This window comes from Thamnophis sirtalis, unplaced genomic scaffold (genome assembly GCF_051295495.1).
Source record: "Thamnophis sirtalis isolate CommonGarterSnake01/CBP01778 unplaced genomic scaffold, rThaSir2_p1.2 scaffold_14, whole genome shotgun sequence".
NCBI lineage: Eukaryota > Metazoa > Chordata > Lepidosauria > Squamata > Natricidae > Thamnophis > Thamnophis sirtalis.
The window spans coordinates 41811324-41955502 of NW_028261394.1; the positions used below are offsets into that span (position 1 = coordinate 41811324).

The 144179-nt window shown below is 43.1% G+C and overlaps 2 protein-coding genes and 1 long non-coding RNA gene across 9 annotated transcripts; 1 reads left to right on the forward strand and 2 right to left on the reverse strand.

Moving 5' to 3' along the window:
- Positions 1–5335: 5335 nt before the first annotated feature.
- Positions 5336–17645, reverse strand: SIAH1 (siah E3 ubiquitin protein ligase 1). 6 transcript variants are annotated; one of them, XM_087729536.1, is made up of 3 exons: positions 10805–11419; positions 7002–7114; positions 5336–6816 (listed from the first exon to the last, which is right to left on the reverse strand). In XM_087729536.1, exon 3 carries the CDS (start codon positions 6812–6814, stop codon positions 5966–5968), a length of 849 nt encoding a protein of 282 aa, XP_087585662.1. In that variant the 5' UTR covers positions 6815–6816; positions 7002–7114; positions 10805–11419; the 3' UTR covers positions 5336–5965. The 6 variants fall into 6 exon arrangements, with proteins under 6 accessions (XP_087585662.1, XP_087585661.1, XP_087585663.1 ...); XM_087729535.1 differs by lacking the exon at positions 10805–11419 and adding an exon at positions 7769–8259; XM_087729537.1 differs by lacking the exons at positions 7002–7114; positions 10805–11419 and adding an exon at positions 17514–17645.
- Positions 17646–17770: 125 nt separating this feature from the next.
- On the forward strand, positions 17771–40933 carry LOC148042814 (uncharacterized). Of its 2 annotated transcripts, XR_015698491.1 has the most exons (5): positions 17771–18501; positions 19322–19390; positions 21409–21504; positions 39052–39110; positions 40753–40933. It is a non-coding gene; the product is annotated as an uncharacterized LOC148042814 (long non-coding RNA). The 2 variants fall into 2 exon arrangements; XR_015698490.1 differs by lacking the exon at positions 40753–40933 and having other exon boundaries at positions 39052–39199.
- Positions 40934–41302: 369 nt separating this feature from the next.
- N4BP1 (NEDD4 binding protein 1) lies at positions 41303–59437 on the reverse strand. Its single transcript, XM_087729534.1, has 7 exons — positions 58939–59437; positions 51926–53616; positions 46632–46762; positions 45303–45399; positions 44207–44314; positions 43547–43654; positions 41303–42014 (listed from the first exon to the last, which is right to left on the reverse strand). The coding sequence occupies exons 1-7, from the start codon at positions 59218–59220 to the stop codon at positions 41681–41683; spliced, it is 2751 nt and encodes a 916-aa protein (XP_087585660.1). The 5' UTR covers positions 59221–59437; the 3' UTR covers positions 41303–41680.
- Between the last annotated feature and the right edge of the window lie 84742 nt (positions 59438–144179).

Sequence of the window (144179 nt, forward strand, 5' to 3'; positions counted from 1 at the left end):
CACAGTTAATTATATCATTAACTGCACATGTATAGCCAGAACAGTGTTTCTCTACCTTGGCCACTTGAAGATGTCTGGACTTCAACTCCCAGAATTCCCCAGCCAGCATTTGCTGGCTGGGGAATTCTGGGAGTTGAAGTCCAGACATCTTCAAGTAGCCAAGGTTGAGAAACACTGCACCAGAATGAACGTAGAATTATATGTATTCCTCTAACATGCCCTACAATCAATCTGCTTTTAACTGGCTGGATCATTTTCCACTGCATTTTATTTATTGCTCTTTCAGCTGTTCGGACTCCATGCTTGTCCTGCAAATCTATTCTGGTCACAAAAACCAGGCTCCCACGTATCGTTAGCCCTTCGTATCATTTGGGTTACTTGATCAATGCTAGATTCAAGTGGTACCGGTTGGGTCAGTATGCATGCATGCGTGTGCGTGTGCGGGAACCATTTGACGCACCCTTTATTTTGTCCCATCTATCAACACCTACAGAAAAATGCGCTGGCTTGCAAAACCAGACATATTTCAAGAGGCCAGCTGCTGTTCATTTTCACTCGCTCTCCAAAATCAAAATGGTCCAAAACCTTTGCACACACACACACACACACAAAACCACCCCAACCAGCTGCCCAGTGTTTTTAAAGGCTTTGAATGCAGAAGTTCTATTTCAAATGAATTTGAGGATTCATTGACAACCAGCCAAAGTCCACAGCATCTTATGTGGAAATAAAAGATTTGAGTGTCTAGGGGGATTCTCAGTCATCCAGGTCATGGATTTCCCAAAGGTGCTTTTTCGAAAGGCAACTCGACTTTTTTTTTTTTTCCCTTGAAGACGTTCTGCTTCTCATCTAAGAAGCTTCTTCAGTTCAGTCTCAAGGAGCTTTTTGGCTGAGAAGGGAAACATTTTCGGGGAAAAACAAAGAAAACCCAATTGCCTTTTGAAAAAGCAACTTTTGAGACACGCTAGATTGGAGCAGGATGAGGATTTAGGATGTAGGCCTAAACGAAGCATCTGTTTGTAGGCTAACCACAATATCTTCTCCATATTGCTGTGTAACCTATACAACTATTAGCTCATGACACTAAACTCTTCTTGACCATTTTCTACTCCAATTAAAACAGGTTTCTCCTTTTTGTGAAAAGCAGGACTTCTAACAAAACGTCACAGCTTTGAGACAGCTCTAATATCCTCAAGACCAACGTTTCCCAACTTTAGCTGTTTTTAAGATGTTGTAGACTTTAATTAAAAGGGACGCGGTGGCTCAGTGGCTCTTGAGCTTTTCGATCAAAAAGTTTGGCAGTTTGAATCCCTAGCACCACGTAACGGAGGGAGCTCCCGTTACTTGTCCCAGCTTCTGCCAACCTAGCAGTTTGAAAGCACGTAAAAATGCAAGTAGAAAAATAGGGACCCCTGCCACATAACCCTGGAGATGTCTTCGGACAGCGCTGGTTCTTCGGCTTTGAAACAGAGATGAGCACCACCCCCTAGAGTCGGGAACAACTAGCACATATGGGCGAGGGGAACCTTTACCTTTAGACTTTAATTCCAAGCTGGTGGAACATTCAGTCCATTTTGCTGGAGTTTTCCTTGGAAAAAAATTCCAGAATTCAGGTTTTTGCTGTGCCAGTTGCATTATTTCAGGCTGTTTTAAAGCAGTCCTTATTTTGGAGGTGGACAGCTTCCTTATTGAGTGCCGTAGTCTTAAATTTCCTTTTTTCTCCACGTTAGAGAAGAGCCATCTTAAATACAACAGGAGCTTATCTCTCAGACATATCATTCCCGATACTCTCTTCCCTCCTGCCTTTTCTGATATCATTCTTAAATCCTACTTCTTTATTGGTGCCTGTTTACGGCAGATCTTCCTGCTCCAACAGTGGCCTGATCGGCAACAGATTTCCACCTCCCTTTAATCCTGCAGTGCAAATCTTGTGGGAATTTATATCCTCCCACTGTCACAGCTAAGGAATGCAACCTTTTGTCTTCCTCCTAGCCAGTCTGATGACATCTGAGAAAATCTGAAAATACTTCTTGGGCTGTGCTGGAACAGGAAACTCAGCAACTTATCTCTCCACAACATTTTACTTGTGAAAGGAAGTGACTTGGGAAACATGTTGAAGGGGAACGCTGGGAGGTTAGGCCCTATTCCCCCACTCCCAACTGCAGAGTAACGTTTCCTTGGCAGTATAGGTCGTCCTCAATTTACGACCACAGTTGAGGCCCAAAGTTTCTGCTCCTGAGAAAGCCGTTAAATGAAATTGGTTTTACGACCTTTCTTGCCGCCGTTGTGAATCCCTGCAATTGTTAAGTTAGTTGTTAACGGCTGTTAAGTGAATCTGGCTTCCCCACTGTCATAAACATGAGTCCTTTGCCAAGCATCTAAATTTTGATCACAGGACCATGGGGGTGCTGCAGTGGTTACGTGATTTCACACCAACTGAAATAATTGCCCCAAGACAGCCGTTATGATAGAATGGGCGAGAAAAAGACATGGAGTATTGATATCAAGGTGGAGAAAAAGCTATGGAGTATTGATATACTTGGGGCATGAAGACGATGAGCTTGTTGGCTGCAAAGCTGACAACCTAGGTTCGAGACCCAAGTGCCACGCAACGGGATGAGCTCCCGTTCCTTGCTCCAGCTCTTGCCCAGTTTGAAAGCATGCAAACGCGAGTAGATAAATAGGTATCACCTCAGTGGGAAAATAACTGTTCTGTGCACCTCAGCCAGCGACGACCACAGAAATGTCTTTGGATAATACTGGTTTTCTTAGCTAAGAAGAAGAGATGAGTACCGCTATCTAGAATCAAATATGACAGGACAGGCAGGCCTTTGCTTTTGCCTTTATATACTAGACTAGAATATTCTTTATTGGCCAGGTGTGATTGGACACACAAGGAATTTATCTCTGGTACATAAACTCACCACAAAAATACCAGTAAGAGAAGGTAACAGGAAAGATGAGACGTATAATAGTAATACAGGCCTACTACATGGGTAAATATCCATGTAGGTCTCTAGAGATTTTCTGTTCACTAGATTTCTTTATGTGAAAAATAATTGTGTGGGAAGGGGGCCTTTACTCAGAAAGTTTGGAAAGGCTTTGTTTCAGATCACTGTAATGGTTGTAGTAGCCTACTAGCTGAACCTATAGCAACTTTTTTTTACCAAGGATTATAAGTTTGAAGGTAGATGATGCAACAAAGGTAAGCAAGTTTTTTTTAAAATTTTTATAGCAATCTCTGGGAATTCAGAGTACATTGAGAAGTACAGATATATGTATATCATGTGAAAGGGCAGAATAATAATCTATACACTTTGTAAAGACTAGCAGATGAGTTCAATAGTTCTATTAAGTACTGTTGCTATAGTCGGCACAGTTGGCTGTATTGTGTGACTCGAGGTGGGTTCCTAAGTGTCATCTGCAAAAAAAACTCAAAACCCTCAGCTACATTTTTGGGCACATGTCCAACTGCCCTTTCACTGGTGCTCCGAGAGAATTGCTGACTCAAAGAACAACTTAAATAAACTTGCGAAATCATCCCGGCCCTGCAGTAACTTTTTTAAAAGAGTGACAATTTTCCTCATCCTTGGAGAGCATTCGGCGGGCATCTAAAAATGTGTAGGACAGCTTTGTTCTGCTTTGTGCAGTTTTGTCAAAAAAAAACCCGGGAAATACTCAAAATCAAAATGATACAAAGATCGTTCGAGAACGCCTCACTCATGCATGCCTTGCATCTTTAAGCAATAGGCTTAATTGTGGGCCTAGGTAACTTTAAACGCAGCTGTCACCTTTGAAGTCAAAACTGTTTAGAGCTGCTGTCAAATGTCATGAAGTCGATATCTACCTGTGCAACTTGTTTATTATGTACCTGGAGCACATGCCATCCCGCGCAGCCAAGGTACAACATGCACTGCAAACAAAATCTTTCCACAACTATATTACATCCAGGTGTATCCAGACGTTCCTAATGAAGTAGAGGCTTTACATCCCTTGCCAATCCCTATATCCAGTAGCCTAAATCTCGTACTGGTAGTTTTTGACTTATAACTGGCTGCTTAACGATCATTCAAAGTTAAGATGGACTTGAAAAAAGTTACTTAATGATCTGTCTTCTAAGTTACGATTGCTGCACCCTTTCTCCCATGGGCTGTGATTGTATTTTGGGTGCTTGGCAACTGGCTCACATTTACAACCAGTTGCAACATCTCAGGATCATGCGATTGCTTTTTTCTATTTTCTGGCCAAAAAAATGTCCATTGGACGAGCTGGACTTGCAACCATCTGATTTGCTTAATGGCCATGGTTGCTCTGATAGGAACCATTATAAAAATGTGAAATTTGAGACCAGTCCCACAGCGATCCGAGTTACACAATTCCAGACTCAGTTGTGGTTGTAAGTTGAGGGTTACTGTGAACTGCACTTTTCCCATTCACTCCCCTCTTTGTTGCCTCAAATCTTGTTTGCTGTTAAAAGAGTCATTCATGATGATTACATCGGTCGTCTTTTTTTTTTCCATCTTGGGTAACTTTAAAAACAAGGTATTAAGTGCAGTATGTGCTAACATGCCTGGCTTCTAGGAACAAATACATAAGAGATCACGCCTCACATTTCCCCTGGATGTTCCAATCTATAAATGGCCCAAAGGAAGTTAGGCAGATAAGCATTCACAGGATAGCCTGCTGGAAGATCTTTGGCACAAAAGGATCCCGCTGCAGGATCCTAGTTTTAAAGGTGAAACTGCAAGGAATACTTCCGTTTTAGTTTGCTTTCACTCCAATATTGCCAAAACAAAAAAATAAAACAGACCAGCCAACATCACTTTAAGGTATTTCAGTTTGCCAGAAATTCTTTTAATGACAGAATTTTTAAAAAAGACCAAAACAGCTTATTTCAACTGTCTCCTTTAAACAAATGGCCTATATTTATAGTTACAAATACTGTCAACTATGCTTCCTTGTATTGCACAACTAATTAATACAAGAATGACCTTAAAATGTTTCAAGATCTCCAAATTCTTTTGAAAATGGGCTCGAACTTCCCACTAACTTAAAATAAATTAAAACATTGTGAAACAACTTATTCAAAATCAAGTCTGAAATCAAAATGCAATGACATCTACAATCTAAAAGATGACTATTTTGGAATTTGTCTAATGGTGTCTCTATTCTTCAAGTTGTATGCACCATTCTTTGCGGCAAAACCCAAAAACATTACCAATATATGGAAGTCCATCTTTAGCAATTTTGCTGTGTATCAGAAGATGACACCCGTAAGCTATTTCAAAAAGCCCCCCTTCCAAAAAGCAAAAAGGAAACAGAAAAAAAAACTGAATCACAGGAAAGAAAAATCATTTATTTAATGAAAAACTAGAAGTTAATAAAAATTAGCAAATACACAGAAAATTTATACAAGAACAGCAGCAATACTATGTAGTGACTTGGGAAGAAACAAAAAAGCAAGGGAGAAAAGGAAGGAACAGGGGAGAAACAGCGGTCAAACCCCAAACCGCTGTGCATGGCTTGTCAGTCAAAAAGAAACACAAATGAAAACACAAAACAGTATCCTTTTTCAAAAGTACAATTAATCTACAAAGAAGTTTAGAATTATTTTACAGCACTTTTCATAGAATCAATTCTTAATACAAAAGGATGCCCATTTTGGGTATATATATATAATATAATTTATATATATATATATATATACACACACACATATTTTCAGTGGTTTACTGCTGACTCATTTAAATATATTAGTGTTATTACATGCAACTGTTATCTGCACCAGAACAGTCTTCCCATTAATTTACCTTCATTGAGGCTGGCCTTTCCCTCCCAATTGTTCACACCTAGCAGTCAGATGTTTACCACGGTTTCTGTGAAACTGAATGCAGTGGATTTGGATTGAGGTGATGATGATTATTATTATTTTAGACACTGGCCCTGAAAATGTCAGCTTGGGGTTTCAGCACATTGAAATTGTCACATTAATACCTAAGTTGCCGTTCTCTGCAAACAGCTGTGCAATGCTGGTGTCAAAGACTAAGCAGTCACTATTCATGATGGCGGTTGCGATCCCCTCATGGATCGATCGTGGGGTTGCTTCCCAAGTCAATCGCCGCCTGTGGCCGTTTAGCTCGAGGCGGTAAGCAAAATTTTCAGCTTGTTTCCGCGTGCCTATCAACTGTACGATTGCAAAGAACTGCTGGTGACCGTCGTATTTTTCCTGTTTCTCCAGTACTAACATGAAGTGAAAGCCAAAGCAAGACTGCATCATAACCCAGTCGACAGCTCCGGGAAGATTAATGTCTGTAGCAAGGAAAACAATATCTTCTCCCTGTAGTGTTGTTATCGATTTATGTTGGTGCATGAGGTGTGGCATGACAGCATCCAAAGAGCCTTGCCACTTACAAGAGGCCCCAGGGCACGGGCAAGAGTAAGGCCTGAATTCGCAAAGCTCTTCGTGGTCGGCTTTCTCGGTATGCGGCAAGGTTATCTCGCAGCCGGAGGAGGCATATTTACAGGGAAACAGTACGGAGTTGGCAACTTTTTCCATAGCCAAATTCCGAATGGAACCCAACGGTCCTCGGCAGGTCGGACAACAGGTGAGCTTGGGGCGACAATTGCTACAAACGAGGTGCCCGCTTTGGCACTGGAGGATAGGTGGCAGCACATAGTCAAAACAGACGGGGCACTCAAAGAGGCTGGCCAAGTCATTGTTGGAAGCGGTGGTGCCCGTCAAGGCAGGTACCCTTTGCGACGGTGTACACTTGGAGGTACCTGTCGGAAGTGCTGTGGCAGTCTGACGACTCATCTCTGCAAGAAACAAACAAAACAAAAACCAAAGTGAGTTCTTTTTAACGAGCAACAATCATCTCAAACTTTTTTTATGGGGAAAAGATCAAATTCAACAATGGGCTAATCCATAGAGCCTTCAGTGCAACCATTTCTCACAGTGGCTTTCAGATGGTGATAAAGAGAACAATAAAGGTTATATATACCTGTCTGAACAACTGATGTTTAGATGTGCACGGCCTCTAAAATGTTCCATAGTTGCTAGCTGTTACAATAGTTACCTCCCACAGTGAGGTCTCAAATCTGCTCTAAAGGTGCTCTAAAAGACAGTAAGAGGTTTTGATAACAGCAACAGGTTTTACCTGAAGTGGAATCACCATAGGAACATTTTCATTTGTTTTCCTCCAGCATTGCTATTAAATAAACAATATTTAAAAAGAGTGCTCATTTAAATACCAACCCTAGTAAGCAGATTTGGAACACTTTTAATCTCTTTCTTTTTTTAAAGCAAACCTGCATTTCAGCAGAAGTATCTATGAAGTTTACAAACTGGTGAATTAAAAGTATAAATAAGTAACTCAAAAAATATGTTGTATGGCAAAATGTTGGCTATGATTTGCTTGATTAAACAGGATCTAACTATTCCCGGAACTGGAAATATCAAGAAAACTTCCAGAGGTTCCAAATTTGTGATTGAAATCACACCCTAGATAGATAGAACCGCAACAATATAACCAAAACTCTTTTTGCCAAAACAGTAAACAAAATCTAGCAAGTGTTTGTAATCAAATTTCGCTTGTTTTCTGGCATCTTTTTTAAAATCCCAAACACAGAAATTCTCTACAGACAGGAACTGCCCATTGCTGACAAAGTAATCAAGCTCAGTCAGGATTTTCCAATATCTCCAAATTAGCTGCTAGTTAAAAATAAAAAGAAGTTTCCTGAGTAGCTACGTGCTGTTGAAAAAACCTACTTCCGGATACACACAGAGCGCTTCCTTCCTCAAGACACCCTGGGTGATAATTAGCCATTCTGCCAGGCCTCTTGCAATGCAAAAACTGCCATCATCTCAGTGACAAAACACCTAGGAGGTAAGCAATGGCGTTATGCCCGGGAGGAACTGCAGCACCCTGAGCCAACATTTCAGCATATTATGCTTTGTAGGGATTTAAACAAAAGATGGAAAAGCAGCCTCATCCTAAACACATGGGACCAAAATATCAATATTTTGAAGGTGCCACATTCCAACCACTCGACAGTTTACGTTTTGTTTTTCATAGTAATCGGAACATTTTCATCAAATATTTTCCCTGGCCATCTGGCGACATGTTTTTCAGGGCTGAAATGCTATTAAAATACCTATATCTAAATATAGCTAACCTCAGTGGGCTGGTAACAGTCTCACTGTGCATGCCAAGAAGCATCTGCAAACCCCCAAAAAGTACTATATGGTGAAACCAGTTAATGGGGTAGGATTCAGCAGTTAAAGTACTCAAATTAAAACAATGCCCCAATTTATTTGGCAGCAAAAAAACAAAACAAAAAAACAAAACATGGCTAAAGCAAAGTACTGTCATATTTCAGCTGCTGTAATTAAAAAAGCAAGAGCAGCATGTAACATCTTGGGATAGCATTTCTCCTTTTTGCTAAAAGAGAGGAAATGCCTCTTCTGCCTATAAACGCTAAATAAATTTCCTCCAGAATTGTTTATGACCAAACAAGACATTCCTTAAATCAAACGTATTATAATGAGGGAATGGTCAAACATGTATTTGGTTACCCTGTTGTGTAAAGCACTCACACCCAAAAAGCTGGGCATTGCACATATATAGCTACACTCAACCAGGCCACATATTTCATAATACACAATCCTGTAAACTGATTTAGAAATCACACTTCCACACCCTTTAATCAGAAGGCAAGTGCTTCCAACTACTTTTATCAAGTTTATCAAAGCTCAGCCCTAGTTATTTCATACGCTAAGAGATTAATCATTTGGGTTTTACACTTGCTGTACAACAATTCCCATACTACATTGATAGTATTATTCTACAGTTATAGAATCCATCAAGAATCTATGATCCTTGAAAAGTGAGGAAGGGACCTCATTCTCATACAAATGTTCTGTATCTGTATTGACAAGAACATGCTCTAGAGACGTTTTCTAACTAGATTCTTTGCCAATTGATAATTAGATCATTTGGATGGCCTCATGGAACAATATATATAAAATTGTATTTTGCATTAAACATATTTTACACACAGTTTTATTAAGCTTGCTTAAAAGAACTCAGTAGCTTTCCGTATTGCCACTCATTTGCCAGAAGAGAAAGCCCCCATGTGACAAAATCCTTAATCCATTTGGATGAAACTGATCATCACTGTAGTCATCTAGACGGACAGGACAAGTTTCTATGTATCCATTCAACTTCTTTCCGGCACATCTAGAACTTTCTCCACTTTCATCCTTGTAATATCTTATGAAGGACAGGTTGTAAGTTTTCATGGCTGAGTGTGGAACTGAATCCAATCCTGAGTCATAGTCCAACACCCTAACCAGTATGTTGGCTCTTTCTTTCAATTTAAACTGAACTGGCTTTACTAAAAACATGTTTTGCAAACTTAAATATCTAGCTTGTTTGAAATATTTCATTTCTAGAACTGCAAAATCTGGGCACCTTATTAAAATACTAAATTCTTATTTGATCTATTTAAAAACTAATTTTCTTTTAAGTATAATTGTGCCCATGTTAATTGCTAAGTACTGGCTCATACACTATTGTAGATCTCATGCTTTACGATAAAATGTTTTTAAAGCATTTGTGTCCAAAAATTCCAGGTATAAATTACTATCAAATAGTTATATGAAGTAATTCATGAAAAAGAATCTGAGATCCCAATTACCGTTCCTTACTCCCTTTATCTATAGGTCAGATTTAATATATCAATTAAAGTATTAGCACACACAAATTACCAAGTTATTAACAGCTGGAAATATTCCCTATTCCCCCCACCCCATCTTTAAATCTTCAAAAACAAACTGTATCAATATCGGATGGAAATATATGCAAAAGCCTGCTGTGCTGGGAGTAGAGAACTGAAACTAATCTTTATCCAACAAGAGAATTAGCCAGTGACTCACCACTTTTAAGTGTTTTGTATACTTTCTCAAAATACAAATGACAGGGTGTGGATGAATGTGGGATCCTGCCTCATTACCATGGAGCGTGTCAGATCATGCCCAACTGTAAAACATATCTCCAATGTTACACAATGCATGTAGATCTGTTTTCGGACCACATCAATACTTTACTTGCTCCCTTGACTAAAAAAAATCACTGTTTTTCAACAGTCAGCAATTATGTAAGAATACAGTCTACTTGTGTAGATTCCAAAATTCTATCTTGCACAGTATTCTTAGGGCTCCTGTTCTAGCAGAAAGGGGATCCTGTTCTGTTTTGGTATTAGAAAAAAAAATCAAGTACTATTACAATTAAAATCAAGTACAATTAGACAACTACGAGCCAACTCTTCTCCAAGATTTTTTAACCACATAAAAGATGATGATTTTTAATTGGTACAATACTTGGAAAGACCTCAAGAATTCAAATACAAATTGCCAAATTATATGTCTTTGGGTATCAGGCCATGCCAAATTTCAAACTGATGCAATTACTTAATAATGTTTTGCAAACATATTACATAGTGATTCCTCTTTGTTTTACATTTTAGACATTTAGTGAATACTGAACTAAAAGAAAACCTTAGTGATTATTCCATTCCCATTTAAAGCAGGTGAAGATTTTATTTGTGATACAGTATGTGGTTCTGCTACTTACAACAAGGACTAATTCAACTAAATTACCATCTGCTGAAAACTTACAGGTGTTTTTCACATTTCATTAAACAAACAAGACAAATGCCTGCAATATATGCCAGGGCCACACAACGGACTTCTACAACTCTTGAATCCGAGACTCCAAACAACGCCAGCTTAGAAAGGTGCTACCTTTTCTTTTGTTGCTTTTATTCCCTGGCAGACATGTATCAAGGATTCCTTTCCAAGCATACAAAAAACTGAAGGCGGATTTCCCCGTCATCAGGAGTAAAACAGCTCATTGCGTTTCTCCATAGAAACAAAAACAATCCACAACAGAGGCCCCTCCTGGAAATTCCTAGGCTTGCAGACAGCCAGTGCAAGCACAATACCCAGAAGGGGGCACAAATCCATGAAAGGCAGGCAGTTTCCCGAACATGACCAGGGCGTGGAAACCCAACATTTCTTTTTCAGTAAAGTTTCCGAAGTAATCCTGAGCTAAACCAATTGGGAAAAAGAAGGGTGGGGTTGGGGAAAGCAAAGGTGAGAGTCATAGAATTGCAAATCCAGCCAGTCCTCCAGTTAGATCCACTTTGATCAGAAAAGCTTCTTAGGATGGTTCCTGCATTGTCACTTTCCACCAACCCAGTCTTTTTGTAATCTTGGGTGATCTCCAGAGTCAGAGCTAGCGAAAATCCAAATGCCGCCGCCGCCGCAGCTCCTCCAGAATTCAGCCCAGTGCCTTCTGCAGCAAAGCCACTGGCTGCTAAAGGAACCCTGAGTCTGCTATTCTTCGGCTCCTCGTACACATCGGGGAGGGAGCCACGGAATAGAGGCGGTGCCTCAACTCGGACTAGGGAAGGAAGAGGCAGGCTGGCCGGCCAGCCAACGGGCGTATCAGCCTCACATGACCAGCTGGACTCTGCATGCAGTCAACTAATGCAGGCATCCATCAAAGCAGAGCCTGCTTAATGCAGGGAAAGGAAGGCTGGGGAAAAAGGAGCCCTGGGCCCTTCCCCAACCGCAGCCGGGCTAGGAGAGGAGCTCAAGGCAAAATGCAAACTACAGCCCTGCACTCCTCCCTCCCCTCCGAGGACCAGACTGTCTCCAACAAGCAGCTGGTGAGTTTAATTAGTGGCCCTCCTGCAAAGATGGTTTAATGTGGAACAGAAAGAGAAGCAAGGCCAGCAGAGTTCTGCAGAAACCAATGAGGTTCTTTATCCAGCAGCCAGGCTGTTATCTTCTCCTTCCCTATCTATACACAGTCTCGTACTTCCTAGAAAAGTCCAGCAGGGGGAAGATTTTATCTGGGATTTGGAAGCTAAGCATGATCAGACCTGATTAATACTTGGAAGGGAGACCACCAGGAAATCCCAGGGGAGTGAAAAGTCAACAAAACAATATTCTCAAAGAGACAGTGGTAAATCTGTTATAGCGCGAGGAAACTGCATAGCTCTCTCCGGATATCCTCAACTCACTAAACTATAATAAGAACATTATTCTGGAATAAACAATCTCTTTTATGATTAGTAAGACTACTAGTCCTCTCCATGTTACTCACAGGCTGACAGCTACGGAAGAGTGTCTGCCATACCTGGCAATGTCAAGAATGGAACACAAGGTATTTTACACAGGCTAAGGAGATTTCCCATGAAAACGGCCGTTTATACTGAAGTGTATTTAACACACACATGCAAGTCTGAAAGAAGTGAGCAATGATTTCTACTGGACCCGTGCAGATGAAGACAAACAAGGCAAATCTCAGTAAATCAACTTAAATTCCAGGATTCCCCAATATAAAGGAGCACAGCGAACAACACATTCTGCAGTTCAATGCAGGCAGACAAAAGGAGAGGCAGACAAAAGAAGATGCAAAAGGAGATCAGAGATCCTCTTAGAAAGCCCTGAGTAGCCCTCCAAGGATGTCCCCAAAAGTTTTTAAATGCTAACGTAACAAAGAAATTATTAAATATATTACAGAATTACAAGTAACCATATTTAATTTTACTTCGGTTTATGTGAGATCAAAACAAATCGGATTTCTCTCTCGGGCCTGTCAATAACTTTTAGTATGCAGCCTTCCCAAAAAAAAGTTTGTTCCTCTGATGCACTGAATGCCAGAAATAGCTCCAGATACAACACGACTTATCTGATGACGCATGGAGCAAACAGCTGCAAATTCCTAGGGTCCCTACAGCTTTAAACCTAAAGGTATAAGCATCTGTATTAATAGTGCGTATGGATTTAGGTAATTAAACAATTTTAAGTGGTTAAGTGATATAAACTAAACCTTTAAAAATAGCACCGTGGGACTAGGGGACGGGGTGATAGACTGAAAGTACATTTCTGTTTGGAAGGCCATTTCAGGTTGTGTAACAATTACTACTATGTGCTGGAGGGCTCCAAAAAAAACCACCTAACAGGAAGGTCATTGTATGGCAATGGGATCCTAAAAACATCACTTCTTTCAAATCTGCATTCTTTTCTGTGTCAGGCCAGCTCCAAAACTGCATTCTCATTTCCTGCCTCTATCCCCTGTTTTGAGGAAGTCTTGTGTGATAATGAGACAACATTTTCAGGGCTTTTGAGGTTTCACCTGAAGAAATACCCCTCTCTAACGTGCCCTATAATAATACTCTGTTGTAATATTCCCTGGGGGTTTCACATATCAAAATGTGACAACTACTTGTCCTTCAGTGTGTGAATGGGACACTTTTAGAAAATATCCATGTTATTAAGTTAAATTAAAACCTGAAAAAGCATTGAAGAAAAAATAAGACAAGTCACTTTCTTGTTATCAAGAAAACCAACTTAAGTCACCAGAAATCTAGTTCAACTGAGCCATCACTTACAAAGATGAAGTCTGAAAAGTAATGTTTCAGAGTTTTCTGGAATCCTATCGCTCTACAAATATTGCATGCACTTTAGTATGTAAAGTGATACATACACATGTATAAATTAAACAATTAGCCATTCAATGAAGATAGAGATTGCACAATCCACATACATCTGTAACACAAGCCAAATAACATTTTCTTTCAATCTCTCATAGAAAAGCTGTGAGAGACTCCCAGGTTCATAAGAAATATATTTTCATACACTTCCAATGATATTTCCTGGTGGTCTAACATCCAGTACTAACAAGACTTACAATGCTTCAGCCACATGTTACCCAAGTAGGCTATAAATAAATGCATTTCAATGCTATTGAAATCCTCCTTTAAAAAGATACTTCGGGATAGAATTGAACTGTAATAACAGAACTAATGTAGCAGGGTACAAAATGTAAGAGCTAGATCACAATAAAACTTATCATGTAATAGGTAGTGTATGGACTCAGGATGAGGAACTAGTAAAAATTGCTTGTGGTCAGCATCCATCCCAATTTTAGGGTACTTTTCCTCAAGCTGATGCTTTACATCCAATAGTAGGATGTCAAACTTGATACCTAAGTGCCCACCGCTACCAGGTTTTTTGGGTGGTGATGGAGCAGTTTGCATTTTAATTAGGTAACTACAAAGAGTCATGTACACTCAATTTTGCTTCAGTGTAGCATTATCTCCCTGGAATCTTAGAAAGCTCTGAGAGTTTGAAATGAACTTTCCATGATGTTCATTATCTTCTTACAAATTATAATCAGGAGCCTGAAAGTGATTTGTATTTGGTCTGCAGTTTATATATGTGTATTTCTGAAGATCCTATGTGCATTAATGTCAAAGCAATTCAATGCAGGTCTCAATGAGGAATGGGTTTGTCTTCAAATTCCATAGTTAGATCTTGTCTTTTTTTCTTTCAGTAAGTTATTACTTGTATCTAAAATGAGCTATCTTTGTATACAATTAACATCAGAAATCAATCTGTGGTGCAATTGATCAGGATTTTTAAATTTAAAAGTGAAAAATTAATCTTAATGCAATATATATCCAGTAGCTTGTTTTTAAAGTCTGATCCTGAAAATTTGCAGTATTTCTGCAGTATCCTTCATCTGTCTAAATAGTTTGGCTCCATTAGGGCATTGCTACTCTCACATTTACAAGCATCAATATAAATGTTTTAATATAGACTGACAAAACAGATAAAAATAAGAACACAATAAACTCAGACCGGTGATTACTATTACCATTTAACACCATTCTATAAATCTTCTCCAAAAGTAACACTTTAATATGATTCAAAGATTATTAGGAGTTACAAACATAAAACAAAAAGATGTATTGAATCTTTCCAAGCATAAGCACAACTTTTGAATTGAACAAGAGTTCCTTTCCTCATCAGTAGTTAAAATAGAAAATGTGCCCATACATTCCATTGATTCCACAATAGTGAAGGATGCTGCTAACTTTAAAAGTGATGGCCAAGATCCAAATTATTCAAGTATCTTGCAAAGCCCAAGGGATAGCTGGACTTCTACTTTACACACGCAAGTCCCCTGTTCCTCTCTTTGACATTTAAAAATCAGTTTTGGGAGGGGAAGAAATGGAAAGTTTTCTAGATTTCATCACCTTCAATTTCAGTACCTGTGGCACTTGCTAATTTTTTTCCAATGCAATGTTAGCCCTGAATTGTTCCTTCTCTACAAAGATAAACAAGAAACACTTGTGCATGTACATCAAGAAACATACAGAAACGTGTACCATATACATACATATAGGCATGCCCTCGTGCAAGAACAGAGAAGTGAACTAAGGTGGAAAGAGAGAAAGAAGATCTCTGGTAGGACAATTAGAGATGAGGACAGCTTACAAAGATCCATCAAAGTTTATAACTAGAGCTACAGTCCCAGGTACACTTACCTGGGAGAAAACTCCACTCAACCCAGAGGGATTTACTTCCAAATAATCAGTCTACCCAGTCTGAAGCTCACTCCACCAAAGCAAAAGCACCTAGTGGGATTTACCTTGAAGCGAAAATGCAGAACTGCCATCCAGCAAATGGCAGCAGTTTTTTTTATGGCCCAAAGAAAAGAGAAGCAATGAAGCTTCCCATAGCCCTTTCCCCCCTCCCCCCACTCTCTATATTTCTCTCTCTGTCTTCATACATTGCCCAGAGAGAAAACCCTGGATTGAAGATGCAGCTTTTCTAAAGTCAGGAATGAGAGGAGGAAAGTTTATCCCCAACCTCCCCATTCCTGATTTCATTTCTTTAGGATGAAAACCTCCCAAAGAAAAGAAAAAGAAAAAAAAGTGGGAAAGAGCATCTTAGTCCTTCTCAGCCACAAGGCTGCAATACTAAGAAAAGAGAAAGGAGAGATAATGGATGAGTGGAGACTGGATGAATGGAGGTAGGTAGGTAGATATATAGAAGTTTGTTGGTTGATTGAGATAGATAAGATAGACAGACAGACAGATCAATAGATAGATAGATAGATGGATAGACAGACGTTTGATGATAGAGTATAGATAGAGACATTAGATGATAGGTGAATAGAGAGATAGACATAGAAATTAGATAGATAGATAGATAGATAGATAGATAGATAGATAGATAGATAGATAGATAGATAGATAGATAGATAGATAGATATAGAAGACAGATAGATGGATGGATGGATGGATAGATGGATAGACAGACACGGAAGTTAGATGATAGATAGATGAATTGAGATAGATGGATATATAGATAGAGACAGCCAGCCAGATAGATGTTAGATGATAGATACCGTGTTTCCCCGAAAATAAGATAGGGTCTTACTTTCTTCTGACCCGCAAAATAAGCACTTGGCCTTATTTTCAGGGATGTCTTAGTATTTTTGAGGTGCAGGAGGTGACCAGCGTGGTCACCTCATGGCTGCTGCTGTGTTGCAATATTTTCAGGGAGGGCTTATTTTTGGGGAAACAGGGTAGATGAAGAGAGATAGAAGACAGAGAGAGAGAGAGACAGAAGATAAGAGAGAGAGAGAGAGAGATGGACAGAGATAGTAACAGTTGGGAGGGACCTCGGAGGTCATCTAGTCCAACCTCTTCTCTTCTGAAGATCAGATAGATAGAAAGGTGTCTATATGACCATACAGTCACACTTTGGCTCCCTCCCCCTTTCACCAAAAGACCGGCTTTCTTGCCAGCCATTAAAAGCCGAGTGAAACTCTAAAGCGTGTGCGGGGGTGGAGCAAAGAGCAGAGGGCTGGACTAGAAGACCTCCAAGGTCCCTTCCAGCTCTATACTGATTTGATTGATTTGACTCCCCTCCACAGGGAGAGAGCCCGTCTCTCGGCCTTCGCCAGCCTCGCCTCAGCCGCCTTCTTCCCCCGCCCCACCCCCGCCACCGGAGCGGAGCCTTTTGTTTCGGCGGCCTGGTCCCTCCTCCTCCCGCCCGGTCCGGGCTCCCCTGAGGTAAAGGCCCCTCCGCCGAGGAGAGAGAGAGAGAGAGAGAGGCCTGGGTAGCGGCCTCCGCTTCGCCAGGCCTCGCTGGCTTTCTTTTCCCCTCAGAAGAGGCCCGCGCGCTCCCCGCTAGGCCACGGCGTGACGGGAACGCCGCAATCGAGCCCAGGCCCAGGCCCGGCCCGGCCGGTCGGGTCTTAAGAGGAAGCCGGCGCGGCGGCCTGGCTTCCCTCCTCACCTGTGGGCGCTGAGGCTGGGCTGGGCTGAGCCGCGGCCTGGCTCCCACCCGGAGAGTCCGCGAGGATCGAAGCGGGTGTCGTTGAGGGCGACGAGGAGGAGGAGGAGGAGAAAAGGAGGCGCGGGAGGGAGGCAGCAAACACACAAACAAAAAAAAACAAAAAACGGGAGGGAGGGAGGGAGCGAGAGGGGGAGGCGGGCCGGCCGGCCGGCGGGCGCTGCGTGGCTTCTCAAGACTCGTGCGCGCGGGCGCGGCGAACCAACGAGCGAGCCGGCCGAGGAAGATTGTGAAAAGGGAAAAGACGAAAAACAAACAAACAAACAAACAAAAAGAAAAGGCGACCGACCGAACGAAGCGATCTCGCTCTCTCTTTTTTTCTCTCTCTCTTTCTCCCTGAAGCGCGGCCGAGGCGGGAGGGGGCGCGCGAGGAAAAGCTCTCCGGCGGCTGCGCGCGCACCCGCCTCGCGGGCACTTGCTCTTCCCGAGGCTGCTGTCCCCGCCGCTTTCTCTCTCCCTTCCCCCCCCCCACACCGTCTTTCACCTGGCGCGCAGGCGCACTCGGTCTGGCCTGAGCTTGAGGGAGGGATGGAGGGAGGGAACAGACTTCGTTATGTCGGAGTTCGCCCTTGTGAAGAAACCTTGGTTTATTAGTCCGGCAATGGTGGCTTAGTCTGACAACCCGGGCAGGAGGATGCCCAGATCAAGGGAGAAAATAAAACAAGAGGTTTTTTAAAAAAAAATATCACAAATTGCACAAATACAAAGCCACTCATCTATTATAATGTTTGCAGGAAGTTTCCGTCCTACACAAAATAAAAAGTCTTTATTTCTGTTTATAGTATTGTAAATCCGCCATGTGCATATTCGTTACCTAATTTCCTGAGCAGTCTTAGCATTTTCAATATTAAATAGTTTACATTTTTTTTATTTACTGCTTTTTGGCAGTAAATTCTATTCTTGTTTATTTTGTAAATTCACTTCTATTTATTTTGGCCTGGGAAAGCAGATGGATAATAGGTAAGGTAAAGGTTCCCCTTGCGCATATGTGCTAGTCGTTCCCGACTCTAGGGGGCGGTACTCATCTCCGTTTCAAAGCCAAAGAGCCAGCGCTGTCCGAAGATGTCTCCGTGGTCATGTGGCCAGCATAACTGAATGCTGAGGACGCATGGAACGCCGTGACCCGACAAAACCGCGCACGACAAAACCGTGTTGACAAAACCGCGTCGCTAAAACTGTGATGTCATCAACGCGCCGACAACAGCACAGTGACAACAGCGCGGAGACAGAAGGGTGCTTTACAACAGCGCGGCGACAGAAAGCCGATTTAACTTAAGGTAAGGGTTACGTTTAGGATTAGGTTTAGCATTACGTTTAGCGTTACGTTTAGGGCTAGCGTTAGCATTACGGTTAGCGTTAGGGTTACGTTTAGGGTTAGGTTTCGGGTTAGGTTTCGTTTTACAGCGCGCTTCTGTTGCCGTGCTGTTGTCGGAGCAATTCAGCGCTCATTTGTCGGAGCGCTTTAGAACACGCGGTTTTGTCACCGCGGTTTTGTCGTTCGCCCTTTTGTCGGTGAACCATGGAATTCGTGTTACCTTCCCACCAAAGATGGTTCCTATTTTTCTACTTGCATTTTTTACGTGCTTTAGAACTGCTAGATTGGCAGAAGCTGGGACAAGTAACAGGAGCTCACTCCGTTACGCAGCGCTAGGTACTCGAACCGCCGAATTGTCGACCTTTCTGATCGACAAGCTCAGCGTCTTAGCCACTGATAATAAGAATTCTTTATTGGCCAAGTGTGATTGGGCACACAAGGAATTTGTCTTCGGTGCATAAGCTCTCAACGTACATAAAAAATACATTCGTCAAGAATCATAAGATGCAACACAGTGATAGTCATAGGATACTATATATGCAATCCAAATCATTTAGGAAACTAAACAATATAAATCGTAAAGAGACAAGCAGCAAGTAAGTCATAAGTAGAAGGAGATAAGTAATAGAAAGGATGAGAAGAATAGTAACACCGTCTTAGTAAATATTTACTGAGTAAATACTTAGTAAATATGATATTTGAGATGTACAAATAAACAGTCAATGGGGGGTTCAAATAAACAAGCCACTAATCTATAATTTTTTGGCTCTGGTTGTTTCTAGATCTCATTTCTCTCTTGGCCTCCTGGTTTAACCCTACGATAGAAATCTGGGCTGCCTGCACAAGACCAGGTAAAGGTGGTTCCTATTTTTCTACTTGCATTTTTTACGTGCTTTCGAACTGCTAGGTTGGCAGAAGCTGGGACAAGTGACGGGAGCTCACTCCGTTATGCGGCGCTCGGGATTCGAACCGCTGAACTGCCGACCTTTCTGATCGACAAGCTCAGAGTCTTAGCCATTGGGCCCCCGTGACCCACAAAGCTAAGCACTCTGCAAAAGAATTGTGTCCCAAAGAGTCTAAACAAATTTAGCAAGATTTTTTTTCCTGAATATTCATTAGGAAATGGGGATAACACCCACCCACCCCCCTCCGCAATCCTCTATTATTGTGGTTCCTTTTTCTCACTGGCAATTGAGGGGCCTTCGCATCGCGAGTGTAAAAATGAGAAAATATTTACAAAATTAGGCTGTGTTTGCAATGGCTCTGCTTGCATCCAAGAGCAATGCCTTTTTTTTTTACTGTGAGAGTATAACGCTCCAGAAATTGGCAAGCGAAGGAAGCTCAGTGAAAGCTTTTCCCCCAAGGCTTACTTGGCAGTCTGGACTACAAGTCCCTCGTTCAGCTTCAGGCGGGAAATTCAAAAGGGTTTCGCGCCAGGAGGGATCTTAGAGGTCATCCAATCCAACCCGCTGATCTGAAATGGAAGATGCCAATGGTCCTTGAATTTTTGCTCCAGTGAAGGGAGCTTTGAAGGTCTTCTAGAGGTAGTCCTCGACTTATAACAGTCCATTTAGTGACCGTTCAAAGTTGCAACGGCACTGAAAAAAAGGGAGTTAGGACCATTTTTCACACTTACGCCCATTGTAGGATCCCAGCGGTCACGTGATCAAAACTTGGACGCTTGGCAACTGCCGTGTGTTCATGTATTTATTTTATAATCTTGATGCTTGACAACTGACTCACACGTATGACTGGTTGCAGTGTCCTGGGGTCCCGCGATCCCCTTTTGTGACCTTTTGACAAGCAAAGTCAACGAGGGAAGCCAGATTCGTTTAACAAGGGTGTGACTAATTTCACAACTGCAGTGATTCACTCGTTAACAAAGGCGGCAAGAAAAGTCATAAAATGGAGCAGAATGGGGCAAATGGGGCTAAGTGAGAACAAATTTCTCACTTAGCAACATAAGTGTTGGGCTCAATTGTGGTCATAAGTCGAGGACTACCTGTATTCCAACCCCATCAACTTCCATATCAGGATCTCCGGCAAAGGAGAACTTGGTATTTCCAAAGGCAAACTATTGCGTGGTTGAACAATTCTTAATTTCCCCAGGTTTTGTTTTTTTTACTTGAAATCTGCCAACTACGGAGACAATAACTCAGAGTTGTAAAAGAGGTGTATGGGTGTGAAGGTTGAACCATAGGAATGGAGGCCTTTGAACTCCGGTGCTGGAGAAGACTCCCGTGAGTCGCTTGGACTGCAAGGCCATCAAATCAGTCAGTCCTAGAGGAGATCAACCCTGACTGCTCTTTAGAAGGCCAGATCCTGAAGAGGAAACGCCAATACTTTGGCCACCTGATGAGAAGGAAGGACTCACTGGAGAAGAGCCTAATGCTGGGAACGATGGAGGGCAGAAGAAGAAGGGGATGACAGAGAATGAGGTGGCTGGATGGAGTCACCGAAGTAGTCGACATGAGCTTAAATGGACTCCAGAGGATGGTAGAGGACAGGAAGGCCTAGAGGAACATTGTCCATGGGGTTGCGATGGGTCGGACACAACTTCACAGCTAACAACAACAACAACAACAAAAGAGCAAGTTTTAAGTTCTTTAAGGGGCATGTATAAGCGCACCAGAGTGCCTACCGTCCCCATCCTAATATTCCCTTGTATTTGTATCCATAATACAAATTATGTTTATACATACATCTGTTATCTAATTCATGCTTGACTAAATAAATAAAATAAAAATAAAACTTCTATTGTCCTTGGATTGAACATGCAATTGGAAGTTTCAATGAGGTTGTAGTTTAAAATATCTAGGCTGCAAGATTACTTAAAGCAAAGATAAATAACGTTATCCCCCTTTTGCAGGATAAACTTTCAAGTGTTTGAAGAATACCGTTGCCTTCCCCTTAATCTTCTCCACTTCAGAGTGATCCAGTTCTTTCTCTGAATATGTTTTAGCAGGTAAGGGTTCCGGAGAAACTTTATTGCTTGTAATCCCCTCTGTCAATAGTGCTGAATATCTTTTTATTTAGCACTGAATTAATGAGACTCACAGCATTTCTGCTGCCTGTTCCTTATTCTGAAGGACCAGAGATGCTAGGGGCTTGAGGTGGGCTAAAAGAATAGAATGGAATAACATGGTTGGAAGAGACCTTGGAGGTCTTCTAATCCAACCCCCTGCTTAGGCAGGAAACCATAGAGCATTTCAGACAAATGGCTATCCAGCATCTTCTTAAAGACTTCCAGTGTTGGAGCATTTACAACTTCTGGAAGCAAGTTGTTCCACTGATTAATTGCTCTCAGTGTCACGAAATTTCTCCTTAGTTCTAAGTTGCTTCTCTCCTTCACTCAGCACCAGCAGAATTTGCAAAATTGGATTGAGGCCCTACAATGCCCCAAAAGTTGATTTTGACCGAGTGGCAAGCCTTAGCATGTAGCTTACTACCTTCCTCTTTAAAGGATTAGATATTAAAAAGCTGGAACAATTTGCTGGTGATAAATGGAGCCTTGGCAAACGGAACTGGTCTTTGATCTATTATTTTATCAATTGAATTGACTGATGGTTGCCAAAGAGCAGGAATTCCTTAGGATTTTGCTCCTTGGAGAGTTTAGCGAACTTCCCGAGTGAAGAGAAAACAAAGGACGAGAAGGAAGAATGAGAAAGAGAAAGTGAAAATAGACATAACTAGAACAAATTTCGAAATTAGACATCCTCAATATGTAGAGAATTAGATCCAACCTTCAGATTAATCCCATTGACTGAAGAGGGTCTGTTGTCATTAGAACAAGGTCTGAATCCAGCCCATAATTTTTATCGTATGAAACAGCACAAAGGATAGCCTGGATACAAAAAATTTTTCATGGAATTTGAAGTTCGTTATGTCATTTCAAAAAGCAAAACTAGAAATCTCTTATGTTTGGTGGAAAAAAGGAATAAAAATAAAAGAGAAAGAGGGGGGGGGAAGCAATATTGGAAAACTAACATAGTTTTAAATTACCTCCCATTGTGCCTTGCCTTCCCATTATACCAACATGCTTATTAAAAATATTTCTGATTACAGTCATTATGTTGCTTATTCCCCTTGAAAAACAATACTCTAAAAGTCTCAAATTGCCTTGCTGTTTAATGTATAATAAATAATTATCTATCTATCTATCTATCTATCTATCTATCTATCTATCTATCTATTTATCTTTCTATTTATCTATCAGTGACATGCAGTCAGGGGAGGCAGAGCCTCACCAATGTCATCATGAAAAGAAAAAAAAGTGTAAAAGGAAAAAGGCTGAGCTAGTTGCTGCCAGAGTCACAGTGGATGACTCTGCTTAGTGCTTAACTGTTTAAAAAAGCCTCTAAAAAAAGTGCCCACTACAGGAGGAGGTGGGAGAACCACATGCCTCATTTAGTCTGACTTTATGATCACTCGAGCAGAGTTAAGCAAGGGTTAAAAGCCGAAAAATTCCTTATGTAGATGAGGCACGTGGTTCTCCTGCCTCCTCCTGTAGAGGGCATTTTTTTTATACAGGCTTTTTTAAACAGTTAAGCAGAGTCATCCATTGGGGACTCTGGCAGCAGCTAACCCAGCCTGACCTCAGCAGCTCTTGCCTTTTTCCTTTTACATTTTCATGATGGCAGGCAAGAGCAGAGTTGAAATCCTCTGTGATTGTGAAACAGCTGGAAACTTTATTGCTTGTAATCCCTTCTGTCAAAAGGTATGTGGGTCGGAGGGAGGGGAAGGAATTCAAAATAAATTTAATTTGTAAGTAATTGTACGTAATTTGTGTGTGTGTGTGTGTGTGTGTGTGTGTGTGTGTGTGTTTCTTCACTCAAACAAATACTCAATTTGAGAGAAAGTTTGTTTGAGAAGAGAGGGAAGGGAGTAGGAGAGGCAGGGAGGGCAGCCCGCCAGCTTTCTTTCTCTGTGTCGGGGCAGCCCGCCAGCAGAGGCGAGTCTTTTATCTGCCTCTGTTGGCGGGCTGGCGCTTTCTTTCTTTTGCCACAAAAGAAAGAAAGCGGCTTTTGCCCACCCCGCCGCTATGTCCAATTCCGACATAGAGGCTGGACACCTCTATGTCGGACATAGAGGCGGGTCGGGCAAAAGCGGCTTTCTTTCTTTTTGCCTCACCAGCCATAAACCTCACCGCACGTCACTGCTATCTAAGATGTATATGGCTTTTTTGGCATGATCGCCATCTTTCCCTTCAGATGCAAAGAGAATTGCCTGCATCAACACGTCCTTTTCCGACCTGTCACTTCATAACAAGTCCTCGACTTACAACAGTCCATTTAGTGACCATTCAAAGTTACGACACTGAAAAAAGATACTCATTTTCATGCTTACGATGGTTGTAGCATCCCCATGGTCACGTAATCAAAATCCAGACACTTGGCAAGTGACTCATATTTATGACGGTTCCGGTGCCCCTAAGTCACATGATCTCCCTTTGCAACCCTTTGGCAAGCAAAGTCAATGATTTACTCAGCAACCGTGTTACTAACTTAACAACTGCAGAGATTCACTTAACGACTGTGGCAAGGAAGGTCGTAAAATGAGGCAAAACACTTAACAAATGTTTGGGCTCGGTTGTGGTTGTATGTTGAGGACTTCCTGTATTTTGCAGATTTAAGAAATTTAAGATTTTTCCGTTCCGTGATTGATCCTAGACAGGTATTCCCTAATAATTCCCTCATTCCACCTTAGAGGAACTTTACTTTGAAGTGGCAGTTTCATCTCCTTGTTGCCCCTGAGATACTAAGTGCTCGGAGGCAAGCCTGCCTCCTAAATTACTTGCGGCAAAACTAAATTGATAGTAAATTTATCTCCCAAGCAAAATAAAAAATAAAAAATTGCAAACGGAGCATCTGAATTGCCTGGAGTGGTTTGGCAAAACGCCAGCTTAACTCACAAATGTTGCTGGTCTAAATTGGATCCAGATGTTTTACATGGCATAAAATATTCACAAACATTTCCCAGGGCAGCTGATTGTTATTGAACTAAGAAATTAATCAATGGAGCAAGGAGAGGGGGGGTGGGGGGTAATCATTAACACCTTTTGAGGGGGAGGGGCAAATACCTACCATTTCTTTGTTTGTTTTAATAAAAGCAGGATATAGGTAAAGGTTCCCCTCGCACATATGTGCTAGTCGTTCCTGACTCTAGGGGGCGGTGCTCATCTCCGTTTCAAAGCCGAAGAGCCAGCGCTGTCCAAAGACATCTCCGTGGTCATGTGGACGGCATGACTAAAGGCCGAAGGCGCACGGAACACTGTTCCCTCCCCACCAGATGGTTCCTATTTTTCTACTTGCATTTTTTACCTGCTTTCGAACTGCTAGGTTGGCAGAAGCTGGGAGAAGTAATGGGAGCTCACTCCGTTTACGCGGCGCTAGGGATTCGAACCGCTGAACTACCAACCTTCTGAATGACAAGCTCAGCGTCTTAGACACTGAACCACTGTGTCCCTAAAACAAAGTTAGCCTACTGGTAATTCTCAACTTACAACAGTTCATTTAATGGCAGTTTGAAGTCACTAAAAAAAAGTGCTGTTTTTCATACTTGTTGCAATATTCTCGTGGTTCAAGCAATCAAAATTCGGAGCCTTGGCACATTTTATAACAGTTGCAGTGTCCCAAAACGTGTGATCCCCTTTTCTGACCTTCTGAGTCAATGGGGTGGGGGTGGGGAGTCAGATTCACTTAACAACCGTGTTACTAATTTAACACCTGCAGAGGTTCACTTAACAACTGAGGCAGGAAAGGCAATGCAATGGGGCAAAACTCCTTTCACAAATGTCTCACTTAGCAACATAAATTGGGGGCTCCACTGTGGTCACAAGTTAGTGACGTATGGTGAGGTTTATGGCTGGTGAGGCACTGACACAAATTTTTTTAGACTTGTGGACTTCAACTCCCAGAATTCCACAGCCAGGCATGCTCAGTTCCGATTTAAACCGACAGCATTTGTTTTTCTCCTTTGCAAAATAAGTTTCCTTCTTTCTTTTTCTTCTCCCTTCCCCTCCTTCCTCCCTCTCTCCCTCCCTCCCCCCCTCTCAAACACACACACACAGAAGTTGGATTGGACTATCTCTCCTACCCCCTTCCCTCTCTGATTCAAACAAACTCTCTCTCAAACAAACAAACACACACAGACACACAGACACACAAAGTTGGATTGGAGGGAGCAGAGTGACTCTGGCAGCAACTAGCTCAGCCTGACCTCAGCTCTTGCCTTTTTCCTTTTACATTTTTTTTTCATGATGACAGTGGTGAGGCTCTGCCTCCCTTGCCTCCACGTCACTGTCACAAGTCAAGAACAACCCATACCTATACGACACTCACTAAAACGACTTAATTGTGCAGCCATGACTGCCATCTTTGACCAAACCCCATTGTTACAAACACCTTCAATAAATGTTCTTTTCTGTTTTTACTAGAAAATTCCAGTTAATTTCAATAATTTTCCCCAGACCAATTTTAACATGGGATCAGTGGTGAAATTCTTTTTTTTTTACTACCAGTTCTGTGAGTGTGACTTGGTGGCCATGGAAGGGGAAGGATACTGCAAACTCCCCATTACTTTCCCACTCCTTGGGGAAAGGATACTGCAAAATCTCCATTCCCACCCCACTCTGGGGCCAGCTGGAGGTGGCATTTGCCGGTTCTCCAAACTACTCAAAATTTCCACTACCGGTTCTCCAGAACGTGCTGAATTTCATCCCTGCATGGGATGCTTTTCAGAATTAATTACCCGGCCTCATTTTCTACGTATGGATTTCCTTTTCTTTAGAGAAAAAGAAAAAATTGTAAGAAGGAGACTCAGATCTTCAAAAGCTGCAAACTCTTGAGTAGCATGACGTTCTGATGGACAGCTGTTTCTCTCCATCTTTTGAGTGGCATTGGGTAAGCAGCTGCCTGAACATGATAGATTTGGGAAGAAAATTGGGACCAATGTGGAAAGTTTTAACAACTTGGTAATATTTCACTGCTGTCCCTCCCATTCCCTCTTAAGTTGTTCCTATCGGTCCAGCTCCCATCAAGAGCCCTTTTGTTCCGATATTAACTGAAATATCTTTTTGTTTTAAGTTTTAAAAAAAGTGGCAGGGTATCTGGATGCCTATGAAAAGTGGCATTCTCTGTACAGCGTACTAGAGCGCGGCTGCAGAATTTATTTTTATTCTTCTGCCAATCTCCGCGCTGCTTGTAAAGAAACCTCCCCCATGAAGGGAGTGCTTGTATCCTAACTACTGAGCAATTACTCCTAATTGACTTGGGTTATCTGTGCACTCTTTGTTATCTTGGCATTTCCCAGGATGGCACACATGCTACGGAGCGGATCCCAGAATAAACTGTCAGTTCTGCTTTTTTTTTTTCCTCCTCCTCCCCTGGGCTGCGCAGAAGGAACTTGGCATCGGTTCAGTAATGCATTAGCGTCTAACGCTAAGTTTCCAAGTAACATGACAATCTGCTTTAGCTCTGGCTTCTTTTGATGGCTTTCCAGCAATGTTTTAAAAAAATGTAAAACCACGCCGTTTTCCTCCCTAACCCGTGAAAACTGAACACCTGCGCAGAATACTGGCTTCGAATCCTATCGACTGGCCGTGAAGCGATAATAGCAATAGCAATAGCAGTTAGACTTATATACCGCTTCATAGGGCTTTCAGCCCTCTCTAAGCGGTTTACAGAGTCAGCATATTGCCCCCAACAACAATCTGGGTCCTCATTTTACCCACCTCGGAAGGATGGAAGGCTGAGTCAACCCTGAGCCGGTGAGATTTGAACTGCCGAACTGCAGAACTGCAGTCAGCTGAAGTAGCCTGCAGTGCTGCATTTAACCACTGCGCCACCTCGGCTCTTAAGAAGATCAATTCTTAATCCATGCTAGCAGATCCCACCGATTGGATCAGAGACACACACAGGCTGTCACTCTGAAGGCAAGGGATGAAGTTCTGTCTCTGGAGATCAGCAGTCTTCCGCAGTGTGGCGGCCTATAAATCTCCTTGTCCTTGAGGAGCTCTGGATTCATGGAAACACGTTTTGTAGACTAAAGCAGTGGACAGCTGAGGCTGGATGAAAGCTGTAGAAGTGGCCAGACTAAAATCGAGACCAAGGCCAACACCAACACCGCTGCCAATTTAACTAGACCCAATTTATTTGTATACCTGTTTGGAGACTTGGATTCTTTCAGATCGTGCTTGGAACAGTTCAACTTCTAGATCTGATATGTAGGCTTCTATCATCTTGGTTTCTGATGAAAAGACGCACGGGGGGTGACATGAGTGCAGTGTTCCAATATCTCAGGGGCTGCCACAAAGAAGACTGAGTCAAGCTATTCTCCAAAGCACCTGAGGGCAGAACAAGAAGCAACGGGTGGAAATTAATCAAGGAGAGAAGCAACTTAGAACTGAGGAGAAATTTCCTGACAGTTAGAACAATTAATCCGTGGAACAACTCGCCTCCAGAAGTTGTCAATGCTCCAACACTGGACATTTTTAAGAAGATGCTGGATAACCATTTGTCTGAAGTGGTGTAGGGTTTCCTGCCTAAGCAGGGGGTTGGACTAGAAGACCTCTAAGGTCATCCTATCCCTATCCCTCTATCCCCATCCTATCCTATCCAAATTCACATTCTATTCTATTCTAGTCTATTCTTCCAGACTGCATCCCAAACACGATAGCTTTCACACTTCTGGAGCATAGTGCTAGAATCAGAAAACTCCTTCTAGGGGCCTTCAGAGGTTGTCCCATAGTTCTAGAATTGTATTGCGATAGATGTGACATCATCACTCTATAAATACAGTAACTTGTCTTCGTCCAGCTTTATGCTCTTGGTTAATCAGGTGCATGCCCTACAGAGAGAAGCAACTTCCAAGAAATTTCCTGACAGTGAGAACAGCTCTTGAAGCAGGGTTTTTGGCCAAGATGGTTCCCATCCCCTGCTGCGTGGTCATTCCAGCAGAAGATGCCAGGAATTCACTGGGGAGTTTCTGCATGCAAAGCACTCCAGCCTGAGCTACTGAGTTTCCCTGTGGAGGTCAAGAATGAGATGCTTCTCATGCTCAGAGATCCATGTGCTCTTTAGGGAGAACGCCAAGCTTCTCAAATGAGAATACCTTGGAGGTTCTGAAGGAAGGGATCCTGCTTAATTATAGTTCCATATGTACACAGAGTGGGATGCGGTGGCTCAGTGGCTAAGACGCTGAGCTTGTCAATCAGAAGGGTCGGCGGTTCGAACGAATCCCTAGCGCTGCGTAACAGAGTGAGCTCCCGTTACTTGTCCCAGCTTCTGCCAACCTAGCAGTTCGAAAGCACGTAAAAAATGCAAGTTGGAAAAATAGGAACCACCTTTGGTGGGAAGGGAACAGCGTCCTGTGCACCTTCGGGGCTGAGTCATGCCAGCCACATGACCACGGGGACGTCTTCGGACAGTGCTGGCTCTTCCGCTTTGAAACGGAGATGAGCACCACCCCCTGGAGTTGGAATGACTAGTACATATGTGCGAGGGGAACCTTTACCTATGTACCAGAGGTGGGTTCCTACCAGTTCGCACCAGTTCGGTAGAACCGGTTCGTCAAATCTACCGAACCGATTAGAAGAGGTTCCACCAGAAAGCAGGCCACACCTACAGAAGAGGTTTAAAAAATGTTTGAAACCCACCACTGACACGCACACACATACAGAGAGAGAGAGAAGGAGAAGGAGAAGGAGAAAGAAATAAAGAAAAAAAGAAAAAAAGAAAGAAACAGTGAGAGAGAGATGAAAGAAAAAAAGGAAAAAGGGAGAGAGAGACAAAGGGAAGGAAAGAGAGAAAGAGAAAGAGAGAGAGAGAACACATGGCTGGCAAGCCACTCCCACCAAGTCACATGGCTGGCAAGCCACTCCCACTAGGTCACATGGCTGGCAAGCCACTCCCACAAAGGAGGCCACACCCACAGAGTAGGTTTGAAATTTTTTTGAAACCCACCACTGATATGTACACAGAGGGGTCTGCAACCTTGGCACCCTTAAGACTTGTGGACTTGCAGAAGTTGATGGAGTTGGCTGAAATACTACTTTAATACTCTGATTAAAGAAAAGAACACAAGTACTTTTGATTCCACGTGGAAACCATTTCTGGACTTCATGCTTGGTGTGGAAAAGAATGAAAGTTTGACTTTGGCTTTTACGGATTAGATTGATCGATCTTTATAGAAATGACTTGTTCATATTACTATGGAAAAAACAAGGAGTTGTGATTTGATGCCTTATTTTACTGCAGCGGAGAGAGTCGGAAGTCCCTGCTTCTTTTTCTTTCCTTTTCCCTACCTTTCCTCTCTTCCTTTTTCCCTCTCCCCCTCCCTTCCCACTGCTCTTGTGTTTACTTTTGTATTTTATAATACTTAATAACAAAAATGTTTTCTTTTTAAAAGGCTTGTGGACTTCAATTCCCAAAAGTCAGCCAGGTTGTATCTGTAGCTCGGCTGTAGGATGAGGGTGGAGGTTCGTTCTTCGAGCTGGTGGGTTGGTTTCCAAACGTTTCATTTTCAAGCTAGGTAACATCTTCAGCGGAGTTTAGGGGATGCCAATGTCAGTGTTCCTCTGCTTATAAAGGCTTTCTGTGGTCAGTAGGTCTTATGGTGGGGAAGGCATGACAGGTGAGGGTCCTACCAGGTGATATGGGACCCTCAATGTTCAGACTTGAACATTGGGCACTATCTAATCAAATGAAATTCAATGGTGAAAAGAGTAAGGGTCTACATTTAGGCAAGAAAAACGAAAGGCACAGGGACAGTATAGGTGGTACCTTGCTCAATAGTAGTAACTGTGAGAGGGATCTTGGAATCCTAGTGGACAACCATTTAAATAGGAGCCAGCCGTGGGCAGCAGCTGCCAAAAAAGCCAACACAGTTCTAGGCTGCATAAACAGAGGGATAGAATTAAGATCACGTGAAGTGTTAATACCACTTTATAAGGCCTTGGTAAGGCCACACTTGGAATACTGCATTCAGTTTTGGTCGCCACGATGTAGAAAAGATGTGGAGACTCTAGAAAGAGTGGAGAGAAGAGCAACAAAGAGGATTAGGGGACTGGAGGCTAAAACATATGAAGAACGGTTGCAGGAACTGGGTATGTCTAGTTTGATGAAAAGAAGGACTGGGGGAGACATGCTAGCAGTCTTCCAATATCTCAGGGGTTGCCACAAAGAAGAGGGAGTCAAGCTATTCTCCAAAGCACCCGAGGGCAGGACAAGAAGCAACGGGTGGAAATTAATCAAGGAGAGAAGCAACTTCCAAGAAATTTCCTGACAGAACAATTAATCAGTGGAACAACTTGCCTCCAGAATTTGTGAATGCCCCAACACTGGAAGTCCTTAAGGAGATGTTGGATAACCCTTTGTCTGAGAGTCCTGTAATGGAGCTTGTGATGGGGAAGTCCCGTCAGATGAGGGCCTTTAATGGATCAGGTGTGGGTCCTATCAGGCAAAGGTCTTGTGTTGGATCTTGTGATGGGGAAGGTCCCATCAGGTGAGGGTGATTGGGAAGTGAAATGCTGGTGGGGTGTGTGTGTGTGTGCATGGGTTGTGGGTCAGTGTCGTCGCTAAGAAGAGACCTGTGTCCCCCAACTTGCCTCCATCCCGTCTTTTGCCCCCACCCATCCAGCTGCCTTCCCAAAGCCTGGCCTGCTTAGCCTTCTGGGTAGCGTGTGAACTGCCCTGCTCCCTGCTCAATTGTGTTCATTGGATAGGTTGTTGAAACAAGGCCAGAAGACAGCTTGTGTGAAGATACACCCGTACTGTGTGTGCTTGTTTCCCTGCAATACAACCCAGCATCAGTTGTTGTTGTTGTTGTTGCCTTCTCGGTATGAAATATTCATTTGGGTGGCTTCTTGCAAGCCAGCAATGAATGCCACATTATGGAAGGATCCCTGCAGGAAAGACCTTTGGTTGCATCCCACAGATGATGGTGTAACAAGGCAAGTAGGAGCAAAGGACACCCTCCATCCTTCCCCCCCCCACTCCCCCAATGCAGCCTCAAAATGTTGGTTGGCTCTGTGACAAAAATCTGCTGGCAGTTCTCTTTGGTCCTTTCAGAGTAAACAAAGCTTTCGAGCGCCTTCTATTATTTTACACACGCCAAAAATGCTCGTGGCTGAGTAATATCAAATCCTTCCAATTGTACAGACAGGTCTGAAAGATTAATGACGCATCTCGACAAGGCCCAGGAAGCCTGCCACCAAATGCCCCGAATGCTGGCTCCATCTGCTGTCCTCCGGGGGCAAGACTTCAAAACACGGGGTGCGATTTTGTCTTCGTTGGGCTTTGGATTGGGCCGCTGATCTGATCTAGGAGGGGAAAGGGGCATGAGGTGGAGAAGGATGCAAGAGTTGGTTCCATCACAAAACCGCGTTCGACTAAAGCGTGCTCGACGAAACTGCGTGGCTGATGTCATCACAGGGCGACAACAGCGTGGAGACAGAAGCACGCTGTAAACGCTAAACCTAAAATTAACCCCTAAACCTAAACCTAACCCCCCTAAGCCTAACCCTAAGCCTAACCCTAAACCTAACCCTAAACCTAACCCTTAACCTAACCCTAAACCTAACCCTTAACCTAACCCTAAACCTAATCCTAACCCTTAACCTAACCCTAAACCTAACCCTAACCCTTAACCTAACCCTAAACCTAACCCTAACCCTTAACCTAAACCTAATCCTAATCCTAAACCTAACCCTAACCCTTAACCTAAACCTAACCCTAAGCCTAACCCTTACCTTAAGTTGAATCGGCTTGCTTTCAAAGCGCTATTTAAAGCACCCTTCTTTCTCCGCGCTCGCTGTTGTCGCCCTGTTGATGACATCAGCGACGCGGTTTAATCGGGCGCGCTTTAGTCGAGCGCGGTTTTGTCGTGCCACGGCGGGAGTTCAGAGTCTGGCTGTCCAATTCTTTTCGTGCTCCACTTCGAAGTTATGCGTACAAGAAACGAAATCACGGGATGTTGGAATGTCACCAAAATTATTTGGGAGGCAGAAAGTAGATAGGAAAAAAAAAAAGGACAGATGATAGATAGAAGATAGAGATTTAGAGTAGATATAGAAGGGACACAGTGGCTCAGTGGCTAAGATGCTGAGCTTGTTGATCAGAAAGAGCGGCAGTTCGGTGGTTTGAATCCCTAGCGCCGCGTAACGGAGTGAGCTCCCATTACTTATCCCAGCCTCTGCCAACCTAGCAGTGTGAAAGCATGTAAAAAATGTAAGTAAAAAAATAGGAACCACCTTTGGTGGGAGTTTAGTCATGCCGGCCACATGACCACGGAGACATCTTTGGACAGCACTGGCTCCTCGGCTTTGAAATGGAGATCAGCACTGTCCTCTAGAGTCGGGAACGACTAGTACATATGTGGGAGGGGAACCTTTACCTTTACCTAGATATAGAAGAAAGGAAAGGAAAGAGCGAGGGAGGGAAGGAAGGAAAAGAAAGAAAAGACAGAAAAGAAAGGAAGGAAAGAAAGAAAAGAGAAAAGGAAAGAAAGAAAGGATAGAGATAGTAGATAGATTGATAGATAATAAATGGAAGATAGAGGTAGAAGATAGATGATAGATAAAAGAACATTTTTGTATTTGGGTTTAAAAACTTTGTGTGTCCTTGATACTGGCATCAGGAATTTTGGGAGATGGTTAAGTCTGGGATCTGGAGTGGGAAATACGTGGGAGACAAATTTCTATATTTCACATCCATAACTTTGCCTCCCACAACCTCTAAATCAAAGGTCTCCAAACTTGGCAACTTTAAGATTGTGGACTTGAACTCCCAGAATCCCCTAGCCGACCATACTGGCTGCGGAATTCTGGGAGTTGAAGTCCACAGTCTTAAAGTTGCCAAGTTTGATCTAAATCCTGATTTCTTGATCCTAAATCCTGAAAAAAAAACACCTGATTTATTTATTTTTTGATGCCAAGATGCCTGAATTCTCTTGGCGGACTGTGTGTTTGTTTGCAGGATTTCTTGAGGTTTAAATGATGGATATGGGGAACAATTTTGTTCCTCTTTCTGTTTCTTATTTTTTTAAACCCCAAATAATCAGTTGCATTTCTGCCAAATTTGCAGTAACTGACCTAACATGAGGCTTCCTAGGACACCTTCTTCAACATTTGATATTTTCAAGGTTTGACCGCCATCTGGTGGCAATAGTTTATATATGATTCCCCCCCCACACACACACAAACAGACACACATACACACCCTAAGCTCAGCCACAGGGGTTTCCAAAAGAAACTTGATTGTTTAGAGGCTCACACAACTTTCTTTCTTATCACCTAACCCAGTTATGTGCCAAGGTAGCGCAGTGGTTAAATGCAGCACTGCAGGCTACTGCTAGATCAGCAGGTCAGCGGTTCAAATCTCACCGACTCAGGGTTGACTCAGCCTTCCATCCTTCCGAGGTGGGTAAAATGAGGACCCAGATTGTTGGGGGCAATATGCTGACTCTCTGTAAACTGCTTAGAGAGGCCTGAAAGGCCTATGAAGCAGTATATAAGTCTACTGCTATTGCAGTGTTTCTCAACCTTGGCAAGTTGAAGATGTCCGGACTTCAACTCCCAGAATTCCCCAGCCAGCGAATGCTGGCTGGGGAATTCTGGGAGTTGAAGTCCGGACATCTTCAACTTGCCAAGGTTGAGAAACACTGACCTAACCTGATCGAGGGCTTTACTTAACCCAGGGGTTTCCAACCTAGGCAAATTTAACATCTGTGGACTTCAACTCCCAGAATTCCTCAGCCAATCTGGCTGGCTGGGGAAATCTGGAAGTTGAAGTCTGCAGTTCCTTAAAAGTTGCCAAGGTCGGACACCTCTGGTGTAACAAGAGATCCAAGATCTTCATGCAGCAATTACTTACCTTAAATCTAATTATTATTGTTATTTCTCCTATTTTGTTTGTTTTCTTTTTTTTTTTGTAGATTTTTTTTTATTATTTTTCCCTTCTACAACACCTTACAGTCATTACATCAACATTGTTGTGTCATCCTACCTGTACATGTATATAATATTTCGCTTCTATATTTACACACCTTTATACACAGTTCTATATATATTTATATATAGTTTTTTGGCTTAATTAATTTTGTTCCTGTTATGCAGCCATTTGTACCAATTGTTCCAAATTTCATAATATTCCGACTCTTCTTTATCCTTTAATTTCAGTGTTAATTTGTCCATCTCTGCACAATCCAAAGTTTTTTTAATCACTAATTCATCTGAGGGGGTATTATTTTGTTTCCCGCATTGGGCAAATGCTAATCTAGCTGTACTTAGCAGATGTGTTAATATGTACTTAATTTTCTTTGTATATTTCCCTTTGGTTATTCCCAGTAGAAAGATTTTGGGTTTGTATTTTATCTGTTCTCCTGTAATTTCTTGCACCCATTTCCAAATTTTTGTCCAATATTTTTGTGTTTCCGGGCAGATCCACCATATGTGATAATAGGTCCCTCCCTTGTACTTTTTTACACTTCCAGCAAGTTTGTTTGTTTTGAGGACATGCTGTTTTGCTCCACCATTATTCCAAGATTAATTCTGCAAACCAGTGGTGAAATTCAATTATTTTTACTACTGGTTCTGCAGGCATGGCTTGGTGGGCGTGGCCGGGGAAGAATACTGCCAAATCTCCATTCCCACCCCACTCCGGGGAAAGGATACTGCCAAATCCTCATTCCCACCCCACTCTGGGGCCAGCCAGAGGTGGCATTTGCCGGTTCTCCAGACTACTCAAAATTTCTGCTGTCGGTTCTCCAGAACCTGTGAGAACCTGCTGGATTTCCCCCCCTGCTGCAAACAAAATCTGGCAGCCTGGATGGGCATTCACAATCCATAGATGCCATTTCTTCGTAGCCAAGAACCATAATCTCTGCTGCAAATTTGACCTTGGGATCTGGGAAACTTGCCATGCCTGTTTCAACTATGTGATATGACCCCACAGTCCTCCTCCCCTTCCTCTTCTTGAAGAGCCGAGGTGGCGCAGTGGTTAGGGTGCAGTACTGCAGGCCACTTCAGCTGACTGTTATCTGCAGTTCAGCGGTTCTAATCTCACCGGCTCAAGGTTGACTCAGCCTTCCATCCTTCCGAGGTGGGTGAAATGAGGACCCAGACTGTGGGGGCGATATGCTGACTCTGTAAACCGCTTAGAGAGGGCTGAAAGCCCTATGAAGCGGTATATAAGTCTAACTGCTATTGCTATTGCTATTCTTCTTCCTCCTCCTCCTCCATTCCGCAAACCCCATTCCCCTCTAGCACTGATGATGTTACTTAGTTTGGGTAATGAAATGTCTGCAAGAAAACAAGCAAGCTCAGAGAGCACCAAGGACCCCCTCAGACTAAGTCGCTGTATCATCAGGGGTTGCCACAAAGAAGAGGGAGTCAAACTATTCTCCAAGGCACCTGAGGGTAGAACAAGAAGCAATGGGTGGAAACTAATCAAGGAGAGAAGCAACTTAGTACAGAGGAGAAATTTCCTGACAGTTAGAACAATTAATCAATGGAACAACTTGCCTCTGGAATTTGTGAATGCCCCAACACTGGAAGTCTTTAAGAAGATGTTGGGTAACCATTTGTCTGAAATGGTATAGGGTTTCCTGCCTAGGCAGGGGGTTGGACAAGAAGACCTCCAAGGTCCCTTCCAACTCTGCTATTGTAGTGTATTAAAAGGTTTACAACAGAACTTTGCTCGTATTAATTGGAATAGACCAAGTTCAATTGGCAAAGGGCCATTCCTATATGGACAAATTGTGAGCATGCGTCCTTGCATTCGTCCCTCGCTCGCCCAGGTGAAATGGTTTCACAAGACCATTTCGTGTTGATTGGTTCAACTTTGCTTTGAATATGAGCAAGAGAAGTCAAACATCCTTGCCTCACACCTCAACCATCACACCCTCCCCCTATTTTAGGGTGTGTATATGTGTGCAGATCAAACAGAAAACTTTTGTTCTGAACTTCAGAGTTTTAATCTAGTAAATCAAAGATTGCTAGCTCCGGCCATCTCTATTCTAAAAAAAACAAAAACCTAATGTTATCTTGTTCCCACGTAGGGAAAAAATGTTGCGCATTTGTTTATCTTTCACAGGAGATTTTGAAAACCTACTTGGCAATTGTTATGAAAGGAAGACCTCTGTAGGGAGCCTTCTAAGCTTGTGGGAACCAAAATTGTCTTGCCTATAGCAGGAAGGTCCACCCTTGGCAATTTTTAAGACTTGGGGACTTCAACTCCCAGAATTCCCCAGCCAGCAGGGGGACCTCAACTCCCAGAATTCCCCAGCCAGCAGGGGGACCTCAACTCCCAGAATTCCCCAGCCAGCAGGGGGACCTCAACTCCCAGAATTCCCCAGCCAGCCATGCTGGCTGGGGAATTCTGGGAGTTGAAGTCCCCAGGTCTTAAAAGTTCCCAAGAGTTGGACACCTTTTGCCTATAGCCTTTTTGAAGTACAGGAAACTAGCAAATGCAACTTTAGCCTTTTCGAGTTTTGTCTTGCGTTCCTTTAAGTGGGGAGACAGAACAGAACCAAAGCGGGTTCTTATTCACCTCCTGTATGTGATCCCCCTTTGTTGGAATTTTACTCAAGACATTCAGTGTTAGAAAGATTGAAAGACAAAGAGCTCCATTAAAAAAAACGTGAAACAGGAAGTCGAAGCCAGTTTTGGGCACAACCATGGTCATGTGATCACGGGGCGCTGCCAATGGTGGGAAAGGCAGGTCGGTGGCTGAGGGCCCAAAAATGTTTTCATGTGACTTTGGGGGGGGGGAAGGGGGTCCAGTGGAGTCAGCCGCCTTCAGAGTCAGACATCAGTGAGGCAGAGGAACAGCTGGAGCCTGTTCCCAGTGTGCGCATGTGCAGGAGTCACCAAAGGGAACAGCTAAAGGACAGGGGTTGACTTGGGAGTAAGGCCACAGGTGGATGATAAACGGCCCCTCCCAGAGGAAAGAAAAGAGGAGCGAAGGGGAGTGGAGTTTGCAGGAGACAATTAGTCTCTCCGAGTCTCCTTGCCAAGTTTTGCAGAGATCGGCCTGGCACCTCTCCAAGCCAGATAAGGTCTGTGACTGTAAATCCTCCCTTGAAAGACTTTGCTGGAGGTGAATGAGCAGAATTCACAGTAAAGTAATAAAAGGGACAAGGAGTTTGCTTCATGCCCTTGGGAAGCCGAAGTCAGAATAGTGGCTTCTCCATTGCCTTTGCTTGTCAGGTGTTTCTAAAAGGTGATCATATGATCCTGGGACACTGTAGCTGTCATATTCATCAGTTGCCAAGTGTCTGAATTTTGATCACATGGCCATGGGGATGGAGCCATGGTCATAAGTGTGAAAAATGGTCATAAGTCACTCTTTTCAGTGATGTAACTTGGAATGATCACTAAATGAATTTGTAATTTGAGGACTACCGGTACTGTAGCTGTTAGGGAACAAAGCTGGTTTGAAATATAAGAACCTGCCTTGGTCTCCACTTCAAAGATTTCTATGTTCTTCCGCTACTGGTGGCTACTCCCACCGATAGCCTCCCATCGTCCAGTGCGATCCCACAGAGTTGGCCTCCTCAGGGTGCCGTCGGCCAGACAGTGTCGGCTAGCGACCCCAGGGGGAGAGCCTTCTCTGTGGGAGCGCCTTCCCTCTGGAATGAGCTGCCCCCGGAGCTTCGTATAATCCCCGACCTCCGATCCTTCTGACGCGCCTTAAAAAGTTGGCTTTTCCAGCAAGCCAGCCTGGCCTGAACAAAACAAAACAAATTATTGATCATTGTTTGTTTTGTTTGTTTTTTTTAAAAAAAATGTTATTGTCAATTCTAATTGGGTCTGTTTGGGATATTCTATCTAATTTTTTTAAAAAAACTTTTGTATTATGTGTTTCTTTTAATGTTGTACGCCACCCTGAGTCCTTGGGAGAAGGGCGGCATATAAATCTAATAAACCTAAACCTAACCTAACCCGTTGATGCGCATTTTACCAACTGCTTTAGACTATAGTCCAGAAAGAAGCACCAAACCATATCAACCCATATGTGGTCTTCCAATGGGCTGTTGAAAACTCACAAGGGCTTTTGTAAAAAAAATAAAATTAAAAAAAAAAAAAACTAGATTGCACTGCGAAACACTTGGCTTGTTATGCAAAAGCACACACTCAGGATGACTTAACACAAATTACCGCTTTGTAAATTTAAAGCATCAATGGAGCGTGATCAGTTTCCATAAATAACAAAGGCAGCCCAGCCCTGCTGTGAATAGACTCTCCTGGCAATTCACCCCTTAATGACTTTTATTTCACGGACCATTAAAGATTGGCTCCTGCATTCCCACCGTTAGCCCGGAGTTCTTAATTAACGAAGTCAATAGCTGTTGCATAGTCCCAAAATCTCATACTGTATATAGACATGTTCTTTACGTCAGCACATTGCGCAATCTGCTCATGGTATGAGCTTCTTTGCAGAAAAATGCTTTGTTTAGTGAACAAAAACAAAACAGCTGGCAGTATATAAACAGACCTATTATCATTTTTTTTAAGGAATTCCTGCGGAGGTGAAACACGTGTTTAAGAGTCTTGCACTCAAACGGCGGAAACAGGTAAGAAAAGAAAAATTGTTCAGTCCTTATTTGTTCTCAGTTCTCCAGATTTTCAGAAACATTCCCAGGTTTAACGGCAGGCATCCCATACGAATTTGGAATTTTTGCATGCAAATTACCATCTACTATGAAGACGTTAAGTTCATACCTTACCAAATCATTTACAAGGAGACTCCTGTAAAAATCATAGGTATCCTTCAAGAGCCTGCTGTAAAAAAAATGTTTTCCTTCCTTCCTTCCTTCTCTCTCTCTCGCTTTCTTTCTTATTTATCGTATTTTTCAGAGTATAAGACGCACCTTTTTCCCTCAAGAGGCTGAAAATCTGGGTGCGTCTTATACACCGAATACAGCATTTTTGGCTCCTGAAACCCCATCCCCTTCACCAAAATGGCCATGCAGAGCCTGTAGAAGGCTTTCAAAGAGCTCCTGGGGGCTGGGGAGGGCAGAAATGAGCGTTTTTTTGCTCAATTTTGCCCCTCAAACCCCCAGGAATATTTTATAAGCCTCTTACAGGCTATGCATGGATTTTATTTGACAAAAAACGGGCCTGTTTTTTGCTCATTTTGGGGGATCCCAACCCCCAAGAACATTCTGCAAGCCCCCTAAAGGTTATTTATGCCTCTCTCTCTTTTTTGGGAAAAAAACGGGCTCATTTTCACAAAAAGTGGGCCGTTTTTGGGAGGTTTGCAGAGTGCAAAAACTTTTTTTAAAAAAAAATTGCCTCTTCAAAACCTTGGTGCGTCTTATACTCCTGTGCATCTTATACTCTGAAAAATACAGTAAGTCCACTGATATCCAGGTTGCGTAAAAGCTAAGCCTTGATTTCAGAACTCTCGATATTATCTGTGTGTGTATGTATTTTTGTGTGTGTGTATGTGTGTGTTCCAGCATAACTCTGGAACACCTTAATCAATTTCAACCAAACTGGGTACACAGATGACTTACTCTCAGGAGAAAAATATTGTGGGGGGTAAGACACCCCTAACACCCCTTGGGGAAGGGGGTTTCTGTTAAGATACAGCCTGCTGTGCCATACTGCTTTACTGGCTTCTAGTGTACAACGCAGTGGAGTTGCTATGTAACGGCTTCACAGTACAAGTGGGCTCCCTCTGGTAAGGAGGAAAATCCAACATTAGAAATTACATTTGGTCTGGATATTTTCCCCCTACAAATAAATATCTGGGCAACGCTAGTATAATGATAAATAGCACATTACAATCATGTGAGATCATTGTGGCCACACACACAGACAAGGATGTCACAGGGCTTCCAAAAGGCACAATTTTTCTGCAAACACTATGTTTGTTTCAGGTGTGTCACAGAACGCCATGTTTTTAAGAGCCGAGGTGGCGCAGTGGTTAAATGCAGCACTGCAGGCTACTTCAGCTGACTGCAGTTCAGCAGTTTGGCTGTTCAAATCTCACCGGCTCAGGGTTGACTCAGCCTTCCATCCTTCCGAGGTGGGTAAAATGAGGACCCGGATTGTTGTTGGGGGCAATATGCTGACTCTGTAAACCGCTTAGAGAGGGCTGAAAGCCCTATGAAGCGGTATATAAGTCTAACTGCTATTGCTATTTATCACCCTATTAGAAAAAAAATCTGAGAATGAAACGTCTCTGGTTTTTTCGTTTCTAAAACCAAGGAAGAGCACAGAACATCATAAGAGTTAGCGTACGGAATCAGATCAAAGGTTCCCTTGGTACATCTGCTATTTGAACCTAGCAGTTTTCTAACATGCTCTACAAATTCCTCTCAAATGGCAATCTGTCTTCCTAAAAAAAATAATCTAAAAATAAAAATTACATGCGGAGACAAGACGCACCAGTTCTTCAGAGGTTCCACTACACAGGCTTAAGCCATTTTGCCACGGCCAACTCGCCACGGAACAATCCGCCACTTACCGCAGGACAAAAGTTACATAATACCAAAGAAGCGATAGAACAGAATCATTAAATAAAGGATGCAAAAGGAGGGACAAAATGAAATGGTGATTGACGAAAATCAAAATGTATTTTTTTTAAAAAAAATATTTCCAATAATTAAATAAAATTGTTGAATTGTCCCTTGGCAAGTTGTCCAATTCCGTCCCTACTGAGCACAACTCAAGTTGCTCACATTCATTTGGGTTCCTCCAGTGGGCAGTTTAATAAGGAGTTACTCGGCAACAAGAATCCAATGCATAAGAAACTAAATCCATTTATCCTGCCATTTTACTCCAGAGTTGTGAATTTGCTTTCAGTAGAATTTAGAGCTGCTTTCTTCTCAAAACAAACTTTGCAAATGATTTAAAGCCAACTCGTTAATAAATACGTTTTCTTTTCATTCAAAAATACGCGATACAAATTTGTAAAACGAACAGGGGGGGAAAAAAAAGGGAAACGAAACTGTTAACTTAAGTGAACAAAGAGGGCATCTCAAATCCTCTGAATATTCACATTTTTGTTTTTTTATACAAAAGGGTTAAGTTTTGACTATTCACAGATGGCCTGATTTCAACTCAAGAGGCGTCTCTTTACATTAACAATCCAAACTGCAAAACTGAAAACGTTTTGGGGGCAGCTTTTAGTTCGTCAGCTTAAATCAAGGACCAATGCAGACAGAGCATTCATGTCTCTCATGTGGGGGTGCTGCCCCAGGATCGCCTCAATCTTCTCCCTCTGCTCCGAAGTTGGGAATATTTTCGTCAAGGCTTCTTTTAAACGGGTCGTTTCGGTGGCCGATCTCGGAGATGGGGGAAGGCCGGAGTTGACCAGGGACGTGGTAGGAAACCGAGACAAGTTAGAGACAAGACCAGAAACGGGGTTTGGGACCAATTGTCCGCTCCCTTCGGGCTGCATCACGAAAGGAGATATCCCCAAAGGAAGATGGCTTCCGCTTGCAAGGTTGTACGGGGTTGGCCTAGCCCTGGAGGAGACAAGGAACAGCATTCAGTATGAGAGTCTTTGATTGGTAAACAAACAATCTTGTCAATCTCAGACGGCCTGCCATCAGTCATGGCAAAGACAGCCAATATTTGATAATACCAATAGCACTTAGACTTATATATTGCTATGCAATGCTTTTACAGCCCTCTCTAAGCAGTTTACAGAGTCAGCCTCTTGCCCCCAATAATTTTGGGTCCTCATTTTACCCACCTCGGAAGGGTGGAAGGGCTGAGTCAACCTTGAGCCTGGTGAGATTCAAACTGCCGAATTGCAGGCAGCCGGCAGAAGAGGCCTGCAGTACTGCACTCTAATCACAATTTATAATCTTACTGGTTTGGTGTCTTGGGAGTCAATCTTGACTCCTGGCAATTGCCTGGACAGGTCCTTGCGGTTTTCTTGGCAAGATATCAGAAGTGCTCTGCCACTGCCTTCTTCTCAGGGCTGAGAGGGAGTGACTGGCCCAAGGTTACCCAGCTGGCTTTGAGCCTCAGGAAGGACTAGACCTCACACTCTCCAGGTTCCTAGGCTGATAGCTTAAGCACTGCGCTTAATTAGCTCTTAATATTGCTCTTAAAGGTAAAGGTTCCCCTGCACATATGTGCGAGTCGTTCCCGACTCTAGGGGGCGGTGTTCATCTCGGTTTCTAAGCCGAGGAGCCAGCGCTGTCCGAAGATGCCTCTGTGGTCATGTGGCCGGCATGATGAAACCCTGAAGGCGCACGGAACGCTGTTACCTTCCCACCAAAGGTGATTCCTATTTTTCTACTTGCATTTTTAACGTGCTTTTGAACTGCTAGGTTGGCAGAAGCTGGGACAAGTAACGGGAGCTCACTCTGTTATACCGCACTAGGGATTCAAACTGCTGAACTGCCGACCTTTCTGATCGACAAGCTCAGCGTCTTATCCACTGAGCCACCGCATCCCGTAATATTGCTCTTACTGAAGTCCTAATGAACCTGACATCTACAGTTAAAATTACATTCATTTGTAGCAGAATAATAAGAGTTGGAAGGGACCTTGGATGTCTCTTAGCCCAGCCAAGCAGGAGAGATCCTATATCATTTGATATAAGCAGCCAAGAGGACTTTAAAAAAGAATTGCAGGATCTTCGTGACTTGGTGCAATTTGTTTTACAACTTAAATGTCAACCTTTGGCATAATTGCCTCACAGATCCATCTGTTGTGTGCTCTAAGACACCAGGGCTAATGTCATATTTACAAGGAAACTACCATGTGCAAGAGGACTTGTTACTAAGATTAAACGTGGCTTATCTTAATCGTCTGTGCGTGTGTTGCAAATGTACCCACACCTAGTATGTTCAGTTATGGCAACAAAAGATAAAACAAATCTGACAGAAGAGCCACTCCTCCTTGTGCTAAGCCTTTCATGTCTTTTTTCTTTTATCTCGTGACCTTTTCAGTTCTCTTAAAAACTTTTTTGTTTTTAATTTCCGTTTCCTGTTTTGACAAGAGAAGGGAGCTGGGAGCCCCCCCCCCAAAAAAAACATTCTACCTGAAACTAGCTTCCTCTTGAAGAAAACAGTCCAATCCAGGTCCATTTCGCCCCAGGGGGTCATCGGGCACCATGAAAATGTCTCCAGCAAAAGTGTATTGCAGAAGCCTAACGCAGGAGAAGAAGAGAGCGAGGGTTGTAGTAAGAAAAACGAAGGGAAAGGTTTCCCCTGGCCAGTCATGTCTGACTCTAGAGGGCGCTCTCATCTCTGTTTCTTAGCTGAGAGAGCCAGTGTTGACCAAAGACACTTCCATGGTCATGTGTCTGGCATGATTACCAGCCTATAAGACGCACCGGAGTATAAGACGCACCAAGATTTCAAAGAGGTAAAAAGAAAAAAAAAAGGTTTTTGCCTTCCCCGGCCCCCAGGAGCACTCTGCAGGCTTCCCAAACCCTCTGCATCAGGGGTGAAATTCAGCAGGTTCTGGAGAACCGGTAACGGAAATTTTGAGTAGTTTGGAGAACCGGCAAATGCCACATCTTGCGCGCTTGGGTCTTAAATTTGGGCTGCCAGCTGACAATCTCAGCATCTCTGACCGCTGAGCCATATATGGTAGAGAAGAAAGTAGCTACCCAATATTTATAGAGAGGTGTCACGGTTTATACTTATTTGTGTACACACACACACACACACCAGCAAGACAATCAAAAAGACAATACCTCCTTTGAATAATCTCCCTCCAGCTTGGGGATTCGTCTACAAATTCTCTGAAGTTATCATTGGTAACAATAACACCTCCAGTTTTTTCAGCCAGGTGCAGCAGAAATCTACAACACATTTGGGAGAATTTGTACCCAGGTGCTGAATAAATTCTTTTTTTTGCTTTTAAGAAATAATTTATTGAAACATTTAAAGGAGCAGAATAAAGAGCTACATTTAAAAAAAGGTAGAAAGGGATATAGTAGTCAAGAATGAAAATTTAGATTTTATAATTATAAAGTCATTTTTTACTTTGTTTATAACAAAGGATTTAAAATCATTTATTAAATTTGTAGAATTTTGCTCACTATTTTTCTCTATATTTTATCTTTCCTTTTTCCTTTGTGTGATTACATACTTCTAATCTTTCAAACCATGACAAATAGTGGTGATACCAATATTAATTCATGCTTAGAGATTCACAGAGATTCCTAGCTATTTCATACAATAACATAATAATAATGCATTCAAGCAACTCTGATGAAGGCCTGATTAACGTGCAGCTTCTGGGCAAAAGTTGGCTGTATCTTATCATCAAAGTAATGATTTATTGCCACCACTGATTTCTGCAAAGGGAAGGAATAATTAAGATGCTCTACCCTAGGCATTCGAAAGGGATCTACTTGGTTTACAACTGGCCCTTTCTTTTAACACAATGGAACACAGCTCAGCCAGAACCCTCACTGAGCTTTGGAATAGAGAGACTTTGGGAATGCTGGTGGGAATATTGGTTGACACTGCCTCCCAGTGGCCTGTCTCTCTATACTGTTTCTAGCATTCTCTTTGGGTTACTGAGGAGTTAACATGGTTAAGAGACCAGGTTTGAGTTTACATGTGTTGGATAAGAGTGACAAAGACACAAGACTCTGAATATTGTCAGCAGTGATGTTCAAGATGACTATATACAGTAACAGTATACGGTACTGCATATACAGTATACAGAAAAATGCAGTAACTTTCCCTAGCAACATCTTCCTAGAGGACGAGTCAGCTGCGTAACATTTATTTCAAACAACAGAGACACAGAAGTAGAAATCGGGAACAAACTCTCTTTACCTGTCGTCGTGAGAGGCAATTCTAGCCCCACATACGACCCTTGCTGGGGTAAGAGCCAAAATGCCAACATCTTGGAGCTGGGTTAAGAAATGCTGCTCTATGAAAAGAAAAGAAAAAAGAGGGGAACGGAAAAAAGAGAGAATGAAATGGATACACAGACAATCCTCGACATACAACATTTGTTGTTCAAAGAGCCGAGGTGGCGCAGTGGTTAGAGTGCAGTACTGCAGGCCACTCCAGCTGACTGTTATCTGCAGTTCGGCGGTTCAAATCTCACCGGCTCAAGGTTGACTCAGCCTTCCATCCTTCCGAGGTGGGTGAAATGAGGACCCAGACTGTGGGGGCGATAAGCTGACTCTGTAAACCGCTTAGAGAGGGCTGAAAGCCCTATGAAGCGGTATATAAGTCTAACTGCTATTGCTAAAGTTACGATGGCACTGGGAAAAAGTGACTAATGACCTTTGTTCACACCTATGACCATTGCAGCGTCCCTGGGAGCATGCAATCAAAATTCACAACACTTGGCAACTGACTCATATTTATGACGGTGGCACTGTTCCCGGGATCACGTGGCTCCCCTTTTGTGACCCTCTGACAAGCAAAGTTAGTGGGGAACCCAGATTCACTTAACAACCGTGTAGTGACTTAGCACACTGCAGCGATTCACTTAAGAAACGTGGCAAGAAAGGTCATAAAACGGAGCAAAACTCTCTTAACAAATTTTCCGTTTTGGGCTCCATTGTGGGTTGGAATTCGAGGACTACCTGCTATTTTATTTCGGTAGGAAGGTACCAAATATGCCACAATGCACAAATGGCTACTTTTAAGTTCATCTAGCCATCAAAGCACTTATAGCAATAGCAATAGCAGTTAGACTTATATACCGCTTCATAGGGCTTTCAGCCCTCTCTGAGCGGTTTACAGAGTCAGCATATTGCCCCCAACAACAATCCGGCTTCTCATTTTACCCACCTCGGAAGGATGGAAGGCTGAGTCAACCCTGAGCCGGTGAGATTTGAACAGCCGAACTGCAGAACTGCAGTCAGCTGAAGTAGCCTGCAGTGCTGCATTTAACCACTGAGCCACCTTGGCACTTCTGGCATTGCAGCCGTTAACAAGAAGCCAGTAACAGATACGGAGATTTAAGGGTTGACAGCCGGTTTTTAGGCGCGTTCTGTCGTCACAAGGCATCTCTTCTTTTAATTTATTAGCTAAGCTTGGGACTTATTGGAAAAACGAAAGTTGAAATTTGGAGAAGCGGAAGGAATGACATTGGAGGCGTCTGTCTTAAATCCACAGGTCTGAGAGAGAGTTGTTTTTATTCCTTACCTGTGATATTAGAATCTTTCCGTGTTCGCCACTGTGGGACAAAAACTGTAATCTTCCTGTGACCATGTTTCCAAAAGTAATCGACAGCAATTGCGATTCCTCGACAGGAAAAGAATTTTTGCAGGCCGTGGCTATCAGAAGAGAGAGAGAGAGAGAAAACGGTATTATTTCTCGATCTTCATAATCTATTATTTATCACAATCGACTATCAATTATTGATAGTTGATTATGATAAATGGTAGATTATTATCCTATTATTATGCCATGCTAAACCAAAACCAAACCAAACCCTATCCATTTCCTCATTCACTTGAAACACTGGCTAATCAGAAGACGTGATGTTCACTAATGAGCATTTTTTTTCCCTTTTAACCCTGCAATCCCTTGCTTTGGGGTGGGGTGGGAGCGATTTGATTGGAGCTGAGCATTTACTGGCTGGATGCCCCTCCTAACACTTACGGGAAGTTCACAGCAATTACTCACTGCGCCCAGAGAGAGAAATATCTGCCGCTACCTAGGATGAAACTCCACAGCCTCCTGACTGAGGAGAGAGCCATACCTCTAGGCCACCACGCCACTCTCACTGAGGAATAAATAATTTTTTTAAAAGGAAGAGATGACGATTCCTCTTTGATCGGAGAGTATACTTGGAAAATAGTCTTTAAGGAAAGAAGAAAAGCTGTTTCCCTGACAGCGGCATCCATATAGGAGTCGTGATTATTCAAAAAATATTCCACTCACAGGATGGCACCACTCTCATCTTGCAATTAGACATACCTGTGCCAGAATATCTCATACAAATATGTCAAGAATGTATTAGTGCGATACTATCAGGATATATTGCTCACTTTTAACAATGAGAGGCGTGTCATATCAGTTTAATAAATAAATAAAATGCACTTTATTTCCCCATCACTGTTTCGTGACGGTTCCTCAATGGAGGTTTTTAAAAAGAAATTGGACAGCAACTTGTCTCAAATTGTATAGGAGCTCCTTCATGAGCAGGGGGCTGGACTAGAAGACCTCCACGGTCCCTTCCAGCTCTATTTTGATTGATTGAAAATGTACCATCTTCACTCCCTTGTCCCCATTGAATGCCCAGGTTTCCCGGCAAAAGCTACCCAATTAATAATATAATTTGAACTTTAAAGGTTATCGCTAAAGTTTTATTTATACATTTTCCCCTAATGTAAGTTTGTGTCCTTGCAACAGAAGAGGGAGTGCAAGCTTAGAAACTGGAAAGATTGAGATAAACTGGAATCATGACTACATGCTTTAGATTTCCTTCCTTGAACGGAAGGCTCCCTTCAAAACTTTTGCTATGTCATTATCTATCCACATTCCCCCTATCTTTTTTGTTTTGATGTTCTCCAGAATAATAATAATAATAATAAAAACGAACAGGAAGAAGCTTGCCCGAGGCTTAGCCAAGAAACAACCAAAGATGTAAGTGATCTAAAATGGGTCCTAGGTTGAAATTTGGGATTGATGTCAAGCTAGTATAGTGTATGGTTTGTGGTGAGAACCAGGACTGCAAAGTTACGACCGCTATGGCGGTCGTAACTTTGAGGATGAATTGTAAGTAGCTTTTTTCAACATCAAGAAGTCATTAAATGATTGATTATAAGTCAAAGACTTCCTGTGCAATATAGACGATAGAATAGAATAGAGCTGAGAGGGACCTTGGAGATCTTCTAGTCCAGCCCCCTGCTCAAGCAGGAGAACCAATACCATCTCAGACAAGTAACTATTCAGTCTCCTCTTAAGATGAGACGGATGATCATTTGTTCCTGATCTTAAAGAAATACCAGCTTCAGAATGAATTTATTATGAATTACATTTGCAAGAACTAACAGTTTTGGTAATGCACGTAGTTCTCTGTGCTAAATAGCTGAGATAGTAAAAATATGGCTGTTCTGCTTAGAGGCTTATAAGGGTGGGAACAAAACTAAACTGGGAATTTCAATAGTTACCCCAGCGTATGCATTTGCGTGCATGTGTAAACACACTTATGTGTAACACGTACAATATACGAAACAAGGAATTGAAAATTGCAAAGCAAAGTCAGAGGCCAAAAAAAAAAAAAAAGCCACAATGTATTTCCATTGATTTATGTATCAAACAATGTGAACCAAACTGACCTTTCTTGAAAGTGTTGCAAAAGACCAAAAAAACCCTTTGAAGAGCATATACTTCCTTTAACAAGAACACAATTAAATGGGAGGCACAGTGTGACACAGCTTCGATATTTGCATGGTTCCTTCTCCTCAGCCTCAACCTGGGAGAATCCGCCTCGAATTTAATGTGAATCATAAGTGCTACTTTTAAGTATTTTACGAGCTTTGTGTCAAGTAAGAGAAAGGGGAATGACAGTCCGTTGGGCGTGCTATTTTTTAAGCAGGCAAGGCAGTTCTGCAAAATCCAGCCACCAATGTTTAGTTTTTTTAGCGACCTTGAAACTTTCAACAATCTCTAGAGGAAACTTTAAAACAACATTTTTATCTGCCAGTTAAGGGATGGCTTTCAAACCTCCTCGCTGAGTAGGGATGAATCTAAGAGCAACATTGCCCTATCATATCTGAGTTACATGCAATAAAGGACCCACAACCTTGATTGTAACATACACATTTCTCAAAGTGTGGACACCTTAGGGAAATTCATTTAGCAGTAAGCGAGGCCGTTGTTCTCTTCTTTAAAATAATAATTAAAAAAAGAACCTGTAGAAGATACCTCCAGATTCAGTGATGGAGAAAAACAACTTTAGAAAAAAGGCTTATGAACAGAGAAGGAAACGCATGCTAAATTCGGTTTTCATTTTTTTCTCCGTCGTCAGCATTCAACAAAAAAAGAAAGCAGCTTAATAGCAACTGCAACATTTCTGAACAGGAAGTGTGGGTGGGATTCACTGCACACAGGCACGTTAGTGCAGTGTTTCTCAACCTTGGCAACTTGAAGATGTCCGGACTTCAACTCCCAGAATTCCCCAGCCAGCATTTGCTGGCTGGGGAATTCTGGGAGTTGAAGTCCGGACATCTTCAAGTTGCCAAGGTTGAGAAACACTGCGTTAGTGCACACAAATGGTCAGAATCTTGTTTTGCAAATACCTCGTGCACCACAAAGTCTTACCTCCCATGCTATTGTTTTTAGAGGTGAGGCAAGGTGAAGTTAGCCTCTAGGATTCTCAAGGCACCTTCCTTTGAGGTGCAGTTGATGTTAGTACCTTGTCTATATAATACTGAAACTCTCTTTCCTTTTAATCCTTAGCTGGGGAAAAACGATGCGCCACTGAGCTTGTTGATCAGAAAGGTCGGCAGTTCAGCGGTTCGAATCCCTAGTGCTGCGTAACGGAGTGAGCTCCTGTTACTTGTCCCAGCTTCTGCCAACCTAGCGATTCGAAAGCCTGTAAAAAAATGCAAGTAGAAAAATAGGAACCACCTTTGGTGGGAAGGTAACAGCATTCCATGTATCTTTGGCATTTAGTCATGCCAGCCAGATGACCACGGAGACATCTTCGGATAGTGCTGGCTCTTCGGCTTTGAAACAGAGATGAGCACCGCCCCGTAGAGTCAGGAACAACTAGCACATATGTGCAAGGGGAACCTTTACCTTACTCTTAACTTACAGAATTCACCCAGAAAACCCATGACTTTTGCGGAATTAAAAGGTTTGGCAAATTTCATAATACATTTTTGGGACATAAACATTATCAATAGAACAGTTTAGATCGAAAATGTCCTAAAGCATTTCCTGTGCTGATTTTTGACTGTGCCGTACAGTTCGAAGAGGGGCTAATTTTGGAACAGGGACATATCCGAATATATTCTGGCTGTTCCAATGAAGGCAGTACATTAGAAGCTCTGTCACTGTTGAAGGCACTCAGGAATCTGGTAAGGAAATATGTCTGGAAGGATAACCTGAGAAGCCACGGGTTGTCTAGTCTTACCTATCTCTGGGTCTCACAATTTTCGAGTTTTATTTTTAGAACTGCCATTTCATCTAAAGCGGTGGCAGTAAAAACCCTGTAATTACTGCAGGACTAACTCACTGCTCACTCCGGAAATTCGATTCTGAAAGGCTCAAGGCTGACTCAGCCTTCCCTCCTTCCGAGTTGGATAAAATGAGGACCCAGATTGTTTAAGGCAAGAGGCTGACATTTGTAAACCGCTTAGAGAGGGCTGTAAAGCACCGTGAAGCGGTATAGAAGTCTAAGGGCTGTTGCTAAAGGGGAAAAAAAAAATCAAACAAATCCGCAAATGATGTTACCTTCTGCAAATACAGCTAAAACAAATAATGTTACCTAACAGTGCAAACATGCTACTGTGTAACTTCGGTTTATTTCAACTGTCAGCGGATGGAATCCAAACAACAGTTACCACAGTGCAAAGTATTCTCCCATGCTAATTTAAACATGTATCACAGGAATTATCCAAGAGGCAAGTAGGGGAAGGAAGTAGCAGAGGATGTAAATAGAAGCAAAAAAAAAAAAAAAAAAAAAAAGCAGGGGCAAGTTGCACCCTAAGGGATTGTTCTGCATTCTTAAGGTGATATGGATGCCAACAGACCTATGAACTTAAATGTGAAATTCCAACTATGGCACATGAGTGCACAAAAGGGCCTTTCCATTATATTTTAAATTTATGGTATTCTTTGGAACCACAGGTGAACTATAAAGGTAAAGGTTCCCCTCGCACATATGTGCTACTCATTCCGGAGGGGGCGGTGCTCATCTCCGTTTCAAAGCCGAAGAGCCAGCGCTGTCCGAAGACGTCTCCGTGGTCATGTGGCCAGCATGACTCAATGCCGAAGGCGCATGGAATCCTGTTACCTTCCTACCAAAGATGGTCCCTATTTTGCATTTTTACGTCCTTTCGAACTGCTAGGTTGGCAGAAGCTGGGACAAGTAATGGGAGCTCACTCCATTATGTGGCGCTGGGGATTCGAACTGCTGACCGTTCTGATCGACAAGCACAGTGTCTTAGCCACTGAGCCACCGCATCCTTAGGTGAACTATAGGAAGCTGCTTTGGGTTTTAGAGCTAAAGCATCACGATCAAGTTTGAGAAACAAACACTTTTTCCTCTCCTTTATATAATATCCAAGTATTTCTCAACTTGCTGAAGAAAATCCATAAAGACTGCACTTTCAAGTTAAAGACAGAAACTCATCTCAAGTTATTTCCCTCCCCGCCAAAAAACCTCATTTAATCGTTCTTTTATCTTCTTCCGTTTCCTGTCCCTTCCCCATCCTTCTTCCCCTCTACGTGCTTCTAGAAATCTAAGGACCGCCCATACTCACGATATCGCAACGTTGCTGCCATCTATGACTACGTATTTTAAGTGGGGTCTCCCCGGCTCGTTTTTCAGTTCCAGCTTGTAGGGTGTTTTCAACGCCTCTAGAAACCGCTGAACCCCGGTGACCGAAGGGTCGCCAGGATGACCGTAAAGCCCCCCCGTTTTATTCTCTGGATAAGAACTTCTTAACTGCAGAGGAGGGATGGGGTCTGCAAAGTGCTTTGGTTTTTGGGAAGGGAACTGCTGGGCTCCGAGTTGTGCAGGATGGCAGTTTTCCTGCTGGCCGTACGTCGCAGGGAGGTGGGTGGGACACCCTCGAAGGACCAGAGTCTCTTTCTGAACAGGCGGCTGTACATTCTCCCAGCCGCCCCTGGCTACCAAGATGGGATCTTTGGCTTTCTTATTTTGGATTGCCACGGGGGCGTTACTAGAAGCGTTCACGAAACCGTCGCTTTCCGCCTTGCTACCCTGCTCCGAACAACCCGATCGTATTTCGCCGAGCGCTTTACTCGGTGGGTTTTTGTGACCCAAAAGACCGCTTCGATTTTCAGGGTCAGATCCACGGGTTTTGTCTTTGTGGGGTGCTTGAGAAACAGAGGCGGTGTTTGCGTTTTGGGGCGGCTCCGACTGACAGCCTAGATCTGGGTGGACCCCGATGCCGGGACTGCCGTTCTTCTTCTTCGCTTGCGCTTCAATATTCTGGGAGTTGGCTCTGGACTTCTCTTCCTCTTCCGTAACCATCTTGCTCTTTTTCTCAATTTCTTCTAGGAGGAGGAGGGGCTCGGCCAACTGCCCGTGTTCAACAATCACCATTTTTACAATTTCCTCGGAGTAGCCCATGCTTTTGAAAAAATTGACCAGGATCTTGTATTCCATCTCCTCGTTTATTTCATCGCCGTTTTTAGTATCGAGTAACTCTTCTGTATCCGAGACCAAATCAATCACCTCTATGTCAGCTTGTCTTTTGCAGGACATCTGCTTACATTCCTGGTTGTTTTCAAAAGAAAACTGCTTTTTTGGAAGCCTCTCGTCGCCATCCGAGGACCTTCGTTTACACGACTGCCTTTCTTTCGAGGCAGACGCCTCCAGAGAAGTGAGGCCATTGATAGGTAGAAAATGCCCTTCGGGTGTATCGGGAAAAACTGTGTCCATTTGCTTAGCTAATTCAGAGACCGGTGTACCTGCATTGTTCCTCGCTTCCTCCTGAGCTGTTGTGCCATCGCTGCTTATTACAGGTAGTTTCTGCACCTGAGTTGGCTTTTTTAATGATCCATTGGAAGGGCCGGGATCTGCAGCTCTGCCTTCCATTTTGCCGCCTTTGTGCTGCGTGAGGCTCAGCAGCTCTTTCTTCAGCGAGCTCGGTAGGATCAACAAGTCCATTGTGTATTTGTCTGCGTGAGCTTCGACGAGATGTTTGAACTGTTTCTTCACTTCCGACTCCTTGACCGTCAACTCGTTGAGGTTGCTTTTGAAGAGGTTCACAAACTGCTGGATGTGGCTCCTGGCCATGACCACAGGCTCTGTCCGGCCTTTAATACCAAGTGTCCCGATCTCCACTACGGTAATGTCAGCAGAGGTGCCCTGGATAAGGCAATTCAGGAAGAGGTTTTGTGCTCCTACAAAAATACAGTGCATGTCTTTGGGATAATATTCCCACTCTTCCAATTCGGGTTCACAGATTCCTTTAATATATTCCTGTAAAAAAAAAAAGGGGGGGGGGAGAGAAAGCATAAATGAAGGCAATTGGTGACAGTTCAGCTTTTGAAATTTGTGCCTTATTAAAGCTACGACTCTGAATTCGGTCAAGAGGATGACTTATTGTTGTTTTTATTGCTCTTCCTCCTGGAGGAGCTGAGAGCAGATTGCAAGCAAACAGCACATGTGAAAACAATCTTAATAAGACTATCGTCCTTCGTTTTTTTTACAAAACGAATGGGGGAGAGAAGATAGAAGTATCCTTAAATTAGGCAACTTCTAGGAGAAATCTGAGAAACACTTCTGCCCAATGAGTCAATCAGATCTCGTATGAAAGAGTCTTATTGCATCTTAAAGTACAATTTTGTATTGCTCTGTGCTAACTTTGTGCTTTAATTCTAACAACATAAAAAAAAGCTTTCAGGTTCTCATTACCCAACATTTATACTGGAATGTTGAGAAAAATAGGAAGAAACTTATTCTCACGATAATTGAATTGTGCCCCAAAGAGATCTTTTTATAGTAGCTGCAAATAGGTAAATGTAAAGGAAAACGGCTTCAGTGTACAAACAGCAGAAGAAGAAGCTATAGTGGCCTTCAGACTCTGAAAAACGGACCATTCCACTGGCTTCGGAATTAGCCACAGTTCTCACATATCTATCAGGCCTACAGTTTTCAAAGAGATTATCTTTTATGTTTACCACTGAAGCAATAAGTATTGCAACATTCCGGGTTTTACCCTGGAAATATAAAAAGAGTTCCTAGTTAAAATTGTGTAAGTGCAACTGCTTTCGCAGTTGGGCAACTGATTGATATCAAAAGTCCGAGGTTTCTCATTCATAGGCTTATTCCTATTTTCAAAGGGCTATTCAACAGGAAAGGTGAACATTGATGAGCATCCAGCTTGGCCAAGGAAGGTCCCATGTTTCATTGTCAATGATAAACCATTCTTGAGACTATCCTCCAAGATGACGCATCCAGAAATTTAAACAGTTCGAAATATGGGAATGACCTGGCTAAATGATTACAACACCGTGATGTTAAAATGTTGTGTACAGATTCCTAGTTTACTTCTAGTTGCCAAATCAATACCGACTTTCAGGGGAAAAGCCACAAACGGCCAGGAGACCTAAAGGAGAATCTGGCATAATTCTACCTTCAAATGTTAGATTAATGACAGCTAGGAGAAAGTCCCTTCCTTTAAAATTCTATTTATAAAAGGCGATATATTGTACTACTTTGACCTGAACAAATCTCTTGCTTGAACTGCGGTTGATTCATGAATTGGGAAAAGCAAAAGAGGACCCGTCCAACAAATCACCTCTTTATATAACATATTTCTGGATTCCTGGAAGGTTAAAAGAATGGGGCAGAAATCCTCGTTATGAAAGCTGTCTTCCCTACACTACAATAATCACGGAACATGCAGACAAGCCCGAGTTGAGCATATGACTTTTTCCCCACCTAATGTGCGAAAGACACTGTTGAAGCTCCAAAGTGTTTTTGTTTTGGAAGATGTGAATGAAATCACTTTGGTTTTGAACTCAAACCCAGCAAGCATCCTAAAAAGCACAAGTCCCTTCAGATAGAGGGTTTCTGCTGTGAAGCAAAGACATGAGATTGCTATTCAGAAGAGCTCATGTGCCTAGAGATATTATTACTAATTCTGCTCATCATGTCCTTTCCTGTTTCACACATTACAGTGACAATATAGGGGGATGTGGTGGCTCAGTGGCTAAGACCCTGAGCTTGTCGATTAGAAAGGTCGGATCCCTAGTGATCTGTAAGGGAGTGAAAGTCTGGGCCATCTGAATTCAAGTTCCAGTTTCTGGATGAATGAGACTTCCGCTGCACTTTGGTTCTCAAATGCTTAAGTCCATAGGCAAATGTGGCACTCAATAATTGTCAAATTATGATTATAAAGCACATGCTAAGAATTCTTCCTTTCTCCAGGCGAAGGATTTCAAAACTCATAAACTACTTCTATATATAACTGATAGGATTCTGGTCCTACCCTTGGAAATTAAGCCATTACAATTTACCACTCAGCCTTAGAAAGAGGCACAACAAAACAATATTTTCATATCTATAACTTTCTCCCCTTTTGACCTCTTATATTTGAGATGCATACTTTCCTCCAGGGCATCTCAAATCTTTGTTTACCAGTTACTAGCTCAAGTATTTTTGGTCTGTATGTTTTTTTTTTAAGTAATCTCCTACTCACTCCACAATCTACACTCAAATTGGGTTTATTAATACAGAAACACCTACCACAAGTCCTAAATAAAAGACCTGACATGCTTTTTGTTATTTTAACATAAATACCCAGGAAATTATGGTCCACATTTAGATCAATTTCACTGTCAAAACATTGTTGGTTAGGACGACTCTCTTTTTGTGGTGATTTTATAAAACTCCATTAGAGAAAGCCTGCCTTCCACTGAAACAGTTAAAACTTTATTTCAAACCACCGTGGAATCTTAAAATTACAAATATTATTATTTAAGGCTTAGCCAGAGCTCAAAAGAAAAGGTGGTCACATATGAGAGGCAGTCTTGAACATTCTCTCTGTTAAACGTCAAACAGCTAAGAAAAATCAAGGAAGAACTACTGTACAGAAATGTTAGTAAAATATCCTCCATGCTAATCTTGGGGTAAATAAGAAAATTTTCCCAGTGACATTTATGGTGAATAAATTAAAGTGAGCATTTACAGTAAACAAATTGATTTGAAAAACCTCTTCCCAGATTTCTGTTCATCTGGACAAAGCTAGCATGCATGAGATAAGCTGCCAAGTAGCTCACTCCGTTATCTCTCGGATTGTTTATGCCTCCCCTTTCTTCCCTCTGTTTCCCCGCTGCCCCACAATCTCTCACAATCTCTACTTCTTGCAAGAGATATAAAATAAGCAGCCAGCTAATATCCAAGTTCTACAGATACTGTTTATTGCAGGAGAGAAGAAAACAAACATGAAATTGTCCAAGCTTCAATGCCTGGCATCTTAAATATCAAGGATCTATAACATTTAGGTCTTTGATTTAGAATCCGGGGAACCATTACAGGTTTGCGTAGGCATCCACTAGGCTAAATGGACTTATTCTTCCTGCCTGCTCAGAACTATCTTTTCAATGGCAAAAAAGCAGACAAGACATGGGACATTCTTGCTTTACTCTCTAATAAACCATGGGAATTCTTCTTTTCTGAAAGAGACCAACCCCTCATTAAACACAGTTGCTAACAGCATCACAAGTTGCTCCAGCTTCTTTGTTCAGGGTTTTTCTGTTATATGTTGCCCCAGTTTTGGTTCTGTGTCCAATGGAGAGGTCAGGCTGATGAATGGTTAAAGGTTCCCCTCGACATACTGTACGTGCTAGCCGTTCCCGATTCTAGGGGATGGTGCTCATCTCTGTTTCAAAGCCGAAGACCCAGCACTGCCTGAAGACGTCTCCATGGTCATGTGACCAGTAGGATTGAACGCTAAAGGCGCACAGAACTCTGTTACCTTCCCAGCAAAGGTGATCCCTATTTTTCGACTTGCATTTTTACATCCTTTCAAACAGTTCGATCGGGACAAGTAACAGGAGCTCAATCCGTTACATGGCGCTAGGGGTTCAAACTGCTGATCTTTTTGATTGACAAACTTTCTGATCAACAAGTTCAGTCATGAGTCCCTACAAGTGCCAATAGAAGGGAATAATTGTAGCTCAGGGTTCAACTATAGGATTTTTGATCCTCTCTGAACTTGGTCACCAGTCCCAAAAGAGACTCTGTTTATATACAAATAGCTGTCAATATTTGGCATTGTTTTCTTCCTAGTGTTCCTTGATTAGACAGTTGCTTACTGTTTGTCTGACTTTGCTGATACTTGATTGGAGAATTGTTTTCTGTTTAATTGATCCCCTAACCAGAGTGCACCAAGGACCCCACAGTTCAACCCTGAGCCACAAAAATCCTCTTCTAATAAAACCTATGTTTGTGGAGGCCCTCTAGAAGGTTGGGGCAGTGACAGGAATGGGGAAGAAATAATGTTGCAGGAGGAGCCAGGGCAGAAAAAGCTCTCTTCTGGACTCCCATCAAACCAAGCTCCTTAGCAAGCAGGGTCTCTGGTTCTGGTCTCTTGACTGTAATAAAGTCGATTTGATTTTGTTACTGTGGGGATGCTGCAATGGTCACAAGTGTGAGAAACAGTCAGTCAGGTTGACTCAGCCTTTCTTCCTTCCGAGGTGGGTAGAATGAGGACCCAGGTTGTTGGGGGCAAGAGGCTGACTCTGTAAACTGCTTAGAGAGGGCTGTAAAAACACTATGAAGCTGTATATAAGTCTAAGGGCTATTCCTCCCTTCCTCCTCTTTCCTCCTCTCCCTCCCTACCTTCATGGTACAATGGTTAGAATGCAGTATGGCAGGTTAACTCTGCCCACAGCCAGAAGTTCAATCCTGACCGGCTCAAGGTTGACTCAGCATTCTGTCTTTCCGAGGTGGGTAAAATGAGGACCCAGATTGTTGGGGGCAAGAGGCTGACTCTGTAAACTGCTTAGAGAGGGCTGTAAAAGCACTATGAAGTGGTATATAAGTCTAGGTGCTATTGCCTGCCTTCTTTCTCCTTCTTCCCCTCCCCCACTCTTCATGGTTCAATGGTTAGAATGCAATATGGCAGGCTAACTCTGCCCACAGCCAGAAGTTCAATCCTGACCGGCTCAAGATTGACTCAGCCTTCTGTCCTTCCGAGGTGGGTCAAATGAGGACCCAGATTGTTGGGGGCAAGAGTCTGTACTCTTGACTCTGTAAACCGCTTAGAGAGGGCTGTAAAGCACAGTGAAGCAGTATATACCGTAAGTCTAAAGGATATTGCTACAACTAGATGATCAAAACCCTTTGCTTTCTAACACAGTGGCCCCTTGGCCCTCAACTGCTTTGAAACTCATCGGATTTGGTATTCAACCCATTTTGATGTGCAAATTTCGCCCGGGTATTCATCATTTGTTTAGTACTCGATGCACAAGCTAGAACTTGTTGGTGTCACTTGCCTTGTGACTCACTCTACTATTCCTTCTTGGAAACATTTGTTGTGTACTCATCCTTTTTCGTACTCCTGCCTCCCAAAACCAATGAAGTGATATTGCTATTTTTAAGCGCCCTTTGTACCTCCGAATGGTCACTAAACGGACTGCTGTAAGTCGAGGACTGTACCAGGTGGGACAACCCTGACCTGGATGATTTGAGAGACTCTCCACAGGCGTCTCCGCCTCCCCCCCCCCCCCAATACACACAGCCTTCCTTGGTCTCACTTTCAGGATACGCTCTCCCACCCCAGTCCGGCCTTACCTTGGCGCTGCGCACTTGCTCCCGTTCGCCCAGCAGGCTGAGCCAGATCCTGCGCCCGCCGCGGGCCGAGGGAGCCCAGGCGCCGCCGCTGCTCGCCGCCTCTAGGATGGCCAGGCGCACCCCGAAGAGGCGCTCGAGGCCGCCGCGGCTCCGCTCCAAGAAGCCGCTCTTCTCCGCCGGCGCCGTGAACTCATCCAGCACCGTTCGGCTGTCGTCGTTGCCGCCGCCGAGGCGTTCCTGCTCCTCCGACGCCGCGGCTGAGGAGGGACGAGAGGCGGCCATTAGCGAGACGCCCCGCGGCCCGCGCAGCCGGAGCGACTCAAGCAGCGGCGGCGCCGCCGGGGAAAAGAGGGCAACGAGGAAGAGGAGGAGGAGGAAGAGAACCGGCGGGGGCGGCCGCCGCTGCCGCTTCCCATCGCTTCGGGCCCGCCAAGCGCCGCCGCTGCCCAGGAAAGTCCCCTGCGCCGTCGCCGTCGTCGTCTCCCTCACCCCGGAAGCGCCTAGGCCTCATCGCTAGGCAACCGTAACGTCACCATGAAGCGCCGACGCGACACACAAGGAGGGCGGGGCCGGGTGCCTTCGTCGTCACCGCCGACGGCAAGGCACGCCCTCTTCCTTCCAACGTCGTTCTTTTGCCCGCACGGACTCCCAGCCGGCATGTTGAGTGAGGGCAAGGCGGTGGGCGGGGCTTTGTCAACCGGCGTAAGGGGAAAAAACGACCGTTCTCTCCCTCTGGCGGCACATTGTTGGCTTTCCCCCCCTTGTTTGCTTTGTGGTGATAGGATTGGAGTTATATATATAATATATATATAGGGAGGGAGGGAGGGAGAGGGAGAGGGGGAGGGAGGGAGGGAGAGAGGAGGGAGAATGGAGGTTCACATGAAAGGAATGTGTGTGTGTATGTATGTATGCTGTGTGTATGTGTGTGTGTGTGTATGAAGGTCTTGGCGTATTCGGGTCTTTTCCCGTGTAAGATTGACAGTATCTTGGCGACGTTTCGAAGAGGTCCCACTTGTCATCTTCAGGCTGGTACCTTTGACTTCGTGCTTGTGCGAGCAAAGCGTGATCGGAGCTGCCTTTCTCAATAAGTATAGGTGGGTGGGTGTGGAATGTTGGCTTTGTAGCTTTAAACGGATTGGTTGGCTGTGTTCTCACATCTTGATTGGTTGATGGAATTGATGTTTGGTGAGGGTAATTGGTGATGGCATCCTGTGTTGTTCTGGGTCCTGTGTCGGTTTTTGTGGCTGGGACTCGTTTATTGACGAGGGATGGTTTCCATATATATATATATATATATATATATATATATATATATATATATATATATATTCTGTCCTGTCCATTAAGCTGTTTGTGGAAGGAATTTCAAGGTCTAAAGGGCTGATACTTTCATCCAGAAAACGTATTTTGAATTTGATCTAATCTATGTGGCTTCTCCCAGAAAAAAGAAATTGTATAGCTCTTTCTGTTCCCCACTACAGTTTCTGTAGATGCTGAATGTCTCGCCTTTTTAACATCAGATTTAAAGCAAAGGATTTGAGTCAATTACATTGACATGTCCTTGCCGTGTTCTTGTCAACACAATGAAACTGACGTACAGATACAAAAATAATACAGGACATGGATACCTGCTTCTCTTCTCCATTCATTTTCTCTGTACTTCACTGCTGGCTTCCTTGACAGGCTAATCTTGAGTCTGTTGCTGCCATCAGCTGTTAATATGGAGCCAGTGCAGCCCCCAGCCGTAAAATGAATGCCAATCCTATGGTCTGCTTTTAGCATTGTGAAAAGCAGAAGCAACAAGTTCAATCAATCAATCAATCAATCAGAATAGAGCTGGAAGGGACCTTCAAAGTCTTCTAGCAGGAGGCCCTATACCATTTCAGACAAGTGAAGTCTTTTCTTAAAAACCTTCCGTGATGGAGCACTGAGGTGGCTTTCTGGAAAATAGGTTTTCATGATAGGTACTTGTTAGTGAACTTGCTGTTCAGATTCTAAGCATGTTGTCGGCCCCGTTGTGACATTGGAGAATGGTGGTCCACTATCTATATTTCAGACATTGTGATGAATAATAAAATAATAAATAACCCAGAGAGTTTCATCCATGATTGGAGTTTGCCCCATGTATGCTTCCATTTACTGGGGGGGTGGGGGGAGATTCTATTTTCAGCTGGGAAATATAGGATTTCCTTAGAGAGAAGAATGATGGATTCAGCACCTAAACCAGGGGTGTCAAATTCCGTGACCTGACAAATGCGCGCATGACAAAAGCGCGCCGACAAAAGCGCGGCGCTAAAACCGCGATGTCATCAATGCAACATCATCGACGCAGTGACAACAGTGGGCCGACAGAAGCGCGATTTAAGTTAAGGTAAGGGTTAGGGTTAGGGCTAGGTTTACAGCGCGCTTCTGTTGCCACGCTGTTGTCGCCGCGCTTCAGAGCTCATTCGTCGGCGCGCTTTAGAACTCACGGTTTTGTCACTGCGGTTTAGTCGGGCGCGCTTTTGTCGTTCGCCCTTTTGTCGGTGAACCGTCAAATTCAATTTCATTGAGGGCCACATCAGGTCTGTGGTTGACCCCAGGGGGAGGGGGTATGCTTGGTCGACTGGGTGGGTGTGGCCATCTTAACGCTACTCCCCCCCCCCCACAAACTGCTGCCATGTTTCCTCTTCGTATTGGGTAGACCAGGACGGCCCCGAGGGCTGGAACCGACCACATTGTGGGCCTTGAGTTTGACACCCCTGACCTAGACTCTCTAACCATTACAAGGCATAAGAGCCGAGGTGGCGCAGTGGTTAGGGTGCAGTACTGCAGGCCACTTCAGCTGACTGTTATCTGCAGTTCAGCGGTTCAAATCTCACTGGCTCAAGGTCGACTCAGCCTTCCATCCTTCCGAGGTGGGTGAAATGAGGACCCAGACTGTGGGGGCAATTTGCTGACTCAATTTGCTAAAAATCTGTAAACTGCTTAGAGAGGGCTAAAAGCCCTATGAAGCGGTATATAAGTCTAATTAATAAATAAATAAATTAGTGGTGATTACTTACGCACACCTGAGAAAGCTTTCTGCCATACTGGGTTGCCAAAATATGCTTAATCCCCCTTAGTTCTGCCGGTTTGAGAATTGCTGTCGAAACAGTTCCCTGACTTTGCCTAGGGATATTCTAACCCAGTTGCTAAGAGCTTGTGGTGTGTGTGTGTGTGTGTAAATTATGAATATTTAAAAAGGAGAGAGCAGCCAAACATTTCCCCCCCGGTTATAGTCTCGGTGGCCCCAGAGGCTGGGTGTTAGCAATTTTAATTAATGGACGGCACATCTGGTTTTAGAGAACGGTGCTTGGAGCACTTTTCGAAGCGCCTTAATTAGGTATTAAAACCTGCAGGTGTTCTGGCATCCACTGACTTGGCTGCTCAGAGTTCACACGGGGGGAGATTTGTGTAGGGATGGCTAGAAAGCCTGCACATTTCGGTGGGTCGTGCTATGCTTCTGCCTCGTTTTAGCTTTGCGTTTTCTGGCACAACTGGCCGGCCAAGAAAAAACAAACAAACAGGGAGGTAGACCAGGAAACGGTTTCCATTGGGAACCTCTGGCATGAATGGCATCTTCAGGACACAGATGGTTTTGTGTCATTGTGCATTTCCAGGCATTGCTGAAATAACAGAATAGCAAACTTACAAGGGACTTTGGAGGTCTTCTAGTCCAACCTTGGCAGGAAACCTTATACCAGTGATGGCTAACCTTTTTCTGATCGCTGCCAACCTCACACTGCACACATGGCCACACCCATAATGCAATGTGCACATGGCCCCCATGGACCCCTGCGCATGCACACACAACCCCCCTTTTTTGCCCGCCATCTTTCCCAGCACGAGGCTCTTCTCCAGTGAGTCCTTCCTTCTCATTGGGTGGCCAAAGTGTTTAAGTTTCCTCTTCAGGATCTGGCTTTCTGAAGAGCAATCAGGGTTGGAACTACATGGACCTAGTCCTGTCTTTTAAAAAAACTATTCCTCTCTTTTCAACAGTGACTCTTTCATTCTTAGCATCTCTAATTCTGAACAATCCTGAGCAAGAAAAGGTGATTAATTCTTTACACCCTACCTTAGCATGCAAACACAAAATGTGCATCTGGCAAAGTGTGAAAAATGTGCACAAAATGCGCATATACACAGTTCTATGTATAATGAAACGGACCTCTGCGTAGACACATTCAGATCCACAGTGATTTAGAGCAAATCTGACTTCTCTTTTCAAATTCTTTTGGTTCACTATTTTGTCTTTTCCAATCAAATCTGGGCCTAAACTGGATTTATCAGGATGGATTCCCCCCCCCCCACTTTTTTTTTTGGAAAGACCCATCCTGATTAATATTGCATAAGAACCAGTAGGGGGCATCATGTCACTACCGTAACTCTTTAGAGACTGTTTTCCCTTACCCTGTTGAGTGTTGTAGTTACAAACTAAATTTCATTTTTTTTGTTTTTGTTTATGGCATTAATTCTGAGGTTAAGGTTGGCCTGCCATGAGCAATAATAAGTTTAACCTTTGACTTTATACCATAAAATAGAATGCATCGTTCCATCCATGTCTCCTGTAACTGTTGCTATCCATAAATTCATCTTTAGATAAATGAAGCACATCCATCATGTGGTATTCGTACAAAGGGGTGTCCCTTAGTGCAGAATAAATGGTATGTACTCCAAAAAAACAAGAAGACAGTAAAATATGGGTGCCTATTTTTCTACCAACAATTAAATGCATGCATGCATGCATGCATGCATACATACATACATATATAAATACACATACATATGCATACATACATACATACATACATACATACATACATACATACATACATACATATGTTGTATTTGTGCTGATAAATAAATAAAGGGAGACTAGTATAGATCTATTTCAAGCTATTTAGTTCTCATCAGCTAGCCATACCCTTACTGGGATTTGAACCTGGGCTATATTACATACTAGGCAGACTTCTTAGCCATTAGGCCACTGGCTCTTATCTGTTATCAGCGAAGCCAAGGTGAAAGGTATCTATTAGATTTCTTTTACAACCCCCGGTATGCCCAAATATGGGAGGAAGATCACAACTTCACAATCTTCCTCCCATATTTGGGAGGAATATATACATACACATACACATACATACATACACACACACACACACACACAAACATAGAGAGATATGTACATAAGCCTTGTCGATCAGAAAGGTTGGCAGTTTGGCAGTTCGAATCCCTAGCGCCACGTAACGGTTTAAGCCCCCCTTTACTTGTCCCAGCTTCTGCCAACCTAGCAATTCGAAAGCACGTAAAACTGCAAGTAGAAAAATAGGAACCACCTTTGGTGGGAAGGGAACAGCTTTCCGTGCGCCTTCAGTGTTTCAACATGCCGGCCACATGACCACGGAGACATCTTTGGACAGTTGGCTCTTCGGCTTTGAAACGGAGAGGAGCACCACCCCCTAGAGTCGGGAACGACTAGCACATATGTGCAAGGGGAACCTTTACTTGGTCTGTTGACCATAATAAAAAACAGATCGGAATAGAAACATGTTGCCTTTTTCCTTACAGTTCAGATCAACTGATGGAACTGTGCATGCGAAAAGACTGGATTGAATTAATTGTCTTCGCTCCGCACAAAAAAGCCTTCCACCAGCAGAAAAATCAAACGTTGAAGAGAAATAAGCTGGAATATATTCTTGATATCCTGGCTTTCAGTATGTATGGTTTTTGTGTGTCTGAGAACACATTCAGACTTTCAATACACCCATTCTACTGTAAAGTTACTTTTTAAATAGGAATTAGAGGAAAATTTCCAAACTTGCCCTCATCGCATCCAGATAATTACAAGATATCCCCGTTGTGAGAAACCAGTTTTTTTTTTTTTTTAAAAAAAACCTTTATTGAATAACCCGTGATTGGGTTCACACAATGCACTAAACCGTAAATCATAGTTTGCACACTATAATGGCTAGGCTTGCACATTGCACATGAGCCGTGGTGACGCAGTGGTTAGAATACAGTACTGCAAGCTACTTCTGCCAACTGCAGGCTGCAGTTCGGCAGTTCCAATCTCACCAGGTTCAAGGTTGACTCAGCCTCCCATCCTTCCGAGGTGGGTCAAATGAGGACCCAGATTGTTGGGGGTAAGAGGCTGACTCTGTAAACCTCTTAGAGAGGGCTGCAAAGCACTGTGGTATATAAGTGGTATATAACACAGGTGAGTTGCCTGGTTTGGCTGAACTGGTAGTGGCAGCGGCAGGAGTCTCCGCGAGAGCATGGGCAAACTGGTGGTAAACCGGTTAGAAACGCATTGCTGGTATATATGTCTAAGTGCTGTTGTCTTACATTGTAAACTCTGAAGCCCATATGCTTTCTGTTCTGTCTTTTAGAGTCTCCCAAAGTTTGTTTGTTTATTGAATGAATGTATATTTCCGCCTGTTGCTTCTGAATTTGACAAAAAGGAGGAACTTACTGGTCACACGTGGAGTGATCATTTCTTGTTACTCAGTTTGATGAAACACTTTAATTGAAATGATGCAATGTTTAGAATACAGCAATGTAGGCTGACTCTGCCCACTGCCAGGAGTTCGATCCTGACCAGCTCAAGTCTTCCATTCTTCTGAGGTTTGTAAAAGGAGGACCCAGATTGTTGGAGGTAAAATGCTGACTCTGTAAACAGCTTAGAGGGGGCTGTAAAGCACTGTGAAGTGGTATATAAGTCTAAGTACTATAGCTACCTTCCTTCCTTCCTTTTTTCCCTTCCTTCCCTTCCCTTCCTTCCATCCCGGCTCAAGGTCGATTCAGCCTTCCGTCCTACCGAGGTGGGTAAATTGAGGACCCAGATTGTTGGGGGCAGTAGGCTGACTCTGTAAACCGCTTCACAGTAAAGCACTATGAAGCGGTATATAAATCTAAGTGTTATTGCTAAGTGCGACTTCAAGCATATGACTACTGCATATTGACTACTGCAACGTGTTCTCTACATGGGGCAGCCTTTGAAGAGCATTCAGAGACTTCAGCTTGTCCAGAATGCAGCCGCGCGAGCGATCGTGGGTGCACCTCGGTTCACCCACGTAACACCTATCCTCCGCGAGCTGCACTGGCTGCCTATTGGTCTTCGGATACGCTTCAGTGGCGCTAGTCGTCACTTATAAAGTCCTTCATGGTATTGGACCTGGGTACTTGAGAGACCGCCTGCTGCCAATTACCTCCAATAGACCGATCAGATCCCACAGATTAGGCCTCCTCCGAATTCCATCCGCCGGCCATCCTCTACCCGGAGGAGAGCCTTCTCTGTGGCTGCTCCGACCCTCTGGAACGAACTCCCCGTGGAGATTCGAACCCTCACCACCCTCCAGGCCTTCCGCAATGCCCTTAAAACCTGGCTGTTCCGACAGGCCTGTGGCTAAAGAGCTGTTGCCCCCCGCCTCGAATGGTATGACTGTTGTTTGTTTTTAAATTATGTATTGTTATGTTTCGTCTTTTTTATTTCCTGTTTGTACCCCCCTTCCCTGATTTGAATTGTGAGCCGCCCTGAGTCCCCTTCGGGGAAAAGGGCAGCATATAAATGTAATAAAAGCCAAATCCAAATATGCCTGTGCAAATTCTTCTTAAACAACCTCCATAATTGGAGCACCCCTAACTTCTGAAGGCAAGTCATTCCACTGGTTAACTTACAGTACCTCTTGTCTGGTAAGGCTGGAGACATAGTCCTGAAATGCCAAGCACATTTGTTAGGATTAACGCATATGTTTGTGCATATTCGCAAGAAGTGCAACAACAAAAGTGTGTGTGATTCTCCTGTCTCCAGTGAAGTTCAGCTCGGGTTGCTTCTCGGTGCTCCTCGCGTCTTTTCTTCTTTGTGATTGGGATAGCAACTTCCTTCCCTGCCAGGCTATTGAATTTCTGCACATCAATCCCTCTCTTCTATCTTTCTCTCCCCCCCCCCTTTGCTTTCCCCAGGATGCACTGTATGGTGGATATTATCTAAAAGATCACTCCTGTGAAGACATTTCTCCTTCTTCTTCCCTGCTGCTCCTTTCTAGGTGGGGTCTTTCTTCTCGGTGACCTAAGAGATTCGCTCAACCTTCTGAAGAGTAAATTTGGCATGCGCATTTTCTGAAGCAGGTTATGGGAAGGGAAGCAATTATCCATCCAAACACATTAAAGGAGATTTCCCCCACCCCCTTCCTTGTGGGGGTGAGTGGAGGAGGCATAAACCCACAATACAGAAAGTTGCAATAAGTATGGAGCATTGAAGACAGTGTTTATGTTAGCCTCTGCCATTGATGTCGGTATAATAATAAAACCGCCTTGATCAAAAAGTGGGAGGAAGAGCGAGATTTTGCAAGAGGCGTTTGCAAAAAACTTCTTTGCAAAAGACATTTGCTTCCTTTGGCTAATGAAAGGATTAAATTGAGAACATTTTGCCCTGGGTTAAACTCTTGAATCTGGTCTATGCCGAGAGCTTGGTGGCTCTGCAGAGCCATGCAAAGCTGCAATTTAAGAGGTTGAGAATTTAACTGTACAGTTCTGCTTCTTGGAGCAATAAATGTCCATTTTCTTGCTTAACAGAAGAGCACCATCTTATTCCCCCTTCCATCAAAATGTATTACTTTTCCAGGGTTAATGTTCTTCACATTAAGCCAGAATATAGTCACGGTAGTCCTTGACTTATGATCATAATTGAGCCCAATTTTTTCTGTGCCAAGCAAAAAAGTTGCCAAGTGAGGTGCCCCATTTTATGAACTTGCTGCCATATTTGTTAAGTAAATCACTGCAGTTGTTAAGTGAATTGTGCAGTTGTTAAATGAATCTGTGTTGTGGCCCGCCAGCAGCCAGTAGAGCTGGCAGCAGTTGGACAGAGGTTGGGGAGGAACATGGGCCAGTCCTGGAGTCTGGGGAAGACTCTGATGAGGGTTCTGTGTCGGAGGTAGACAGGGGGCCAGAGCCGTATGTCACTTATCAGCTGCCTTCTGAGTCAGATATCAGTGAGGCAGAGGAACAGCTGGAGCCTGTTCCCAGTGTGCGCATGCACAGCAGTGTTCCAATATCTCAGGGGATGCCACAAAGAAGAGGGAGTCAAGCTATTATCCAAAGCACCTGAGGGTAGGACAAGAAGCAATGGGTGGAAACTAATCAAGGAGAGAAGCAACTTAGAACTAAGGAGAAATTTCCTGACAGTTAGAACAATTAATCAACTTGCCTCCAGAAGTTATGAATGCTTCAACATTGGAAGTTTTTAAGAAGAGATTGGATAAGAGATTTGTCTAAAGTGGTGTAGGGTTTTCTGCCTAAGCAAGGGGTTGGACTAGCAGACCTCCAATGTCCCTTCCAACCCTGTTATTCTAAACTTCCCTTCTAGAACTGATAAGGTAGGGTGATTAAAATATTAAAAGACTAGGAATATCCAGATTGAACTTCTCATTGAAATGTGGAGGCTATTGAGTGATGTCCACAAGTCATTATCTGTCAGCTTCACAAGCTTGTTATTACTATAAGATTAACTCTTGAGAGCCATTCTACGGAGGGTCACCATCTTCGCCTTACAGATTTCATGCTTCACTTAACTTTCCTGCCAACACAGTTACACAGCTGACAACCGATCTCTGTGATACAACTGAGCATTAAGCTTAAAGCATTCCTTTAAAAGGCGAAGAGGTAAGACCAGACAGTGCTACCCAGGCCTGGTTCATGCTTATCTATTTTACTTTATTAAATCCTCATTTATCAGTTTGGACTTGTTTGATTATCTATCTATCTATCTATCTTTTTTTTAATGTTTTTTTTCTTTTCGGTTTTTTTTTTTTTTTTTTTTTGACATTCAACACTTTTATTTCATTTTCATTTTCATTTTATACAATCACTTATATACTGTGCATAAAAAAAAACGGAAAAAAAAAAAACCCAACATAACACTTCATTCCCCCATACACCCTCTCTTCTCCCCCTCCAACTTTCCTTTCACCCCTCCAGCATTCCCCTCTTCTACTTCCCTACCCCCTCAGACATCTCCCCCTCCCTCCATCTCACCCTCCTTACATTCCCTCTCACTCCCTCTTTACTTCTCCCTTCTCTTTCCCTCTTCTCCTCACTTTGGTGTATCCATACAATTCAGTTTGTTTTTAAAATAAAAGTAGAAAAAGAAAAAAAGAAAAAAAAGAAAAACGAGCCGCAGTATACAAGTGAATTCTTATTGTTCTAAGGATTGAAACTGTAATTCCACCCTCCCCCCTCCCCCCTATAATCCCCCCTCCCTAACCCCCTTACGGCTTCGCAGGTCCCATACCCGGCATAATTCTTTAACAAGCATTTGAGTATAATAAGGCCAGCTAACTTTAAAATTAAAAAAATAAGATAAAAGTAAAGCCAAAAAGAAAAAGGAAAAATAGTAGAAAATAAGAAATTAAAAAAAAACACACACTCACACACAAAAAGAAGAAAGAAACAAAAAGGGTCAATAAACCCACTACGTTAACACAGCTTCCCATTATCTGTAAATCTTAAACAATGTAGCTCATTCCAAATTTCGGTTATTTTGCTACTTGCAGGGTTTCAAACTGTATTAGAGCCAGGTAAGTTGATCAATTAGGATTCCCCAACTAAAAGTCTCATTGCTTTGTCTATCTATTCAGACCTTTAATTTATCTCTTTTTTATCCAAATATCCAAACCTTTCTATAACACCATTAAACTCAAATACTTCTTTCATTTTTCATTTCCAACACCTCCCTTTCTATCCTTACCCACCTCCACATATAAATTTTTTACCTTCCACCCTGCCTTTATCCATATCCACATATATATTTTATCCACATTCATTGCTCCTCCCATGTTTACTCCACTTTCCTGAAGATTCTCCGACCAATCTTTCTTAACCTTATATTGAGATAGCAACTCAAACAAACGTCAGCTTGCGTTCTAGCCCCAGGTAATCTAGTTAAGCTTTCGCTACCCCTCCCTCTCCCACGCACCTCCCAACTCCGTTCGTCCCAAACCACAACTCAAAAAGATCACAATTTCCGCTCTCCTCGCCTAAGAAAATAGTTCATGCGCAATTTGAGTTAGAGTTCAGACAAAACTTATGTACAATATATGTCCACAATCAGCAACGCTTCTTTCAGTCTCCATGTCTCATCATCGATATGCCACTTTTCCATTTTATCCCAGACGGAAATCATAAAGCTTTAAAAACAACGCTTAGTCTTTATTCTTTAGTCTTCTGCCCTTCCGGAAGAGGAAAGCAACACCCTCCGCCTTGTAGCCACGTGTCTCGCTGTTTGTCTTCTCCTTCTCCTTGTCTCTCTCCAGGTCCGGATGAATCAGGAAGTCCCGCCTTCAGGGTCTCGTAGTAAAATTTTCGGGCTTCACAGACAGAATTAATGCGATGTTTTTGGTTGCCAAATGTAACTGTAATACCAGCTGGGACTTCCCATTTGTATGGAATCTGAGAGTTTCTGAGTTCTTCGGTTAAGAAAGCGTACTGTCTCCTTGTTCTTAATATTTGAAATGGTATCTCTTTAAAAACAGTCAAGTCCTCCCCATCAATTCTCAACCTCTTTCCGTAAAGCCTCTGTATTATCTCATTTCTAGATTCCCTTGTAGTAAAGTATATTATTATGTCCCTCGGAAGCTGTCGCTGTTTTGCTACCCAGGAATTCTGGCGGTAAATTCTTTGAATCTGCCAATCAAAGTTAAGTCCCGGACTTCCCACCAAGGGGCTGAAAGCCTCAAAGAAGGTCTGTTTCAAATTCTCCTGTTGGTTTTCACGCAGTCCTCTAACTTTTATAGCAAAGGCAGTCTTATCATAATTTATCATGACAAGTTCTTTTTGAGCAGTTTCAATTTCCTGTTGCAACGTTTGAATTTTTGATATCAGATTAAGGTTAGTTTCTTCCAAAAGTTCCAATTTGTCCTCCGTTTCAGCAATATAATCTGTCATGACTGTCATTACTCCGATCATATCCTGCTTTGCCTGAGCAATTTTAGCATCAAATTGATCACATAAATCCGATATCAGTTGATTAATCTCCTGTCTGAAATCATTAAGCGTTTTGAGAAGAAATTCTTGTGTTAGCAAATCTCCCGTGGAGGGTGTAGGAGACAAGGGTAGCGACTTCATAGCAGTTTTTGGAGATATGTTATTAAGGAAGCGCTTCTGTTTAGATTTGGGAGCCATTCCAGAATAAAAATAAAAGACAAGCAATCAAGCGAGCCAAAAATCAAAGTCTCTGCTCCCCTCAATTAATCTTTTAGCAATTAGTACGGAGAAGCCTTCAGGAGGGTAGGGCTAACTAAGTACGTCACCTCAAACACAAAAGCTACGAGATCGCCATCTTGTGACGCAGCTAAAAAAGAAAGGGAGCCTTTTGCGAAATTGAAGCTGGTATTTTAAATAGTAATGGAAGAAATTCCTCGGGAATGGTCCCCGCCCGGCTTGACTTTTAAATAGCTTAGCTTTGTCCTGGGGGGGGAGGCAATCTGCCTAGGCTGCAAAAAAGGCAGCGCGGAAAACTGGCCGGAGTAAAGGCTCAGCTAATGTTGAACCTCTTCTCCATTCACAGCAAAAAGAAAAGCTATGAATTACAAAGAGATCCTAACGACTGACCTTCTCCCTGCCCCTTTCTGCCAGAAAGGGGAGATATCTATAGATCTTATAAGATATACGAACCAGAGTCCTGGCAGGAGCTTTGTTGAGCTCCCGACGGCGGCAGCTCCTCCCCCCAAAGCCCGATTATCTATCTATCTATCTATCTATCTATCTATCTATCTATCTATCTATCTATCTATCTATCTATCTATCTATCATCTCTCTCTATGTATATGTATATGTATATGTATATGTATACGTATATACTCACCACAAAATCTCCAGAACCATAAAGCCTACAAACGTGAAATTTGGCACGTATATTCCTCTTGGCTTCTAGGTGCTCGTTAAGAAAGGATTTTTCAAAATGACCATCAGATCATTAGTATTTCTTATACAGTAATTAACACACTCTGATGCTAAGGAGTTAGACATTCTACTCCCCCTCCCCATCTGAAAAGAACTCTGTTCCAACTGCCAGTTGCCTCACATTCAGTTACCTCAGTTGAAACTGGCAGACTTTGCACTCCTTCACTCAGGAGCGGTCTGGAGCTTCTTACAATACTAAATGTTTGTACCTCACCAAAATCTCTACGCCTTCCAGCTAGGGAACTACTTCTGGACTCAAGGCAGCAGGAGCAATATTCCCATATGTGTTTCAATCACCGACCACCAGTGAGCCAATAGATTTTGAAGCGAATTTTTCCTGCATAGCCCGATCACATAGTTTCATCGCAAAACATGGGTATCCAACTAGTTATTTTATATTTTGTCATATTTATTCGGTATCCCCACTTCAGATTTATTTTTTTATAATAAATGGTGTGGAAATCTTTTAGACATAAACAAGAAAGACAAAAACTACGTCTTTTTCTTTCTATTGTTTTTTCCCCCAAATAAATTTTCCCCATCCATTAATTTGAATTACTACAAGCTATTGTATATTTTTAGCTGCATGGCAATTATTTGCAGAAGGAAGGAAGGCTGAGAATTGAAAGGTTTTGGAAATAAGTGGATGAATAATTCTTCTTTCCATGCCTTCGCATTTTGGCTTCCTCTCTGCCTAGCATTTCTAGAGTCTATCATCATTTTATTTATAGGGGTGATTGGTCAGTTTGGGTATGGATCAAAAATACCCCCAATCTTGTGTTTAGTCTGATATCCAATCTAACATAGTGATGCTTTGCTGATCAATTATTCAAAAACTCACAGCTAAAACAAAAACAGCTCCTGCCTCTTCCTTTGTATGGGCATGTTATTATTTTATTATTATTTTTAAAGGCTGGCATTTGAAGTTTATGCGGAGGTTAATATCAGCTTGATATACACCACAAAGAGGATGACTGAAAATGAATTATTAACTCACAGTCATTAACCTTTCTCAAGATAACTTGAACTTGTTGGGCAGATGAATGTGAGGAGAACATTGCAGACTTCCTTGGATTATTTGGGGTGGGTGGGGGGTTGGCTATAAAAAGTTTTATACTGTGAGTTTTAGCTACAAAGCCCAGTTTATTCTATCTGATATCCTCTAGCAGTAGAAACGGTTACATACTTTTTTTAAAATTGGTAATAGGAGTTGTACAAACATAAACAGAATTCAGACTTAAGGCTGGTCTTACGGTTGGAAAGTTGGCTGTCTTAGATGCCTTCAAAGCATGTGGTATTGGTTGTAGTTGTAATAGTAGAATCAGTTGTTTTTCAGCCAGGGATGAAGAGGGAGCTTATGGATACTGATTTAATGTGTTAACAAATAATCCTCCTGAACACTATCTAATTTTTGATATGGCAAATTCGTGCCCTTCTGCACTTAGAATGATGAACATCTCGGTTTAGGATTGGCTATATACCATTCCACGTCCAGGCAATAGATCTATTAGGCGATGCAGGACTCCTCCAATTTCTGCGATGTTTTACATTTTATTTATTTATAATCACTTCAGTAATTATTTTTTAGGGCTGAGCTTTCACAAGACAGTTTCTATTTTTTTTAAAAAAAAAAAAATCAATGCTTGCTCCAAGGCAGTGATTTTTTATTTTCAATGAAGGAGTAATATAAAACAGAGGACCGAAGTTTGGTCATCTTTGAGCTGTCCATGGTGCTGATCATTATTATAGGAAGGTCACAATCAACAAAAATGGATTTTAAATCTCCTCTTCCTGAACTTCAGTAAATTTATTTTATATTTTGTTTTATTTTTTCTATTCTCTTCTATTCTGTTCTGTTTTTCATTCCAATATTCTATTCTATTCTTCATTCCAATATTCTATTCTATTCTTTATTCAAATATCTATTCTATTCTATTCTATTCTATTCTATTCTACTCTATTCTACTCTACTCTACTCTACTCTTTTACTAAATAAATTAACGTGGTTCCTTTTATTTTAAGAGTGCATTGTTTGAGAACCCACAGACTCCTGAAACCTCCAAAACATTGGTGTCATTCTCAGAAAGTTGTCAGCAAATAATAATTTTCCTCTTACTGGAAGGAAATATTAAATTCATGGAGACTGATCGTATGAACTATTTTGAGTGTGTTAAATATAATTTAGTTAAAGTGACATAAGCTGTTCTGTCCTTAGGACCATTGTCAGTCCCCCCCCCCCCCGGCGCCAAAAAAGCATAATTTGTATGAGATGGGTGGCCCATTCATTATTAAATAAAATGTAAATAAATACAATAATCTGTGCATTCCTCTTTTAAATAAAGCCATAGAAACCCTCCCGCAAAGATAAGGTTTCAAGATGTGACAGTTTAAAGAAAATGACAAAAGTGCAGCTGCCTTACAGACTTCTTAAGGATAAAATATGATTAGATCTTCTTTCCTTTTTTTAAAAAAAAAAAGCTTCTTTAAAATGAGGCTTTGTCCAATCAGGGCAGCACTACGGCCTGCCCAATATCCCTTCTCAATCATACCAGTGGTGTAACCAACTCCTCACTGTTTTGACAGTAGGGGGGAAAAAAACAGCTGCTGCTTTCTCCAGCAATATTGACGCATGAAAGTGATTGATATAGTGCGGCCTTTTTTCTGATGCTTCATGTATTTATACGGACGCTTTTCCTTTCAAGGACAATCCATCCGTCACACAAATATCTTCATGAACTTTAGGAGACGCATTAATGCACTTATTGTGTTTCAGGGCAGGCAGGAGGTGTGCAGTGATATGATATGGTTCATGTGTAATAAGTAGGGGTTTTGATAAAGGAGAATATTTGTAGCTCAGGGCTGAAATGAGGGGTCCTTGGCGCTGTCTGAGCTTGGTTGCTTTCTTTCAGGCATTTCATTACCTAACTAGGTAACCTCATCAAAGCTGGCAAGATGATGCTAATTGTGTAATCTATCAGACACTCCCTTCTAGCACTGATGATGTTACCTTGTTTGGGTAGTGAAACATCGGCAAGAAATCAGCCAAGCTCAGAGAGCACCAAGGATGCTGCAGTTGTCGTCATTGTCCTCCTTCTCCTCTCTGTATATCTCCGTGACCCGTCAAAAGCGTGTTCCACAAAAGCGTGGTCGACGAAATCGCGTATGTGACGTCATCACAACGCGACGAAAAAGATCAAAAAATTGAAATAAAAATTAAATTACAGCAAGCCGATTCACATAAAGGTAAGGGTTAGGTTAAGGGTTAGGGTTAGGGTTAGGTTAAGGGTTAGGGTTAGGGTTAGGGTTAGAGCGTTAGCGTTACATTTAGCGTTAGGTTAAGGGTTAGCGTTAGGTTTTTCATTACGTTAAGGGTTAGGTTTAGGGTTAGGTTTAGGGTTAGGTTAAGGGTTAGGTTTAGGGTTAGGTTTAGGGTTAGGTTTGGGGGGGTTAGGGGAAGGTTTTAGCTTTATTTTTACATTTTTCGATCTTTTTCGTCGCGCTGTGATGACGTCACATACACGCTTTCGTCGACCGCGATTTTGTCGTCCGCGGTTTTGTGGTAGAACCGTATATCTCCTCCCGACTGGCACTTATGATGTTATCTAGCATCAAAGACTCCTCAAAAATATCTACAGACCCTTCACATCCTGGACATAGTTTCAACTTCTACCCTCAAAACAATGCTATAGAGCAAGGGTCTCCAACCTTAGGAACGTTAAGATTTGTGGACTTCAACTCCCAGAATTCCTCAGGCAGCTTTGCTGGCTCAGAAATTCTGAGAGTTGAAGTCCACAAGTGTTAAAGTTGCCAAGGTTGGAGACCCTGGCTATAGAGCACTGCACCCTAGAACAACAAGACACAAGGACAGTTTTTTTTCCTGCATGCCATCACTCTGCTAAACAACTAATTCCCGCAACACTGTCAAATTATTTACTAAGACAGTATTGCTATTATTCTTCTCATCCTTCCTAGTAGCTATCGCTTTCCTAGTACCTATCACTTCCCACTTATGACTATAACCATGTTGCTTGTATCTATGCAATTCATAATTCATAGAGCCAAGGTGGCGCAGTGGTTAAATGCAGCACTGCAGGCTACTGCTAGATCAGCAGCTCAGCGGTTCAAATCTCACCGGCTCAGGGTTGACTCAGCCTTCCATCCTTCCGAGGTGGGTAAAATGAGGACCCAGATTGTTGGGGGCAATATGCTGACTCTCTGTAAACCACTTAGAGAGGGCTGAAACCCCTATGAAGCGGTATATAAGTCTACTGCTATTGCTATTGCTATATTGTTTTATTTGTTTCCTAGTATGAATTAATTGCTTATCAGTAACCTATGACTATCACTAAGTATTGCATCATATGATTCTTGATGAATGTATTTTATTCTCCTTAGGTACACTGAGAGCATATGCACCAAATTCCTTGTGTGTCCAATCACACTTTGTCAATAACTCTATTTTATTCCATGTTCTATTCTATTCTATTCCATTCTATATTCCATTCTATATTCCATTCTATATTCCGTTCCGTTCTATTCTATTCTATTCTATTCTATTCCATTCCATTCCATTCTATATTCTATTCTATTCCATGTTCTGTTCTATTCTATTCTATTCCCTTCCCTTCCATTCCATTCCATTCCATTCCATTCCATTCTGGCTTTCTAGTGGAGCAGAAAGCATAAGAAATAATACAATTTGAAGATCACTAACTTTATCAATAGTTTGTTCCAGGGGAACCTTTTTTTCAAACCTCCCCCCCCCCAAAAAAAACCCACCTCAGTTGCTATTCTGAGTTTACAAAATAAGGTCTTGTTCTCATTGAGGTCTGCAGGGGATCAAAAAGGGTTAAACAGGCAACCATGATGTGTGATGAAACCAATGACTCCTTTATATATGTGTTATTGTCACGTAGAAAAAGGCAGAGGTTTGGTTACGGGACTATCACTACCATCTTGCCTTTTTAAAACCACCTCTGTTGGTTCCAGATCAGTATTCAAAATAACAGAGTTGTACTGCTGGTTGCCAAATTCCCAAATCTTGATCACACGATCTTCAAGCTGTGATGGTTGTATATGTGAGAACTAGTTGTGAGTCTCTTTTTCCACTTGGCAGCCTGGCATAGTGGGGGGGGGGGGCATGCTCATAATGAAAATAGTTAAATTAGTTATGCTCTGTGAAGCGTTGCAGCTCATTCAAGTCCCGTTTTTTTTTACTGTGTTGCATCTGGGTAACTAATTTATTGTCAATCCAACCAGATAGATCTATTCTATCTATATAGATAGATGATAGATAGATAGATAGATAGATAGATAGATAGATAGATAGATAGATAGATGATAGATAGATAGACAGATAGATGATAGATAGATAGACAGATAGATAGACAGACAATAGATAGATAGATATCTATCTATCTATCTATCTATAGATAGATAGATAGATAGATAGATAGATAGATAGATAGATAGATAGATAGATAGATAGAGATAGATAGATAGATAGATAGATAGATAGATAGATGATAGACAGACAGACAGATAGACATGCAGACAGATAGACAGGCAGACAGACGATAGATAGATAGATGGATGGATGGATGGATGGATGGATGGATATGATAGATAGATAGATGATAGATAGATAGATAGATAGATAGATAGATAGATAGATAGATAGATAGATAGATAGATAGATAGATAGATAGATAGATGATAGATAGATGGATGATAGATGATGGATGGATGGATGGATGAGTGGGTGGGTGGGTGGGTGGGTGGGTGGGTAGGTAGGTAGGTAGGTAGGTAGGTAGGTAGGTAGATAGATAGATAGATAGATAGATAGATAGATAGATAGATAGATAGATAGATAGATAGCACTTAAGACATATACCGCTTCACAGTACTTTACAGCCCTCTCTAAGCGGTTTACAGAGTCGGCCTCTTGCCCCCAACAATCTGGCTTCTCATTTGACCCACCTCGGAAGGATGGAAGGCCGAGTCAACCTTGAGCCTGGTGAGATTTGAACTGCAGGCAACCGGCAGTCAACAGAGGTAGCCTGCAGTACTGCATTTTAACCACTGCACCACTGCGGCTCATAGGGCTATTGTATGTGTGAGAACTGGTTGTAAGTCACTTTTCCTACACAAACGCTCCCCAATCTTTCCAGCTTGGCAGCCTGGACCGGTAGGGAGGAGGCGCATGTGAGTGGCAGTTTAATAAAGTTTCTGGATTGAGAAACTAGCAAATAACCACAGCTTAATCAACACTCCCGATACTCACCCACCCATACCAAAAATAAAACCTTCCCCTGAACTGGTTTGCTCAGATCTCGATTGACTTTCCAAAGGACAAAGGCAAGGAACTCACAGCCACCTCAAACACAGTGATCAAAAGGCGAGGCCCAACATCTAAGCTAGCTAAAGAAAGGAGCAGACGGGATTCACTCGAGATCTTAGAGAATGCAAGAGCCACTCGGGTATTGATTGGATGCTGAACAGATGCTGCCTCTGGCATCCCGGGAAGCCATTCATCTGCTGTATTCTTCAAAAGGACGTTTGTTAAAATAGGACTTGGTTTTCATAGGGGGCCAAAGGAGAGCCCCCTTGTTCTGGAATGCAGTCAGGACTTCAGGTAATCAGCAGAGAGGAAAGAAGAGCAAATTTACATCTCCTTTTAAGCCTCCTTGCATGTTTCTCTTTGTTGGGAAAGGACTGCAACAGTAAACAGTCTTTTTAGATGGTGGGGAGTAATAACAGCTCCTCATGTCGGGTGTATTGATGCTGAGTGACCAGAAGCCATTTTGTTGCTAGTTGTGCCTTCCCAGTGGCAGCCATTTTGTGGCAAGCCGAGTCACCCTAAGGACAACCATTTTAGAAGAACACTCCTAATATGCCTCCAAAATCCCAAACGAGCTCCCAAATATTTATCTAACCTCACCCTACAGCAATTACAATCAGACTCAGAACAACAGACTTGGAAGGGACCTTGTAGGACATCTAGTCCAACCCCCTCATCAAGCAGGAGACCCCATACTATTTCTGAAAGAGGGCAGCCCAGTCTCTTCTTGAAAGCTTCCAGTGATGAAGCTCCCACAACCTCTGAAGGCAACTTCTGTTCCATTGACTGATTGTTCTCACTGTCGGGAAATTTCTCCTTATTTCTAGGTTGAATCTCTCCTTGTTCGATTTCCATCCATTATTCCTTGTCTGGCCTTCAGGTGCTTTGGAAAATAGCTTGACCCCCCCCCCCCTCAAATATTGGAAAACTGCTATCATGTCTCCCTGGTTCTTCCCTTCACTAGACTAGCCAGGCCCAGTTCCTGCAACCGTTCTTCATATGTCCCAAAGGTGCTTTTTCTTTTTTTTAAAATTTATTTTATTTTATCAATTTCATATATACATTCACAATTATATGATCTCATAGCTGTTATTAATAATATGTATTTATAACAATTTTTCCCTACTGTTGACAATATACTTGAAGATTGCTTTTTTATCATCCCATAGATCCATCTTATCTTACAACGGTCCTACTTCTTCTTCCCTCCCTCCCTCTTTCCTTCCCTCGTTTCTTCTCTCCTACTCCCCTTCCTTCCCTCCCTCCTTCTCTCCTTCCCTCCTTCCTTCCCCCCTTTCTTTTCTCCTTCTCTCCTTCCTTTCCCCCTTCCTTTCCTCCTTCCTTCCCCCCTTCCTTCTCTCCTACATTCCCTCCTTCTTTCCCTCCTTCCTTCCCTCCCAAAGGTGCTTTTTCAAGAGACAACTGGACTTTCTGGTTTTTCTTTGTTTAGCTTCTCATCCAATAAGCTTTTTCAGCTCTGATTCCGTTGTTCATATATTTTAGCCTCCAATCCCCTAATCATATTGGTTGCTCTTCTCTGCACTCTCTCTAGAACCAATATCTTGTGTATAGTGTGGCAGTCTTGTTGCTGTTCTGACCAAGGCTTCCCAAGAGCATGAAGCAAATTTTTTGTCATGACAAAAAACCTTTTATTAATTTACTGGGAATTCTGCTCATTCACATCCAGTAAAGTCTTTCAAAGGAGGATTTACAGTCACAGACCTTATCTGTCTTGGAAAGCTGCCAGGCCAATATCTGCAAAACTTGGCAAGGAGTCTCGGAGAGTCACGAACCAATGAAGCGAACTAATGGTCTCCTGCAAACTCCACTCCCCTTTCGTTCCTCTTTTATTTCCTCTGGGAGGGGCCATTTATCATCCACCTGTGGCCTTATTCCCAAGCCGACCTCTGTTCTCAGCTATTCCCTTCGTCTGGCAACTCTGCGCATGCACACACTGGGAACAGGCTCCAGCTGTTTGTCTGCCTCAGTGATGTCTGACTCTGAAGGCTGCTGATAACTGGCATACGGCTCTGGCCCCCTCTCTGCCTCTGACACAGAGCCCTCATCAGAGCCTTCCCCAGACTCCAGGACTGGTCCAATTTCCTTCCCAACCTCCTCACTGTCCGAATCAGCTCCAGTTCCACTGGCTGCTGGCGAGCCACAACAGCTGCCTCTTTTGGATTATGAGGTCACTTAATTTAATCAAGGTTGGTTAATTCCAGATTGCAATGATTCTTCAAAGCCTCCCTAGTAAGCCTTGCTCCCTTGGACCTTTAAGTAAAATTCCTGGTCATTGGACCCCAAAAGGAGGATCCCTTCTCCGCCAGGGTCTTTCGCTCCTTAAAGCTCAGCAGATGTTTCCCTCTTGCAGAAGTTTCTTTCTTTTATCACCACAGAGAGGAGAAGAAAAATTTGTGGCTTGGTAAATTTTAGATTACGGCAGCCAGGAGTTAATTAGCTTTTCCTTAAACTAATTAGGAAGGGCTTCGGATAAGAAGAGAAGTGGAACTGTTTCAAGAAGCCTAGGAGAATAGCTGGATGGAAATTCTCGGTGCTTTTTGTATAACGACCAATAAGCCACCGTGGATTCTTTCTGGAAAAGAGGCCTTCTTGGAAGTTAAACGTTTGTTGGAGGCTAAAGAATTTTTCACCGTAACTCAGTTTCCAGGGGCCAGAAGAAGCCATGGCACCCGCTTTTAATGATGCCTTGATCAGCCACCTTTATATTTTAATTAAGATGCTTCCTGAGCACAGCACTCCTTCATTCCACACATGCTTTTTCCTGGGCTGAATGTCAGTTGGTATTAATTGATTGTTTGGAAACATTCCCCCCCCCCCGCCAAGTTTTCCAAGTTTTTTTTTTATTTTTTACATGTCAGTGTGTGAACAGTGTGGTACTTGAGTATCATACATTTCACACACACACAAATTAGTATTAGTATATTTGTTTCATTTAACAAGTTTATATACTGTATTTTTCAGAGTATAAGATGCACCGGAATATAAGATGCACCAAGGTCTTGAAGAGGCAAACTTTTTTACAAAAGTTTTTGCACTATGCAGACCGCATGAAAACAGGCCTGTTTTTTTTTAAAAAAAAGTATGAATATCCTTTAGGAGGCTTATAGAGTGCTCCTGGGGGGTGCCCCCTCAAAAAAACAAGCAAAAAAAATGATTAATTTTTCATGAAAACAGTCCTGTTTTTGTTAAAAAGAACTGCATGCATAGCCTTTAGAAGGCTTATAGAGTGTTCCTGGGGGCTGGGGGGGGGGGGAAAGTGAGCAAAAAACGTCCTGTTTTTCACTCATTTCTGCCCTCCCCAGCCCCCAGGAGCACTCTGCAAAGCTGCTAAAAGCTCTGCACGGCCATTTTTGTGAAGGGGCGGAGTTTCAGGAGGCAAAAAATGCTGTATTCAGTGTATAAGATGCACCCAATTAATCAGCCTCTTTTTTGAAGGAAAAAGGTGTGTCTTATACTCCGAAGAATATGGTAATACTAGTAGTAATGCACTTCTTTATATGAAATTTTAATCTTTCATTGTTTAGTTATTCAATACTTCAATATGTTATTTTTGCACCGATCACCCTATCTTAATTGCCATACCTTTTGAGGTGAATAAAATTTTATCAATCCTACTTGTTACATTTAACAAACTGATATAACTAATATTAATGCCAACATTTATATTACATTATGATCTTCCATTATTGTTTATTCAGCTTGTTATTTGGTTATTCAATATTTCAATATATTGTTTTTCTATCAATCACCATATTCTACATAATACATAAGTGGAATAAGCAAATAATGAAAGCTCTAAATTTAAATATATAAGTTTACTTAAATTTAATAAATACGATGGATAATATTTTACCAAAGATGGTAAATACGTGTATTTAAATAATACGGGGATTGGCATAAAACAATACATAGAATTACTGACTAAATGAAAAATGATAATTCGATATGAATATGCATACGTATGCTAAATGTAACAGATACGATTAATAATATCTCAATTGTTTGGAAACATGGAGCGAGAGGTAGCAACGTAGATGTTCAACATACTTTTTAACACATTCACTTGGTCTGTCTCTTTTGGTCTGGCTAATTATGGCAAGTAATGTGAAAGCTGTATAGCAATACTATTTGCCATGCATAATGATGTTTCATTAACAAATCGTGAGGACCTTTTATCGGTGACATCCTCTTTAGAACAGCTCAGATTCATCATTGTGCTTTTCTTTCACTTGCCAGATTAAGGGAGACCGTTTTTTGTCAGCTGTGCAATTTTTTCCTTTTTTCCCCCCCTTGTTCTGGGCTTTCATTCCCGAAAGGTGTGAAAATGATTCTGTAGCAGAGAAAATCCCAGAAAAGGAACCAGGTGAAGCCTTCCATTAGCGAGGGTAAATCTTTGCTTCGGGCCATGGATTTTGCAAGAACTTTGCAGCGACTAACTCTGCAGATCTTCATGGACCATGTGGCTTCAATGTGTGCTGTGTCAGGCTGCTGAAGAAAAGTAAGGCTCCCCCCACCACGACTTGCTCAGAGGGGTCCCCCCCAATGGAAGGTTTTTTGACGAGAGCAATTTTGCTTCCCAGATGGAATCTATTCTGATCGAGGCGTCCCAAGAGCATGAAGCAGATGCCTTGTCCCGAAAAAAAAACCCCTTTTTATTAATTTACTGTGAATTCTGCTCATTCACATCCAGCAAAGTCTTTCAAGGGAGGATTTACAGTCACAGACCTTATCTGGCTTGGAGAGCTGCCAGGCCAGGCCGATATCTGCCAAACTTGGCAAGGAGTCTCAGAGAGTCACGAACCAATTAAACGAATTAATTGTCTCCTGCAAATTCCACTCCCCTTTCGCTCCTCTTTTATTTCCTCTGGGAGGGACCATTCTTCATTCACCTGCAGCTTTACTCCCAAGATGATCTTCTCTTCTTTAGCTGTTCCCTTTGTCTGGCAACTCTGCGCATGCACACATTGGGAACAGGCTTCAGCTGTTTGTCTGCCTCACTAATGTCTGACTCTGAAGGCAGCTGATAACTGACAGACGGCTCTGGCCCCATCTCTGCCTCCGACACAGAGACCTCATCAGAGCCTTCCCCAGACTCCAGGACTGGCTCATGTTCTTCCTCAACCTGCTCACTGTCTGAATCTGCTGCCAGCTCCGCTGGCTGCTGGTGGGCCATGACAGAATCCACCTACAGAAAAATTCTGGCCCAACCAATTTCATTTCCATTGCTAATCTAAACATCATCAACGGCTAGGAAGAAGTCCTAAAACTGCCACTCTTTATTCCAGAGCAAGTGTGCAACTTAGTTGGAAGAGACCTTGGAGGCCTTCTAGTCCAGCCCCCTGCTCAAGCAGGAGTCCCTGGTACCTTTTCAGACAGGTGGCTATCCAATCACCTCTTAAAAACCTCCAGTGTGTTGGTACCTGTTGTGACTCAGCAGCAGTCTTCTGTGAGTCTTTGCGGGATGCAAGATTAATTATGCAGCTGGGGCTCGTTAGGGGCATATTCTGGGGATAAAAGGACGGATGGTGCCACGCCCTAGTTGCAGGAGTCAACGTTCCTTGGTTCGTTCAACATTGATTGATCATCAGTCGTGGTTTATGTAAGATACACTTGGAGAAGTGCTTTGTTTTCTGTAACCCTGATTCAAGGATACACTTGGAGAAGTGCATTGCGTTGTAAGAGTTTTTGTTTAGTATTCTGTTATCTCGTCAGAGACTGTATTTATGTTATTTTTGGGCTCGCAGCCAGTCTGAGTCGAGAACTGATAAAGAGAGTTCCTTTTAAGTTGTTTGCCTGTCGTCTGTTTAACGAGCGGAGAAGAGGGGACAGAACAGGTACCCACAACTTCTGGAGACAAGCTGGTCTCCAGAAGTTGGTTGGTCTCCACTGGTATATTGTTCTCACTGTTAGGAAATTTGTTCTTAAATCTTCATGAATTAATTCTTAGTTCAACTATTGTCAGGTGAGTGTCATGCTGAGTAATGTAGGAGCCTTTCTCCCTTCTGACAGAATTAGGACAAGGGTTGAATTCTGTATAAGTTAGCTTAATACAATTACATGATAATTTTTAAGGTGAGAATTATTTCCCATCTAAAGGAGCCCACAAGGCTGATATATACACCACAGAATGGATAAGGGAAAATATGGGAAGCTGATCGAACATTGTTAGAAGAAGCATGACTGACAGGAAACCCTGAGAAGAAACCTATCAGACATCAATATCTTGTCACTCACCCCACTCGCGTGTCCAAAATATAATCTTTGCCAGATGGGGGGTTGATGGTTTCTATCTTCTAAACATCCAGTGTTGTGACACACCTCAGTTTTCTCATTTGGATACAAGACCCTTTTTTAATTGCTGACCATGAATAACTATCCATGACCCTCATTCTGTTATATCAGGGCCATAGAGAGCTCCGTAATTTATTTATTTGTTTGCACTTTAGATGCTCCATGATTAATTCATAGAGTGATACCACTAAGAGTACCAAAGTCCTGGTGTTTAATGAAAACGTATCCTTCTGCGCTTGCTGATTGTTTTTTTAAAAAAAACATTTTGCATCGAAACGATCTGTCTTGCTTAAAGGAAGAGAAAGGAAAGGAATTAGACCTCTCTTTCCTTCTGGGATCTTGATAGAATTTTGACAAGTAAACAAGTTCATTTGCATCTATCCAGACAACTAGAGAAGGATTCCATTTTTCCCCCCTCCACTCCCTGATTCTTTCAAATGCAGCCATCCGACTTTATTTGAACAAGATCCACATGTTACATAAACATCACTTTTCCTTTGTCGCCTCGTTTGATGAACAGGGATGAGGTCTCCTGCTTTGTTTCCCCTCCTAGAAGGTGTGAGAAGGCTATCGTATCTAGCCAAAATACTAGATCAGTGGTCACCAACTTGTGGCCTGTGGATCACTGATGGTCCACGAGAAAACATCAGTGTTCTGCGGAAAAATTATTTGCATTTTTTATATTGCACTAAATCAAGGGTCCTCAAACTAAATCCCCTGGGCTGGATACATGCAATGAATGTTTGTGTTGCTGCAGAGAATCTCCCCCTTTGGGGTCTTTTTGTGTGGGGCAGAGGGGGACAGAAATTCTGATCTACAAGCTTACTAGTTGCTTACTAGCTTGTGGATGATGGGAATTGGAAAATAATGGAGAGGAGGAAGAGAAAATTCTCTTATCTCAGGTGATGAATTTTTATTCACCACCCGGGAAACATGATTTAAGGCCAGGCTCCTTTAAATCAGTTTAGATGTCAACTTTCTGCTTCTTTAGAATATAGAATAACGGAGTTGGAAGGGACCTCGGAGGTCTTCTAATCCAACTCCCTGCTTAAGCAGGAAACCCTACACCACTTCAGACAAATGGTTATCCAACATCTTCTTAAAAACTTCCAGTGTTGGAGCGTTCCCAACTTCTGGAAGCAAATTGTTCCACTGGTTAATTGTTCTGAAAGAAAATTTCTCCTTAGTTCTAAGTTGCTTCTCTCCTTGATTAGTTTCCACCCGTTGCTTCTTGTCCTACCTACCCTCAGGTGCTTTGGAGAATAGTTTGACTCCCTCTTCTTTGTGGCAACCCCTGAGATATTGGAAGACTTTTCTTGGCTCCTCCCCCAGTAATTTCTGTACGGAGTCCTCTGGAATAAACATGCCCGATGAAAACATCTCTGTGATTCACATGCCTGACCATACATCATCTTAGCAGCAAAGAAAACTTTACATGTCGAAGCAGTTGAACATTGACCTTAACTCAATGGTTACTGAAACAAAGGCTTTGCGCGAGGAACAAGATCATGGCTAGAGAAGGTAGATGCTAAGCGAGTCACCGGATTGCTGAGAAGTTGGCGTATTGATGAAAAAAAGCTCCCTTGGCGTTACGTTAACCATGACAAAGTGCTGCCTTGGACTCCCTGCCCTTGAATTCTTAACGTTTCCTAGATACATCCCTCTGCCCCGTTTCCACTGGAATTACATTTCTCAACGTCACTGCAATAAGCACTCAACCTTTTATAGACTGGGAGCCCTAGAGGGAAAAAAAGAAAACATTTTCACTTACTGTATCCCCTGCCAGCTTTTAAACCCAAAGAGAACCACGGCATTATCTTGACCAGTGCAGAAATGAGGGTTGATATCATCAGGAATATTTAGATCACAAAACAGGAAGATGTTTTTTTGTGTGCTTGCAACTTTGAGTCAGTGCTGACTCCTGGGGATTTCCTGGACAGGTCCCTGCAGTTTTCTTGGCAAAATATTTTGGAAACCGTTTGCTTTGGTCTGCATCTTAGGACTGAGAGAGAATGACTTTAGTGGCCCAATGTCACTCAACTGGCTTTCATGGCCATAACTGGGACAGAAACTCAATAGTCTTCCAGTCTTTATTCTTGTTCTGGTCTGCCAGCGGAGCTGGATATATATAATGACGCAGCACAGTCAGAAGCTTTCTCAGATAAAGCATAAGTATATCATTTTTCATTTCCAAAGTTTTTTTTCCCCCCCCTAGCCACCGATAAAACAAATCCCATATCTTATAAAATTGTTCATCCTCTTGCTCTCTAATTTCAAATGTCAATTTACTCATTTCAGCACAGTCCATTATTTTTCGGATAACTTCTTCCTGTTTTGGTATCGTTTCGTTTTTCCAGTTTTTCGCAAATACAATTCTGGCTGCTGTTAACACATTTACAATCAGATATTTTAAGTCTTTGTTATAGGTTTCTGGTATGATCCCCAATAAAAAGACCTCTGGTTTAAAGTCTATTTGTTTGTGTGTCATTTTCTCCAACCACATGTGGATTTTAGTCCAGTATCTTTTAGCTTCAGTGCAAGTCCACCACATGTGATACTGTATGGGATGATGGGGTTTTTTTTTCCTTTTTTTTGTGTGTGTGGGTTTTTTTTCCTTTTCCCTCTGCCTTTCTTTTTCTATTGTTATGTGATTATGTTGTCTATGTAACAAAAATAAAATAATTTTTTTTTAAAAAAAGAAGCTTTCTCAGATAAAGTCAACTCTTTGGGGGAAAGCTACTTCTCCAAACAAGTCTTGGAAGAAAGTCTAACTTGTCAACTGTAGAATAATCTCTCTCTTTACACATCACAGTCTCTTCTTAAGCCATATTTTAAAGAAAGCTTAACCTTTTTTCAATTTCATTAGCGTTAAAGCATGTTTATGTTTCAGAAGGTTTATATCTCAGAAGGGACGCAGTGGCTCAGTGGCTAAGATGCCGAGCTTGTCGATCAGAAAGGTCGGCAGTTTGGCGGTTGAATCCCTAGCACTGTGTAATGGACTGAGCTCCCGTTACTTGTCCCAGCTTCTGCCAATCTAGCAATTGGAAAGCATGTAAAAATGCAAGTGGAAAAATAGGAACCACCTTTGGTGGGAAGGGAACAGCGCTCCGTGCACCTTCAGCATTGAGTCATGCTGGCCACATGCCCATGGAGACGTCTTCGGGAAGTGCTGGCTCTTCGGCTTTGAAACAGAGATGAGCACCGCCCCCTAGAGTCGGGAACAACTAGGAGATATGTGCGAGGGGAACCTTAACCTTTACCTTATATCTCAGAAATTATACAGGGCCTTTTGTAGTAATGAACTTTTGTGGTAATGAAGGCTCTGGACTGCTTACAAACCTAAAGCCAATTTAAAATATTCCTTGAAATGGTTTGGTGTATTAATAGTTTTCAATCAAGCTGATCAGTGAAAAAGCAATTGCTAAGAGTTATTTAGTCATTTGGATTTCCCTAACCAATTCCTTTTACTTGGGCCATAGACAGCGATGGACAAAATATTAACAATATGCAAATTTTTTATCGGTAAATTCAATATGAAAGGCCTTGCGAACCAATCTCCAGACGGCATCCCTGAATCAAATTAACTTTCTAAATCCAAGTCAAATCCAATTGTCAGTCCAGTTGGATGACTCCAAATTAATTTAGACAATCGAGACGTTTTTATGCAGGCTCGAAGAGGCTTTTGCTTAATCAATTTGAAAATTTGAATAGAATCGCTCTGTTTCAATAGCCGTCTCTGAAATGTCTCAGTCAAATGAGATCAATTTTTGGTGAATTAATCAATAAGTCGAATTGAATTTTGCCCAGTTTACACCGGGCTGCAAAGGGGATGGAAAAGAAACGTAAAATATTCCAACGCAGGAGACAGGGAAAGATTGGCGAAGATCTGTTCTGCCCACATCTTACGTAGGTTGTGGGTGCTCCATCAATGGAAGCTTTTAAGAAGAGACTGGACAGCCATCTGTCAAAAATGGTGTAGGGTGTCCTGCTTGGACAGGGGATTTGACTAGATGACCTACAAGATCCCTTCCAACTTTGTATTCTATTCATCTGTGAATGTTGCTTTTATGGTAGTGGTGTTTTGGTTCTTTGTGATGTCTCTCCCTCTCCCTCTCCCTCTCCCTCTCCCTCTCCCTCTCCCTCTCCCTCTCCCTCTCCCTCTCCCTCTCCCTCTCCCTCTCTCTCTCTCTCTCTCTCTCTCTCTCTCTCTCTCTCTTTCTCTCTGTGTGTGTGTTTATGTGTGTATATGGGACCAGCCAGGGGTGGGCTGCTGGGGGTTCACACGGATTTGGCCGATCCTCTAGCTAGGATTTTGCCCAGTTCATTGAACCCCCAAATGCCACCCCTAGCTGGCTGTGTGTGTGGGTGTGTATGTGTATGTGTGTGAATTGCTAGCCCATGTATGATATGCTATATGCTAAATACGTAAATATACATCTTGATTTGCCTCATACCCAGTATTTCCTAAAGGAGCAGTAAAGATTAGCCCAACAATTGACCTACACAATTGCATTCGAAGGAAATATTTTTCTTCCACTTACATTTTGTTTTGTTTTGTTTTTTTTTTAAAAAAAATCTTGTATTTTTTTAATGTCAGGTTTCTGGAAAAGAACACAAACACAAACACATCCCTTCTCTGTCTATTTACAAAATTAGCCTTAGCTTTGATGGCTGAAACAAATCTGCATATTTTGAAATGCCGTTCTGAGGCAGGAGCTAAAGTGAGCCTAGAATTCCAAATGGGTTTTCTCCATTGCTTATGGAAATGGCAGTTTTTCCAACCTGCCATTTAAAGGCCCTGCGTATGCTAAACAGAAGGTTAAATACTCTGGCTTCCATTCTTAAACTGAATTTTATTGATAAAAAGGGTTTTGTATAATATTTTTTACCTGGAGATTAAAATCTGTTATCAAAACCCAATAGTTATGTTCCTATACCTTGCTAGGTGTCCAGTGGTGGGACTCCAAATATTTTCCTACTGATTGTATGAGAGTGTGCTTAGCGTGTGGGCTCGCACTTTGCACACACACACGTATAGTGCGCACTTTGTGTCCGCGTGCTGCAGTCAAAGACCACCCTCGATGTCAGCGCTGGTGAGCTGAACTGTTTTTTAGCTCAGCTGAGGTGCGGCAATCCTCTCAGCTGAGCTAAAAAACACGGGAATATAGGACAGAAACAATGGTGGCAGGAGAGCAGGGCCAACCACATGTGGTATTTGCTGGTTCTCTGAACTACTCAAAATTTCCGCTACCGGCTCTCCTGAACCGATCCAAACCAGCAGAATACCACCTCTGTGTGTGTCCTCCTTCAACCAACCAATCCAGGTGTGCGGTGGCTTAGGGGGTTTGAACATAATCTGCAAACTCATGTTCAAGACCCAATAGCTGCTGTGTGGGAGGGTGAGCTCCCGTCATTCCCTCCAGCTTCTGCCAACCGAGCAGTTCAAAAGTTTCTGGATGAGAATAGATAAATGGGTACCATGTTGGTGAGCTCATTAATGGGGATGTGAAAGAAGCTCCCAATTGGGCGGGCCTTTGGACAACAGCAGTGTCATTTCAACCTGGAAAGACCTGATACAAGTACGATTGTCAGTTTGAAGTTTGAAGTTTATTGCTATTTGTATGCCGCCCACTCCCAGGGGACTCTGGGCGGCTTACAGACAACAAGGGAATTAAAAATTAAAAAATTAAAAATCGAGACAGGTTTTAAAAAGAATGCCCTAATTAATTTATGAGCCAAGTTTCAAAAGAAATCCAGTCATTTATTAGGAGCGACATTTAAGCAATACCCAAGTGAGCCGAGGTGGCGCAGTGGTTAGGGTGCAGTACTGCAGGCCACTTCAGCTGACTGTTATCTGCAGTTCAGCGGTTCTAATCTCACCGGCTCAAGGTTGACTCAGCCTTCCATCCTTACGAGGTGGGTAAAATGAGGACCCGGATTGTTGGGGGCGATATGCTGACTCTGTAAACCGCTTAGAGAGGGCTGAAAGCCCTATGAAGTGGTATATAAGTCTAACTGCTATTGCTATTGCTATTGCTAAGTGGAATCAGATCTGACCTCACGTAAGTTATGGCTTAACTTTGCGCCTGTTTCCCCCCTCCCCTCAGTCTGTGTCATAAATCACATTATCCAACGAGGTGCTCCAGCAAGCTGTAGAATTCCACACCTCACAAGCCTGCTTTGGTAATCTGAGATCTGACCCTGGCCGAAGGTAAGTGTGGAATGTGTTTCCTCCCTTTCCACCCATGGCAGCTGGATAACAGACATGGAAGTGCTTTGCGAGTTGACAATGATGACCAAGCAATCCCGCCGTATGATGGTGTATTCTAATGGATTGGTTTACACAAGATGTTAGGACAATCGGCAGATTCCTGTGAGATGCTGAATCAAAGTCTCTGATGCTTCACCTGGTACCTTGGCCCGGAAGTGCAGAAGACACCCTGCAAAACAAGTGCGAAGAAAGAAAACTTGTCTTAAGTTGAGATTGTGCTGAACAACAAGCAATGTTTCACCAAGTGATTAAGCTGGCCGTCTTCTGTCAGTTCCTTCCAGTGGAAGATGTCTTACTCTGTCAGGAAAAGCAAGTGAAAACTTCACTTGCTCTGCCTTTGAGATACCTGCTCCTCCTCTTCGCTCTGATATTTTTAACCCGATGCATTTGGCATGCAAAGCAACGTCCGCTTTGGAAATAGGATGCTGAAAATTTTGGCGGTTGCCTTAGAGTTTTCCAGGGCCTGAATTTTAATTGTGCTGCATCAGCAGAGCTTGCAAAATATCTGTGGGAGAATTACCTCTGTAGGATGGAGGACGAGGGGGAGAATCAGTGTTTCCCACACCTTGTTTATAATAGGTGAGGGTTTTACTTCCTCTGTTGTTTTTTGTGTGTGTGTTGGACTTCTAGATAGAAGTACAAAATAAGGATGATCTTGTCCTAACTCTGAACAATTGAATCTTAAGTGTCTATGGAGATTCTCAATCATCCAGGTCACGATTGTCCCAAAGGTGCTTTCTTTCAAAAGGCAACAGGACTTCCTTTGTTTTTTTCTCCTGAAGACATTTCGCTTCTCATCCAAGAAGCTTCTTCAGTTCTGACTGAGTGGTAGAGAATGGAAGGATTACATTTTCTCCAGGGGGAAAAAATGCAAACTACAGGGAATAGATATACCTCCAAGTGGCCTCAACAGCTCTCAGAAAGAGTGTCAATAACCACATGACTGCAAAAAAGATAATTTTGTGGGTTCCACCACAAAACCGCGGTAGACTAAAGCGCGCTCGACGAAAGCGCGTACGTGACGTCATCACAGCGCGACGAAAACAGCACACTGTGAGCGGTAAACTTAAAATTAACGCGTAAATCTAAACCTAACCCCCCCCAAACCTAACCCTAAACCTAACCCTAAACCTAACCCTTAACTTAACGCTAACCCTTAACCTAAACCTAAACCTAACCCTAACCCTTAACCTAACCCTAACCCTAAACCTAAACCTAAACCTAAACCTAACCCTTACCTTTACGTGAATCGGCTTGCTTTAATTTTATTTTAATTTAATTTTAATTTATTTTTAATTTTATTTGTCGCGCTGCTGATGACGTCACGTACGCGCTTTGATCGGGCGCGCTTTAGTGGACCGCGGTTTTGATGGGTCACGATTTTGTGGCCCGCCGGTGACCAGCAGAGTTGGCAGCAGAGTTGGACAGTTAGGAGGTTGGGGAGGTACATGGGCCAGTCCTGGGGGCTAAGGACAGCTCGCACAAGGACTCTGCGTCGGAAGCAGAGAGGGAGTTAGACAGCAGCGAGGCAGAAGAACAACTGGAGCCTGTTCCCAGTGTGAGCATGCGCAGAGCTGCCAGAAGACAAGAACAACCAAGAAAGCAGGGTCGACTTAAGGGTAAAACTACAGCTTGGAGGTGATTGGCCCCTCCCAGAGGAAACAAAAGAGGAATGAATGGGGAGTGGGCTTTTGCAGGAAACAATCCATTCATTTGGTCTGAAAAGTCCTGTTTGTGATTATAAGAGACTCTGTGTCAAGTTTTGCTTTGCCCTGTGTTTGGAAACTAATTATCTGGCAGCTCTCCAAATGAGATAAGGTTGGTGTTGATAAATATTCCTCTGAAAGACTGTTTGCTAAAGCCTTGCTGACTGTGAATGAAAGGAATTAACTGTCATGTAAATAAAAGAGGTCTTGCCAGGACCAAGATTTTGCTTCTTGCTTTCTAAGGAAGCCTGGGTCAGAACAGATAAATCCTTCCATTCTCCACCTTTCAATCAGAATTGAAGAATCTTCCTGGATGAGAAGCAAAACATCTCCTAGCAAAACAAGAAAGTCCAGTTGATTTTTGAAAGAAAGCACCTTTGGGAGAATTTAGGACGAACCAAGCAGCTGCTTTATTCCTCTGGTAGGCTAAACCAAACTGGAATCTGTACTGTTGTTGAGTCTGTTATCCAACTCAGGGTTATGACTTAGCATTTTGTTTCCAAGCTGGAATTTCAAGTTTGGTTTTGGTTCATGAATCAAGGTTTCTCTGGGGCTGCCAAGTCAAAATCCCAGTTTGGCTGTCATGCTAAATAAACCCATCCTCGTCCGTGTAGCTGTTCATTTACGATCGTTCAGATTTATCATCCCAGACATGACACACGTCAGATTTAAAGTCCCATGTGTGGCTTTTATGTGAGGCAGGAAGGATCGCTTGGATCAGCCGAGAAGCATTTAAATGATCAATGCACCTAGTACAGACCCTGATTGCAAAGCGGCTGTTTTAAAATTAAAAGGAAAGAGCTGTCTAAAGCTCGGGGCAACTATCCCACTATCAGCAAAGTCATATCTTGCAGGCTTCCTTGGGTTTTGGACAATAAACTCTATGAGTTATATTGGGTGAGCCGTTTTCTCGTTCAAATAATAACCAACATTCCAGTTTCCTTCCTTCCTTCAGTCAGTCAATTTACTATAAAAGATAAAGATTCCCCACTCAGAGGAGAGGAGAGCAGTGGAAATCTATGGGCTGATCCTTGAGAAGGAAGAGCCACTGCTGCTAGCGAAGCCCCATCCTAGCTGTGGGGATAAAAGGCAGGGGGCGGAGACAGTGGTGGGTTTCAAAAATTGTTCGAACCTACTCTGTGGGTGTGGCCTCCTTTGTGGGAGTGCCTTGCCACCCATGTGACTGGATGGGAGTGGCTTGCCGCCCATGTGACCGGATATGACGATGCCAACAACACTTGTCAGAACCACCTTAAATTACCTCCCACACAGCACTGGCATGCATAAGAATAGGATGCAAACTTGTTTTTTAAAAGGCATCTTTGGTTTGCGTTAAAACAACTTCAACACACGCAATGTTCTGATTGCACCACAAACGCAGTAGTCATCCTTACCTTCCACAGAGGCACTGAGTTTTATAAATATGAGAAATATGATAGTGTAGAATAATCTTATCCAAGGACCAGTGGTGGGTTTCAAAAATTTTTGGAGCCTCTTCTGTAGGTGTGGCCTGCTTTCCGGGTCCACTGGTGGAACCTCTTCTAACCGGTTCGGTAGATTTGACGAACCGGTTCTCCCGAATAGGTGCGAACTGGTAGGAACCCACCTCTGGGCAGAGATGAATAGATGTGGTAGATAACTATTCATCTTCCGTCAGGCCAGACTTGTTAGCCTATGAGAGAAACTCTTTTATGGTTGGGGCTGCCAGCATTCCTAATAAAGGAATATTTTGAGTTCACGTCAGAAGGCTTGTCATGTTTGGGGAGCTGGGTCAGAACATCCTGTTTCATTGCGCCCTCCAAACCCAGAGAAACTAGAGCAATTCACGTTACGAGTAAACATGTTACGTCGGCACAATAATATCTCTACAACCAGATGGCCCCCCAATTGAAAAGTCTTCCAGGTGATCACTCTGCAAAAAGAGGAGTAGGAGGGGAACATTCCACCTGGCCAGCTTTATTTATACACTTGGTGTATCTCCGCTTTTCTGTTTCATGACACTTTGAGAAACAAAGACACTATAAAAAGGAAAATGACACCTTTTCAGAAGCGATAATAACAGCAACAATTCAGGGTCAGAAGATGCTCTAGGATTCTTTAGCTAAATCACCAATTAGGAATGCTTGATTTAGCAGCTGTGATATACTTGTTAAAAGAGAGACGAGTAGGGGGGGAAGAGTAAGCCCCCTTCCCCATTGAAGTAAGCCCCCCTCCCCATTTAGGGCTGCAGCTTAATATCGACAACAGGCCCTCTTCTCTCTCTCTCTCTCTCTCTCTCTCTCTCTCTCTCTCTCTCTCTCTCTCTCTCCCTCCCTCCCTCCCTCCCTCCCTCCCTCCCTCCCTCCCTCCCTCTCTCTCTCTCTCTCTCCTCTCTAAAAAGGGAATTAGACTATTTTGGATCGTAAATGGGTTGAAAAGGAAAAAAAATCACAAAAATAAAACCTGGATTCTATAAACCTTACAGGGATGTGATGGCTCAGTGGCTAAAATGCTGAGCTTGTTGATCAGAAAGGTTGGCAGTTCGGCACCTCAAATCCCTAGCGCTGCGTAACTGAGTGAGCTCCTGTTAGTTGTCCCAGCTTCTGCCAACCTAGCAGTTCGAAAGCACGTAAAAAATGCCAGTAGAAAAATAGGAACCACCTTTGGTGGGAAGGGAACAGCGTTCCATGCGCCTTCGGCATTGAGTCAGCCATCCACATGACCATGGAGATGTCCTTGGACAGCGCTGGCTTTTCAGCTTTGAAATGGAGATGAGCACTGTCCCCTAGAGTCAGGAACGACTAGCACATATGTGCGAGAGAAACCTTTACCTTACTATAAACCTGTCCTTCGTCCAAGCACAACGCAAATATAGAAACAGTGCCAACTCTAATCTTTATTGCCCTGCTTACAGAAACTGCATCTCTGATTAACCCTTATTACATTGTAACAGCTAAGGTGAAGCGTCCATTGACCGAAGTGACCTTGAGTTGGCCATGCCCACACAGTCACAGGACCACAAAGCCACGCTTACCCAGCTGGTTATGAGGGCAGAGAACCAGTTGTTAAATTATTTGAATCCCACCACTGATGCATGCGCAGTGCGAGTTAGGCGTGAGCTCAAACGGAACACACATATGAGCGGTCAGCAGACTGGTAGTGAACAACCCACCACTGATATGTACATAAGTACATATCTGTTTGTCTGTCTTTTTTTTTTTTTTTACAAATTGGAGAAAGGTTATTGAATGCAAACCTTTCTTCCTCAAATCAATATTTGATCGTTTCCCTCCAGCTCAACTGAGCTAGAGTAAACATCGCTTCCTTCCTTCTCTCTCTCTGTTTTTCTGTCTCTCTGACAGGAATCTGGTTAAAGAAGAGAGGAAACACAGCTAACTAAACATGCGGTCCATAAAATCTGCTTTTATTGTCTCAAGCTGTAAGACACACACTTAATTACACTGCCGCTATTCCGAGAGCTCACGTCACGTTAATCCAGTTATATGTTTTCTGTCTTATTAAAATACGTTTTTACTCTCCAATGAAACTGCCTTATAACATGATTCCCCCCACCCACGCTGCAAGACTTTTTCTCCTGTGAAAAGCAAAAAAAAAAAAAAAAGACTCTGTAATTCACTTTACGCAATGCAAGCTTTCTGTAATTTGGGAGAATAGCTGTATGGCCTGATAGCCTAAGCAGTGTTTTTCAACAAATTTAACATGTGTGGACTTCATCTCCCAGAAGTATAGCTGGCCTGGGGAATTCTGGGAGTCAAAGTACAAAAACTTTTTTTAAAAAATTTGCCTCTTCAAAACTTGTCTTATACTCTGGTGCATCTTATACTCCGAAAATTACAGTACACCCGCTCACTGATGGGATGGGGTCCTTCAGGCACTTATCTTGGCTGCCTGTTTAATAGTCCTAGTTCTTCCCTCCCTCCCTCCCTGAGTGTCCATGTGTCATGCCTGCAAGCCATCTTTTCTATTGGACTTCAGGCCTGCCACTCTTTCTACTGTCTACTTTCTATTGTGGGAAAATGGGAGGGGGGGATTTTACAGAGCTGGGTGATATGTAGCCATAATAACATTCTTCTTAGAAACTCAAGGCCATCTTTATCTCTGCACCTGGCCGGAACTGGATGGGAGGAATCTGTCTTCATGGCAGTGGGAGATTGGACCATGTGATGAACTTGTGGGCAGGATCTTGAACTTTCAACTGGGTGGGGAAAACCGGGAAGCTTTCAGATTTGGGTTTTCCCAGATGTGCCAACATGGCTCTTTTAATAAATTGAAACTTTGAGGAATCTTTTGCCTTGGACTCTGATTTAATTTTGGATGCTATTTGAAACCCTGACACCAGGAGCTTCAGTGAGCGTTGCACAAAACTTTGGCCGGCCTTCTTAAAAGACAGAGTTTGCATGGGGGTGGGGCAATCTAGCGCCCGGACTGGCTACAAGACAAACATTCATTCTTGGCCATATTTGAGATTCCTAGCTGCAATGAACAACAAACCTAGGGTTGACCCCGGGTGCTTCTCTCTGCTAACAGGCAGCCAAGCTAAGTGCCTGAAGGACCCCATTCTGTTGCTAATTCACATTAGTGGTCCACGGGATTTAAAATTATGAATTTAGTGGTCCCTGAGGTCCGAAAGGTTGGTGACCCCTGCCATAAACAGTCGTCTTTTTCCTTACGCAGGCATTTGTCTTAAGGTTCTGCAATCTTCCCGTTGTTTGATTCACTTCCAGTAGAAGACCTCAGGAGGGCAGTCTGCTCACTGGACATCACCACCACCTGATCAAAACAGCCAAAAAGGATGGCCAGGAGGACATTAAAAAAAGTAACAGTCATCCTGCCACCTTCTAGCATCTCCCACCAGCCAGTCAGGTTGACAATACTTCCAAGAGATATTTTAAGAAGTGCTGAGGAGAAGGTAGCAAAAAAAAAACATATTTTGCAAAAAAAAAAAAAGCTTGAAGAAAGGACAAAGCAGATTTCACCAGGGCTAGATATGAAAGAAATCTTTTTTTATTCATAAACACTTTTTTTGGAAGACAGTGCATTGTCAGAGTGGTGTTAAACATTGACAAACAAGCTAATAACAACAATAATGATACAGTAACAATAGTAATAATATAACCAAAAGCTTTTAGCTAGGTTTCTTCTTACGTTAAAGAATTGTAATTATTTACCTTCTTATTTTCAGTACTAACATTTATGATCTTACTTTTCTCTAATTCCCACCTCTTGCTTCTATCCATTCATAGGAATTATTCCAAATCATATAATATTCTGTATCTTCTTGATCTTTAATTTTAAAGGTTAATCTAACCATTTCAGCACAGTAAAAAAAAAAAAAAATCAAATTACAGCCTCCATGAGCCAATATGTTTTCTGATACATCGTGGTTAGAATGGAAACTTGGCCTGCCAATAATGGACAGTTTTCTAGGAGCCCGGGGTGGGCGAGAAACAGCCCAACGCACAAACCAGAAGTTCAGGAACGGACTTCTGGGTTGGCCGTTGGGCCATTTTTCTCCTTCCAGAGGCTTCATGAGGCTTCCTTGAAGCCTCCGGAAGGCAAAAAAGCAGCCCAACGCAGAAACCGGAAGTTTGGGAATGGACTTCCAGGTTACCTGTTGGGCCGTTTTTCTCCCTCCGGAGACTTCAGGAGGCTTCCCTGAAGCCTCCAGGGGGCAAAAAACAGCCCAACGCACAAACCGGAAGTTTGGGAACGGACTTCTGGTTTGCGTGTTAGCATATTTTTTACCCCCGCCCGGGCACCTAGGAAGCCTGAGAGCGAAAAATGGACCTACTGGGCCACACTGGAAGTCGAAAAATGGACCATTTCGCTTTTGCACCCGAGGCGAAGAAGGTTCGCCATCACTGGCCTACAGAGTTGCCCCTGCATGGCCTTTTCATGAGACTCTGTCAGCCAATTAGAATGAAAGCTCAAATCAGTGGTGGGTTTCAAAAATTGTTTGAACCTACTCTGTGGGTGTGGCCTCCTTTGTGGGAGTGGCTTGCCACCCATGTGACTGGATGGGAGTGGCTTGCCGCCCATGTGGCCGGATATGAAGATGCCGATGACACTTGTCAGAACCACCTTAAATTACCTCACACACAGCCCTGGCAGGCATAAGAATAGGATGGAAACTTGTTTTTTAAAAGGCATCTTTGGTTTGCGTTCAAACAACTTCAACACACGCAATGTTCTGATTGCACCACAAACGCAGCAGTCATCCTTACCTTTCACAGAGGCACTGAGTTTTATAAATATGAGCATGATAGTGTAGAATAATCATATCCAAGGACCAGTGGTGGGTTTCAAAAAAATTTGGAACCACTTCTGTAGGTGTGGCCTGCTTTCGGGGTCCACTGGTGGAACCTCTTCTAACCGGTTCGGTAGATTTGACGAACCGGTTCTACCGAATAGGTGCGAACTACTAGGAACCCACCTCTGGCTCAAATCCAAAAGCTCAGAGAGGGCATAACCAGGGCATTCTCAGCATCTCTTCCCTTTTTTTCCCAGCGTCTCAAGCCATGTGATCCTGTTCATCAATACACCTTCTTTCCAAGCCACTTCCATGAATCCATTGTCTTTTTCCCCACTTGGAACTGAACCCAGAAGGATATTTCTTCCAACACAGACAACCCATATGAGAGAGATGTGGGGGAGACACAGACAGACAGACAGAGACACAGAGACAGGCTGGTATCCAGAGTCAGCATATCCATTTGTCAATCAAATTAAACATGTGGATTAATATGCATTTACTTTATTGGAGAGCATTGAAGAAAAACAAGCTATCAAAGAAACGGGGGTCGAAATCCCGGGCTCATTCAAAAAAATGCAAATTCAGCGCCTTTCTGCAGCATCTCTCCTCGGCTGCCATTCATTTCTTTTGAAGGCCAAACAACAAACAAACAAACCTCTCTCTTTTGAATGCTGCGATGATTTTCGAGCGAGAGATCATCTCCCCCCCCCCAACCCTTCCTGTTTTCTGCATTATTGCTGCCAAACAACCTTCCTTCAACCTCTGCAAAAAGACTGTTTTAGCCAGCCTGGTGAAGCTCCTCTTTGATCAGTAAACAAGCACCTTGGACATGGTCTTGGATGAACTTTGGCAATTTAAACTCTCCCCGGAATTAATTCCCTCTTCTCTTATAGGCGTCTCGCGAGAGGCTCGTTCCCCCACTTCTTCCGAATCAAGGTGATGTGACTCCAAGCCTCTTGATCCAATTGTTGGCATTTAACCCAAGTTTTCCCAAACATGCCTATAAAAATATCACTGCGGGGGCTTCCACGGACATGAGGAACGTCTGTCGTCCATCAAACCTTCTAGCCTACCGGAAAAAGGGAGCAGAAAGCACAATAGAATCTGTTTGCAAGCATCAGAAGCAGGGGTGGGATCCAGCCAGTTCGCACCTATTTGGGAGAACCGGTTGGTAACTTTCTAAGCAGTTCGGAGAACCGGTTGTTGGAAGAAATCTCATTTTGTTTTTCTCCACTTTACAGGGCTAATCCTGTAAGGAAGGCAGGAAGGAAACATTCTGGTGTTGTTTCTAGCCTCATCTCTATTGCCCTGCTTACAGAAACTGCCTCTCCGGTTAACCCTTATTACATCGTCACAGCTAAGGCGAAGCGTCCATCGACGTGAATGATGTTGAGTTGGCCATGCCCACCCAGTCACATGACCATCTTGCCCCACCTACCCCACCTACTGTCATTATGGCAGATAACTGGTTGTTAAATTATTTGAATCCCACCACTGGTCAGAGCCAATCAATATCGGGGTGGGGGGAGCATGAAAGCTTCATCCATTTAATCATGGGCTGCACATGTTTGTTCATTCTCTCCTCTTTGGGCCCTTTTTCTTAAGGTTAGGGTTAGGGTGTGCTGATCTCTGCTGTGATTTAGTGGCATGGGATGGATCGATATTGCCCAAATAAAGACAAAGTCATGTTTCAACCCAACAGAAGACTAAGTCAACCTGATCAGACGGCTCCCTCTACTTGAGCCAATCAAGACAAAAAGAAAGAGAAATATCTACAGGCAATAGCAATATCCCTTAGACTTATATACCACTTCACAGTGCTTAACAGCCCTCTCCAAATGGTTTACAGAGTCAGCATATTTTCCCCCAACAATCTGGGTCCTCATTTTACCCACCTTGGAAGGATGGAAGGCTGAGTCAACCTTGAGATGCTCAGAATTGAACTCCTGGTTGTGGGCAGAGTTAGGCTGCATTTTAACTACTGTCAAGGAAGGAAGGAGGGAGGGAGGAAAAGAAGAGGGAAGGGAGGGGAAGGAGGAAGTAATAGCAATAGCCCTTAGACTTATATACCACTTTACAGTGCTTTTACAGCCCTCTCTAAGTGGTTTACAGAGTCAGCCTCTTGCCCCTCAACAATCTGGGTCCTCACTTTACTCACCTCGGAAGGATGGAAGGCTGAGTCAACCTTGAGCCTGGGGAGATTCGAACTGACAAATTGCAGTCAAAAGTCAGCAGAAGTAGCCTCCAGTACTGCACTCGAACCACTGCCACATCATGAATGGATGGATGGATGGATGGATGGATGGATAGCACTTAGCAATAGCATTTAGACTTATATAAGTGCTTTACAGCCCTCTCTAAGTGGTTTACAGGGGAAAAATGTCCAGACCAAACGTAATTTCTAATGTTGGATTTTCCCTCTTACTGTGAAGATGTTACCATGGCAACTCCACTGCACTGCACAATAGAAGCCACTTTACAGTAGTACAGTAGAAGCCATTTTAAGGCACAACAGGCTGTATCGTAACGGAACACACCCTCTGAGGGGTGTTAGGGGTGTCTTACCCCCCACAGGTTTTGTTTCCAGAGAGTAAGTCATCTGTGTACCAAGTTTGGTTGAACTTGCTCAAGGCATTCCAGAGTTATGCTGGAACATGCACACCCAGCCATATATGTATATATGTATGTATGTATGTATGTATGTATGTATGTATGTATATATGTGTGTGTGTGTGTGTGTGCATGTGTGTTTGTGTGTGTGTGGGTAGGTAGGTAGGTCTTGGCATATTCGGGTCTTTTCCCATGTAAGATTGACAGTATCTTGCCGACGTTTTGACGAGGTCCCACTCATCATCTTCAGGCTGGTGCCTTTGGCTTCGTGCTTGTGCGAGCAAAGCGTGATCGGTGCTGCCGTTTTTCTATAGATATAGGTGGGTGGGTGTGGAATGTTGGCTTTGTTGCTTTAAACAGATTGGTTGGCTGTGTTGTCACATCTTGATTGGTTGATGGAATTGATGTTTGGTGAGGGTGATTGGTGATGGCGTCCTGTGTTGTTCTGGGTCCTGTGTCCGTTTTTGTGGCTGGGACTCATTTATACACACACGAACACACACACACATACGACAGCTATATAGATTATTTTACTCCTGTTGACACACCTTTTCATTTTTGTTCCTTTTTATTTTTGTAAACCATCTAGGAGAGCCCCGCGGTGAGACAGGCAGCAAATAAACTTAACAAACAAACAGTGGTGAGTCTGTTTCATAAGGGGCTTTGTACGGTTTTGCCAAAGATCCCAGTACATAAGAGTCTCGTTCAGAGCACCAAGGCAGCTGTAATGAATGAGTTGGCTGCAGCACAAGGCCAGCTGGTGTCAGCCGACTAAACCCAGTAATACATATCCATCACTCAGCGTGGGACAGGTGTGGTGTATCCAACATAACACATGTGCTTTGCTTGGGGAAAAAAAACCTATGAAGAAAAGATGGTGAGGTTATCTTAGCTTTATTAACATGGCGCTTGTAATCATTATGAATTGATCGGACAGCATCACCGACAGAAATAGAGAATTATGATTGAAAGCTGCTTTCACGCATTGCCACGCATTTGTTTTCTGTTGATGTTATCCATTCTAGCGTGTCCGACTCTTGGCCATTCCATGGGTCAGTATGTTTTCTGGTACATCGTGGTTAGAATGGAAACCTGGCCTGCAAACAAGGGACAATTTTCCTGCTGCCAACATATTCATGCTGGGAAATCAACCATTTTTTCCCCATTGGAGAAGTAATCGGTGGACAGAAATTCACCGTTTTCCATAATTAATGTCAGTGGAAAACTAGTGAGCTGCAAGAGGGTTAAAGGAGCTGTTGAAATCTGGGTGGTTGGTTGGTCATGTATATTGGAAGACATGCAGGCACATAAGTGGCCTTATTCCCCTCCCAAGCAATCAAGAAAGTATCAATTATTTTTTTTAAATAAGGGGGAAACAATAAGGGGGATCATGTTCAAGCCATGTTTGCACAATCACTACTATCCTGGATGAAGTGTGGTAGAGTGCATTGAATATGTGGGACAGAATGTCACATTGGATCTATGTGCTACTTAACAGCTCTTTAAAGCAGTTGTGAAATTCATTTTTTTTTTACTACCGCTTCTGTGGGTGTAGTTTGGTGGGTGTCGCAGGGGAAGGATACTGCAAAATCTCCATTCCCACCCCACTCCAGAGGAAGGAAACTGCAAAATCTCCATTCCCACCCTACTCCAGGGGAAGGATACTGCAAAATCTCCATTCCCACCCCACTCCAGGGGAAGGATACTGCAAAATCTCCATTCCCACCCCACTCCAGAGGAAGGAAACTGCAAAATCTCCATTCCCGCCCCACTCCAGAGGAAGGAATCTGCAAAATCTCCATTCCCACCCCACTCCAGGGGAAGGATATTTTAATAAAATCTCCATTCCCACCCCACTCCAGGGGAGGGATATTGTAATAAAATCTCCATTCCCACTCCACTCCAGGGGAAGGATATTGCAAAATCTCCATTCCCACTCTACTCCAGAGGAATGATACTGTAATAAAATCTCCATTTCCTCTCCACTCCAGCAGAAGGTTACTGCAAAATCTCCATTCCCACCCCACTCTGGAGCCAGCCAGCATTGGCCGGTTCTCCGAACTACTCAAAATTTCCGCTACCAGTTCTCTAGAACCTGTCAGAACCTGCTGGATTTCACTCCTGCTTTAAAGGCAAACAATTCTAATCCTCCACTTTGGATACTACAATATATACCAACGGTCTCCAAACTTTCTGTCAATTTTGAAGACTTGTGAACTTTCACTCCCAGATTTCACCAGCCAGAATTCTGGAAGTCGACGTCCGTAACTCTTAAAGTTCCAAGTTTGGAGACTCCTGGCATATTATATACTGTCATTCAATTGTTAATTCAATTTAGAACTTGGAGTCTGCTGGATCTCTATGCTATTTTTCACGTGGAAAATATGAAACAGCTTTCAGTATGTCTGAGATGAAATGGGTTTATTTACAATGTAGTGTCCTCTGTTCATCATAGTGATCACTGACGAGTGGTTCCCCAGTGTTGGCCGTGCCTTCAGACATCTTCCTGTAGGGAAGGCCATTCCAGCAAGCAGACCGCTCTGTGACTGTTTTGAAATGTAAGTGTCACCCACTGCTAAGGTCAAGGCTTAACCATAGGGGCATTTATATTCAGTCTCATTGTTTATTTATTTATGCTCTTAGCTGTCCAGAACCATATGATAAAATAAGTGGCCACATACATCTTGTAAATGAAGTCACAACGGCAGGCACCGTTGGGATGGTTGAAGCTCTCCTTTCTTTTCACTTATACATGATGTGTGCAATGTATACAGTGGTACCTTGGTACTCAATGTTAATTGGTTCTGGGAGGCACGATAAGTGCCCAAAAGGATGAGTACTCAACAAATGTTTCCAAGAAGAAATAGTAGAGTGAGTCACAAGGCAAGTGACACCAACAAGTTATAGCTTGTGCATCGAGTACCAAACAAATGATGAATACTGGGACAAAATTTACACATCAAAATGGGTTGAATACCAAATCCGATGAGTTTCAAAGCAGTTGAGGGCCAAGGGGTCACTGTGTTAGAAAGCAAAGGGTTTTGATCATCTAGTTGTAGTAATATCCCTTAGACTTACAGTGTATACTGCTTCACCGTGTTTTACAGCCCTCTCTAAGCAGTTTACAGAGTCAGCCTCTTGCCCCCAACAATCTGGGTCCTCATTTTACCCACCTCAGAAGGACAGAAGGCTGAGTTAACCTTGAGTTGGTCAGGATTGAACTTCTGGCAGTGGGCAGATTTAGCCTGCCATACTGCATTCTAACCATTGTACCATGAAGGGAGGGAGGAGAGGGAGGAGGAGGAGGAGGAAGGCAGGAATAGCAATAGCACCTAGATTTATATACCGCTTCATAGTGCTTTTACAACCCTCTCTAAGCAGTTTATATAGTCAGCCTATTGCCCCCAACAATCTCGGTCCTCATTCTACCCACTTTGGAAGGATGGGAGGCTGAGTCTGTCAGGCCTGCATTTATATTCCTTTTAGAATTTTGGCTTGCCACACTTTCTCTTGTTTCATTATGCTGTTTCATTAGTATAGTCGATGGGAGGGGGGAATAGAAGGAGTAGGATTGTGGAATGTATTGTTTTCATTCTTTACTAGAAGCCAAGGTCATCCTTTGTCTCCGTACTTTGACACCTGACCGGAAGCAGCTGGGTGTGGATGCCAGCATGGAAGAAGAAGATTGGACCATGTGATGGATTGTGGGTGTGGGGACAAGATCATGAACTTTTAACTGGGTGGAATTCTGATGTCATTTCCAGTATTGGGATTCCATAGCACGATGCCAACATGTCTGTCTTATTAAATTGGAACCTTAAGGATAGCTCTGCCTTGGACTCTGATTTAATTCTCCATGATATTTGGAATGCTGACAGAGTCCACCTTGAGCCTGATGAGATTCGAACTGCCATAATTGCAGGCAGCTGGCAGGCAGCAGAAGTAGCCTGCAGTACTGCGGTCTAACCACTGCGCCAGCACGTCTCATATTATAACACCAACATTTTGACATGATGGACCCCCACCTTCCTTTACAATAATGTGGAATGATTTTCACACATTTAAGGAACGTTTAACTTTTCTCAAACCTTTGACAGTTGATTACACACCTCAGAAGATTTCTTACCTTCTCACCTTAGGCTTCCTTACCTACTCTACTGAAAGAGAAAAGGTCTTGTAAAGTCACATAAATCTTGACAACTCAACACTTTCCCGTTTTAGGACCCCATTTATCTCCGAGTTCACTAGGGCAGACCTGTCTTCATTCTCTTGGTAACTACACCAGGGTGAGCAGGAGTTATAGCTGACCATTTCCAGCAAAAGTAAGAATCTCTAGATGTTGTAAACTTGCAGTGATTTTAAAAGCTAAGAGAAACCTTTACAACCTTTTTTGAAAGCAAGCAAAAATCCCACATTTGAATATCAGAATAATGGAATAACAGAGCTGGAAGGGACCTTGGAGATCTTCTGGTCCAACCCGCTGTTCAAGTAGGAAACCCTACACTATTTCAGACAAGTGACTATCCAATCTCTTCTTAATAACCTCCAGTGTTGGAGCACCCACAACTTCTGAAGGAAACTTCTGTTCCACTGGTTAATTGGCCTCAATGTTAGAGCATTTCTCCTTAGTTCTAGGTTGCTTCTCTCTTTGTTTAATCCCCATCCCTTTTTCTTTGGGTCTTGCCTTCTCATGTTTTGGGAACAGAGGTGAGTTCCTACCAGTTCGCACCTATTCGGTAGAACCGGTTTGTCAAATCTACCGACCCGGTTAGAAGAGGTTCCACCAGTGGACCCGGAAAGCAGGCCACACCTACAGAAGAGGTTCCAAAATTTTTTGAAACCCACCACTGGTCCTTGGATATGATTATTCTACACTATCAAGCTCATGTTTATAAAACTCAGTGCCTCTGTGAAAGGTAAGGATGACTACTGTGTTTGTGGTGCAATCAGAACATTGCGTGTGTTGAAGTTGTTTTAACGCAAACCAAAGATGCCTTTTGAAAAACAAGTTTACATCCTATTCTTATGCATGCCAGTGCTGTGTGAGAGGTAATTTAAGGTGGTTCTGACAAGTGTCGTCGGCATCTTCATATCCGGTCACATGGGCAGCAAGCCACTCCCACAAAGGAGGCCACACCCACAGAGTAGGTTCGAACAATTTTTGAAATGCCGAGGAGTAAAAGCACACCACTTCAGAGGAAAGTTTGCGGGTGGACTTCATGTAGTAAAGCTCTTTCTGTCTTTTGAGTTGAAATGCAAGTCATAACTTTCAGGAATTGTTGGCCTGACCTCACAATGGCCAGAAGCTCCAGCAATCCTGACCAGTAATTCCAAATCTGTTGGCTCCCCCATAGTTGCACATCTCTCCAATTATAGTTTGATTTTATTCTAATCCCTGGTTAGAATGGTCCTCTTATTTCTAAGCCACGAGCTTTATTGATAAACACCGTTTCTATGGAAGTGCATTTTTGTACTCTTTAAATCTCTCCCTCCCCTTCCTCTTTCTCTCTCTCTCTCTCTCTACAGAATTTGCCATAAAAATTGGCTTAGGTGTATGAAATAAATCTATTTTCTTTATCCGGTTTTGAGCTGATGCTTGTTGGCTGGCTGTCTTCCTCCCCCAGCATTCTTTCTGATTCAAAAGAAGGTGACTCATTTTTTGACGGTGTCAGGCCAGTCGATAGGATTTGTAGTCAGATTTTGCAGGGACCAGAGAGAGAAAAGTATATGATTACTGTAACATGCTCTACATGGGGCTACCCTTGAAGAGTGTTCGAAGACTCCAGCTGGTCCAGAACGCAGCCGCGCGAGCGATCGTGGGTGCACCCAGGTACACCCACGTCACACCTATCCTCCGCGAGCTGCACTGGTTACCCATTAGTCTCCGGATCCGCTTCAAGGCGCTCGTCGTTACCTATAAAGCCCTTCATGGCATTGGACCTGGGTACCTGAGAGACCGCCTCCTGCCGATCACCTCCCATAGACCGATTAGATCACACAGGTTAAGTCTCCTCCGGATTCCATCTGCCAGCCAATGTTGGCTGGTGACTCCCCGGGGGAGAGCCTTCTCTGTCGCAGCTCCAGCCCTCTGGAATGATTTCCCCGTGGAGATCCGGACCCTTACTACCCTCCCGGCCTTCTGCAAAGCCGTTAACTCCTGGCTGCTCCAGCAGGCCGGGGGGCTCTCGAAATATCCAGCCCCTCGGAAATTGTGACTGTTGTATATTTTAATATGTTGTTTTGTGTATTATCCCCCTCCCTTGTTTTATTGTAAGCCACCCGGAGTCCTTCGGGAGTGGGCGGCATACAAGCTCAATAAAACTGTAAACTATAACTATAAACTATGATGGGGGGGAGGAAGGCAAGGGTCACCCTGTGTGCATGATGTCATCCTGCAAACGAAGCAACCGATATTTTAATTTTTTTAAATTTCATTTGGTTTGTCAGGCTTGTATGAGAAAACAAGTATAAGTATGAATATGACATATAAACATATCTGAAAGCAGGTATACTACGTATGTACATAAGAAATGTGTTGTGGCCCGGCAGGAGCTGTTAGACCTGCTGCCAGACTCCGACAGCGAGGGGTCTTATGAGTCGGCCTTGGAGGAGGTGGAGGACCCTGGACAGGGTGCCGATTTCGAACAGGGCGAGGAGAGACTGGTTGGACACCAGGTGGCGGCGAAGCCTTGGATCAGAGGGAGTGTTCAGGAAAACACTTGTGAGTTGTTTCAGGATGCATGCCATCGAAGGGCTACTCGACGGAAGGAACACCTGCGTAATTGTAGGAGATGATTGCGCTTAGCTGATGCGGATTAAGATCCTCTCCTGATTATAAAAGAGACTGTTTGTGCCACGCCCTGTTTGCAGGAGTCAACGTTCACGAATTAAGAGAAACCAACTTGGAGAAGTGGCTTGCTTGTTTGCAGCGCTGCGTAGGTTTGTAGGACTTGGTGCCAGAGTGCTTATCTCTTTGTTTATTTTGGGCTTGCAGCCAACGAGAGTCTGGACTGATTAAAACATTCTTTTGTACGTTTGTTTTGGCTTTCGTTCCTGGATGGAGAAGGGCCGAGGCCACAACAGAAATGAGTATGGTGATGACAATATGATGATGTCATGCAAATAATGCAACTGAAGTCCTGACATCATCGTGCACACAAGGCAATTTGATGTGATGATGTCATCATCCAACTGAAGAAACTAATATGAAGATATCATCATAGCAATAGCAATAGCAGTTAGACTTATATCGCATAGATTAGGCCTCCTACGAATTCCATCAGCCAGCCAATGTCGACTGGCAACTACCCGGAGGAGAGCCTTCTCGGTGGCTGCTCCGACCCTCTGGAACGAACTCCCTGTGGAGATTGGTACCCTCACCACCCTCCAGGCCTTCCGCAATGCCCTTAAAAGCTGGCTGTTCCAACAGGCCTGGGGCTAACGACTTGTAACCCCACTCGAATGGTGTGACTGTTGTGTTTTTAACGGTGTATGACTCTATGTTTTGTAACTTGTCTGTCTTCCCCCCCCCCTTCTATTGTGAGCCGCCCTGAGTCCCCTCAGGGAAAAGGGCGGCATACAAATAAAGTATAAATGAAAAAATGAAATGAATATACCGCTTCATAGGGCTTTCAGCCCTCTCTAAGTGGTTTACAGAGTCAGCATATTGCCCCCAACAACAATCCGGGTCCTCATGTTACCCACCTCGGAAGGATGGAAGGCTGAGTCAACCCTGAGCCGGTGAGATTTGAACAGCCGAACTGCTGAACTGCAGTCAGCTGAAGTAGCCTGCAGTGCTGCACTCTAACCACTGCGCCACCTCGGCTCTTCATCATGCAAATGAAGTAAGTGATGGGATGACATCATCATGCCAACGAGGCAACCAATGTGTTGACATCAGAATAGAGTAGAATAGAATAGAGTAGAGTAGAGTAGGAGAGGAGAGAGAATAGAATAGAATAGAATAGAATAGAATAGAATAGAATAACAGAATTAGAAGGGTCTTCTAGTCCAACCCCCTGCTCAGGCAGGAAACCTTATTAACATTTCAGACATATTGTTGTCCAATCTCTTCTTAAAAACTTCCAGTGTTGGAGCATAAACAACTTCTGGAGGCAAGTGGTTCCGCTGATTAATTGTTTTCATTATCAGGAATTTTCTCCTTAGTTCTCTCCTTGATTAGTTTCCACCCGTTGCTTCTTGTCCTGCCCTCGGGTGCTTTGGAGAAAATAGCTTGACCCCCCTCTTCTTCATGGCAACCCCTGAGATATTGGAACGCTGCTATCTTCATGCAAACGAAGCAACCGCTAGCATTTGTGTCACCATACAAACTGCGGTAAGCAGCCGCGGTGACTGAAGTGACATGAGTCACGCAATTCACATCATTTGCAGGATGATAGCATGACCCAAGTGACGTCACAATTGCTTTGACTGGCTGCAGACCCATTTCTAGTATTTCTGAAAAGATAATTTACTGAAAACCCTCGATACTCTGGCCTTTCTGTGGATTTGTGTGTGTGTGTGTGTTTCTTTTAAAGGAGAAAAAAACTCAAAGCAAGTAAATATTGTAGCCAATTAGTGAAAATGTTACAGCCAAGCTGTTCAAGGCTTGATAGTCTCATTAAAGCATTAAAATTCCTTGACATTTCCCAGATACCAAGAAGAAGCGGGGAACCAATTCTTGCATTTCAGATGTGCTCTGCGGTGTTTGTTTGATACCTCCTGAATCGCTTTTTCTTCCTGCCATAAAGACACTTCTAAATTATAGCCTGGCAACTGCCTTACAAGGCTGTTTTATTGAAAGGAGGGCAGGGGTGGGGGGGCTTTGGGAGGGAGGGGAGACACCAAAGCATTTCCATTCTGTTCTAATGGATGATTTTCTCCCCCTTTCCCCCAGCTTTGTGGGCCATGTTTACAGCCTGTCCTTCTGCTTAAGAAACGGAGCTTTCCATTCTGAACAATTGCATTCCTTTTAGAGGCAGGAGTACAAAGAAGACAATACGAGAATGACACACACACACACACACACACACACACACACACGCATGCACACACATATACATAGCTCACTCAGGGGGCTACTCCAGCCCTCTTGTTCTAGGAAAGCCAATTCTTTCTTCCTGCCTGGCTTTACAGATGCAATGAGCACCAGTGCCGGGTTGTCATAATATTTGCTGAAGGCACTCTGCGCTGAAAGGCGATTAATTGAATGGACATGTGATATAAACTGTAGCCTCTTCTGTACCGCCTAGAAAGGGGTACATGTTTGCATTCTGTGGACTGGAGGAGCAACTTGTCAAACACTAGACGTAGTTTGTATTTGATGAGAAGGAGGAGGCGGAGGAGAGGAGGAGGAAGAAGGAAAGAAAGAAGGGGAGGGGGAGGGGAGCAGGAGGAGAAAAGGAGGAGAAGGAGGAGAAAAAGAAAAGGAGGAGGGGAAGGAGAAGTGGAGGAGGAAGAGGAGGAGGAAGAAGGGGAAGAAGAAGGAGAAAAATAAAAAAGGAGGAGGAAAAGAAGAAGAGGAGGAGGAGAAGGAGGGACAGGAAGAGGAAGAAGAGGAAGAAGAAGAAAGAGAAAAAGAAAAAAGGAGGAGAAGAAGAGGAGGAGGAGAAGGAGGGATAGGAAGAGGAAGAAGAAGGAGACAGAAGGAGAAGAGGAGGAGGAAGAAGGAGAAAAAGAAAATGCAAAAAAGGAGGAGGAGAAGGAGAAGAGGAAGAGAAATAGGAAGAAGAGGAAGAGGAAGGGGACAGCGATGGGGAGGAGGAGGAAGGAGGAGGAGGAGAAAAAAAATGCAAAAACGAGGAGAAGAAGAGGAGGAGGAAGAAGAGGAAGAAGAAGGGAACAGGGAAGGGGAAGGGGAGGAGGAGAGAAAGAAGAAAAGGAAGAAGAAGGGGAGGGGAAAGGGGAGGAGGAGGAACATGTAAGGGTGTCCTCTCCACTCTAATCAGTTTTATAACTTATTCAAATCCAACTGTATAGATGCAACTTGCATTACAGTTTCTGAATTGGCCAGTCGTGTGGCCCTCTAGAGAACTTAGCTGTGGCTCAGCAGTGCCTTCTACAACCAAATCCGTTGGCTTAGCCTCTGCCACGCAGGGGCGGAAGTTGTTTCCAGCTCTATCCCGCCGGTTCTCTTGGTCTTAGACCACATGTCCTATGCTGAAAGCCAATTCTAGAGGGGAATAAGACCAAGCCTTGTTGGCTCAGAGGTCCCGAGGTCTTTACTTTGCTATACTTCCTACTGACACTTCCCAAAACTAAACATCCCAGTTAATAACAATTATTTTTGGGGACGTCGGTGGTAAATCATAAACTGTTCCGTTGCAAAATGAAAATGGGAGAGAATTATATTTCTCCCCCCACAAGGTTATTTCAACGTTTTATATTAAGAATGTTGTTTGTTTCCTTTCTCTGCATTGCGTTTGTAGACCTAAGAAGCATCCTTATATATCCTATTTTATTTCATTTACATGCTGCCCATCTCACCGTTGAGTGACTCCAAGTGGCTTTCACCGCCATAAAAAACAAGAAAAAAATATATAAAAAGAAATCCGCATTGCATTTGGAGAGCTCGAAAGTACCCTCTCGTTTCTGTCATGTTTTATTTTATTTTACTACATTTACATACTGCCCATCTCACTACTGAGTGGCTCGGAGTGGCTTAGAACATCATAAAAACAAGAATATAAAAACATGAATAGAAAGAAATTGGGCAAACTATACTGTGTGCATTTGTTCATGTCCACAAAGTAGACCACACACTTCAGTTGTGTTGTGACTCAGCAGATGTCTTCTGTGAGTCTTTTCAGGATGCAAGATTAACACTGCAGCTGGGGCTCGTGAGTGGCATGTTCTGGGGATAAAAGGACAGATGGTACCATGCCCTGGTTGCAGGAGTCAACATTCCTTGGTTTGTTCAACATTGATTGATCATCAGTCATGGTTTATGTAAGATACACTTGGATAAGTGCTTTGTTTTTCTGTAACCCTGATTCGTAGAGACTGTGGAAGAAGTGCTTTGCTTTCGTTTTGTTCAACTTGTGTTGCCGTAAGAAAGATTTGTTTTTCATTCTGTTATCTTCAGGCAGAGACTGTAATTAGGTTTATTTTGGGCTCGCAGCCTGTCTGAGCTGAGAACTGATAAAGAGAGTTCCTTTTAAGTTGTTTGCCTGTCGTCTGTTTTACGAGCGGAGAAGGGGGGACAGAGCAGGTTGTCTTTTGCCCAAGTGGCCCAAGTGACATTTCTAAAGTGTGATCCCCCAACCTTCTTCCCTTTGTATTATATAACAGAACATAGAATTATAGGGCTGGAAGGAACCTCAGAGGCCAGCTAGTCCAAGGGTGTCAAACTCGAGACCTGCAGGCCGCATCCAGCCCATGGGGTGCTTAAATCTGGCTTGTGGGGCCAGCTTGAAAATAGCAAAGGAGCAGGCTGCAGTATCTCTGGAAGCTAAAACTGTGTATGGTGGGGAGAGGTGTGTGTAACCCCGTCAGGGCCCATTTTCGGCCTGGACGGCCTCCTGAAGCACTCCACTGGCCAAAACAGAGCTGCGGGAGGCCATCCAGGCTGAAAACAAGATGTGGGGGCCTTGCGCAGCCCCACTGAACCCCTTTTTGGCCAGCAGGGTGCTGCAACAGGCCATCCAGGCTGAAAATGGGGTACGGGGGGCTCATAGGCCCCCCATGCTCTATTTTGGCCAGCAGGAGGTGTCCATACTTCCTCCCCCACAACTGGCCCACAGAGGAGAACTACAGTGCTGATCCAGCCCTTTAAGAAATCCAGTTTGACACCCCTGTTGTAGTCCAACCCCCTGCTCAAGGCAGAAGACCTTAAAGCTTCCCAGTGAAATGGTTGCCCAATCTCTTTTCTTTGAAAGCCTCCATTGATGGAGCACCCACGACTCCAGGAGGCGAAGCTATTCCATTGATTAATTATTCTCACTGTCAGAAAATTTGTCCTGACTTCTGCATCGCTCTTTAAGAAGCTTCCACCTGTTACTTGTTGTCCTGCCTTCAGGTGCTTTGGGGGAGAAAGCTAAACCCCCTCTCCTCTTGGACAGACCTTCAAGCACTGGAAGACAGTTATCTTGTGCCCCTAATTCTTCTCTTTGAGAGACATGGCTCCCTCAACTGCGCATTGTACGATTTCGCTTCGACACTTCTAAATATCTAAATTCTAAATATCTGGTCACCATTGGAAAGGACCAAAAGGGAATGTCAGGATAAAGGTAAAGGTTCCCCTTGCATATATGTGTTAGTTGTTTCTGACTCTAGGGGGCGGTGCTCATCTCCGTTTCAAAGCTGAACAGCCAGCGCTGTCCGAAGACGTCTCCGTGGTCATGTGGCTGGGATGATTAAACCCCGAAGGTGCATGGAATGCTGTTGCCTTCCCACCAAAGGTGGTTCCTATTTTTCTCCTTGCATCTTTTACATGTTTTCGAACTGCTAGGTTGCCAGAAGCTGGGACAAGTAACGGGAGCTCACTCTGTTACGCAGCGCTAGGGATTTGAACCGCTGACCTTTCTGATCGACAACCTCAGTGTCTTAGCCACTGAGCCACCAACGTCAAGATATTGAGGACCAAAATCTGAAATCCTCACAAAATTTCTTTCTGGGGCAGCAAAGAAAAAAAAATCTTCCAGCCCTGGAAAAGCATGTTGGGACTTTTCGTTCACTGGATACAAGAGGAAGGAGATTCTCAAAGCGGGAGGGGGAAAATGAAGATGCTTGAGTTTTAGCTCTTAAAAAAAAAAATTAAACACATGTATTCAGTTTCAAGAAGGACATTTTGAACTGTAATTGTATCTCCCTTCTTATTAAAAGAAGGAAGATAAAGAGAGAAGAGCTCCTTTCCAAGGTATCTTAGCTTGTCAGACATTTTCCGGCTAAAGAAAATATTTACGTTACTCGGGAAAATATATTACGGTTTTAGCTGAGTGTACTGTTCCATAAAACATTAGTGTCTCAGCATTTTTGTTTAACAATAGGCAACCTTAGGCCAGTAATTATGCCACAATTAAATCATGAAAATGGAACCCCCATCTCCCGCTGTTCACCTAGAAACAGGAACATATTAAACTGGGACCACCATCACCAGATAAAATCAAACCGATCTTCCCTTCCCCCCACCACGAGCTTACCCTCATTTTTAATGCCCCCGCAGTGCACCATGGAAAACTCATAATTCACATCTAATTAGTATCCTTTCCACCGCTTCTGTCACCAGGACAGATAGAGAGGAATCCACTTCATTACAAACTTGTCTTGGCCGTCTTCCTTCTTTGCTGGTTGAAATGCATAAATTGGGGCAAATAGCACTATCCCTTAGACTTATATACCGCTTCACAGTGCTTTTACAGCTCTCTCTGAGCAGTTTACAGAGTCAGCCTCTTGCCCCCCCCCCCCCGCAACAATCTGGGTCCTCATTTTACTGACTTTGGAAGGACAGAAGACTGAGTCAATTCTTGAGCCAGTCAGGATTGAACTGCTGGCAGTGGGCAGAGTCAGCCTGCAATATCGCATTTTGACCACTGTACCAGAGCTAGCTAGCTCAACCCCGGTTGAGGAACATTGATTTTAAAGATATTGGGTTAATCTTCTACAAAACAATAACACCCTTCCCATGGTAAACTAGCCTTACCTTATCCTTACTTCATATCCCTTGGAGCCCAACTTCATCCATGGAGGTTGAAAATTATGGGATTTGAGGTCCCACATTCCTCAGACCACCAGGTTATTAAAGTACAGGCGAGTGCAGTCATCGATAATTATTAAGGGGTATATTAAGGGTATAAGGGATGTGGTGGCTCAGTGGCTAAGACACTGAGCTTGTTGATAGAAAGGTTGGCAGTTCGGTGGTTCGAATCCCTAGCATCGCTTAATGGAGTGAGCTCCTGTTACTTGTCCCAGCTTCTGCCAACCTAGCCGTTTGAAAGCATGTAAAAATACAAGTAGAAAAATAGGAACCACCTTTGGTGGGAAGGTAACAGCGTTCCGTGTGCCTTTGGCATTTAGTCATACCGGTGACCTGACCATGGCGACGTCTTCAGACAGCGCTGGCTCTTTGGTTTTGAAATGGAGATGAGCACCACCCCCTAGAGTCAGGAACGACCGGTACCTATGTGCGAGGGGAACCTTTACCTGTACAGGTTCCTGTTTAAAAAGGGTTTCATACCTCTTTCTTTTCATATTGGCCAACCCGCAAACGGATGTATTGAAGCAGCTGTTAAATTCATTGTTACCTACCGAATTATTTGAGTACTTGATAATGATGCTTCAAGGACGCTGATGAAAAGCATCTTGGCTTTTCTTCCTCCTCTCTTGCTACAAATAGCAACCGACGGTGGAATGTGTGTTCCCAATCGATGGACAGGAATTCAGAAGTGTCCATAAAGGAATTTGTATTGATTCCATACTCATTACACGGCGCTTTTTTTGATCACGGCTTTTTCCTTTAATCTCCCACTCTAAATCTTGTAGTACAATGAATTCTACACCAATTAATCATCCCGAATCCAGTTAGCATTGATCGTGATTTGAATCCACAGAATCTTTTCCTGGTTTCCACCCGCCCCTCCTCCCCAAGTATCTGGTGGTAATGAGAGACAGAAAGCTAACAAAGGAAGTCATCCTTGAAAATGTGAGCCAATTCTCAAACAGCCCCCACCCCCTTAGCTGTTCTTCTAGGATTAGAGGACAGGGAAGCCCGATCCAGCTTACAAGGGCAATCAAGGGACATGATGAATAGGTTTTGTCTTAATTTGGCTTTGAATTGACTGCACCGTAGAATCTTGCTGGCTTGGAATCTGCCCTGCGAGACCAATCATTGTCTTGTAATGTGTAATGTCCAGTGCTTGTTATGCCTGATAGCTGAACGTTCGATGTCTCCAGTGATGTGGTTGGATACCAGTTAATCATGTACCGGTGATGGACCAGTGGTATCCCATGGAGAAAGCAGCTTTTTAGTCTGCTCCGCTGCCTTTGTGTGTCTCTTCTGTTAAAATATTGTTCCTTTTTCTTCCATCTTCTTTGCTTCATTCAATTATTTCCCTTTCCCCTCCCCCTATATTTACCTTGATTTTTTCCCCCCTCTAGTGCCCTGATCTTTTCGTGAGCTCCAAATAACATATCCTATTTCCTACTGATGCTCTACTCTCTTTCAATCAGGTTGCAAATTGGCATGGATTGACATAAACCAAATCTCCCGGATTTAACGGGTAGATTGGAATGGAATCTATCCTTCAGGTTGTATACATCGCTAAATTTTCCAATGCAATTGTCAGTGTAAAAAGGGAGACGGAATACATTGAAGAAGGCACACTTTCAAATCAAATGCATTTCAGCACATACTTTTTGAGATTAGACCAGGGGTGGGCTTTAAACATTTTAGCAATGGGTTCTCTGCATACGCAGAAGTGTCACGTGCACGAGTGAACCGGTAGTAAAAATAATGGAAAACCACCATTGGTGGTTTGGGAGGGGTGGGGTAGGCAGGGCCAGCCAGGGGTGGGATTTGGAGGTTCTCCGAACCAGTCATAATGTTAGCTATGAGTTCTTCCAAGCCCAGGCAAACCCATAGCAGCCCACCCCTGGATTAGACAATTGTGCATGATGTTCATCCTAAAAATTAACCTCAAGTTAAGTCAAGTCAAGTCAAGATTTTTGATTAGCCCTTGGGCCATATCAAAGTGCAGAGTTCCAGATCCAAATTATTACTAAAATCTGATAAAATACAATTTAAAATGAGATAGGAATAAAATAAGATTTAGAATGAAACTGGAATAAAATACAACTTAAAGTATTTCTTGGGCCGTGTGAACTCATTCGTTTCATACTTTCCTGTAAAACAATGTATCTCATTTATCCTCTATGTAACTATCGTTCAAATATTTGAAGATGTTCTTCAAGACCAGCTCTTTCATCCTTTTCTTAGAACTTAGCAATAGCAATAGCAATAGCAGTTAGACTTATATACCGCTTCATAGGGCTTTCAGCCCTCTCTAAGTGGTTTACAGAGTCAGCATATTGCCCCCAACAACAATCTGGGTCCTCATTTTACCTACCTCGGAAGGATGGAAGGCTGAGTCAACCTTGAGCCGGTGAGATTTGAACAGCCGAACTGCAGAACTGCAGTCAGCTGAAGTAGCCTGCAGTGCTGCACTCTAACCACTGCGCCACCTCGGCTCTCGAAACCTTATCCAGGTTTCTCCACTGTCTTTATCATCCCTATCTGCTTATGATCCACAAGATCAAATTACTTCTTAAACTGTAGTGCAGAAACCTATGTATGACAAGCCTATGCAGAGGAGGAAGCGAACCCTCAGATTACAAGATCACGAGCGAACGGTCAGATGAGGAGACCTGAACTCATGGTAGCCTCATATTGCAACGAACAAGGACATTCATTCAATTTTGCAGCTACTAAGATTGTTGGACGAGTAGGTACAAAAATAGCCAGGGAAGTGATTGAAGCCTGGGAAACGAGCCCTCGGTCAGTCAACAGGAGTGCTGATTTACTACCAGCTTACCAAGTACTTAGGAGCACGTGTCCAACAGCCTGGAACACTAAACTTCTGGTCCTAGTAACCAACCCAGATTGGATTCTGCAACATTATCCTGAGACGTGTATATTTGCCTTCATTTGTTGTAGTGCCTAAAACTGGGGGAAAGTAGATTAGCGGGGAATAATTATTATGGTGTCTCCCAAAGTATAAAATCATAGGGCAATTTTTGAGTGGGGTGCTTGTGCCCTCCTGATTTCAGATCCCGCTCACCCTTGCTAAAAGCTGTTTCTGCCCACGCCTTGGTCTACCATCTCATCATTTTTGATACTTTTGATGTATTCCATTAAGACACACTGGGTGTGTTCCATTCTTGGACTCACCGGTGATGCTTTTGTGAGGTTAGACACACTATGTTTACCGCCACCTCTCTCTGGACAGCCCTTTATTAGAAACAAAGCTGAGCATTTCTCAAGATGTTTAGCAGAAACGGTGGCAAACAAATGAAGTCGTGTCAGAACCATGTACCATAAAGTTAAAAATAAAATCTTCAATCCCTCCCAGAAATATTCAGCAGCCACAGAATCATTCATTCAAAGCACCCGCCTTCGATCTCCTTAACAGCGTGGCAGAGGCTAGATGTGATTGTGTTGACGCTACGTATTATCATATATGGTGGACTTGTAAAAAAAGTTAAAGCATTTTGGATAAAAAATATTCTTAAAAAGAGGATAAGGTTCACTCCTCAGTTGTTCTGGCTAGGTATAATTACAGATTGTACAGTTATAGGGACTAATTTGATTCTGAACTTAATAACGGCAGCAAGATTGTTGGTGGCGCAGTACTGGAAGAAGGAAGAATTGCCTACTATTCAAGAATGGACGTTAAAAGTAGTAAACTTAGCAGAGATGGCTAAAATCTCTGGGACTATTCAGATGAGAAATACAAGCTGGAATGGAGAAGATGGATTGACTACATTCAAAATAAATATCGGGCTAAGAAATTTCAATTAGCTTATGAATGAATGAACAAGGAACGTTACAATTTATCTAAAGTTAGCTTAATAAAAGGGGAGTTAAAGTACAAGAGGAGGTAGGATGCTATAGTTAGTTAGCTTATGTTACTGTATGATTGTTAAATATTTATATCTTGTATTTTGCTCTGGGAGGTTGGGGGGAGGGAGGGTTGGAGGGGGGGCAGGGTTGGGGCGGAGGGAGGGAAGGGGAAGGAGAAATATTTGTAAAATCTATTAAAACTCTTCAATAAAAAAAAATACCTACCTTTTGGTGATTATCTGGTTCCCTTGTCAGGCATTGCCCATGTTCTGACCTAGGCTTCCCAAAAGCACGAAGCCGACTCCTCGTCCCGATAAAACCCCTTTTATTTAGTTTAAAGTGAATTTCTCTCCAGCAAAGTCCTCGCCAACAATCTTTCAAGAGATTTCACAACTACAGACCTTTATCAGGCTTGGAGAGCTGCCAAGCTGATATCTTCCAAATGCCAAGCTGTAGCAGCAATTACCGAGGTGGCGCAGTGGTTAGGGTGCAGTACTGCAGGCCACTTCAGCTGACTGTTATCTGCAATTCAGCGGTTCTAATCTCACCGGCTCAAGGTTGACTCAGCCTTCCATCCTTCCGAGGTGGGTGAAATGAGGACCCAGACTGTGGGGGCGATATGCTGACTCTGTAAACCGCTTAGAGAGGGCTGAAAGCCCAATGAAGCGGTATATAAGTCTAACTGCTATTGCTATTGCTATTGCTACTTGGCAAGAAGTCAGGAACAGATGTTCACCCTAATGAATTGAACTAATTGTCTCCTGCAAATTCCCTTCCCCTTTCACTTCTCCTCATTCCCTATGGGAGGGGCCATTCACTGTCCACCTGTGCCTTTACTCCCGAGTTGATCCTTGTTCCTTAGCTGTTTCCTTCCCCTGGGAGCTCTGCGCATACACATCTGGAATAGGCTGCAGCTGTTCTTCTGCCCCACTGATATCCAACTCCAAAGGCATCTGATAACTGTCACATGGCCCTGGCCCCTTCTCTGCCTCTGACACAGAGCCCTCGTCAGAGCCTTCCCCAGACTCCAAGACTGGACCATCTTCCTCACTGTCTGAATCTGCTGCCAGATCCCCTGGCCACTGGTGGGCCACAACACTCCATCAGATTGAGACATCCAGGCAGGGAAGAAGGTAAAGTAGCATAAGAAGTCACAAACTTGTACACTTTGGGAGAATCGTTCCTGAAACGTTGCTCTTAGAGAACTTGCTTTTTTTTAAAAAACTGCAGAGATTTCTGAATTGTTGACCTTGGCAGCAATAGTATTGTGAGTCATGCTACCACAGTGCAAAACGCTGCTGCATATCTAATAAAACAATGCCTGCAACAGTCATAAATATAGCTGTCCATCACAGTTGCTCAATTGGGATAAAAAGTCATCTTTTCATTAGTTTAATGGCCATAACTAATCCCAGGGCCTTCAGATGAAACCAACTGAACATCCCTGAACAGGATGAAGCATTTTCTGGTCCTATACTTGAGTGAAGCTAACTTTTTGTAGAAGTGCCATAGGTAAATGTCAAAATGTCATCTATATCTATATATCTATATCATCTATATCTATATCTATCTCTATCTCTATCTATCTCTCTATCTCTATCTCTATCTCTATCTCTATCTCTATCTCTATCTCTATCTCTATCTCTATCTCTATCTCTATCTCTATCTCTATCTCTATCTCTATCTCTATCTCTATCTCTATCTCTATATCTATATCTATATCTATATCTATCAGTGGTGGGTTTCAAAAACTTTTGGAACCTCTTCTGTAGGTGTGGCCTGCTTTCTGGGTCCACTGGTGGAACCTCTTCTAACCAGTTCGGTAGAATACACACACACACACACACACACACACACACACACATCCAATTCCAAAGGCAGTTGGATATATATATGCTGATAAATAAATAAAGGGAGACTAGTATAGATCTATTTCAAGCTGACTTTAAATATAGCCCAGGTTCGAATCCCAGTAAGGGTAAGGCTAGCTGATGAGAGCTAAATAGCTTGAAATAGATCTATACTAGTCTCCCTTTATTTATTTATCAGCACAAATATAACACACACAGACACACACACACACACACACACACACACACACATATATATATATATTAGTGCTTTTCATAATTTTCACTAATTTCCTCCACATTGGGCCTTTATGGTTACTCACAAGGTGTTTATGCCTTTATTGATTGCATAAAACAGAATAGAATAGAATAGAATAGCAGAGTTGGAAGGAACCTTGGAGGTCTTCTAGTCCAACCTCCTGCTTAGACAGAAAATCTACACCATTTCAGGCAAATGGTTATCAAATCTCTTCTTTAAAAACTTCCAGTGTTTGAGCACTTACACCTTCTGGAGGCAAGTCGTTCCACTAATTAATTGATCAAACGGTCAGGAAATTTCTCCTTAGTTCTAGGTTGCTTCTCTCTTTTCAATCCAGATCTCCTTGATCCGGCTTTCTCCCAAGTAGGATCCTCTCTAGATGTCTGGATTTCTTTCCTCTAAAAATTTCCCAGCTTGTCTGTTATGGAAGAAGTCCTTTGGTGGTTTCCTAGATTTAGGATAGCAGGTTTACTCTTTGTTTCTTTTGGTTCTTGTGAAGCTCCAACTCTCAGTCTGGGAAAGGTGACTCATTTCTACAGCGCCACTTCCCCTTTTGCCAGCAAAAGAGCTCACCAAATGTCGTTCATAAAGACATCTTGTTTCTCCCACAAGCTGTCCCCCTTCTCTCCATTTCATTTCCATTGGAACCTTCAGAAGAAAGGAAGAAGGATGCTAAAAGCATTTTGCACAATGCGATGATCATTTAGGTGTAAAATACATCTCATTCCAAGAAAGGAAAATGCTAGAGAGCAATCGGCAAATTGAAGATCTATGAAAAGAAAGTAATTTTTTATTAAACACCAGTAATTTTGGCCGGAGGGCATAAATCTCTGGCTCTTGGCTGCCTGTGTGCTTTGCATATGCATAAATTATTCAGCCTAAATGAGTTACTCTCTCTTTTTACCATGAAAAAAAAAACAACAACGCCAAGCCGGGCTGCAAATCAGGGGAGCAGCAGCTGCACAGATGGATGAGAAAAGTGTGGCTGCTTGTCTTGATTTGATTTTGCAAAGCCCACATGCTCTGATTTGGGCCTGAGAGGGCAAAGAGCCAGGCTGGCAAAGAATGGATTGCCAGCAGTGGTGGGATCCAGCCGGCTCGCACCTATTCGGGAGAACCAGTTGGTAACTTTCTAAGCAGTTGGGAGAACCGGTTGCTGGAAGAAATCTTTTGTTTTTTCCCACTTTACAGGGCTAATCTTATAAGGAAGGCAGGAAGGAAACATTCTGGTGTTGTTTCTAGTCTCATCTTTATTGCCCTGCTTACAGAAACTGCCTCTCCAGTTAACCCTTATTACCATTGTAACAACTAAGGCAAAGTGCCCATCGACCTGAGTGACATTGACTTGGCCACGCCCATATGATCACATGACCACCGAGCCCTGCCTCCCCAGCTGGTCATTAGGGCAGAGAACTGGTTGATAAATTATTTGAATCCCACCACTGGTTGCCAGATAATGCCAAACAAGAAAGCTCTGCTTGTTTGGGTCAAGAACGAAGGCAGGAGGAGAGGAGAAGGAGGCAGGAGAGGAGAGAAGGGAAGAGGCAAGGAGAGGAGAGGGAGGAAGGAGAAGAGAGGAGAGGGAGGCAGGAGAGGAGAAGAGGAGGCAGGAGAGGAGAGGCAAGGAGAGGAGAGGCAAGGAGAGGAGAGGGAGGAAGGAGAAGAGAGGAGAGGGAGCCAATGAGAGGAGAGGAGAGACAAGGAGAGGAGAGGGAGGAAGGAGAAGAGAGGAAAGGGAGGCAGGAGAGGAGAGAAAAGAGGCAAGGAGAGGAGAGGGAGGAAGGAAGGAGAAGAGAGGAGAGGGAGGTAGGAGAGGAGAAGAGGCAGGAGAGGAGAGGCAAGGAGAGGAGAGGCAAGGAGAGGAGAGGGAGGAAGGAGAAGAGAGGAGAGGAGAGGGAGCCAATGAGAGGAGAGGAGAGACAAGGAGAGGAGGAGGAAGGAGAAGAGAGGAGAGGGAGCCAATGAGAGGAAAGGGAGGCAGGAGAGGAGAGGAGGACGCAGGAGAGGAGAGAAAAGAGGCAAGGAGAAGAGAGGCAAGGAGATGAGAAGAGAGGAGAAGAGAGGGAGCCAACGAGAGGAGAGGGAGGCAGGAGAGGAGAAGAGAGGCAAGGAGAAGAGAGGGAGGAAAGAGAGCAGAGCAGAGGATCAACTGTAGCGACATCATTGATACATCATTGCAAAGCTAACACATTCAGCAGCAGCTGCCATGCCAGTATGTTCCTCACACTTTGTTCAAGCAGATCTAATGAGCATTTTTGGCACGGCAGAAAACTCAGTGGGTGCCAGTTTGGCATTCACTTCTTTCTATTTTGCTCTTTTGTGTATTTTCTGGATTTTGTCCCCTACCAACAATCCCTCCCTCCCAAATTTAGCTTGTTTTATAATAAGCAGCAGGCGGAGACGGAGAGGGCAGGGCGAGGGTTGGAAAGGGAGGGACAGCCAATCATTCATGCTTATTAAGAAGAAGTCGTTTCTTGCTCTTGCCCCTTTTAATTCTCTGCCATGCTAATTAGAGAAAACTCTCCAATGACTGTCGTCCAAGACAATCGCCAAAAAGAAAAAGGGGAAGAGGAAGAGAAAGAGAGGGGAGAGAAGAATCCTTCCATGGAAGGTTATTCCAACCACGTTCATCTACGGTGATAACCCAAGGGGGATTTACAATAACAATGGCATCATCCTGGAATTTAAACGTGGAGTTAAAGACCTGTTTTAATAGTCTATTAAAAGGGAAATGGTAAAAGATTGTTGATTGGAGAGATTAAAACGGAGGAAGTGAGGTCAAGAGGTAGCTAAACATATACAAAGGTTATTAATCACAATAATTATCACTATTAAAAAAATAAAATAAAACTATATACAGTTAAATGTTAACTAAAATGGGGAAAATGTTACGATATACGATATAATTACATAAAGAAAGGAGAATGATAATAAACTATATACATGGAAGATGGAATTTTTGGTATTAAATATTATGGATGTTTAGCTAAAACAGGATATGAGGATTTGATGTTAATAGAGGATTTTACAAACAAGTAAATGAAATGCTAGCATGTGGTTATGGATTAAATCTTTGGCATAGTTAAGGATGAAAGATGTTTAAATAACTGTAGTCAACTAAAAGTGGAGGTATAATGATGTCAATATGGTAAACATTTGAGTTAAGATATTTGAATTAATATGAATTAATGGAAGAGATGCACCAAAACATGTTGTAACCAGCTGATATACTTTTTTATAATATATACCTGTGTTTTTTTTCTTTTGTTTTTCCTTCCCCCCCCCCTGCCTTGTCTTTTGTTTTTTTGTCTTTTTTGTGTTTTGATTTTTTCTTTTCCCACTGGTGTGGGCATGTGTTGTTTATGTAACAAAATAAAAAAAAAATTTTTTTAAATAAAAAAAGAGGTAGCTAAACATGCAATTTGGCAAAAGAGAAATGTTTCTATAGCCAAGAGTCTATTGCACAGATTTTAATTCTGCTCTTCGTTGACATTTATTGTTGGATAGGCAGCACTGGAAGAATGGTGTCAGGCCTGCATTTATATTCCTTTTAGAATTTTGGCCTGCCACACTTTCTCTAATTTCATTATGCTGTTTCTTTAAGTATAGTCAATGGGAGGGGGGAATGGAAGGAGTAGGATTTTGGAATGTATCGTTTTTCATTCTTTACTAGAAGCCAAGGTCATCCTTTGTTCTACGCAGCAGTACACCTGACCGGAAGAAGCTGGGCATGGACGCCAGCGTGGAAGAAGGAGATTGGATCATGTGATGGACTGTGGGTGTGGGGACAAGATCGTGAACTTTTAACTGGGTGGGATTCTGATGTAACTTCCAGAGTTGGAATCCCCACAGCAATATGCCAACATGCCTGTTTTATTAAATTGGAACTTTAAGCATAGTTTTGCCTTCGACTCTGATTTAATTCTACATGGTATTTGGAACGCTATCAAATGAGACAGAAATCAACGACACAAAAGTACAAAACATATACAACAGTTGGCATGGTCTTCCTATTGAGTTAGTGGCTTCTCCATCTCTGGAGGTTTTTGAGAGTCTGGACAACCATCTCTTCTGGATGGTTTAATTGGTTTTTCTTGTACGTCACAGAGAGTTAGGCTAGTGTTGGTTCTTTTCCACGTCTACCATCTACGCTCCACCCGATCTTAGTATCTGTGGGGCATTCAGAAGAGTGGTTTATTCAGAGTAGGCAACCAGAAAAGGCATCCAAGATGAGTAGATCTAGTCAATATCAAAATTATTAGGCTTGACGAGGGGTGTTACATTTTAAAGTAATATGATTGCACATGTATACTGTCTTCTCTTATTTTTTCTTTAAAACTAAGATATGATAAGTATATTGGTATGGAAGCATAAATACCATCAACATAGAATGGAGTTTGCTCAGAAGCTGAAACACACCAAGTGAATGAGAGGAAGAGTGGGAAACAGAGGAGAGAAGAAAGATAGGAAGAGAGGGATAGGAGAGAGGGTAAGGGGGGAAGATGAGGAGGATAAGGAGGAGTGGAATGAAGAGAGAGGAGAAGGAGAAAGGAAGGGGAAGTAGAGTAGAAAAGGATGATGGAGGGAAGAAAGGAGGTAGGAGAGAGGTAGAAGAAAGTGGTGTATGGAGAGCAGAAGAGCTAATAATGGGTTTTTATCTTTCTGGGCGTTGATGGCAAGAGGAACTGATGTAATTACTACTTAATACAATAGGATATTGGCTATGTAATAGTATACATGTTATATGTTATGAAAATGGAAAATAAAAAAAAGTATATTTTTTTAAAAATAGAATTTGGTAAATACAGTCGTATCTTGGTACTCAACTGCTTTGAAACTCATCAAATTTGGTGGACCTGCATGGAAACACAAAAATATTGGACAAATATTTGGAAATGGGTGCAAGAAATTACAGGAGAACAGATAAAATACAATCCCGAAATCTTTCTACTGGGAATAATCAAAGGGAAATATACAAAGAAAATTAAGTACATATTAATACATCTGCTAACTACAGCTAGAATAGCATTTGCCCAATGCTTGAAACAAAATAATACCCCCTTGGATGAATTAGTGATAAAAAAAAACTTTGGATTGTGCAGAGATGGACAAATTAACACTGAAATTAAAAGATAAAGAAGAGTCGGAATATTATGAAATTTGGAACAATTGGTACAAATGGCTGCAAAACAAGAATAAAATTAATTAAGCCAAAAACTATATATAAATATATATAGAACTGTGTATAAAGTTGTGTAAATATAGAAGCGAAATATTATATACATGTACAGGTATGATGACATAACAATGTTGATGTAATGACTGTAAGGTGTCCCAGGGGTCTCCATGCAGCCTGTTCATCATGCCAGGTAAGTACAGGGCTGGGTGGAGGCTCTGGGAGGGTGAAAGACAGGCGTCCTGGGAGTCTGGAAATGGGCCCATTTCTGGCCTCTTGATGACCCCCGGAGCCAGCGGGGAAGGTTATTTTTGCCCTTCCGGAGGCTCGGGGAAAGCCTGCATAGTCTGGGGAAGATGAAAATGCCCCCCCCCCGCAGTAGCCACCCCCCCAGCAACCGGACAGAGAACCAGTTTCTAATATTTTTCAATCCCACCCCTGCCCAGGAGTCCTTGCTCATCACACGTGAAAGTGAAGGGGATATAACTATGGATCGTCAACAAGGCAAACTTTCTCTGCTGGTACCCAACTGCCTTTTCTCCTGAACAAGGTCATCTCGAAACATCAAGAGCTTCAGAAATGCTGGTTGACTAAGTAAGTATTTTCTTTTACACTCCTGTTATAAAAATAAGGTTTATGAGTTTCTTTTGCTGAAAAAAACAAACCCCGTGATTTTTTTTAAAAAAATACATATTTCCTTTTACAATAACACTGCATTAATCAGATTTTCTGGTGCGTATTTATTTGCAACATTTTTTTTATTCCACTTCTTTCCAGCTCAGGGCATCTTATCGCTATTTGAAATTCAATGGTAGGAAATTAAAAGTGTGCACATATATTTTATAGATGGGGCAAAGACACCATTAGGAAAAAAAGAAAGAGAGAGAGAGAGAGAGAGAGAGAGAGAGAGAGAGGGAGGAGGGGAGATTTCCTAAACCCCATTGAATCCAGAGGAGGGGAGAGAGTGAGAGAGAAAGAGGGAGTGTGTGAGGAGGGGGGATTTTCTAAACCCCATTGAATCCAGAGGAGGAGGAGGAGGAGGAGAGAGAGAGAGAGAGAGAGAGAGAGAGAGAGAGAGAGAGAGGGAGAGGAGGGGAGATTTCCTAAACCCCATTGAATCCAGAGGAGGGGAGAGAGTGAGAGAGAAAGAGGGAGTGTGTGAGGAGGGGGGATTTTCTAAACCCCATTGAATCCAGAGGAGGAGAGAGAGAGAGAGAGAGGGAGAGAGAGAGAGAGAGAGAGAGAGAGAGAGAGAGAGAGAGGGAGAGGAGGGGAGATTTCCTAAACCCTATTGAATCCAGAGGAGGGGAGAGAGTGAGAGAGAAAGAGGGAGTGTGTGAGGAGGGGGGATTTTCTAAACCCCATTGAATCCAGAGGAGGAGGAGGAGGAGAGAGAGAGAGAGAGAGAGAGAGAGAGAGAGAGAGAGAGAGAGAGAGAGAGAGGAGGAGGGGAGATTTCCTAAACCCCATTGAATCCAGAGGAGGGGAGAGAGTGAGAGAGAAAGAGGGAGTGTGTGAGGAGGGGGGATTTTCTAAACCCCATTGAATCCAGAGGAGAGGGGAGAGAGAGAGAGAGAGAGAGAGAGAGAGAGAGAGAGAGAGAGAGAGAGAGAGAGAGAGAGAGAGAGAGTCCTCTATGTATTGTAAAGATCAATCTTCTCACAAACACCAAGTGACCTCCGGAATTAACATGCTTGGCATCCCTTCTTCAGTGCTGGGAGGGAAGTAGTCAACTGGAATTCTTCTAATAGGTCATCCATTGCCTTCAGGCCCAGGGCAGTAAAAGCTCAACTACTTGAGAATATCGGTTAGCTTTTATACGGCAAAACACGATCAAAGCATGATCCTCAAAGAACAGGCTGGGTGGGACGGGGGGGGGGGGGGAGGACGAGCACTTAACAGCCCTCTGCTGTTCACAATCAGGGACAATCAAAGCAGGCAACCTAGGTGAATGGTATTAACCCTCCTCTCTAGGGGTGGGATTGAAAAAAAATTAGCAACCTGTTCTCTGCCCGGTTGCTTCAATGGGGTGGCCATGGGGCCGTGGTCTAGTCAGCTTCCTGGAGCACGGTGGGGGTAGGTTTTCATCCTTCCCAGGTTCCAGAGGCTTTTCTTGAGCGTCTGGGAGGGTGAAAACAGCCCCCCAGGCTCCGGAGGCCCTTTGGAGGCCGGAAACAGCATAAAACAGCATAGCATAGCATAGCATAGCATAGCATAGCATAGCATAGCATAGCATAGCATAGCATAGCATAGCATAGCAATAGCACAGCACAGCACAGCACAGCACAGCACAGCACAGCACAGCACAGCACAGCATAGCATAGTATAGCATAGCATAGCATAGCACAGCATAGCATAAAACAGCATAGCATAGCATAGCATAGCATAACACAGCACAGCACAGCATAGCATAGCATAAGACAGCATAGCAATAGCATAGCAATAGCATAGCAATAGCAATAGCAATAGCAATAGCAATAGCATAGCATAGCATAGCAATAGCGTAGCGTAGCGTAGCACAGCATAGCATAAAACAGCATAGCATAGCATAGCATAGCAATAGCATAGCATAGCACAGCACAGCACAGCACAGCATAGCATAACACAGCACAGCACAGCATAGCATAGCATAGCATAAGACAGCATAGCAAAAGCATAGCAATAGCACAGCAATAGCATAGCATAGCATAGCATAGCATAGCATAGCATAGCATAGCACAGCACAGCACAGCACAGCACTAGCACAGCACAGCACAGCATAGCATAGTAATATAGCATAGCACAGCGTAGCAATATCAATAGCACAAAGAAACTTTCCCCGTGTAAAATAATTTTCTGCAAAGAAGCACTTTTCTTCGTGCTTCTTTGCTTCTTTCCATAACAGCAGATCTCAGCTCAGAAGAGACCCGACTTATTTTCCAGCCTCATCTAATTGCGGTTAACCTGCTTTTCTTGCAACTGCTCCCCTGCTAACTTCAGGATCTTGTGGCTTTGCAAAACCCCCAAAGGTTTTCTTTTGACCGTGGTGGGGTAAGTCAGTTGCTTAAGGAGGGCACCTTTACGCCATAGTTAGAACTCCTTTTTCTAAGTACAGGCAGTCCTCCTCGACGTAGCACCACAACTGAGCCCAACATTTCTGTTGTTAAGTGAGACTTTTGTTAAGCGGGTTTTGCTCCATTTTACGACCTTTCTTGCCTCAGCTGCTAAGTGAATCATTGCAGTTGATAGGTTAGTAACCTGGCTGTTAAGTGAGTCTGGATTCTCTATTGACTTTATCATCTGCCTGCCTCCCTCTCTCCTTCCCTCCCTCCCTCCCTCCGTCCGTCCATCCATCCATCCATCCATCCATCCATCCATCCATCCATCCATCCATCCAGCTATCTAGCTATCTAGCTATCTAGCTATCTAGCTATCTAGCTATCTAGCTATCTATCTTTCTAGCTATCTATCAGCTCTCTCTCTCTTCCCCTTCTCTCTATCTCTTTCATTTATCTATCTATCTGTCTAGCTAGTTAGCTATCTCTCTCTCTCTCTCTCTCTCTCTCTCTCTCTCTACCTACCTACCTACCTATGTACAGTATCTATCTATCTATCTATCTATCTATCTATCTATCTATCTATCTATCTATCTATCTATCTATCATCTATCTATCTATCTATCTATCTATCTATCTATCTATCTATCTATCTATCTATCTATCTATCTATCATCTATCTAATCTTCTAGCTATAATCTCTCTCTCTTCCCCCCTCTCTCTAACGCTTTCATTTATCTGTCTGTCTGTCTGTCTGTCTGTCTCTATCTATCTATCTATCTATCTATCTATCTATCTATCTATCTATCTATCTATCTAATCTTCTAGCTATCATCTCTCTCTCTTCCCCTCTCTCTAACTCTTTCATTTATCTGTCTGTCTGTCTGTCTGTCTCTATCTAATCTTCTAGCTATCATCTCTCTCTCTTCCCCCCTCTCTCTAACTCTTTCATTTATCTGTCTGTCTGTCTGTCTGTCTGTCTGTCTCTATCTATCTATCTATCTATCTATCTATCTATCTATCTATCTATCTATCTAATCTTCTAGCTATCATCTCTCTCTCTTCCCCTCTCTCTAACTCTTTCATTTATCTGTCTGTCTGTCTGTCTGTCTCTATCTAATCTTCTAGCTATCATCTCTCTCTCTTCCCCCCTCTCTCTAACTCTTTCATTTATCTGTCTGTCTGTCTGTCTCTCTCTCTCTCTCTCTCTATCTATCTATCTATCTATCTATCTATCTATCTATCTATCTATCTTTAGCTATCTATCTAGCTATCTAGCTATCTCTATCATCTATCATCCTTCTAATCTACGTATCTATCCACATACATGCCTACATACATACAAAAGTAACATACACACACACACACACACACACACACACACACACACACACACACACACACACACACACACACACACATATATATATATATATATATATATATATATATATATATATATATACACACACATACATACAGATATCACATGCACACTTATACACATACCTATACGCATACATACACACAGATACTACACAGAGACATGCCTTGTTTTCACTTGTGTTGGGTAAACTCCCAGTAAGCTGTTTTATCTCATTGCTTTTATTGCCATCTGCTTTCACTGCGGGTTTTTGGATGTTCGCAGGAGTTTGTTGACATTATTCCTCTTGATTTATCTACTTCCTTCTGGTGGGATGGGTTGGTTAGCTGGTTCCTACATAGCTGCCAATAATTCTCCCTTAATTACTCAGAATAAGGATAGGGGCTCTTTGACGTGTAGCATTAAACCTTTGGATAGAAAGACAGGATTGGGTGGGATGAAGTGTGACAGCTGCTATTGGAAAGGGCATCTATGCCACCAACGTTCACCGGTGACCCCTATAATAGTGAGAAGAATTTATCACACCACGTGGCATCGTTCCTGCTGTACAGTTCCCCACCCCCATCTCCCTGCTCTGCGTTACTATGTCTACTTGTAGCATGTAGTATCTGCTTGAGATTATATATGGTACAAGATATTAAAGCAAGCTCGTCCATCACGACAGCAGAAGACAATGACATTCTCGTCAATCAAGAGAACAAGGCAACAAAAAGCAGAAGCAGTTTTTTGACTGGCTTCAAGGGCCTTCTCTTGGGGAAAAGGTTATCCAAGGTGCAGAGGTGGGCTCCTACTGGTTCGCACCAGTTCAGTAGAACCGGTTCGTCAAACCTACCGAACCGGTTAGAAGAGGTTCCACCAGTGGACCCGGAAAGCAGGCCACACCTACATCCTCCGTGAGCTGCGCTGGCTACCTGTTGATCTCCGGGTGCGCTTCAAGGTGCTACTCACCATTCATAAAGCCCTCCATGGTAGTGGATCTGACTATCTGAGAGACCGCCTTCTGCCAATTACCTCCCTTCGTCCCATCAGATCGCATAGAGTAGGCCTCCTCCGAATTCCATCCGCCAGTCAGTGCCGACTGGCGACTACGCGGAGGAGAGCCTTCTCAGTTGCAGCTCCGACCCTTTGGAACGATCTCCCCGTGGAGATTCGTACCCTCACCACCGTCCAGACCTTCCGCACAGCCCTCAAGATCTGGCTATCCCGTCAGGCCTGGGGATAAGACCCGAACTTCGCCCCACCCGAATGCTGAATGAATGTTGTGTTTTATCGGTTTATTTTTTATTCACATTTTTTTTCTTTCTTGTGTTTTTGTCTTACACTCCCTTCCCATTAATTGTAAGCCGCCCTGAGTCCCCTCAGGGAAAAGGGCGGCCTATAAATGTCAAATAAATGACAAAATGACAAAGAAGAGGTTCCCAAATTTTTTTGAAACCCAACGCTGCCAAGGTGATAGGATGGAGCAAGGGTAGACTGCTCTAGGGAGGAGGAGATTGAGCCCAGGGTTCTTAACTGGGTAGTGCTGTAGGATCCCAGGATCTTCCCACCTCTGTTTAAGATCTCTATGATCTTATGGAGAAACCTTCATGGAGAACCCTCTGCAAGACATCATCCATTGCTATGGAATCAGATTTTGGCAGCCCCCAGTTATATTTCATTTTGCTGGCCCCAATTTGATTAAGTGTTGCTCGAATATATCTAGAAATTTGAATGGTCCTTAAATGAATTGTTGCAAGTCGGGGATTACCTTTATTGACTGGCTGAAGAATATCCTGCCTTCCACCTAACCCTAAAAGACTAGCAACAATGACAAAGACTGATATCTCACCTCTCTTTTAAAGAATTCTGGCAGTGCATGCTTCTTTTATTTTGCTTTTTCGCTCACCCCGACAGAATCATATTGATTCACTTGGCATCGCTCAGAATAACAGTATCCTGGCATCTAATAATATGCTGCTATTCCTGTCATTCCAAAAAATGATCCCAAATGGACGTATCAAATCCGCTTTCAGCCCTCCTTGCTTCATTTATATTCTTTAATAAGTGAATATTGGACATCAGTCAATGTTTCCCGTCAGATCTGTTTGTCTGCTGATTTCTTTTTTTTTAATACCATTTCAGAATCCAGAGAGACATCTCGGCTCGAACTGTCAGTGTGAGCAAAACATAAAAACAGCTTACCCTCACTAAAATAAAAATAAGAACAACACAAAACAAAAGCAATTAAGCCATCCCATGGATTTTGACCCTTCTTCTTCCTACTGGTATGCAGAATTAGATAGGGCATCGCAAAAAAAAACAACAGAAGAGAACTCCTTGAGTGTAACCTACATAAGAATCAGACTCATCTCTTTTTAACAAGGACAAGCCTGAAGGCTAAACTTGATGACAACTTCAAGTTTCTTCAGACACATCCAGGGCAGAGGTGGGTTCCTACCAGTTCGCACCTATTCGGTAGAACCGGTTCGTCAAATCTACCGAACTGGTTAGGTTCCACCAGTGGACCCGGAAAGCAGGCCACACCTACAGAAGAGGTTCCAAAATTTTTTGAAACCCACCACTCACACACACACACACACACACACACACACAGAGAGAGAGAGAGAGAGAGAGAAATAAATAAAAAAGAAAAAAGAAAGAAAATGAGTGAGAGAGAGATGAAAGAAAAAAGGGACAGAGAGACAAAAGGAAGGAAAGAGAAAGAGAGAGAGAGAAAGAAAGAAAGAAAGAAAGAAAGAAAGAAAAAGAAAGAAAGAAAAAAGAAAGAAAAAGAGTGAGAGAGATATAAAAGAAAAAAGGGACAGAGAGACAAAAGGAAGGAAAGAGAGAGAGAGAGAGAGAAAGAAAGAAAGAAAAAAGAAAGAAAAAGAGTGAGAGAGATATAAAAGAAAAAAGGGACAGAGAGACAAAAGGAAGGAAAGAGAGAGAGAGAGAGAGAGAGAGAAAGAAAGAAAGAAAGAAAGAAAAAGAAAGAAAGAAAAAAGAAAGAAAAAGAGTGAGAGAGATATAAAAGAAAAAAGGGACAGAGAGACAAAAGGAAGGAAAGAGAGAGAGAGAGAGAGAAAGAAAGAAAGAAAAAAGAAAGAAAAAGAGTGAGAGAGATATAAAAGAAAAAAGGGACAGAGAGACAAAAGGAAGGAAAGAGAAAGTGAGAGAGAGAAAGAAAGAAAGAAAGAAAGAAAGAAAAAGAAAGAAAGAAAAAAGAAAGAAAAAGAGTGAGAGAGATATAAAAGAAAAAAGGGACAGAGAGACAAAAGGAAAGAAAGAGAGAGAGAGAGAGAAAGAAAGAAAGAAAAAAGAAAGAAAAAGAGTGAGAGAGAGATAAAAGAAAAAAGGGACAGAGAGACAAAAGGAAGGGAGAGAGAGAGAGAGAGAGAGAGAGAGAGAGAACACATGGCTGGCAAGCCACTCCCATCAGGTCACATGGCCGGCAAAAAATCTTGGAAATCCATAGGGTGGGTAGTCTGAGTTGACCATGTTTATCTATTTAGAAAGTGGAAGATACACAGCCAGGGGACGGTGCTGATTTTTTAAAATGTACAGTGAGATTCTTCCCAGGCTTTTGAATTACCCCCCCCCCCCCTTTTAAGAATGTCCAAGGACCTCTTGTTTTACAGGCCCGATCCTTTTTGTCTGAAATTGATCCTTGTGTGAACATGACAGGTTCCATGAAGACATATCACCCACAGCGGCAAGGTCAGCCTTTTGTAAGGCTGTGTTGTTGTGTCTCCTGTAGACGTATCAGTCAAACGAGACAGGAGGCAATCACTTCAGTAGCTTTTCGGCTGCCTGGTTTGTCAACAATTTTTGCAATGAACAAATGGGCCTCTGTCCAAGGTATTTCGGCACCCATATGTTCGGAATCGGAATGGCTGCGGGCCGTAAATGTCTGTGAAATTAGAATTTCTGGAGGTTTTGTGTATCTTTTAGAATAGGAGGGACTATCTCCTGGCACGGAGAGATAGCCATGAAAATGATAAACCTTTCTTCCCAGGTTTATCTAGCATGTCTTTGTTGTGGCCCGCCAGTGGCCAGAGGAGCTGGTGGCAGATTCAGACAGTGAGGAGGTTGGGGAGGAACATGGGCCAGTCCTGGAGTCTGGGGAAGGCTCTGACGAGGGCTCTGTGTCAGAGGCAGAGAGGGAGCCAGGGCAGTCCAACAGTTATCAGCTGCCTTTGGAGTCGGAGATCAGTGGGGCAGAAGAACAGTTGGAACCTGTTCCCGATGTGCGCATGCACAGAGCTGCCAGGAGAAGGGAACAGTTAAGGAACAAAGGCCGATTCACGAGTAAAGGCACAGGTGGACAGTGAATGGCCCCTCCCATAGGGAATAAAGAGGAGCGACAGGGGAGTGGAGTTTGCAGGAGCTAATTAGTTCAATTCATTAGGGTGAAGATCTATTCCTGACTTCTTGCCAAGTAATTGCTGCTACAGCTTGGAGTTTGGAAGATATCGGCCTGGCAGCTTTCCAAGCCTGATAAAGGTCTGTAGTTGTGAAATCGCATGAAAGATTGTTGGCCGGGACTTTGCTGGAGAGGAATTCCCTTTAAGCTAAATAAAAAGCTAAATAAAAAAGGTGGCACAGTGGTTAAATGCAGCAGTGCAGGCTACTTCAGCTGACTGCAGTTCTGCAATTCGGCTGTTCAAATCTCACCGGCTCAGGGTTGACTCAGCCTTCCATCCTTCCGAGGTGGGTGAAATGAGGACCCGGATTGTTGTTGGGGCGATATGCTGACTCTGTAAACCGCTAAGAGAGGGCTGAAAGCCCTATGAAGCGGTATATGTCTAACTGCTATTGCTATTGCTATTATCAGGACAAGGAGTCTGCTTCGTGATCTTGGAAAGCCTTCGTCAGAACAGACTTTACTCCTGTTTTGAGGTCTTCACACTGCATTTTTTTGACCACCCTTGCTTTAGCTCTACAACCTAGAATAAGTCTTGTTCCCACAACAGTGGGAGCCATTGGCTCAGCGGAAATATCAGGCTTGTGAGATTACCAAAAAAGTCAAGTACAGTCCAAGGGAGAGTCATTTAAGCCCCAGCAAATGCAGTCTTGCATAGAATTAAATCTAGTTAATACCAAAGTCCAGTCAGTTGCCTTACTAATGATATCTAGTCATCCAAGGAAAAGACAGATTAAAAAAAAGGCTAACATCTTTATTACAGAATATACCTCTCCTTCAATCAGGGGTCACAATAGTTAAGCTGCACTTTCTGCTGTCTATCTAAAGCAGTGATGAAATTCATTTTTTTTACTGCCGGTTCTGTGGGCATGGCTTGGTGGGCGTGGCAAGGGAAGGATACTGTCAAAACTCCATTCCCTCCCCACTCCAGGGAAAGGATACTGCAAAATCCCCATTTCCTTCCCACTCCAGGGAAAGGATACTGCAAAATCTCCATTCTCATCCCACTCCAGGGGAAGGATACTGCAAAATCTCCATTCTCATCCCACTCCAGGGGAAGGATACTGCAAAATCCCGCTTTCCTTCCCACTCCAGGGAAAGGATACTGCAAAATCTCCATTCTCATCTCACTCCAGGGGAAGGATACTGCAAAATCCCCCTTTCCTTCCCACTCCAGGGGAAGGATACTGCAAAATCCCCATTCCCTCCCCTCTCCAGGGGAAGGATACTGCAAAATCTCCATTCTCATCCCACTCCAGGGGAAGGATACTGCAAAATCTCCATTCTCATCACACTCCAGGGGAAGGATACTGCAAAATCTCCATTCTCATCCCACTCCAGGGGAAGGATACTGCAAAATCCCCCTTTCCTTCCCACTCCAGGGGAAGGATACTGCAAAATCCCCATTCCCTCCCCTCTCCAGGGGAAGGATACTGCAAAATCTCCATTCTCATCCCACTCCAGGGGAAGGATACTGCAAAATCCCCATTCCCTCCCCACTCCAGGGGAAGGATACGGTCAAAACTCCATTCCCACCTCACTGTGAGGCCAGCCAGAGGTGACATTTGCCAGTTCTCCAAACTACTCAAAATTTCCGCTACCGGTTCTCCAGAACCTGTCAGAACCTGCTGGATTTCACTCCTGATCTAAAGGTGAAGGTTTCCTCTGTCCAATTGTGTCCGACTCAAGACAAGTTCTACCCAAGTGAGCAATCTGTGTTTCTGATCCCCACAATGGCCTTTTGCTCAAAAGTTCCACTCTATGCATTTCGGTCCAAAAGGATACATTGAATGAGTTCCATCCCTGCATGTTTTGTAAGATTTAGTTGAATTTCACCCTTTGCTGTTGCATCTTTTTTAGATATGACTTAGAATCAACAAAACTTAGGGTGTTTTTTTTTCCTGACCCACCAATATGAACCTAGCTCATCGGCAGCGAGCAAGCTTTCCAAATGCAGAAAGAACGTGGGTGAGAGAAATCTAATTGTCATTTATCAGAAAATACATAAGGAAAAAAAAAAGATTAAGTATTTAACATTTAAGTTTTATTTCACGCCCCGGCGGGGTTAGTTCCTCACAGCATTTACCAAAGATCCAATGTACCTAATCATTTAATAGAATTAATTTTTGCTTGCTGAGATTTGGAATCTAAAGATGTAGATGTCAGAAGTTCTGCCAATATAAAACAAATCCTTCCTAATCTTAGAACAAGAGAGAAAGCTGGAACTTCAGAAATGGAGCTAATTTGCAGGGGTGATATTAATTTAACTATACCACAGCTCCTGCGATATAAATAGTTGTTTCGATGTTTCAAAGTACAGTGGTACTTTGGTACTCAACTACTTGGAAATTAATCATACTCAACACATTTTGACGTTAACATTTTGTCCTGGTACTCATCGTTTGTTTGATACTCAACGCACAAGCTAAAATTTGTTGGTGTCGGCTGCCTTGTGACTCACTACATTATTCCTTATAGCAACAATTTGGTTGGTACACATCACTTTTGCTACTCATTGTGCCTCCCAGAACCAATTAACACGGAGTACTGAGGTACCACTGTAGTGGTGCTTGTTTGCAGTTCGAGCCACTTATGTACCTTTGGGTTAGATCTTTGATGCAGCCGGACTACAAAACATAAGTTGTGACTACTAACTTAATAACTTTGTTACAGTTATGGTAGCTCTGTGGTGAAGACACTCAGCTTGTTGATCAGAAAGGTTGGCAGTTCAGCGGTTCGAATCCCTAGTGTCGCATAACGGAGTGAGCTCCCGCTACTTGTCCCAGCTTCTGCCAACCTAGCAGTTCGAAAGCAGGTTAAAAATTGCAAGTAGAAAAATAGGAACCACCTTTGGTGGGAAGTCCGTGCACCTTCGGCGTTGAGTCATGCCGGCCACATGACCACGGAGACATCTTCGGACAGCGCTGGCTCTTTGGCTTTGAAAAAGGAGATGAGCACTGCCCCCTAGAGTCAGGAATGACTAGCACACGGGGATTCGAATCGCTGAGCTGCCAACCTTTCTGATCAACAAGCTCAGCATCTTAGCCACCGATCCACCACGTCCCCTAGCGTTAAGTAGATCTGTGCAAACTTTTCACCAATGAACTGTATATTTTTATTTATACCCATATTTTAAAAATTGCATTGCAGAATTCAGAAAAATGTAAATTTGGAAGGATAGTTATGTTGTTCTTGGGTCAAGAATATGAAATGAAGCTGTTGAGAAGCGAGTACATTTCGTTTCATCTTTGTGTTATAGATTCTATGAAAATATAAAAGAAAAGATTGTGCTGGAAAAGATTGAAGGTCAACACAGATCATCCACGTATCCAGATTGTAGAGTTAGAAGTTGGCACCGATTTATTTTGGAACCGTTAATAGACTTTGTAATTTTCAGGAGTTTACCTTGGGTTCCTTGACAACCCACTAGTTAAAGCAAGTTCGTTAATAATGCATTTATATCAAATGACCCAAATAGTCTTGGTAACAACAAAACATTGTGTTCATTTCTTTACAGATCTGACTTTCAAAATAAATACCAGGTGAATATTTTTGACTTTCCTGAGTTAAAAGCCCCACGCGGATCTCAGTGGCACATTGAAGAAGATATTCCAAGGGTATCTCTGGTAGGTTTGAGGGATCCCTCTGGGTTGCCTTTGCCTATCATGGTGACAAGCCTTGCAGACTTCAAAATACCATATTTTTCAGAGTATAAGACACTCCAGAATATAAGATGCACCTTAGTTTTTGGCAGTGGTGGATTTCAAAAATTGTTCGAACCTACTCTGTGGGTGTGGCTCCTTTGTGGAGTGGCTTGCCACCCATGTGACCGGATGGGAGTGGCTTGCCGCTCATGTGACCGGATATGAAGATGCCGACGACACTTGTCAGAACCACTTTAAATTACCCCATACACAGCACTGGCATGCATAAGAATAGGATGTAAACTTGTTTTTTAAAAGGCATCTTTGGTTTGCGTTATAACAACTTCAACACATGCAATGTTCTGATTGCACCACAAACGCAGTAGTCATCCTTACCTTTCACAGAGGCACTGAGTTTTATAAATAGGAGCATGATAGTGTAGAATAATCATATCCAAGGACCAGTGGTGGGTTTCAAAAAATTTTGGAACCTCTTCTGTAGGTGTGGCCTGCTTTCCGGGTCCACTGGTGGAACCGGTTCTACCGAATAGGTGCGAACTGGTAGGAACCCACCTCTGGTTTTGGGGGAGGAAAATAAGAAGAAAAAAAATCCTGCCTCTGCCTACCAGCACCAGTGGTATTTTCTTCCTGACTTGTTAACACCTGTTAACAAGGTCAGCCAATGAATAAGCAAAGCAACTAAGTCAGCCAATGAGGGCTATTTGGACATTATTTGCCATGTGAGCAACAAGGAGACAGGAAGAAGCCTGGCTTAGCTGAGAACTGAAAGTGAAACTGCTTGTGTTTTGCTTGTATTTACTGCTACCTTGGAAAACCTGCTTTTGGTATTGTATTGTATATTATTATTATTATTTTGAATCCTGCTTACTTGTGGGTGCTTTCTGAATGTGATTGCTGCTGCAAACTCGGTCCAGCCAGGTCAGCTTCAGCACTTATGGCAGTCTGATTCAGCACAGCTGATTGGTGGGTGGATCGGACTGCCAGAATACCCCCAATCAGCTGTTCCAGGCTGCAGGGATTGCCACGGACCATCTCTGCTGCTATGCTTCGCATTTTTGGCCTGCGGTGGAGGTGGATGAGGCTACATTCAGCATATAAGATGCACTCAAAGTTTCACCCTCTTTTAGAGGGGGGGAAGGTGCATCTTATACCCCACAAAATACGGTAATTAGTGGTTTCTATTTACTGGCAGTAAAAGTTTAATTCTTCCTGGAACTTTAGAAAAAAAAAAGGAAGGCAAATTAGTGTTGATCCTCTAAATGCAAAGATTTTACTTTGTTTTTAAGAAAATGTCTACAGCGCAATATTTAACCGAGTTCAATGATGCTGGTATAGAAGTCCTTCATTATTCTAAAGACGCCCGAAATATGGCCCTCTTTTATTTCGCAGTGTTATTATTATTCTCCAGGAATTGTTTCATTGCTTGTCATACATTATTGGAGCATTTGCATTGGTTTTTACAGCCAGCATAGGTCACTTTGGAAATACTGTGGCTTTGACAGGTTTATAATTCTGCTGACGTGGGTTGGCAGATAGATGAGCTTTCCCCATGGTAAAGTCTCATAAATTTCATTGCATAAATAGAACCAGATCTGTTAGTGCAACTGTCAGAAGAGAAGGCAAGCGATAAAGCAAATAAGTGGGGCGTTCCATCCTTTAAATTAAAACTCATTGGGGGAAGAAAAAAAGAGAAGAAAATAAGCGGGCTACTTTAACCCTGGTGGTTCTGCGATGGCAAATGCTAGAATGAACTTAAAGAGTTTAAACTTCTCTTTCAACTGAAGTCATTGAAGGAGTCATCTTAGGGCATGTTGGAAGATATGTACAAATCAAAAAGCAAAAGTGAAAGAGAGCTAAGGAGACGGTTTATGTAGAAATGTCCAGGAAGACTTATGGGAATCGCTTGGTGTCCTAAACCAGGGGTCGGCAACCTTAAACACTCAAAGAACCACAAAGCTCCTAACCGGAAGCCCCCCCTTCAATTCTAGAGCCAACCGGAAGTCTGGTTCCCCCATCATAGAGTCTCATCCTAGTGCGGCATCCTTTTTCGTATACCTGTCCTAGCTTATCAATTGTGGAGCTAACCAGAAAATCCACCCCTTGCCATAGAGTCTCCTGGTGCAGCAGAGGTAGGTTCCTGCCAGTTCGCACCTATTTGGTAGACCGGTTCGTCAAATCTACCGAACCGGTTAGAAGAGGTTCCACCAGTGGACCCGGAAAGCAGGCCACACCTACAGAAGAGGTTCCAAAATTTTTTGAAACCCACCACTGGTCCTTGGATATGATTATTCTACACTATCATGCTCCTATTTATAAAACTCAGTGCCTCTGTGAAAGGTAAGGATGACTACTGCGTTTGTGGTGCAATCAGAACATTGCGTGTGTTGAAGTTGTTTTAACGCAAACCAAAGATGCCTTTTAAAAAACAAGTTTACATCATATTCTTCTGCATGCCAGTGCTGTGTGTGAGGTCATTTAAGGTGGTTCTGACAAGTGTCGTCGGCATCTTCATATCCGGTCCCATGGGCGGCAAGCCACACCCATCCGGTCACATGGGTGGCAAGCCACTCCCACAAAGGAGCCACACCCACAGAGTAGGTTCGAACAATTTTTGAAACCCACCACTGTGGTGCACGCTGCTTCCCCACCTCCAAACCGGAAGCTCCTCTCAAAATTGTGGTGCCGACTGGCAACAGGGAGCTGCAGCAGAGGGATGAAAGAGCCACATGCGGCTCCAGAGCCACAGTTGCTGAGCCCTGTCCTAAACATTCCAGAGCCAATTGTTGATAAATGGTGAGTCTAGGGTCTACAGTGTGTATCCCTGAGAAACTAAAGCTTTAAAGAACTCAAAGGGCATACCTCCGTTGTATGAGGTGTGCTCTTTGAGATTTTAGGTGAGGTTCTAGAAGGATGGGTTGAGTTCATCTGAGGTCTAATGGTTACGTCACTGGATATCTGTGCACCGAGATGCTTTCTGATAGAGATCTTCTCCATGGTTGGTTGTAATGAAGAGCTAATGTTCTTGAAATCCTTAATTCTACATCTTGAGTATAAACTAAACTCTAGTCAGTGGTGTCCAACCTTGGCAACTTTAAGACCTGTGGACTTCAACACCCAGAATTCCCCAGCCGGCCTTCTGGAAGTTGAATTCAGAAGTCTTAAAGTTGCCAAGGTCTGGACAAAGCATTACAAGATCCTCCTGGGAGTATCCTGAGCGTGCGAGCCCACATTTGCGAACCAGTAGGGAAAGTAAGTGAATAACAGCCCTTATTAATATCTACCCTCAACTTTTTACTTTTTCATAATAATAGAATCTAGCCATTTATATAACAACAAATCTATCCAGTCGGTAAAACCCAAAATCAAAGTTTCGGTTTTTATGCCACCTCAAGCACAAAGTCCAGTAGTGGTTTCCAAGTAGAAATAAAGGTATTTGTGTGTTTTTTCCTTTAATCAATTTAGGCATCTCTGCTAACTCTATAAGCAATCTACTTACTGACGTGGCCATCATGATACAGATTTGTAGAAATTGAATTTAACCTTTACTGAAAAATAACCAAGATGAAGACAAGCGTATTTATTTATTTGTTTGCTTGCTTATGTATGTATTTATTTATCACATACTCCACCTCACCAGCAGATTCTGAACAATTTAGCCCTAGTTAGCATGTCTCTTACTGAAAGATTACTCTTCTTTCACAATCGCTCCAGTGTCAAAGGGGAAAAAAGGAGGAACTAAATAAGAATTAAACACAAATGCTAATGCACTTGGGGCCAATCCAGTTTGTAGGGCATGCCGAGATTCCTCTTTTGAGCTCTTTGTCTTTTCAGTATAAATATGGAGAATCAGCATCTGTGCAATTTTAACCCAAATTCAATTTATTTAGAGGTCAAAGGAACTGGCAAGCCAATAAAACAGAAGGGGGGAGGGGATGGCTATCAGAGCTGGAAGTCTTAGCTGGAAATATGGAAACCCCTTTCAATATCTCAGAGGCTGCCACAAAGAAGAGGGGGGTCAAGCTATTCTCCAAAGCACCTGAAGGCAGGACAAGAAGCAATGGATGGAAACAAATCAAGAAGAGAAGCAACCTAGAACGAGGGAGAAATTTTCTGACAATTAGAACAATTGGAACACCTTCAGAAGTTGTGGGTTCTCCTATCACTGGAGGCTTTCAAGGAGAGATTGGACAGCCCTTTGTCTGAAATGGTACAGGGTCTCCTGCTTGAGAAGGGGGTTGGACTAGAAGACCTCCAAGGTTCCTTCCAGCTTTATTCTGATTGAGTCATGATTGAATCACTGCAGCTATTAAGTTAGTAACACAGTTGCTAAGTGAATCCGGCTTCCTCATTGACTTTGCTTGTCAGAAGGTCGCAAAAGGGGATCACGTGACCCCGGGGTACTGAAACTGCCATAAATGTGAGTCAGTTTCCAAGTGTCTGAATTTGGATCATGTGACCATGGGGAGGCTGCCATGAAAAGGGGGTTGGACTAGGAGACCCCCAAGGTCCCTTCCAACTCTGTTATTCTGTTAAATCTTATATACTCATGATGGTGAGCCTATGCCACGCCTGCCACAGGTGGCATGGAGAGCCCTCTCTGCGAGCATGCGAGCTGTCGCCCCAGCTCAGCTCCACTGTGCATGCACTCCTGATCCTGCCAGCCATCTGCTGTTGGGATCTCTGCCGCACCTGGGGGGGGGGCGTGCATGTGGGAGATGCATATGCATGCGTGAGGAGACAGGGGGAGCATGGAGGGGTCATGCACACATGCGCGGGGGATGGGGTACACAGAGGGGGTCACACACACTTTGCATTATGGGTATGGGTCAGGGGTGGGTTCCTGCCAGTTCTAACCTCTTCTATAGAAGAGGTTCCACAAATCTACAGTGCCGTTTAGAACCGGTTCCAGCTCCCTCCCCCCCCACTTGTCCGCACATCATCAAGACGAAGAGCAAGAGGAGGAATTCTGGGAGTTGAAGTCCACAAGTCTTAAAGCTGTCAAGTTTGAACACCCTGGGGTTTTTTTTCCCTAAAGGGTTAAGGGTGCAAGGGTCTTGTAACTTGACAGCTTTAAGACTTGCACACTTCAGTGCCAAAGTTCCTGAGCCAACATGACTGGAGGAGGAATTCTGGGAGTTGAAGTCCACAAGTCTTAAAGCTGTCAAGTTTGAACACCCTGGGTTTTTTTTTCTCTAAAGGGTTAAGGGTGCAAGGGTCTTGTAACTTGACAGCTTTAAGACTTGCATGCTTCAAATGCCAGAGTTTCTGAGCCAACATTTAGGTTGCTAAGCAAGAGCGTTGTTAAGTGAGTTTAACCACATTTTACAAGTTGGCCACGCCCACCCAGTCACATGGCTGACAAGCCACTTCCACTCGGTCACATGGCTGGCAAGCCCCTCCCACTCAGTCACACAGCCTGCAAACCACTCCCACCTGGTCACATGGC

Coding starts and splice junctions, on each gene's coding strand:
- SIAH1 (XM_014058488.2), bottom strand. CDS start 10,895: ATGACGGGGAAATCCGCCTTCAGTTTTTTGTATGCTTGGAAAGGAATC. Junction 6,817..10,804: donor TAAAAGCAACAAAAGAAAAG/GTAGCACCTTTC, acceptor TGTTTCTTGCAG/AGATGAGTCGTCAGACTGCC.
- N4BP1 (XM_087729534.1), bottom strand. CDS start 59,220: ATGGCCGCCTCTCGTCCCTCCTCAGCCGCGGCGTCGGAGGAGCAGGAA. Junction 44,315..45,302: donor ATTGCCTCTCACGACGACAG/GTAAAGAGAGTT, acceptor AATGTGTTGTAG/ATTTCTGCTGCACCTGGCTG. Junction 43,655..44,206: donor AGGGAGATTATTCAAAGGAG/GTATTGTCTTTT, acceptor CTCCTGCGTTAG/GCTTCTGCAATACACTTTTG.